Source organism: Haliotis rubra, unplaced genomic scaffold (assembly GCF_003918875.1).
Source record: "Haliotis rubra isolate DU_JTF1 unplaced genomic scaffold, ASM391887v1 Scf4, whole genome shotgun sequence".
NCBI classification, from domain to species: domain Eukaryota; kingdom Metazoa; phylum Mollusca; class Gastropoda; order Lepetellida; family Haliotidae; genus Haliotis; species Haliotis rubra.
In genome coordinates this window covers 1071272-1189634 of record NW_025767079.1, presented here as the reverse complement: position 1 = coordinate 1189634, position 118363 = coordinate 1071272, and the positions used below count along the sequence as shown (strand labels likewise).

The window sequence follows — 118363 nt, the reverse complement described above, 5'->3', positions numbered from 1 at the left end:
GCTGGTCGCTAGTGACATTTCAATGACTTAAAAAGTATTTTGTGAAAAGTCATTGTAGACGTTAATCCAGGAATGGCACTGCAGCACATCATCTTTCTCTCCGGGGCTGGGGGCTTAAAGTCAGCTTCTCCGGTGGCAGATGGATTTGTCAGCCGCGGCGTGAGATTTCAGAGAGAAGAAGCAGCAAAAGTCATGACCTTGAAGAGTTGTGACCTCTGTTGCGCAGGCTGTCGTAGCATTAGCCGTTCATGAAAAGGAGTATACGGTAAAAATGGACTTTGTATCCTATCGGAACCCATTCAATTAATTTAACTTCTAAGACAATATAAAACACGGATCAATCCCGTCCTAACCATGATTCAAGTCCAAAGCACCATTTGTACATTACAGGAACCGTTCAACTACTAACCAAACGAACATATGCTGTTCAAAGAACTCACTGAACTTTAGTTGTAGTCATTTAATGTCGAAATTGTCAAATATGGCTGCTTAACATAACACATTTGATTTCGTTGAACTTCATACCAATTCTCCTGGAATCCATTCAACTGTTTGCAACGCTCTTGCTCTGTCATATCGTTAGATCTACAGCCACCATGGTCGTTACTGAATATGATTAAAGTACAAATTCCACTCATGCAAGTTATCCCAGTATTTTAGCCATCATCCCCGTCGTCTCGTTATGGTAAAGATGTCCTTCCACAGGAGATGTAACTCGTCATGTTCATCCCTACTTTGGGCCAGTGTCCAGTTCGTTTTGTAAACAGCCAACACACTAAAGCTTTGGAATTCTCTTTAACCTTTACCTGCTGACTAAGTAGAAACTGCTGACGTTTGTAAAGCTCACTTTTACTCTGTTAGAGCGCTGGCAATGAGAAGATGCTTACAGATGGCCGAGGTATCCAGTAATTAACCCGTCTTAAGTGATTTTGAAACCATATGCCATATGTCACAATCCCTCAACTATATTATCTTCCCTTCGCTCAGCAGTTGCTGTAACGTCATATCATAGGTAGTCTAGATTATGGATCAGGTTCTATGGATCAGATCATAATCTCTCATCTCACGTGGGCTCGTTTTCAATGTATATGTTTGTTGTTTATCTCTGCACTGAGTATTCTAGCTATATGGAGGCAATGCATATGTAGTTTCTTGTTTTTTCTTTGACTGGAATACATTCCGACGAGGGCCTGGATTCGATTCCCAACATAGGTGCAATGTATGAAGCCCTTTTCTGGTGTCACCCCGTCGTGATATTCCTTGAATATTGCTTAAAACGGCGTTAGACTAAACTCACTAACTCATTCACACACACTCTATGTTGTCGAAAAATGTACTTGTGTGGATGACTCCAATTTCTTTACAAATAGTAACCTTTGTGTTGCAGGTGAATAACATGCCGTGTTCATTTTCAAATTCTGTGTTTATATACAAATCTTGGAATCATTACGTGACATGTGTGAATATGCATGTAAATATAAAGTGCATATGGTTGACAGGTTTAGTCAAGAAACAAAGACTGATTCAGGTGATTATCGGTGGTTCCAAACCAACATCCCACTTAACACAAATGTCCAGAGAATTACACGATGAATTACATTGTATTGAACTGAACTATTGAACTAAAAAACAAGCGAATAGGGTAATATCCTTTTGTATACTTCCCGTCAAAAGTTTAGACTCACTAGTGTAAATGCAGCCACTTACATCAAGCAACTGTTCTGAACTAAATTTGGCAAAATATTCCATACTGTTTATAGGTACTGTTTACACATGAACTGATGTACTGTAAAACAAATTCGAAACGTTGAAAAGATTATTGTCATGAGTTCAAGAAATGATAAAACCCAGTGAAAATTGGCAAATCCTCAACAAAATTTTACACCAAAACGCAGCTGTTCACATGCATGATACATGCACATGCTTTTCAGCCATTTGATGCATGATCCTCGTGCAATTCATCTGCATAAGGGTTGCAGTTGGTTCCCCAAAGTTAGTGGAGAAATCAATCTTCGATGTAACCATATATATACATAACATATAGTGGGTGTTTTAAGTGAGTTTAAACTTTTGATGGGAAGTATATGTATGCCATGCTTATCCTTTTCCCAAACACCCGTTGTCACTATTCAGGAATCCGTTGATATAATTTTCATCGCTATTTTGCCTTATAGCCTAGTGATCTGTTTTGTGATAACCTAGACTGGCCTTTCTAGGACGTTGCAGTATTATTATATTATCGTCCATGAGTATTCATATCGTGTTTTGCTGAGGCAGTCATTCCCGGGAACACCATCTGGATGGACATTAACCTCCAGAAAACCAATCTCGAGAAGAGATTAATCATACTAAATCTGTATTCATCTTTGTGGGCCAGGATCTTCTGTGGACAACGTCACCATAACATCTACACCAACTACTACTATTACAACTTATGTCTAATCTTCGCAGTTAGTGTGATTGGTTTGTGTGATTTCTTTGGAAGTCTTTATGTCTATAAAGCTTCCCCATTCAGAAAGAAACATCTTCAACCGATGTCTGTTACCACTAAACAGGGCATCTAGCTATAGTTTCATATAGTACGTTCTCAACGTTGTATTGGACGGCCAATAATTCACAGATTTTATACATTTATGATAGACTGACCTTTCGAAAAAGCTTTAAAACAGAATATGTCTTCCTGTTGACTTGCTCTTGCGTTTGTCAACAACACTGATGTTCTTAGCATTACTATTTTCATCCATCCATCCATCCATCCATCCATCCATGGTCATCATGGGGAAAGAACAGACGGGTATTCTGTTGGATTTTTATCGGAAACCAGACTTTCCTTTCTCACTGATGTGTGATTGATGCGATAGGCGCTTTGTCCTTTGTCGCATTTGGAAAAGAGTTCGATTCCCAGAATAGTTCAACGATTCAAAATGTCTATATCAATATCATGATAAAATCAGGTTCGAATTTCACATTCGAATCGAAGATGAGCCCTAGCTGCTCAGCACCAATAAGTGATAATAATTTCGACTGTGTGGATCTGGGATGCAGAGTTTCCACTGTAAGCTGACACACTGTAATAATTACAATACTGTGTTCTCACCCACAAATCATAAACTGGAATGTATTACGCCTGTGTTACAGCCATAGCGACCATATGTATTACAACGCTACAATCGATTCTTACGTGAAGATCCGGGTTAGAATTGGTCTTCAATAACCCAAGCTTGTCATAAGAGGCGACTAACGGGATAGGGTGGTCAAGCTCGCTGATTTGGTTGACACATGCCATCGTATCCCAATTGCGTAGATCGATGCTCATGCTGTTGATCACTGGATGGCCTGGCCCAGACTCGATTATTTACAGACCGCCTCCATTTTGCTGGAATATTGCTGAAGGGCGACGTTAAACAACAAACAAACCAAAATCAAGAATTGTCTTTAAAAGTCCATTGGGCGATTTCAACTATAACCCATATAGTACAGTGAAGTATAGCATAACACAGTAACAATACGCGATAGCCTAAGGAACAGGTTTGTGCTGACTGACAAAAAAGTATATTACACCATGATACATTTGTTTATTACACAGAGGTGTCATCATACACCATTCCAACATAAGGGCCATGCAATATTGCTTACCTGCCCCAAACATGAATTATGTACAACTATTTACAACATCAATACTGATTGCCCGCACAGAATGCACAGCCACGAAAGTCCAGTCATGTACTTCAAGTAGGGGTCAGTCTGAATACATGACTGTCATTTCGCGAAACATCAGGCGAATTGGTTATCAATTTAAAAAAACAAGATATACGTAACAAATCAACAACACGGATATTATACAAATTTGCATTTCGAATGTTTCGTATGTCGAGATATAACACAAACTGCAATACTATGGAAATATACGATATATCGCATTATGTGGCATAAACCAAATATTCTTTACAACGTGTCAATACTTTTACAAACAAATAACCGAATACCACAAATGTTCAACGAGAAATATACTAGTATTTACATTTTTCATAATTGAAAACTAAGCATATAATGTATCTTTTACATCGTATAAAACACATGTCAGTTAACAAAACAATTCTAAGAACGAGAAGACCCGGGTTAGAATTGATCTTCAGTAACCCATGCTTGTCGTAAGAGGCGACTAACGGGATCGGGTGGTCAGGCTCGCGGACTGGGTTGACACATGTCATCGTATCCCAATCGCGTAGATCGATGTTCATGCTGTTGATCACTGGATTGTCTGGTCCAGACTCGATTATTTACGGACCGCCGCCATATAGCTGGAATATTGCTGAGCGCGGCGTAAAACTAAACTCACTCACTCACTCTTTGATTGGCTGTGTGCATGTAGATTGTGGTTGAATTTGGATAAAAATAAAGTTGTTTCTCACATTAAATCCTGTGTTCAAGCAAACTGAAAATGATAAAAGAATGTGATCTCACTGACAGTTGAAAGATCTTTGTATAATACGACACACATTTATCATTACTTATACATATAAATGATTATTTTGACAAGTTTCTGTATCCCTGTCAACTGTACATAACATACATGCTGCATGCTAGCATCATCAAAAGTATTCAAAATGGCACATTAAGTTAAACTTGTGATATAACATTCTATTCAACATGAACAACGGTTTTGACAATGTACACTTTCATTTGTCAGTAATTCAAAGGCAATAGTTCAATGGTAATAAATTGACAGGAATACCTGATTATACATACAACAATACTATCACGGTACAGAACTGACACATTCCTATTCCACCCATTCCAAGCCCTTGACTATACATTTTAGATCAGTACAGCATAACATTCATTTGTAAAAACAAAGTGCACCAAAAATGTTCAGCTCGTAGATCAATAGACTGATGACACAGGAAAGGGGAAAGAAAATGTATGACGTGTATAACCTGACACTTTACTTTAACAGTTAAGTCAATATGTGACCAGATACAATATTCACTGAAAGTTAGCCACATAGCACAAACCATTGTCCAAATAACCAGCCATAGTATATAATTCAGGTGGTAACGTCTTATGTACAAATTATGCCTGTGTGTTGTTAGACTATGGTTAAAGGTTTATTTAGTTTGAAGCTGTATATGAAAACATTAGCTTTTGTTTAGGAACTGGGTACAGATAAATCTGGTGGGGATAGTGGGATATTGCATCGGTAAGGCGCTACCAGGCTTTTAGAAGACTGAGTCATTCCTGTGGGTCGTCATTCAACTCTCTGCAGTGTAATATTCACCAAACATGCATTGTCACATTTCACCAAGAACTTCAGAGTCAGTGCATGCATTGACACAGATTAGCAAATCATATTTGCCATTTTTGTCAACACTTGAGCAGCATCACATTAACCAGCGAAAACCGTCGCATCCGTCGTCCTTGAAAGAAAACGTCATCATATACCACAGCCCCTCTGGGGGGACGTCACAGCTGCCGTACAGCGAAGGGAATGAGTTGTATAGGTTAAAACAACAACGTTGATTGAGTTTGTTTGATAGGTGCCCAGCCATGGTCATCAACACGATACGGATTGTGGTTGATTACACGTGTACAGAAATGATAGACCAAGGTGGCGTGCTCAGATACCGTTTCATATTTTATTCCTCAGCAGTATGGAAGATCATCTTGTGAAGATAAGCCAGCGTCAAAGCGCAGTTTGACAAAACAGAATCAGCTCTTGGCTATCATCCGGGTGATGATGTCTTCTGTGAAATAGGTCCGGCGGATGAATGCCCAGATTGAAATTAAGAGTATACAATTCTCATTGCCCACCTGCTTTTGATCTGTTTGTTGAGATGTTGCGTTCGTTTGTCCACCAGTATGAACACTCCTGATGACAAAACAGGCACAGCTGTATGATGCAAATCAAAACAACGTTTTTCAACCTGGGTAACTGTACCAGTCAAGAGACATACACCCACATGCGCCATCATAAAGCAGTGTCACATTTGCCTTAGCAATATTCCAAGGTGACGTCTTTCCAATGAAGCAACCGCTGGACTGGTTGGGGGGAAGCTGTTTATTAAATACTCTCTCTCCCACATTCTGGGAAGATCTTCGTACATTCATTCAGTGTTTTCTTCTCATCGTAATGACCCTATTCCATTTTCCTTATTTATTTCAACATTCAAATGCCAATCGTCTATTCGCCAGGACATGAGTTCCTTGGTTTCAATCCGTGTCTTTCAACAGGCCATAACATATATTTATTTCACAGCACCACTGCGTGATAGGGATTTTATACAATCCATTTTGTATAAAAGGTGTTTGGGACCTGTAGCATCACAGCAGTGAAATACATTAAACTGACACGACCTTCCCCACTGTGAAGAATCCTTTTTCACGTATTCATCCAAGCTTCATTCGAAGCTTTTCCGGCCATAAATCCGATTAAAGTTTCGGTTACGACTGACATATCACATCAAGCCTATCTTTCACTTCTTTGTGGACATAATTAACGAGATCCAAGGTCACACAATGACATGGATTTATCAGTTTCCTACATTTCTCGCCAGCGATGCGCTTCCAGTAAACACGACCCGCAACATTGCGGACAGGATGAAGTCTCAGTCACACACACGGGTTGGAATCGCAGGATGTGAAATTTGTTTTCTTTGTCCCCAAAACACTCTACGTGCCTCACGGAGATTCTGCTATATCGTTCAAACATTTCTGACACACACAGAAACACTCTTGGTGTTTTCCATCTGTGTTGTCTGACGTGCACTACAGAAGACAGTTGTACGCTTGTGTCCTTGACTTGCGAATGCAGCACTTCGTTAGCCATATTTTACAAATAAGCTTTGTTTCCTGGAGCCGAGTCATGACCGTGCATGACAGTGAATGAAGTTTTTCTTAATTAACACAGATGGCACATTTCGAGTTTGTCTTCTTGATGTATAGGTCAAACATATGTCATTGTAGTGTATCGGTATCGTGAAGACATATCTCATTTTATGGATTATAAACTCTAAACTGACTCTATTTCTAATCATTATAAAAACACCTGTACTCATGCACTATTGTTATAACAAGCACGCAATTTGATTGGTGTAGGTCAAGGTCACCACGCACATATATAGTTCAAGGTTACTGCGCACATGTAGGCCAAGATCACTACGCACAGCTAGTTCAAGGACACCACCAACTTCGTTGCCGGTTTATTGCTTGGAGATGAATGTCAACAACTAAATATTTTATGAATGTTGTCTTTGAAAATGTGATTCATGAAGGCATAAATGAAAGGATTGGCAACATTGTACACAAAATAGGAATAGAAAACAACGATGACGGTTGGAACAATACGGTACGTCATCAACCAGGCTGGTAGGAAAGCGACGATGAACACGACAGTTACTGCAAACAACATTAAAGCTGTTTTGATATTCGCCGCTCTCGTTTCCTCGCGTAACTTCTCCGCTTCATAATGCCTCCCAGAATTCCTGTTACCGGAAGCGTTTCGACAACGATCCTTTGACATCTGCTCGCTGTCGCCATTTTGTTTTTCCTCATCGTGCCCATTAAGAAGAGTCAGGCGCGTAGCTTCGTATCCATTCTCGCCGTTGATGTACGTACACATTGTCAACTTCTGCTGCAGCTTCCTCGACCTCCGCGACGTAATGAACTTGTAGATCATGCCGTACAGGACGCCGACGATAACCAAGCAGATAAGATACAGAGAGGAATACACCTTCTGATAGATGTCTACAAAAGCAAAACTGAGGATTTCCTCCGTTGGCTGACAAACACCTATGTACATATTCATAGTTGTATAGGGTCCTTTGAAGCCACTTTCCCTTATTACAGCTCTTCGGGTAATATTGTGCACAGACATGTAGTGAATGACTCGACTCACCAGGAGTTTGTTTATGTCATTTTCCTTCGGGGACTCGTCAGCCATTGGTCGCATGCTGAATATTCTGGGTTCAGTTATGGATGGTATGGTTGAGTTCTCATCCAAATCTGGGGAACTGTAGTCCGGTAGCACGATGGGTTGATACACGCCGAACGCTAAAGCTGTAACGATCCCAAGCGTGCAGGCAAACATTGCCAAACAGCCGATAACAATTTTGGTTCTCTTTGGAGTGAGTATAGTCTTCAGTGGGTGACAGATGCAGAAGTAACGATCGAACGCTATTGCCACCATTATGAATGCCGAAAGTGGGATCTCCGAAGTGATCAGGAACTGGTACAGTTTGCACAGGAAGTCGTACCGGATGTCGTAACGAAGGTATTCCACGACAATCGTAAATGGGATTATCACCATGCATGCGAACAAGTCAATAACAGCAAGCGTGATAATGAACACGTGTGCCGTGGTCTTGTCACGGATTTTCTGAAACACGAAGATTACGAGGCCGTTGCCAACGGAGCCAACAATGGTGAAGACGGCGAGGATGACAATGAGGGTGACCATTTCCCCCGTGAGGGGCCTATACAGCGTGTCCATGTTCCACCTTCGGCTCAGGTCGGAGAGGGTCTCATTCGGCTTCAGTCGGAAATACATCATGCAGCCTGAAACGACAAAACAAGATGTTAGTTGCACTCTCCTGATCGTTTTTGCGTCCTTTGTTTAGCACGAAAATAGTTACATTCAGATGGGCCTACGCCGTACATTGGCTGGGTTTGTCTTTTATTTAAGTACATTGATTATTGGCCATAGCGGAAGGTAATTTCAGATGAAGGGATTAGTTTGCTTTTAATCAGTATTTCGGACAATATAAGACTGTAGTGTAAAATCAATGCAGATTGCAAAGCATTCACAGGTTCCAAAGACATCACATTAATTTCCCAACGAATGCATTCACAACACAAGGGCTGCTTTTTAGGAGAACGACACTGAAGTAGATGACATGGTTGAGTGCTCATCAAGTGCTGTCACTCGGTTATGAGAAGGTGCACTCGGTGCCTTGTGTGGACTGGTAAACAACAACATGTTAATGACAATGCTCCTAAATCCGTTTACAACCCTACAAGTTAAGAATAATTGCGGTATTTAATCACTGAAATGGACAAAGCCCCAATAACCAAATTAAAGAGGTTTTGGCCGTGAAACAAACAAACAAACCAAAGCCTGCTGAATTTGGAGCTTGGGTCTGTGTCCCTTTTTTGACTTGCGGCAGCTAAAGTGAGAGGCAAAATATTGTGTTTTATTTGTCCAAGTCATTATATGCACAGGGGCGGTTGGGTATTCTAGCAGTTACAGCATTCGCTCGTCGCGCTGAAGATCCGGGTTCGATTCCCCACTTTGGTACAATGTGTGAAGCCCATTTCTGGTGTCCCCCGTCGTGATATTGCTGGAATATTGCTACAAGTGTCGTAAAACTGAACTCACTTACTCACTCATAAAATATGCACAGGGCACTACACACAGGAGCGTACTATGATCTAACCCCAGTGACTAGTGATGTTTCTGCCGGATCGCCGTTGACTGTGGTTACAGCGACATCTGGACAGTGGTTCCAGGGTCATCGCATCATCTGGACTGTGGTTCCAGGGTCGTATTCAGCGGCTGACGTGATATATGCCAGGTTTGTCAGCACACACCAAAACATCTTACAACCGATATTTGTTATTCCGGATTGTAATACCGCACCTGCCTGAGCTGTCATGAATCAACGTGTTCCACTATTAGGAGTGTAACGCTATCGCTATGGTACAAGGCCGTCCGCTGCAATTAGCTCCATTAGTGATATTCTGTAGATCTGTACAATGCAGGTTCTCAAAGCAGATACGCACAATGATCTTTGGTCATGAAAGGCTTAATCAAATGTGCTAAGTCTGCCAAAAAGCTTTAGACTTTAAACATGAACTGATTTGCCTTTCGCTCAACAATAGATGAATATTGGTTTTGCCAACATTATTGTCAAACTGTTTCAGGAGTGGTATATGCGCTATAACAATCACCATCGTAAGTCTTCTTTGAAACAATATTTCAGGTCAGTACGATCCTTTTCTCTCACACAAACACGTTATCGTTCACATCATCCAAGATGTGTAGGGGACAATGTTTCTTACACAGTGGGGGCGGTGGGATAGCCTAATGGCTAAAGCGTTGGCTCGTCATGCCGAAGACCCATGTTGATTCCCCACATGGGTACAATATGTGAGGCCCATTTCTGGTGTTCCCCGCAGTGATATTGCTGGAATATTGCTAAATGCAGCGTAAAACCATACTTACTCACTCTCACATAGTGTTCGAAGTAATATCAAGACTTCCATTGCTTGGTGAATACTATATACATGTATCCTTTAGGTGTATATTAATGTAAAAATGAAATATTGACTTACAAGCCTATCGATACTATTGACTTTGCAGCAAAGCATGAATGTTATTTCTTCATCATATTTTAATGCATGTTATGATGTATTGGCAATATGCCCAGTATATTATGCATGATGTACTATGCACTATGCGATTCATCTGCAGTTCGGTCAATCAAATTACACTTTAGCCCTAACAGGTGGGCACCAGTGTCAGAAACTTCATCCAGACTCTTTGATGTTCAGGTACATAACGGTCATCAGAAACATTCCCAAGCAAAAACAGAAGCGAGTGAATTCTAGTAGAAGACTGTCTGCACCATCAAAAGCATATAATAAGCTTCCTAAAGATTCGTATTTGATACTAACTTTCTGTAACTTGGGGCGGGCAGTTACAACACTAAATGTTTGACATATTACCCCAACCCGAAAATTATTTAATTAGAAATGCAAACAGACTCAATGACATTGACACATTCACTGCCGCACTTTAACATCAGCGAAGAAATTACATATGCCATCAAAACGTTACAATGGTTAAAACAGTTGCCGAAACGCTTCAAACTAAGGTACATAATTATGGCATCAAGTGCAAGACCGACGAAGACCGTTAAATATTAGCTACCATCCAATATGGATGAATACTTTTACATGTGATGCACGTCGCATACAGATCGTATTGAGGAAGGGTTTTGAATAAGCAATATCGTTGAGCGAAATGACCATGACAGCAACGCGGATGAAAGTGTTCATTTCATATAATATTGTCTATTAAAGACGTTTTCGTTGCCTGGAAACATAATTTTTAAAAAACATGCAAAGTTGATATTGACGGAAGCACCAAAGATTACAACCCAATCACACATCTGTAGCAATTCTGCGTCCAACATTCCACTCCGCCAAGCCTACCTGTCTCCACTACGATTCCTCCGGGAAATGTTAAGTCCCCACAGTTTGTATCACCTATTTCAGCACCTGGCGAGGTTACAGTCAAGGTACTATCTCAAACACACGTACACAACGAATGCAACACTAGTCATTATGGAGGCTGTGCAAACTTGCGTGAAACTTATCTCATTTACCGACTGGAATTGCCTGCATTATGCCGTGTGGTATCAAAAGCCCATGTTTATGTTCTGACAGTACAAAGGTAGAAGATATTTCATTACTTATTTATATACAATGTACGAGCTTTACAGTTAAAGCTGCCTTGACAACTGTGCACTTTACATTCATAATTGACCCGATAGAAGCTTAACCGACCCACGCCTGCAAGAGGCGACTAACGGGATCGGGTAGGCAGGCTGTCTTGGTTTCCACATACCATCTTTCCCAGTTGCGTAGATCGGTGCTCATGATGTCAGTCACTGGACTTTCTGGTCCAATCTCTGTTACTTACAAGCCGTCATCATGTAACTGGAATAATGTGTGTTGCGTGTAAACACAATTGAGTGAGTGAGTGAGTATGGTTTTCTGCCGCTTTTAGCAATATTCCAGCAATATCAAGGCGGGGGACACCAGGAATGGGCTTCACACATCTTACCCGTGTGGGGAATCGAACTCGGGTCTTGGGCGTGACGAGCCAACGCTTTAACCACTAGTCTACCCCAACGCCTCATACACAACGGAAGGATATACTCGCTTCATTACTGTTTGTTTTTAAGGATGTATATTAATCCTAGTTTACATTTGTACTTTCAGTGAAACTCAGATTAATCTGAACATATTTGGTAACCAGTGTTACCATGGACATATATGTGGAGCACATTTTCAGATAGAATGACGCCATGTTGTGTTGAATAATGAACAAGTTTATCATATCACCTCACTTGCCAGTTATTGCTATTGTTGTTTGTATGTCATAGAAGCAAAATTAATGCAGTTAACACGTCACAATTCAATTCTGGACACCCAAAAGTCCAGAAACTCTCCGCACTGTGCCCACTTTCTGACAAGGGTTTTGACAAAATTAAACATGCAGTTGTTTTGAATATATGCTAAGGATGAAATAATGACCAAAGATATTTTTCGAAAACTTTACATGAGCTGTAACGTAAATGTGAGGTGTGGCGGTTGAATCGATGTTGTGGTTGCTTAGCAACTTAAACTGATACAGATGCAATGTCGAATCAATATTTAATACTGTGGCAGTTAATGCAAACTAGTCAAAGGTCTATGCCTTTATACTCCATAATTACCCAGGAATTAAAATACACGTCTCAAATTACGAAGAGTCGTCGCACGGCCGTCGCAAAGCAGTTGACAGATGACCAGAAACTAATCTCCATGGAAACAGATTTAATGGGTGCATACCCAAAAGGATGCACAAACTGTTTTAATTATGTCTCGTAGGACAATTTTGTAAAAGGCTTAATGTGTCGTAAAGTGTATTTCCAAATCGTTTCTACTTCTAGATATTGTGGCGTGTTTATTCCCATGTTGAAACTAAATATTTTGGAAAGAATCAGGCCGTAAAAGAACAACTACGTGTGAAACCATAAAACATCAAATCTATGTGATGGAATTAATATTATACATAATTTAAACTTAATTATGGATCCGTTCACAATTTATGATGATGGTTTTAAGGATTTTAAGGGGCATCCATTTTGATCTGGAGAGGTAGGTGGGTTAAAGGTCACATGCAACCAAAAAATCAAACATAATTAAAACACAATTATCACTTCTTCATGACATATAATATGCATTGCTGATTATGAAAAAACAAAGAAACAAAATTATAAGCGTATAATCGCCAATCAAAAGTGCAATATTTTGTACTTGGGTTTACCTCCCTCGAAACGAAGCAGCCGGGATACCGAACCCAGTCAGAGCGGGTGGGTGTGCACTAAAGTGTAACGGCTGGTTCATTTGTGTATAACATTTTGCAATCAACAGACATCATAACATGTCATGTGTTCAAGTATCACACCTGCCTGTCTGTGTAATAACATAATGTGACAGAGACCGAACTCGGGCCATAAAACCAATGCGTTTTGTTTATGGTGTATAGCCTGATTGGTGTTAAGTTCAAATTGCATGTGGTCAGTGATCGCAGTTGTGTATTGAATATTGTCATTAGCAGACAGGCAGGCAGACACACTGGTGTCAATAAAACAAGACATTGAGTTTTGTCTGTGACAGCGACATATCTATATCACAGTTAGAAATCGTGTCAACTCTAAATAATGACATTGCTTTTAAGTATCGAACTGAGAAAGAGACTCGGTAAGAAGAACGTGTGGTGAAATAGACAAATGAAATTATATAAACAGTTTATTTACTGTCATAACATACAAAAAGCTCGCGCCTGTGAGATATCAACAAAACATTATGAAACTAGCTCACACCAAAGCCTTCACCGAGTATTCACCAGACAGCCCGCTTCCAAGTTGCGCGAACCTATTTCACTGCGCACGTGCTATGAGCGCAGCCAGCTGTGGAAACCCGTATTCCCCAGAAAAGTCTGGGGAAAATTAGTGAAACGTTTGAACTCCGATTTCGCGCGGTTTTTTTCATCGCGTTATTTTTCAACTTTATAAGTTGAATTTGCATTTTTGACGCTTTTTTTCGGTAAGTCCATACCGAAAGGTATCAGAATCTGCAAAGTTGTGTTTTACGTTGCATGTGACCTTTAACAATTTTGTACATAAGATATTTTTGATATACGCTTAAACATTATGGGAAGTGGGGTGGGTCTTGTACATGATTGATGCCATTGATTTTGTACATGGCATGCAAGGGGTCACTCACTTTTTTTTTGGGAGGTCACATTGTGCACATGCTTCGCCATAAAAATCATCATTGTCACCCCCAAGCCATAAATTATGAACGGTCCTTAAGTTTACAAATCAATAGAAAGGTATCACTGTGGCAGTTCAAATTTGTGTTGCAGTACAAATTCAGAGGTGATATAATACGACAGCAGTAACTATAGCAACAAAGACAATGATGGTTATAATCACCTCTGTGAATATTTTACAAATGCAATCTTCGTCTTTTGCAATATTCAATGGAATATGTTGAATTCAGTTACGGTGGCTACAAGACCGTGCTGTATCCGTCTTTGACGTTCGTTTTCACATTCGATGATCAATTGCAAGAGAAGAAGTGTTGTCCAGAACTCTGTGACTTACTTCCCTTAGTTACAGCTGAATCCACTGAATTCTTGCTCGAATTCGTGTTTATTAAACAGCGTGTTGAAGTTCCTGACTGACTGTTTATTTCAATGACAACATTTCATTATCCGCAAGAAAATTCCTTTTAACAAATCAATGACATATTACACGTTTGACATTTAACAGACATTTCAAAGCCGAATGAACCTGGGTGTATAAGATCTTTTCGGATCTGTTTGTTATCAGATGTGGCATTAACATCACGATTGATAAGAAAATACTGCGATTTCAGATAATATTCATTAAAACTTAAAAAGATTAAGAACGCGAGTGTCAAAAAGGAATGTTAAATGATCAAAGAGAACCCCTGACATCTTTCTCGCCATTACAACAATTATTGAAGTAAGATTTGTTTGACATTATACGAGCTATATACCCATTAAACTGAAATGTAATACTTCCAACAAAACAATTATTGTATAATAAACACATTACATCTCGAGGAGAGTTCTATGGATATACAACTTCTTTAATATAATATGAGCGACGTTTCGGTGTAGCTACTAACACCGTCATCAAGCAAATGATATAAACTCTACACCGAAACGTTGCTCATATTATATTAAAGAAGTTGTATATCCATAGAACTCTCCTCGTTGTTCATCTCACCAACTTCTAAATGCCACTCAAACAAGACATTACATCTCACTGACATTAAAATATTTTAATTTTCTTAAAAATTACAATCTAATTAGCAGCCAACGTCAGCGTATTGCCCATGATTGTGTCAAAATACCTTTTGCTTTGTATCACTAATGGTTGGATATCATTTTCTTCTGAAACGAACAGTACGTTGTTTAAAGTCTTTGTTGGGCATTTAGAAGTTGGAAGAACATGAATACATGACATTTTTTAATGGATAAAAACTTCTATTAGTCTTTATCAAGAGTATTCAAGACGTGTAAGATACTTCTTGTTCCTTCATCAGATGAAGGCTGTACGTTCGTTGGGTTTATTGACAGACACGGAGGCGATTGTTTTGACACCGAATAACAGAACTGATACATTAAACAGCATTTTCGTTGTGTCACCTCACTTCAGCGTGTAAAGAAGGCCAAAGTAAAACAGATCTTACACTTTGGACATAGAAAATCACGATGACCCTGAGATCTGAACCCACGACCAGTGGATTGTGACACGAAAAAAGAAACATTGCTTTTTAAAACAGAGATATACTTAGTAAGCAGTTTATCAGATACGAGAATCTCACCAACCATGGAAAAATTTGAATGTTGTTGTTAACGACTCTTTAATTGAAAAGTGGTAATAAAGCACACCCGGCAACCAATATATACTGACATGTGAAAGCAAACTTAATTTTGTGCGAAATAAATACATTAAAAAATCTATTTTAAAAAAACCCACATTATTGGGGACAAAGTTTAGTCCGGTTAAGATAGTAGTCCGGATTAGTGGCTTAAATATAATAAACTTGAAGGACATGTTATATTTCATAGCAAATATGTTACCGTAAATTAGATGTTTAGAGACATATGGATTAGTAAGAGTTCGTTTGTGACAGTTATGTACAATGTGATATGTACCAACTTACGATGGACCAGTAGTCTCAGATTTAGGGACATAACATCCATTAGCATGACGTTGTCTAACATAAAACATATTATAGCTGTGTTGAGCTGAATGAAAGTCATAGGCGGATCCCAAGAGGGCGGGGATGGGTGAGGTGTTGATTTGGGTGAAAATGAAGTGTGCACCCCCACTTTTCTCAATAGTGTGCACCCCCCTCCCCCCTTTCTCAAAAAAGCTGCATCCGCCCCTGAAAATCTATGGAAGATCCCGTAACCAAGGAAGCATATTGTCATAATATTGATACCCATTGATACGAAATTTTAAGACACGTATGTTGAATGGAAATTTCAAGAAGGTTGTGTGGAAATTTCAACATCCCCAAATGAAATTTGAAAATATAAATCTGGAATATTTCAATCTTTGAAATATTATCTTGACATTTCAAGTTCGTAAGTTTTTAAAACGCGTTGATGCAGTTCGAAGATACCAAATTAAAATTTCAGGATAATAAGCTACCTCGGAATAAATTTATACATGCTTAGTATCTTGAAATTGAAACCTAAAAAGATGAATGGCCTTAAAGTCTTCCGTGAGATTCAACATCCTATAATCAAATATTTGGAAACCGTTCACCTTTCCTTGTCAAGTGTCAAACTTTGCCCGAAAAAATGACCTAAGTCAGACAGAAGACATTACCTTAAGCTGTTTCCAGAGAGACGAAATACAGCAACTTCGTCGCTTGCCTCTTCTGGATCCTAGGAGTACCTCATCCAGCAAGAGGCGATCTTTAACTCACTAAATATCAGCCGCTTTCTAACGTATATCCCGGACTATGAAGTTTGTAGCTAATTATTAGGTTTCATCTCAACCCAGACAGACACACGATTGAACCTGATAACGAACCCATCTACATTATCATTTCTGGACAACTGGTCATCTACGGTTTCTTCTGGGATTGACGGATCACCAGAATGACGTCTTCTGTGTCCATTTCGTGTTGGTTCAGATGTATCCGATTTGATTAATTATTTTGTAGGTTTCCAAAGAGCACAATTTTGCATTTGTCAATGTTTGTGACGGGAAGTCATATCGTATGGATTCCCAGTTGATTAACTTCAAACGTTGATGTCCGACATATAATTGTGCGGTCTAGCAGTCAGTTAGTGAATAACTGTTATCGTTTCTTGTGCTCAAGTAAACACGTAGTTCTCATCACAACAAAAGAACACACGAACTGCGATTGGAATTTCGACATGATTTCCTCAGCTTCGTAACATGTGCGTTAGATAAGACCCAGTTCTGATCAAAACGGATTTACGATGATTAATTTTGTTTTCCACATTCCTAACCGCTTAGTGCTGACTTCATTTGACAAGTTCACATTTTTGTGTCAACCTTTGATGTTCTTCAATACTGTTCCTTTGAGTGTTATATTCTCATGGATATCGGTTACGAATCTGACAGAGAACAGTTTGTATGGCAGGCTCTTTAGTAATGATTTATGTTTTCAAACTCAGCATCGGAATTGCATAAACTTGATGGCATGATGATATATGAACTTTTTAATAAGCATAAAAAGCAGTGCTTGTTTCTCTTTCGAGTATCTATTAGATCGTTCTATGTCTCACTCCACCATCTTGCGGTGTGCACTGACCTCCACATGTATGTATATTACACATTCTTTAAGATGCGACAGGTGGGGAACTGAAGACTATCGGGTTCTCCTGTTTAGATGAGACAGGTGGGGATATCGTTGGTATCCATGTCTCCTGTTTAGATGAGACAGGTGGGGATATCGTTGGTATCCATGTCTCCTGTTTAGATGAGACAGGTGGGGATATCGTTGGTATCCATGTCTCCTGTTTGGATGAGACAGGTGGGGATATCGTTGGTATCCATGTCTCCTGTTTGGATGAGACAGGTGGGGATATTGTTGGTATCCATGTCTCCTCTTTAGGTGAGACAGGTGGGAGATATATTGATGAGATAAATGGACGAGGTATTAAGTATGGTATCCGTGTCTCCTGTAGGGATCGGACATGAGGAAGACACTTGAGTATCAGTATCTCCTGCATAGATGAGAGACATGGCAGACACTTGAGTATCAGTGTCTCCCGTATAGTTGAGACACATGGCACACTTGAGTATCAGTGTCTCCCGTATAGTTGAGACACATGGCAGACACTTGAGAATCAGTGTCTCCCGTATAATTGAGACACATGGCAGACACTTGAGTATCAGTGTCTCCTGTATAGTTGAGACACATGGCAGACACTTGAGTATCAGTGTCTCCCGTATAGTTGAGACACATGGTAGACACTTGAGCATCAGTGTCTCCCGTATAATTGAGACACATAGCAGACACTTGAGTATCAGTGTCTCCTGTATAGTTGAGACACATGGCAGACACTTGAGCATCAGTGTCTCCTGTATAGTTGAGACACATGGCAGACACTTGAGTATCAGTGTCTCCTGTATAGTTGAGACACATGGCAGACACTTGAGTAGCATTGTCTCATGTATAGTTGAGACAAATGGCAGACACTTGAGTATCAGTGTCTCCTGTATAGTTGAGACACATGGCAGACACTTGAGTAGCATTGTCTCATGTATAGTTGTATAGACACTTGGTATAGTTGAGACACATGGCAGACACTTGAGTATCATTGTGTCTCATGTATAGTTGAGACACATGGCAGACACTTGAGCATCAGTGTCTCCTGTATAGTTGAGACACATGGCAGACACTTGAGTATCAGTGTCTCCTGTATAGTTGAGACACATGGCAGACACTTGAGTATCAGTGTCTCCTGTATAGTTGAGACACATGGCAGACACTTGAGTATCATTGTCTCATGTATAGTTGAGACACATGGCAGACACTTGAGCATCAGTGTCTCCTGTATAGTTGAGACACATGGCAGACACTGTATCAGTGTCTCCCTGTATAGTTGAGACACATGGCAGACACTTTGAGCATCTTGAGCATCAGTGTCTCCCGTATAGTTGAGACACATGGCAGACACTTGAGCATCAGTGTCTCCTGTATAGTTGAGACACATGGCAGACACTTGAGTATCAGTGTCTCCTGTATAGTTGAGACACATGGCAGACACTTGAGCATCAGTGTCTCCTGTATAGTTGAGACACATGGCAGACACTTGAGCATCAGTGTCTCCTGTATAGTTGAGACACATGGCAGACACTTGAGTATCAGTGTCTCCTGTATAGTTGAGACACATGGCAGACACTTGAGCATCAGTGTCTCCTGTATAGTTGAGACACATGGCAGACACTTGAGCATCAGTGTCTCCTGTATAGTTGAGACACATGGCAGACACTTGAGCATCAGTGTCTCCTGTATAGTTGAGACACATGGCAGACACTTGAGCATCAGTGTGTCCTGTATAGTTGAGACACATGGCAGACACTTGAGTATCAGTGTCTCCTGTATAGTTGAGACACATGGCAGACACTTGAGTATCAGTGTCTCCTGTATAGTTGAGACACATGGCAGTATCAGTTGAGACACATGGCAGACACTTGAGTATCAGTGTTCCCGTACAGTTGAGACACCTGTATAGTTGAGACACATGGCAGACACTTGAGTATCAGTGTCTCCTGTATAGTTGAGACACATGGCAGACACTTGAGCATCAGTGTCTCCCTGTATAGTTGAGACACATGGCAGACACTTGAGCATCAGTGTCTCCCTGTATAGTTGAGACACATGGCAGACACTTGAGCATCAGTGTCTCCTGTATAGTTGAGACACATGGCAGACACTTGAGTATCAGTGTCTCCTGTATAGTTGAGACACATGGCAGACACTTGAGCATCAGTGTCTCCCTGTATAGTTGAGACACATGGCAGACACTTGAGCATCAGTGTCTCCTGTATAGTTGAGACACATGCAGCAGACACTTGAGTATCCTGTATAGTTGTCTTGAGCCAGTGTGCCCTGTATAGTTGAGACACATGGCAGACACTTGAGCATCAGTGTCTCCCTGTATAGTTGAGACACATGGCAGACACTTGAGCATCAGTGTCTCCCAGTGTATAGTTGAGACACATGGCAGACACTTGAGCATCAGTGTCTCCCTGTATAGTTGAGACACATGGCAGACACTTGAGCATCAGTGTCTCCTGTATAGTTGAGACACATGGCAGACACTTGAGTATCAGTGTCTCCTGTATAGACACTTTGAGACACATGGCAGACACTTGAGTATCAGTGTCTCCCTGTATAGTTGAGACACATGGCAGACAGTGTCTCCTTGAGCATCAGTGTCTCCTGTATAGACACATGGACACATGGCAGACACTTGTATAGTTGAGACACATCAGTGTCAGTGTCTCCTGTATAGTTGAGACACATGGCAGACACTTGAGTATCAGTGTCTCCTGTATAGTTGAGACACATGGCAGACACTTGAGCATCAGTGTCTCCTGTATAGTTGAGACACATGGGCAGACACTTGAGTATCAGTGTCTCTATCGTATAGTTGAGACACATGGCAGACACTTGAGTATCAGTGTCTCCTGTATAGTTGAGACACATGGCAGACACTTGAGTATCAGTGTCTCCTGTATAGTTGAGACACATGGCAGACACTTGAGTATCAGTGTCTCCTGTATAGTTGAGACACATGGCAGACACTTGAGTATCAGTGTCTCCCGTATAGTTGAGACACATGGCAGACACTTGAGTATCAGTGTCTCCTGTATAGTTGAGACACATGGCAGACACTTGAGTATCAGTGTCTCCCTGTATAGTTGAGACACATGGCAGACACTTGAGTATCAGTGTCTCCCGTATAGTTGAGACACATGGCAGACACTTGAGTATCAGTGTTCCCTGTATAGTTGAGACACATGGCAGACACTTGAGTATCAGTGTCTCCTGTATAGTTGAGACACATGGCAGACACTTGAGTATCAGTGTCTCCTTGAGTATAGTTGAGACACATGGCAGACACTTGAGTATCATTGTCTCCCGTATAGTTGAGACACATGGCAGACACTTGAGTATCAGTGTCTCCCGTATAGTTGAGACACATGGCAGACACTTGAGTATCAGTGTGCCCTGTATAGTTGAGACACATGGCAGACACTTGAGTATCAGTGTCTCCTGTATAGATGAAACACATGGCAGACACTTGAGCATCAGTGTCTCCCCTATAGATGAGACACATGGCAGACACTTGAGTATCAGTGTCTCCCGTATAGTTGAGACACATGGCAGACACTTGAGTATCAGTGTCTTCTGTATAATTGAGATACATGGCACCTGAGCATCAGTGTCTCCTGGAAAGATGAGACAGATGGGAGACACTTGAGAATCTGTGTCTCCTGGAAAGATGAGACGACTGGCAAACAGAAGACATCACATAATCCATTTGACCACTTTCTAAATAGCATTGTGTTTTCATTATTGTCAGCAGCAGGAGCCGCGCCAATTTACGCTGATCAGATGGGTACACAAGGTCCATGGTCTCGACTACCAGTTGTCCCACTTCCTTTATGTGAAAGTGGCGATGGCTGAGTGGGTTAGACGGCTGACTGTGTGTTCTGGCGATTAGGTGCCTGATTCAACCCAACAAAAAGTTCTGGAATCTGTACTTTGCTGGGAAAGTGTAGCCCCAAATATGACACGTTACCATTGATGCCTTTTGAAGAATTTGCAACATAAGAGTGAGTCAGTATAGTTTTACGCCGCTTTTACCAATAATCCAGCATATCACGGCGGGGAACACACGAAACGGACATCACACATTGTACCCATCCGGGGAATCGAACCCGGGTCTTCGGCGTGACGAGTGAACGCTTTAACCACTAGGCTACCCCACCGCCCGTATAAAGTGTGAAGCGACGGCTTTCCAGTAATATAACTTGGCAAACCCTTCTACAGAGATAATACATACCATTGTCGAAAGTCTGTTCTTCCATGCCGTTCTTTGACTGTGAGTGTGAGTGAGTGAGTGAGTGATCCGCTTTTAAGCAATATTCCAGCAATATCACGGCGGGGGACACCAGAAATGGGCTTCACTCATTGTACCCACATGGATACTCGAACCCGGGTCGTCGGCGTGACGAGCAAACGCTAGGCTACCCCACCGCCCTTAAAAAGTGTGACGGCTGCTTTTCAAATATCTAGGTTTATAACAGCAACGTTCAGCAATGTCTCGCTTGGACATTTAGGAATTTATTCTTCGTATTATTATTTCTATTGCGCCCTATTTGAACTGCTTCTAGATCACTCACAAGTTGTTGTTTTTTCTCTCGATCATTGGAGGTCAATCTCAAACGGCACATTGTGTTATCAATCTCAACACCCTGGGGGAGTATACAACTCGTACAGCCACTAGGCGCACCGAGTTAATGTAGCTGGGTGGACTGGGACATGTAGGGACATTGTCCAAGTTTACTGCACGTTGCTGTACCTATACTAGGTGTGTGTATGTATTGATGTGGCCACCAGCTGGTCATATACCAACGGATTCGTTGATTCTTTTCAGTGCACAGGGTTGTGTACTGCACACTAAAGGTTGTGACAACACTGAAAGATTCTGCACACAAAGTTGACTCCAAGGTTTTTACACCCGGTCATAGGCTTGGCGTCGTAGACAGCTCGCCCACCACGCCCCAATTTACTCAACTTGGGTACCCTTATGGGGAATCCACCCGACTCTGTTGCTCACGGGACAAACGCTGGTACCACTAGGCTAACCTGCATGCCCTCCTAGGGTAAACAAGCGTGTCATTTCACCAGGCAAGCAAGTCCAACACAGCATGAAACTGTTCGCCGAAGAGAACCTCAGTCGATATTTGGAACACCTGTCATTACTCCAAAGACCCAGATTGTTTTGTTTTGGAAAACACTCTGAATTCCCGTAATTTTAACTGTAATTATCTTCGAGATCTTTCGACAAAAACGTAAGAAACATATCTTGGAAGGCCCGACCTGACATGTTTGGTTGAAAAAATATATAACAGTTTAAGCTTTCAAGATATACATATTTTTTTCTCTGAAAGTAGAAAGAAATTTATGAACATGTCCGGGAATGGTTTACTTTTAAAAATCTGATTACAAATTATGTTTTCCTCCATTTTCTGGAAAAGATGATTTAATAACAGGACTGTCAATATATATATATATATCTGATTTGTCTAGAGACCCTAAGCAGCGAACAATTGCTCCAAGATTCGTGTATCGAAAGTCTTACCTGGTGGTCAGAGCAACCTGTATTGGAACAACGACTCCCGAACTTCAATATTCCTTCTTGCACAGGTCTACATAGTCATTGATGCAGCCATACCTCGGAACAACCAGCCAAGACGGTTTGTGTCGACATTTTCACCAACCGAGTATCACGAATTCAACCACTGATTCAATAAGCAAGTCTAGTTTTAGACGTATCACGGCATTTACTTCAGTAACAGTCAACACACCACAAACGCACTGCAATTCACGCCCAGTTCTACTTGATAGGGCTTCCGCTTTGCCTGCCGTCAAACATCAGTTCTCCGTCCAAGCCGCAGCAACGATTCATCAACACAAGTATCTCTTCTATCAAAGTGTTCGATACGTTGACACAAACACCAATCTTCAGAAGAAAGCAACTCACGTGACTCAAGTTGTGAATTTTCGAGAGGGAGAAAACGCTCCAGTGTAACTTCACGGATAACTAGGGGCAAGCTCCGTTGGTCCAGATATAGTGTTTGTTAACAGTTCTTCCTGAAGCTGACTTTACACTTCAATGCAAAGCGAAGGAAATCCAGGGCGTCATTATAAAGAACATAATATGCACATTGACTGTTCGTTTGGCGAACATTGTTTTATACATGGCACTGTGGGTGTGACGATGTTTAAATGGTAAAGTAGGTTAAATGTCACTTTAGCAGTCCTGAAAGTTATTTTGAATACGACACCCCAAATATTTTGTCACTTCGAACATCATCTCCAACACGGAGAACTGAAGGTACTTCTCCACATGCCTAGCCATGAATGCCCTTGTAGATCACAACCCGCAAAGTTGGTCTTATGAGTGGCGCCTTACAAGGTTGCCCTCGACAAGCTTCCGATGGTACAACATGTCTCACACCCACTCAATGCCCAGATTCCAGAACACACCCGCCAGACCCTTCCTCTGGCACTGAAGACACTCTGAACACACCATTGACAACAACCAATGTCCAAAACTCGTTGAAGGCTAACAATTACAAAGATTCACTTCGTGACAAGTAACCGTTTGGCATTGAAAAGATGGCCGATGACAAAAATTAGAGGCTTACAAGCGATCCCACACTCAGTTAACCTGCGAGCCACAAGAAGTCAAAGAATACACGAGAAAATTGATCTATTCGTTGCAGCACTGCATTTAGTCAAACATGCATTCGTTCAATTAATATTTGCCTCGAGGTTTTGCACTGTTTTAGTGTGATAGCTGTAATCCACTTATGCATGTTGGGATTTTGTTGACAGCTAATGCTGACAGGTTCCGCGCCTGCATGCAACATTGCCGTCATACATCATGACTTAAACATTAGATCACGCGAATTTCTTAACTTTCTGTTTAAAGATGTGGAGCAAAAACTACCTGTAAGGATTATATTGTAAAATGAAGCATGTTATTAGCGTTGTTTATTGCTGTTATTGAATTTCAAATGTCTTCACGGGATTGGGAAACATGATCCATTTGCTCGAATTGTAGAAGCTGAGACTCTGAGATTTTGAATCAGCACAAAAAGGCAGGTTTTGGCGGCTGACAAAGTAATACCGACGAAAAGAATTTCCTTAATCGCGAGAAATCTCTGTTAAAAGCATTGACATTGGATGATTCCGACTGCTTTAATGAATAACTATCTAATTGTGATAATGCAGTGGCACCATCCTAAACACATGCAAGGGCAAGCCAATCGTTCACCTGAAGAAGGACCACAAAGATGAGGAACAATGGGCATATTCATATCTTAGGAGATGCACCATGCATACATGTATTACGACCGTCCGTCGAATTAACCAGTTTATGGGGAATCAGATTTATTCCTGCATGTAGGGGTGGGGTTGCCTAATCAGTGTTTGAACTTTTGTCACCGTTGAATATTGCCAAAGTCAGCGGTAATCGTATTGTAATGTGTTGTTTGGTTGGTTGGTTTGTTGTTTAACGCCGCACTCAGCAATATCCCGGCTATATGGCGGCGGTTTGTAAATAACCGAGTCTGGACCAGGATCCAGTGATCAAATGCATGAGCATCGATCTACGCAATTGGGATACGATGACATGTGTCAACCAAGTCAACGAGCCTGACCACCCAATCCCGTTAGTCGCCTCTTATGGGTTGCTGCAGACCAATTCTAACCCGGATCTTCACGGATGGCAATTTGTAATGCAAACCAGTGCTACCCCTTCCCAGGCGCAAAGCAGAGTCATATATAATTCCTTACTAAATGCCAATAGGTGACAATGATACCGTTCAGCATAAATGTCTGCATAAACAACTCTAACTTGTTCTGTTGACTCCCCCCGCGTCTTTAACATAACAATCACTTGAACAGTAATCTCAGTTCTATGAATAAAACAACACAGAGTTAACATAAATAAGTATAGACAACGTCTGTGTACTCGCTGCATTTACAAGAAAGCCAACCGGCTATTCAGTCTCAAGTGCTGACCCGAGTTGACATTATTCAGATGGTATTTGTCAGCTTGAGCTGTAATGACTGACCGCGTTTCAAGACAGACAAATACCAGGTGAGACTCATGTTTATTAAGATGATCAGGAGGAAAGTGTATTTGATGTGAGAGATGATGCAAATGGGATCACACACTTGATACAGACAACAGATGATGTGGTCAGCTGCTTTTGTTTCCCATCAAATCGATCCTGAATTACCTTCCGGTTCAAACATATAAAATACCTTTGTTTTATACGCACACGCACGCACGCACGCACGCACACATACACACATATATACAGAGAGAGAGAGAAAGAACCATACACACATGGATAGATAGTTTAGGATTTTCAGCAACTTTGACCTTGACAGGAGGTTGCAGTACTTTCTTGAGCAGACATTGAAAAAGGTGCACTATTTCTTCATCAAAGGTGGCTCATAGACAGATCTTGCGGTGAACTGGTGAATTACGAAGGAAAACTTCATTTGTGAAGTGATTGTGATTCGTAAGGGGCGACTAACGGAATCGGGTGGTCAGACTCGCTGACTGGGTTGACACAATCATGTCATCGCATCCCAGTTTGGTAGATCGATGCTTATGCTGTTGATCACTGGATTGCCTGGTCCAGAGTCGATTATTTACAGACCGCCGTCATATTGCTTGAATATTGCTGAGTGCGGCTTTAACCAACAAACCAACCAACGACACACTTTGATAAAAGTGCAATACAGTTCAAAGCAACGGGGGCGGTGGGGTAGCCTAGTGGTTAAAGCGTTGGCTCATCACGCCGAAGACCCGGGTTCGAATCCCCACATGGGTACAATGAGTGAAGCCCATTTCTGGTGTCCCCCGCCGTGATATTGCTGGAATATTGCTAAAAGCGGCGTAAAACAAAACTCAGTCAGTCAGTCAAAGCAACGTCCACGTAAACACTTCCGCAACGGACCGCCTCTGTGGTGTTGTGGTTAGAGCGTCCGCGCGGAGAGCGGAAGGTCGCGGGTTCGATCCCCGACCGCGTCATACCAAGAGACGTTACAATATGGTACGGCATTAATGGGTACAACAAGGACTGGTCGGCTCGGAGTCAGTATAATGTGTCTGAGTGGGGTATTCATGCTTCACTGCGGCATGGTATCTCAGTGGGCTAGCACTATAAAACCAGCTTCAGTCTGGGCTAGTACAAGCAGCCGCACATACACATACACACGCATGCACGTCGTCATATGAGCGAAATATTCTCAAGCACGACGTTAAACCAAATTTCACCTCATTTCCGCAACGTGCCACAGCTGCTGGTAGGTCTCAGCTAATGAGCGCGTTACTTCTAACATATGGCTTTTCAATACAACACCGCCTGCCTCTCTGTCGACCCCTTGGTATCAGTCAAAATGCATTCAACTACTACAACATCAAAACACTCGGGTGCAAGGGTCCTCGTACTCTAGGGGCGGTGGGGTAGGCTTGTAGTTGGTTATCCAAGCTAAACTGGGACCTGGTATTTCAGCAAGCCAGCACCAGTGTATCTTTTACTAGTACAAGCAAACACACAAGCACATGCATGCACGTTGTTGTGTAATTGTAACAACCTTGATTGGCGATGGGGTAGTCTAGTGGTAAAAGCGTTTGCTCGTCAAACCGAAGTCCCGGGTTCTATTCCCAGCATGGGTACAATGTGTGAAGCCCATTTCTTGTGCCTCCCGACTCCCGCGTGATATTGCTGAAATATTGCTAAAGGCGGCGTAAAACAAAACTCAATCACTCACTCACTCACTCCTCGTACTTAAATATAGCTCAGGGCAGCATTCTAATATATTACACAACAAATGGGGATGGAGCAAACCTTTTGGAAAAATACAAGACGGCGAGTGACTAAACAGACAGGGCAATTTTTAAAACAAATTTCGAATTTGGAAATAACTCTGTTCTGATTGGTCAGTCAGAGGTCAGTCTAATCATGGTGTAGCCCCTCTGTCTAAACTAACCGTCCAAATCACCACGTATGTTTGTACCCGTAGAATAGTACTTCATTTTACGTCATTGCCAGTGTCATTTACATTTCAATGTACAAAATACGAACGTGCTGTCAATGGAATATCCAAAGGATGCATGACAATACGTTTTGTAGAAGACAAGATAGAAATCTACGAAGATAATTTATTTAAAGTTATTTAAAGTTCTTACGTTTCAGAAGTGAAATAGTAATTACTTGTGGTTTTAAAATTTTACACTATATCATGAAGCAGATTGCTATTGGTTAATCATCTCATTTGCATCAATCCCTTTGTTCTTGTTCAAAGTCATTTGATGTGTTGGGCGCAGATAGACCTTTAAAGGTCCAAGTCGCCCTGAAACCCAAACTCCACACCATACCATACTCTCAACTATGCCCTGGCTTGCAGCAGTAATGTAATCAGTTCATTTTTTCAACTTCATCGTGTGTCGGTCTCTTGACGCACAGATAAACATGACCCTTGAAAAAGTCACAAATTCGAGAAACAAAATGGCAAGTTGAGAGAGATTGACCTTTCGCATACAAGAAACACGACTTAATGACATAGCCTGCTTTTTGGAGACATTTTATCACGATTTAGTTATCCTCGACCTTTGAAATACTGGGTACGTTTAACCCACCCCTCTTCAACATTCCCCTCCATTTCAAACGCAGGGTCCTAATTAGATGACGATGTCAGTCTGTCTCTTGACAGTTAACGCATCTCGAGGAGCGTGCATAACACGGAAATACGTGCGCAAGAGTTGACGTCGCTTTGAATGGTTATTCCGGCTCCATCTGTTATGTCCGCTTAATTTGGGACAAATGTCCAAGGTGGCAGAGGCCATAGTTATTTGACCTTTTTGGTAAAACTTTGAGCACGAATGTAACCAGACAACTGTTGCTTGACAACTGTATAAAGATCTATACCGTAACGTCACATCATCAGACAATAAAAACGCTGTCACTAATAAGCTATCTCACCTTTCTTGCAGATAATTCTGACATTCGAAACAGCAATTAGTTTATTTCTTTGTCCGTTGTTTAAGGAATCACTTATTAAAGATTTTTTATTAAATTCATGTTTGGGACAGAAAATCTAGTGAGTGATGTCATGAGTATCGATCTAGTCATTTTGGACACGATGACATGCATAAAACACGTCGCCATGCCTGATCACACGATCTCGTCAGTCGCCTCTCACGACAAGCACGGGTTGCTGAAGACCAGGATAATTGCATGGTGCTGCAATTAGTAAATCCTCCTGACCGGTCAAGCGGATAAAGTGACCGGTCAAGCGCCACGGACGGAAACTTGCACTAAATGTTGGAGGTACGTGTACCGCATTTTGGTACAGAAGGTGTTGGAAGGGTAGGAAACATTGTTATGAGACAAGTTATATGTGGTTGTTCATGTTGTGAATATACTGTACCATCTTCGATTATCCAGGGTGATATACACATGTATCGCCATTTCGTTATGATGAATACCCTGGGACCATTCGCCACCAATGCTGGGTTTGAGTCCAGGTATATCTAACCAATACTAAAATTGCCAATTACAATTATTCCGATTACATTTATTTACTATTCAATTTATGATAATGGTACACGGATGATTATCGTGGCGACGAGGGAAAATAATAATTAGTCCATATATATTGTGCTAAATCCATACCGACAGCATGCTCATAGCGCAGACACATTATTACCCCGGATAACCCAATCTGCCTGTGAGACGCTAGAATTTATTCCGATTACAGTTGTTTACTATTCAAACTACGATACTGGTACACGGATGACTATTCTGTACGTGCAACGAGGAAAAATAATAATTAGTCCATATATATTGTGCTAAATCCATACCGACAGCATGCTCATAGCGCAGACACATTATTACCCCGGATAACCCAATCTGCCTGTGAGACGCTAGAATTTATTCCGATTACAGTTATTTACTATTCAAACTACGATACTGGTACACGGATGACTATTCTGTACGTGCAACGAGGAAAAATAATAATTAGTCCATATATATTGTGCTAAATCCATACCGACAGCATGCTCATAGCGCAGACACATTATTACCCCAGATAACCCAATCTGTCTGTGAGACGCTAGAAGTTTAATAGTCACATGACTTATTCTACCGGGTACCCTTTCTCTGCTGGATGAACAGAGGCAATTTTGAACAAACTCACTTGCCTATGGTGAGACCACATGTATCACATGTGCTTCGTTGTTGGGCAGGACTGAAGTCCTGGAACTCTCTGGAGTCAAGCTGCCAAACACGGTCACCCATTCAATGTTTCTCCGCGCACAACGGTGCTTAACTTTACCTGATTTGAGACCTGAACTCTATGCACAGGACCACACACCACCACTCAGGAACAACAAGATGACCATCTTCGACTTTCTTACATGTGTCTAGTCATACACATGAAACAATATTTCTTTCAATCAGTTTCTTGTGCAGTGATTAGAATCGATGTTCATGCTGTTGATCACTGGATTGTCTGGTCTAGACTCTGTTATTGACATACCGCCGACATATTGCTGGAATATTACTGGGTGTGGCGTTACACAGCAAACAAAAAAAAATTGGCGCAGTCATATCTTTTAAGGGGAGTCATATGTTCTCCATAAATGCAGGTTTATAGAAATCAGAAATTTCTTAATCCTTTTGTCCGATTGTCAATATTATTGTTCGGTTGATTTTGCAATATTTTCGTCTAACATTTTCATTAAATAATCGTTAAGCAAGACGCCACAGTCAACCTTCAATGACATTTGTCAAATCCTCGGAAACGGTATCAAAAGCGAGTAAACTTGGCAAACTCATCATGAGTATTTCATCTGCCAAACATTTCATTTTTCACTCTGACTTCGACTTGAAAACCACAAATCCACACGTACGATCTGGAAGCGATTACATCAGTAAGTGAGGGCTTCACAGCGACATCTCGGGCTTCGTCCGTCATTTTAATTTACACCACAGAACATTCCAACGACCTTACGTCGTGTTATGTGTCAACGTTAAAGCCTTACTTCTTTAATCCTTCTCTGAAATGAGTACATACGGTTGCAAGTGGATGGGCCTCGCGCTCACGAAGTACACTTCCATCACTTTCAATTTAACGGCGATGATTACAGCGTCCATGGGCAGTATTGGCGGTCGGAGGGTGAGTATTTATTCGCGTTGGAAAGCATGAGGGGAATAAATATCTCCACTTACGTCAACAAGCACCACTTCTTCGCTCTGAGGAATCTGAGGACGTCGTATGGATAAATGAATAATGATCTTTTCATTTTCTTTCAACGGTGTCCGCTGTTGAGATCAGACATCGTTGGACATTCAATCGAATTATTTACTTGAAATTGTAAATATTTCTTTTACATTAATATTTACGATGAATCTGCTTTGTGAAGTAGTGTCGGAAGGCGGTCAGACGTTAGACTGAACCACGTCTATTCCAGACAACTCGTTTAAGTATATGTACACAAGACCCTTGTATAACGGAACGCCTTTAATATGGACAGCTCATTTGAAGTATGAAAGACGAGACTTTCGTCCTTTCATAAATTTAACAACTATTTTAAGGTGCAGTACAAAGGTATAGCTTGTACAGTTAGCCGTTTTGTCAATGCATCACGAAGCTTATCATCATTTGTGAATGTAAATCTGTGTTGATTTCAACTGAAGCTATTGATATAATTTAACTAAACTTCATGTTATTTTTAGCCAGTTTTCCGGTTCACAGAACAAATATATTTCGTTTGAAAAGCGTATTGCGGTATGACCTTGATCTTAAAGGGACACTGGTCAAGAGCAATTCCCCTGGACTGGTTGTTGCTTTTGTTATTGTTTACCCATCCCGCGACTACCCGGATGACATCCCAGAATTCTTGACTGGGTTGCGATCTCTGCTGCGCCACCGGCAAGTGCAATTGGTAGTATGAGGGCGTATCCTTACATTGATCAAAATGGGTGAAATAGTTTCGTCTTGGAATTAATTGGAAAGTGTAGTCATCTTTTTCATTCATAATATTTCCATCTTTCTTATCATGATAACAAATTTTGAAGCTTACTTTAATCTGCCAGTGGTACAAAATGTTAGGATTGACAGAAAAAGAAGTCATTATACATCTATATATTTTTGCTTTCTAATCGTAGCAAAACAAATTCATTGTCATAGTTTATTCGCTTTGGAACTTTGTGAAAAATTACAAGATCTGTTTTAGTGAATTTATAAAATAACTGTAGTATCTGGACAACACGAATAGCTCTGGATCAGTGCCCCTTTAACCAAACCGGCAAGCTTTGGATAAGACAGCCCGTTGCATGGTGCCGTTATGCCTTAACAAACTAAACTTCATGAAATGGCCGAGGTACTTGTAACCGTTTCACACTTCTTCGTCTCCAGCTGAGGCTACTCAGAATAAAGCCCATGTTTCTCAAAGTTGCTGGTTGAGCACGTCGCGTGTGTAATTCCTGTCAGACGCGATACTAATAGCTCTCTTCTCTGCTCTTAGCACTGATACTAATATGATTTAGCGAGCTGATTACTTCCCATTTAGGACATCGAGCGTCTGAAGCAAAAGGGTCAGTACTATTCTCGAATTTGCTTCCAAATAACAAAGACCGAATTTACTCTTATCCCATTTTTCATCATGTTTGGAACAAATAGCTTAGTATGGACAGCTTTTAGAGGCAATGCAATTTACGTCAATAACTGTGCTGAAATTTCGGAAGTTGGGGTGTTTAGAATAGTTTAGCTTGTATCAGGAGAGAGTGTTGGCCATGACACACGTCGCGTTTATATTTGCAGTGAATGACTGAGTGTAGTTTTACGTCGCTTTTAGCAATCTTCCAGCAATATCACGGCGGGGGACACCAGAAATGGGCTTCACACATTGTGCCCATGTGGGGAATCTAACCTGGGACTTTGATATTTGGTGATAATAGGTATGACTGCCAGTTATGGACAGGACAAATATGGTTAAACATGACACATGGTTGGAGAGAAAATTACATATGACATGATTGTAGTACTGGTCAGGATATACAAGTTATTGTTTGTAACTGTAGCAAGAAGTGGGTCTTCTCTTCACCCAGCAAGCTCGTATTAAAACCCTACATCTCATCACAAACCTGCAAACCTACAAGAAAACAGTCACCTCGCAACCTCACACGACAAACCTTAGATTCTGCGCAACAACCCAACAACCCCGTACTGAATTCCATCTCATACTACAACTCAAACATTTCGCGTCAGCAACCCGTAATCTCGTTCTATTACCCAATCCTTACAATCCTGGAACCTCGCAATACAACCTTACGGGTTCGCATTACAACCCTACAACCGCCCATGACAACGCAAGAGTTTCACACAGCAATCCTGAAGCCTCGCACTGTAATCGTGTAGCCTCGCACTGTAATCGTGTAGCCTCGCACTGTAATCGTGTAGCCTCGCACTGTACTTGTAGCCTTGCACTGTAATCGTGTAGCCTCGCACTGTAATCGTGTAGCCTCGCACTGTACTTGTAGCCTTGCACTGTAATCGTGTAGCCTTGACTGCTACCATATTACCTCGCACAACGTCTCCTACAGCCCCATACTACAACCCTACACCCTTGCACTTTAACCGTAAAACCTCGAACTACGGAACAAACTATATTTTCCGACAGTTTAAGAACAGTTCACGAAAAAGTATTTAAAAAATCGTCAAATTGTAAAAAGTCAGTTGGCTGGTAAGAATTGATGGCTGCAGACTGAAGTAGCAAAACTGCAGCATGGTTGCAGCACGTGCTCAAAGGAGTCTAAATGGAAGCTGCGTTGAGATTTGCTTTTCACGGGATTCACAAAACATGATTTGCATCCCCGTGACATTCAACAGCTATATCTGACTTTCACTTTCAAGATAATTTCCCTTGGCTGTCGTCGCAACTAACATGAAGGAAAGAAATCTCCGAAATGACCGCGGTCCCGCTGATGCGTTTGGTTAGTGTTATAAGGGCTTTATATGCAGGATGGTGCTTTTCCTAGATTCAGCGTACTTGAATGTGACAGTGGAATACGTTAATATCTTTAAACATCCATGGCAACAAACTGATCATTGGAGTTCAATTCCATATCAGGCCAACAAGGGATGGCTATGTCCCTGGCGACCCAGAACCAGCAACCAACCTTGTAGATTGATGCTCATGCTGTTGATCACTGGATTGTCTGATCCAGACTCGATTATTTACAGACAGCTGGAATATAACTGAGTCCGGCGTAAAACAACAAACCAACAACAACCAAAAGAAACCAACCTAGCAACCTAGAAACAAATCCATAACCCTGATTCTCTCGTCTACCCATGTTCGTTCGTTTGTCTGTTGTCTGATGCCACGGTCGGGATTATTCACACTCATAATTGAAACACTCCAGAAGCTCCAGTGCCCTGAAAATGACAGGGCACGTCGCGATACGTCATCGACCACGTCTCCGGACTTGACCACCTGATCCCAAATTTGCCTCCTTAGACAGCCCGTGATTGCAGGAGTCCACTTCCTACTCAGACTCATTTCAGGCTTCGTTTACCAAAATCAAATCATCAATTATCATGTACAAATACTAAACGCATCAACGAAACTTACTTGTCTTGAAGGTCTTCAGCAAATCTTCATGTACAACAACAGTCAACAAAAATCACATCTCGCTGCCGTATTGTGACCCCTGTCTCTCTACCGAGTTGTTGGGATTAAATTCCTTCCCGTGGCTCATGTGCCCTATTTATCTGTTCTGAATATTGCGAAATGATATATTTTTAGACCTATATGCAACCTAGTGAGCAGCTGTAAGGTGATCCAAGCCTTCATAACATCTTCATAATAGCAGATCAGTTGTTGTAGAAAAGCATACTTTTATGTCAGGCTCGGGGATTAGTTCCGATATTCTATTACCATGTCCAGGAAGTTATCAAATAACGTATTTGTTTCAAACAGACTCTGTTTTATTGACGATGAACAGAAAGAAGTATGTAACTCGATGGCATTTATGAATCCGTTTTCTCTCACCAAGTGATTTAAATTTTAGAATGGCACGATCTGTCCATCAAAGGAAAAACATGAGTTGAGGACAACGAGAAAGTGAGTTTGGTTCAAATCGGTTTCAAAAGTATTTGCGTTACGGCGTGACTGTATAGTGTGGGAAAAAAAACCTGGAGTGACAAGATTACAGAGACGTTTTTCACTTTGATGAAACCCAAGAGTACGACGTGGTGATAATACTCACAACAACATGATCCTGAAAATACCTGGGATACGTCATTCGATCGCAGGTTTCTGGCATGCGTACCGAACCGAACCGACGCAGTGGATTCGAGAGAAAAACACCTCACTCACCAATGCCTCCCTTTTAGTGAGTGAGTTTAGTTTTACGCCGCTTTTAGCAACATTCCCGCAATATCATGGCGGGGGACACCAGAAATTGGCTTCACACATTGTACACACCCCCTTGACATAAAGGTTGAACTTCTTGTTGTGGGGGTAGCCGAATGGTTAAAGCCTCCGCTCTTCACGCTGAATACCCGAGTTCCATTCTCCACATAGGTACAATTTGTAAAGCCCATTTCTGGTGTACCAAACCGTGATATTGCTGCAATGTTGCTAAAAGCGGCGTAAAACCAAACTCACTCACTATTGTTATGAGAGATACTGCAACTGCAACTCCGTGCATCAACAACACCATCGGTAACCTGACACCCTCCATCGATTTTTTTCTCTGGCGCATGATGCACCTGGTATATTTAAGCCCCTACACAGACGCTTCATCTCGTCCCCCAAGAACATGTTAGTGACATGTGCTCTAGCGTGAATGGATGATGCATGTTGAAGCAAGGAGCATGTGGTCTTGCTTTAACATTGCTGCTGAAGAGGGAACCTGTGATTACAGCTACCGTCACAACGGAAACAGTCGCATCAAAGCTGGGGGAGAAAAAACTCGAGTGTCAAAAGGTGATAATCCAGTATCCATTAGGTGACGTACCCTTATGTCGATTCCCGACACAAATTCCTGTTTACTGAAACAGCTGTTGCACGTGTTTGTGGCGGCTGGCACCGTTGTGGCAGGGTACGCTCACCTTTTCGCGAACATGTGTTATCAACACCATTTTGTCAGTCATTCCTAAGACCAATTGGTCACGAACCTTTATTTCGATTTCCGAAATAAATTCATGCTGCTTGTTTACTGTAACAGCTTGTGCACGAGCTTGTGTTGAATGACACCGTTGTGGCAGGATACGCTCACCTTTCCGCTAACATGTGCCAAATTTATAGTAGACCTAAGGTCGATCCACTTTGTCCGTTTTAGTAACGATATTTTACTAGTTGATATTTAAATCAGTGAGCAGTAGAACACGGAAGTGTTCCTTTGAATGACAGAGAGAGAGAGAAGAAAAAAACCTCATAATCATTCCTGGATTCAAAGAAATTGCAAATGGAACAGGAAAGGTCTAATTTCAAAGAATGCCTTTCTGAAACATTTTACTCCTTTAACAGGTCCTCGAGAAGCTGTATTGCTAACAATTGTATGACGTCATAATATGACGCATGCAGTGCACGGAGTTCGAAAACCGTTCGATTCGCTGTGTTTGAGTTCACTATGTACACATTTATTTTACCGACTTTCACTGCTTTATTTAAACTATTTTATACATTGCATCGTTTGTACACTCAACTTAAACATAATTAACCATTTTTATAGCAGTTTTAAGCTTGTCAGAATATGTTTCACTGATTTTTGAAATCCAGTCGCAAGGCAGACGCCATTTTGTTTACATGTCATATAGTCGGTAGCGAGCTTATCAATCTTCGAAATAAAATACAATGATATTTTGTACATTTAACATGGCAAACGTACATTTAACATTGTAAACGGCTCCCTCGGGTAATACGGTCTGATGTACGCCTTTTTGTAGCAGTGTCATCCACCAAGAGAAGCATACAACTAGTATCACACTCTTCTTCTCAATTCTTCAACTGTATATTTGCAATCTAGTATCAAACAATGTGCTTGTAGTGAACTTGTCCTGTTTTACAACAAATCATGATGTGCAAGTTCTGGCCATAACTTGTTATGGATATAAGTCTTCATGTCAAAATAATTTCTTAACGTTCAAGGTTTCTTGTGTTATTCTACGAAAAGGGCATGCACATCTTACACGTGCTTCATATCCACAGGACTGATAACATTACATTAAATGAAGTACCAGATTCCCAGTGGATTATTGTAATTAGTTCCCCTTTCGATTGCCTGGTACTCGCTGCACCGACCAGTAAATCACTGACATTACAACCTCCGTGTGGAGATCAGTGGTTGATCATGTTATCGTTGTCAGAAGATATGATGGAAACAAGATGTGTAGACATTCTTGACCACAAACAGATGCTATCGGAGGATAATGCTGGAACAATATGCCTCTATAATCCGCAGATATCTATAGTTCAAGGACAGGAACTTAGACAACGACATTATTTGTGGAGTCAATGTAAAGGTGAAGGTAGTTATAGATAGTTTTTCGAGGTAAATAGCTCTGTGTGTATAGTCCGTTTGGCTGAAAAGCGGACCGATGAATTGCAATCCAACTTGAAAGCTAATAAACATATACTACTCAATGAAATACTGATCATAATCAAAACATCAGATCAGCTCTGTGATTTCTTTTCAGAATTTTTGTCCTAAAAATAAAAAGTTGTTTAACAAACTGTCATTTAAATTTTGACACAGTTCACTATTTGTTACGAGGGAGGAGTGCAATGAGAGGAACAGCCAGGTGTACGTGTAGCACGTGCACAAGTGCCAGCAAAGATGTTGATTCATTAACCTGTGTTGTGCCGTCCTCATCCTTTCTGGCACACCTGGCTGTTCCTCTCATTGCACAAATAGTGAACTGTCATATTTGATGGTATTTTGTTTAACAACTTTTTTGGTTTTAGGACATAAATTCTGCAAAAACCTCACAGAGTTGGTCGGGGTAGCTTATGTGTTTGTCACTTATTCTCACGAAATGTGTACCATTTTTAATTTTACGTGTCTCTGCATTAAAAACATTTTTGGGGGGACTGATTTCATGTTTATATTTAGCGACAGGCTTAGTACGTACCCGAGACATAGAAATTGTTAATGATCTGTTATCCATGTGTGTGACTCAGGGTAAAATCACCAAAATGTGCATGCCTCTAATGATAGTATAACATTTTGAGTGAATATATCAAAGTAAATAGTCACCTGGTGTGAACAAAACAGATTACATTTTCGACATAAGGTATTGACCCTTTCGTCCGTACCCAGAACATGTCTTCATCTTGTTTAATTTTTTTAGAATTTATGTTTCATGTGATGTCTCCAAAAAAGAGTAATATACGTTACCCCATGAAAATGGCTATATAATTTTTGTAGAAATTATATCTATTTATTAGATATTATTCCTTATTTACAGTTTTATTTTGGGACAATACAATATCAATCTCATAACCACTAATTTCAGCCGATTTCCCACCATGATGCTTCACAGGTATAAAGTTGTAGAGATTTTTTAAGGATGTAATCTACGTGACCACAATATGATAAAAACTGTACACCCAGTGTCACCCAAATAGTTTTAAAATGAACGGACCTATTCAGTAGTAATAACTAATTGAAGGAGATGCTCTTCCTGTACCCTTTAAACGTTTGGTGGGCCTAAAGGACGTCTGTGTACTTAATCTACGTTATGTAATCTACGTGACCTCATTTCCAAAGGAGCATCATCTTTTTGTCGGATTGCACACAATAGTTACGTACCTTTGGCACTGACCGTCCACTGGTTCCAGAAGTAGTATTGGCGCGGTCATCCAAGCACCAAAAGCACATGGCGTGATTGAAATGTGCACGATTGTCCAGTGACTGTCTCACCTGAGTACAACTGATCACACACTATCAGGGCTGCCCATACTAAAGTTGTGGCATAAACTCTACTAAACATTAAATGGTTATTTACTTTCAATTGGCTTATCATTGTTGATATTCTACATCAAACTAAACAGGTAACGTGATTACAGTTTGGATGTATTTTTACTGTGCTTATGTGCTGCCTGTACTTTAAATAATGAATGAAACGAAGAAACAGTTCATCTCTTTTGTATCTTTTAACGTAACTTTGTGTAATAGAACAGTAACATTTCACCAGTAATATTCCTAAATTTCTATATAGATATGCTAGAATAACGGTACCGTAGATTACAAGATTTGTATTCAAGTTGTAGAATGGCCAGGCTTTGTTGTTTATCACAATATAATACAGATAAAACTTATATGAAGTATATTTCCAGAAGCACGTATAGTAAGTTTGATGATCAATTTAAGCAAATTAGTTTAACCAATCATGATTGGCAATGTTCGTGTTCTCCTTGACACCCGAATTTTTTATAGTTTGAATTTTGTGAACTATAAATGATGTTCTAACAGTAAAATGACATATCAGTTAAAAAGAAGAACTTTAATTGTTTATCATTTCCAGTTATCAGTTGGTGCACATTTCGTGAGAATAGGTGTTGTGTATATGTGTATGTGTGTAGGTGTATGGGGTAGGGGTTATGGGGGTCGGAGCCGGCAGCGGGTGAGGTCGAGGTTTAGCCATGCTAGTCAGATCCTCGACCCTACAGGGTTCCAGATGCCAGTGAAAACAAGGAATAGGTAACACCCCACCGCTTCATGTGCAAAAGGTTGTTTCTAAGTAAACGCCATGACTTCTCAGTGTATCTGCATGTATCTTAATATAAAGAAACGTGGACATACTCTCCTTTGAGAAAGTTAAGAACAGCCCCCGATACGGTGCTGACATACCAAGGGTCATATTCGAACCGAAAACAGGATTCGAAACAAAAAAATCATTACACGGCCAGAGTGTACGGAATTTGACAGCTATTGATGCCACATACAGTTGAATGACCCTTGAGTGAGTGAGTTTAGTTTTACGCCGCGTTTAACAATATTCTAACACTATCACGGCTTGGGACACCAGAAATGGGCCTCACATATTGTGCCCACGTGGGGAATCGAACACGGGTCCTCGGCCTGACGAGCGAACTTTTTAACAACTAGGTTTTGATTGAAGGACATCATCCACAAGAGGTCAGAACAGCCCCTTCAGACATGGAGGTTCCGGCTGTTCACCGGGGTCAGTGCCTGCTTGATTTACAAGCATCATTTATATATGTCCGGTGCACTACAGTCAAGAACAACTAATTGTAATACATATACCGAGCATTTGGCATTCCACTACATTTGATGAGGAACCGCAAGGTCGAGGGTCTATTAGTAATTCCGCTCTTGACTCAAAGGCATCATTCATTAATGGCGGGCATGTACAATTCCAGAGTTTCTGGAATTTATCAGGTGAATAGGAACTCGATCTCTAATGTATCGAGAGTGGTTCGATTTTATATTCCTCACGCGGGGTATTCGCATACCTCTAATTTCACTTTGAGTTTGAGGGCATGATTCGTTAACAGTCGGAATGGCAATTTCGTTTGACAAATTTTCAGGAGGAATCACTTGGAGACATGTGTCCCCTAATTCGTGCAATTTATCAGATCCAGTCTTGGCGTGTAATGGGTGTAATTCTGTGGCTCTTTGAACTCGATCTAGTGTATTTGATGTTCGAAAACATCTCACTTCTGGTCAAGGCCAGGTCCTGGTTCAGCAGCCGTTCTTGTCAATTTTTCGGTTTTGATTGGTTACTTTTGAAATTCAAGAATGTAACATTTAATGGTTCTGAAAGTTTGTTTGAGTAACAATAGGTTGGTTGGCTGGTTGGTTTGTTGTTTAACGCCGCACTCAATAAATCTTATAGCTATATGGCGGCGGTCTGTAAATAATCGAGTCTCGAACAGAGTCTGACAATCCAGTGATCAACAGCATGATCATTTTATCTGAGATGAGTATCAATTTCCCACGGCAACACTGGAAAGTAACAAAAGACACACGCGCGCGCCCCCGCAAGAATTAAATTAGAAAGAGATATAATTAAAAGCCGTTTCACCTCAATTATTGATGTGATTTCATAAACTTATAATTATTATTAATCTATGAAGTGACATCACGTCACCTGGTATATATTCTAACGATTTAAGCACAGTCATAAACCCGTATAGAGTTAAAATTTGGGAAGGTCGGGTAACCTAGTGGTTAAAGCGTTCGCTCGTTACGCCGAAGACTTAGGTTCGATTCCCCACATGGATACAATGTGTGAAGCCAAATTTCTGGTGTCCCCCGCCGTGATATTGCTGGAATATTGCTAAAAGCGGCGTACAACCCAAACTTACACTCACTCAGAGTTATCATTTCTACAATATATTCAACAGGAAACATAAGTTTCACTGCGTGTGCATATTGCCGTAATCGTGCCTACAGAGCACCATCGCAGATAAGAGCCAAGCATACACAATGGCACAATACGTATTCATCAACGTCAGCCGCAAATACCAATGAAAGATTCATGGCCCCAGTCGCTATCCAAATTAGGACACCTTTCTTAGTGTAAATGCAATGTACATGTTTTGAGATGCTATAAACAATGATTATTTAACTAAGTTCACAATCGTCTTCACCCGAACAACGCCTGGTCGTTTGATGATGGCCCCTGGGAACGTGAGTGACAAGCCCTGCACGTTCAGAACCGTGTACAGACTGGTTTTGAATGACACGTTGTAGCTTATGTATGTCTCCAGATTGTCGAAGTGAATAATTTATTGTAAGAAAGACCTTGCAGCGACCGATGTTTCCCAAAGAGTGGAGTGTGGAAGCATTGGTTTGGTTTGGTTTGTTGTTTAAAGCCGCAATCAGCAATATTCCAGCTATATGGCGGCGGTCTGTAAATAATCGAGTCTGGACCAGACAATCCAGTGATCAACATCATGAGCATCGTTCTACGCAATTGGGATTCGATGACATGTGTCAACCAGGTCAGCGAGCCTGACCACCCGTTAGTCGCCTCTTACGACAGGCATGGGTTGCCGAAGACCAATTCAAACCCGGATCTTCACCGGTCATGGAACGATTGACAAAATGTGATTCACCACGAAGTCGGTTCCATCGTGTTTGAATAGCGACGAGTTTAGTATTCATGTACAAAGACTTACATAATGTCAACCGCTTGACTTGTACTTGTGTAACCGGTGGATGTATTCCCCCCACTTCTGATAGGTATAAAATGAGTATTGTTTTACGCCGCAGTCGGGTATGTACAAGCTACACTACGACCTGTAAAACAGCGATTCTTAGTCAACAAGTGACTGAAATCATGAGCGCGGTCCAGCGGAGTACACAGTACATAATCAACAAAATGATAGTGCTTGACCAACCAATCCCCTTCACCCGAAATAACAACAACGCTGTCCCTGTACTTTACATTGTTCCTTCGCCTTATTCAGTTGTACACGACCGACGGCAGTGCTGTTTGTGCCCTTAACGTTCCGGTTTGGAATTGGTTTTCCGCAAATCATGCGGAATAGAGCGGCCCCCCTCGGTGCCTTGTTTGATGCAATTAAGCCAATGACAATAGTACATGCTCATGGCTATCACTCACTGAATTGTCTGGTTCAGACTTGATTTTTGGACAGACAATCTAATTGGTTTTCAGCAAATCATGCGTAATGGTGCCTTGTTTGATGCAATTAAGCCTGTAGCAATAGTATATGCTCATGATGTCACTCACTGGATTGTCTGGTCCAGATTGGATGGTCTGGACAGACCGATGCCATCTAGTTGCAGTATTGTTGAGCACGGCGTTAGAAAAGCAAACATTGTTGTTGTTGATTCATTATCCCAAGCATATTTCCCCGAATTTGCAAAAAGATCAGGTGCCAACCAACAATATAATGAACAGACTCTCCTAACAAGGAAGACAGAGCCTTTTTTCAGGACTGAAGTATTGACATAGTGATCAAAGAAATACGTCCGTGAAACGAAATTTTTCGTCCAATTATTATTTCCAACTGGAAACAAGGTGTGTTTTGTTTCGTCCCGCCATACAACACTGCAATATAGGATAGTATGACTGATCTTGATATTCCCCTTTACATCAAGCGGAATTTGTTTTTCAGAGGATAGTCAAGTCTGGGTATCCCTTTGCACTTACGTTCTATGGGTCGGTGGGGTAGCCCAGTGGTTAAGGCGTTCGCTCGTCACGCCGAAGACCGGGGTTCGATTCTCCACATGGGCACAATGTGTGAAGCATTTTTCCGGTTTCCCCTCCGTGATATTGCTGGAATATTGCTAAAAGCGGCGTAAAACTTTACTCACTCACTCACTCACTTACGTTCTATATTGCATCGCATTCGCTTACTGTTTTCAAAACCTCTGTCATTTCATCTACTGACTGCAAAGAGTACTTTCACTTACATCTTCAAAGGGTTCGGGATTTTTATCTTTGAACAGATGTTTGTGATTTGGAAGGCAATGGATTTTCAGTGCAGGACACAATATCAATTTCAACAATATCCACGATGAGCTAATCATTACAACTACTATATCTACACATATACAACTGGTTATTGCTGTCACGACTCAAGAAGTATCATATTCCACTGGCAATGCCGCTAGCAGTTTGGCTCTTTAACTGATTGCATGTGTATCTGCTTAATGTGTTTTGGCCATTTTGACAGTAATGTTGTGTCGCGTCACACCAAAATATCCACGTTTTAAGCAACTTGAGGGAGGGTTGTGTAACACCGGTTGAGCAGGACGTGTGTGAACCTTGTGTCAACCCTGTTTTTAAGTAAAGATCTTTTCAATTTTCAGATGATTTGGCTTTCCACGCCCAATTGAATCTGAGTGGTCTCTGGCGTTATTCAGTTATGTCATGACATGACATTATAGGAATTTAACAGATCAAGTGAGTGAGTGAGCTGGGTTTTACGCCGCTTTTAGCAATATTCCATCAATATCACGGCGGGGGACGCCAGAAATGTTCTTCACACATTGTACCTATGTGGGGAATCGAACCCGGGCCTTCGGCGTGACGAGCGAACCCTTTAATCACTAGACTGCTGCTAAACTGGTTAAGGGATTCGAACCAGCGGTCAAAGGATCCTGGCATGTCTGACAAACTGCGACGTGTTCCAATGATGATCAACGTTCATAGAGTAAATGAGAACTGTTTTGTGCCGCTTTTATTATTATTATTTCAACAATAACACCAGGAGAGCTACACTCTAAGCATAACACAATGTGAAAGGAATCGAACCTAGGATCTTCGGCGTCACGATTATCACCTATGTTTTTAATATATAATGATCATTTTGATACGCGAGAAAAAAAAATGAAAGCTTAAATTTTCTGTGGAAAACATTGCTTGCATTTCTTAAATAGCATCGTTTCAGCAAAAGGTTGTTTCTCAAGCTAAATCACAAGGCGCATGAACGTTGACAGAAATGTGCAGAGATGAAAACATTAATAGAATATATTTGATCGGCAGAATCACGGTATCCTGAATCATTGAAAACGAAATTAACATGATGAGACCAATTTTTAAAAGACATTTTTCAGCTCTTCAGTGTCGTACAAAACATTGGTAAAAATGTGATTAATATTATCATGAAATCTAACATCGCATGAGTAAAAAATAATCATCTCTTACCTTGAATATAGTTACACAATCTCAGAGATAACCATTCCAGAAACACGGAGATTTCCAAATCAAAGAAATACAGGGGCACATCGATTTCTCAAAACACAGCTTTATATATTCCCGCTATAGCCTATTTCAGGTTTGATCGGCCTTGGAGAAATTGAGAGTATGTCCATTGTCATAGCGTACTCCAAGATCATTCGGTTCCACCTGTACTATTCCGCTGTAGCTAAGCTAATTAAATGTTTCCGTTGATTGGTCGATATTCAAAGACAGTGATGACCGATGGCCTTCAAGGGTTATATGCATAAAATTACCACAAATACTGCATTCAGTGTGTTTGGGAAACACATTTAGCAATTTATCCAAACAATGAAAGTTTCACACATATGAATCACGTTAAGGGTCTTTTCGTTGGTTCTTAATGTCTCCGATTTTGTGCCACAGTTCATTGTTATCTGGAACAGCCAATAACGCGACAATATTGCCTCCGTATCATTACAAAGGGGCCACTTGTATCATGCCCCTTGAGCCCTTTCCCAGAAATGACGATCAAAATGAGCCCCTTGGGATCCCGGACGATTGGAACAAGGTTGCCACCTACTTTTAAGCATACTGTAGTGTTTACCAGTTGTTTTGAGGCGAGCTATTCCATGAGGTATTGGCGCTAGGCCTATGCCGGTGTTGACAATCTGCTGGCAGCCACAATAATACCACGGAAAAGGAGTTAATTGACCCAACACCGCCTCTTTTCATCAACAGGACAGCTGTTTCGCGATTCACACTTGTGTGCCATGTTGATAGTTCGGGGGATACAAAAAGAAGTCTTTTCAATCATTTTGGTTAGTTAGGTCGGTCGTTAGTATATCACATTGTGTCTATCTAGGACTAATGATAACGACACGAAAACATGTGCCTCACAATGTAGATATGAAAAATATTTCAGGGCGAACAGGGCTGACGTATTAACAAGTACTGCCACAATAACTCATTTATTCTACCTCCTCAAAAATATAAAGGCAACAAAGAGAGCAACTTAAATAATTTGGCAAGACAACAACAAAAATAACACAAGGCAACGAACACAACTACAATCCAAAATATATGAATACGAAAAGCAACGATAACTCAAATCGTTTGTTATTTCCACCACGACAATCCCCATACCAGGCAACAAATACCAGAACAATCCAAAATGTAAGTACAAGAAGCAACGATAACTCAAATCATGTGTTATTTCCACCACGACAATCCCCATACCAGGCAACAAATACCAGAACAATCCAAAATGTAAGTACAAGAAGCAACGATAACTCAAATCATTTGTTATTTCCACCACGACAATCCCCATACCAGGCAACAAATACCAGAACAATCCATAATGTAAGTACAAAAAGCAACGATAAATCAAATCATTTGTTATTTCCACCACGACAATCCCCATACCAGGCAACAAATACCAGAACAATCCAAAATGTAAGTACAAGAAGCAACGATAACTCAAATCATGTGTTATTTCCACCACGACAATCCCCATACCAGGCAGAACAATCCAAATACCAGAACAATCCATAACATTTGTTATTTAATCCCCATACCAGGCAACAAAACCAGAACAATCCAAAATGTAAGTACAAGAAGCAACGATAACTCAAATCATTTGTTATTTCCACCACGACAATCCCCATACCAGGCAACAAATACCAGAACAATCCAAAATGTAAGTACAAAAAGCAACGATAACTCAAATCATTTGCTATTTCCACCACGACAATCTCCATACGAGGCAACAAATACCAGAACAATCCAAAATGTAATAACAAAAAGCAAGGAGAACTCAGATCATTTGCTTTTTCCATTACAACAATTCCCATACAAGGCAACAAACGAAACAACAATCCAAAACACAGGTACAAAGAGCATCGATAACTCAAATCATTGTCTTCCTACACCACAACAATCCGCAAACACATGTTACAAACAGCACAAGCGACTCCATCACACAAGTTCTTCCCAATGAAATGCGATTCATTGCTTAATTCTTGCCCGCAACTATCCGAAACCGAGCAGCCTGTGTTTGATCGCTCTTCTGTATGTATGCACGTGTGAAGCATTAACTGGACAGGTTTTGTCTTCGGTAGACGACACTTTTAATAATGTGTTTAAATCCTGAACATAAACCTCAAAACGTGTACTGTCGACTTTAGTTCTAAACATAATGAGTATTTAGCAATGCTTTTAACAGCTAAAAAACTCAAAATTTTGGGAAATACCTTTGAAATTTAGTGTATGGACGCATTCTATATTATTAGTTTATTTAGCGTTTAATGTAGATGTAGGTGTATGGGTGTAATCTAATAAGGTTCATTATTTAACGTAGTACTCGGACAAACTTCCATTGAGAGTTTCCGTTTTCTGTATGATAGAAATTCTCCTTTGAGTTAACATTTGAGAAGTTGGGAAGTACAATGTAGACAAACTTTATGGATAACAACTTCTTTATTTCATTTGAACATCTGTGGCTTCTCCGCCTTTTCCTTTGTCAACTCACTGGTTGTATCAGCTTACTGCCCAGCCAATTAGCCTGGTTAATTATGTTGCTTTCTTTGTTACACTCAGTATACTTCGCCCCCATTTCCTGTTACATTGTTGCTTGACAACGGTACAAGAACCATGCCCTCGTTATGATCCATATTGTTTGAAATATACTACTCACACTTTGATAAGGATCGCTTTACCTCAACGTAGATGTATAAGTTGAAATTGTATCCATTTAAAACTGGATAATAAATGATATGGTAACCCCTCTTTAGGCAAACAGTCACTTTAATCTAACCTTATGGACTTGATACATGAGTAACCGTAAAAATGGTTTTCAGGGTACCAATCTACCATTTTGAAAATCTTGAAACGGGTCATTGACAAATAAACAACATCTGTCAATAGCAGGTATGGGATCCACAAGATGAAATGACATACTGAAACCTAGGATCCATGCTTAGATATTTAAACTAAATTTGACATCATAGTTTTCTCTTCATCAATGATTTGATCCTTAGCAAAGTGTGAATAGTATATTTATAGAAATACTGTTATGCAGCAACGCTCTGCATGCTCGACACAAAGACTTGCAAGCTCTTAATTTGTTGTTCTTCATGTTTAACCTGCGATACGGAGACCACCAAATTATTTTTTCATAACTAAATTCGATTCGTTTTTTACCGTTATCTGTACAGATAATTGGTACAATGACATCGGTATTGGTATTGGTACAGGTTTGCAGACATGGTGGCAGTGGAATAGAGGTAAAGGTAAAGGAAGATGTACAATTACTGTTACTAATTAATTCCTTTGTTAATAAACAAACTTTATATAGATATTTCCCTAAGTTACACAACAATTTAACATTATTAATGCTAAGTAGTTGAATAAGTTTAAATACTGATGGACATTTATAATAATATGGCTTAATATACATTATTCTATAGTTATGATATGATGGACATTTTAATATAAAGTGTAGTTCATCTTCAATATCATCTTTACACATTTGACATTTTCGATTTACAAGATTTATGTTTTCATACCTACCAGTTTCTATTGCTGAATCTAGTCTGAATTTAGATAAGTACTTCCTGTAAAGATATGGAATAGATTTACATAAATAATACTGAAGCGTACACTGGTTAATAATATTTTTATAAATTGCACATTTCGAGTTGGACAGGTGACTAAAGATTAACTGAATGTGCTGATCATTTATTCTTTGTTTTATAGCTATAAGATAATCTAGGGGTAATTCCTGCCTTAACCATATTTCACTTAATCCAATATTTGACCAATTACATTTCACGCCCAATTTTTTCGGTGATGAGTGTGATGCATTTGGATATTCTAATGTCAATATGGATGTGTCGTTAATGCGCTAGCCTACATATCTAAATGGCACATCAAACGTCAATACCGATAATTCTATATGTCGTAGCCATATTTGACTTTATGGACGATGAAAAGATCTTTATTATAATGATTATTAGGATAATAAACGTTTGGTCGTAAACATGTTTAACTTCTAAGCGTGTTTAAATTCTAAACGTGTTGATATTCCAAACTCTGGTGTCCCCCGCCGTGATATTGCTGGAATATTTCTAAAAGCGGCGTAAAACTAAACTCACTCACTGATTTTCTAAACATGTTTAGATAATGGAAATGTTGGTTTTCGGTGGTATTAAGACTGTAAGACGGAAGCTCAGTTTCTGTGTTAAGAACCTAAGCATGCTAAGAACACACAATATGTGAATTCAGATTTTGACAAAATCCCATTCCTAAACATGTTCAGATCTCAAAATGTCTTGTGTTTACATTCTTGACATATTTTAAAGGTTACTTGCAAACACGGGCATTAACTCATAAAAATATCAATTTGGGGTTTGCTGGAACCTTTTTAGCCGTCTTTTATGTGCACTTATACCTCTGATGAAGGACTGCAGGACTTTATGTGCGCCTAATGTGCTGTCCACATTTCCTCTGGCACTCAACGTTCCTGAATTGCGCTGTATCAATATAACACCACTAACGGCTGTATCCTCGTCTCATCCTGTCTGCCCAACTGATGACTGTTTCATCTGTTTGTGTACTGATGTACAAGGACCGATGAGCAAATTTCCACATGGTTAAAGTTTTCATGGGAAATCAGATAATGTTTCCAGCTGATTTAAACACGAGTGGATAACTCATCGGCCGTAACATTCAATTACTAACACGATGTAGGTCGCGACACTGCTGCAGGCGTCTTTAGTCGACTGAATGAGGGAGAGTGTTGGCTGACTTTCGCATATGGCATCTGTTGATTGTGGAAATGAAATGTAAGCGACCAAATCATTTCAATAATCATAACAAACCGCTGTTTAAAGAGCTCATTGTTCCGTTCCGTCTACGTGTACGTTATGGGCATTTGGTTTTGAATCACTGTTAACAGTGATCATACCACGTAACAAACACATGCAAAGGCTTGTGAATTATTTAAACTGGGACCCGGTTTCGGATAACACAAATGAATACATTCTGCGTTCATATGATAATCGGGCGGTGTGGTAGCCTAGTGGTTAAAGCGTTCGCTCGTCACGCCGACGACCCTGGTTCGATTCCCCACATGGGTGCAATGTGTGAAGTCCATTTTTGATGTCCCCCGCCGTGATGTTGCTGGAATATTGCTAAAAGCGGCGTAAAACCAAACTCACTGATATGATAATCAAAGTGACAATAATAATCATAATCATTCATGACAATGCTAAATAAATAGTACCCCTTATTTCACCAGATGAAAATTAGGTGCTAGACTGGCTGGGTATCATTTTAATGTTGCGCGACGCCCAAAACAAATTTCCCCATGACCATATGCATATTGCAGAAACGCTATTATGATATGATTATGAAAATAACACGAATGATTGCTAACCGATTTTAATTCTGTGTTAGTTTATCACATTGAAAACAGTGTTCATGCCCACACTTGACACAATTCCAAGCTCCTTTTTGGAAATATCCAAAAAGATGCATACAACCACGTTTTTCAATAATAACATCACTTTTGTTGACATTTATAACAATTACATAAAGCCCTGGACTGACACCGTCACAGCAGGTACAGGCTCGTTAATAATTATGTTTCTTGCACAGCTTAAGCCTCAATATCACACTATGTGATAAAGCCACTGTATACAATGGTTACCGTTACGTGCATCAACGTGACGTTAGCTAGTGGCAGAAGGGCCTACATACGTTTTCGAGAACACCTGGTGTCACTGCTGGTTCTATGGTGTTCATAACGTTTGGAATATTTTAGATTATTAAGGCCTAGTAGTCAAAGCGTTCACTCGTGACGATGAAAACCCGGGTTCAATGCCCAACATGGGTACAATGTGTGAAGCCCATTTCTGGTGTTCGACGCCGTGATATTGCTGGAATATTGCTGAAAGTGGGTGTAAAACTATGCTCACACACTATTAGATTATTGCACAGATACTACATTTTGTATTCACCATTTAAGTGATAACATCATTTGTACAGAAGTGTCTATATCGGACGTGTAATGTATGCATGTCCAGGTTTCCAGTTCACGTTAAAAATATTGCAGCCTTGGTGACGGACTCTCTGATCTTGTGGACAGAGCGTATGTTTTGAAGGCCGTGTCATACCAAAATGTGGTACTTGTTGTTACTCTGCCTTTCGCTCGGCGCGAAGGGATTTAAACAAAGCTCGGAGCCACTAATTTGTCTGAGTTGGGCATCCATGTTAAACTGCTACATGATATTTCATTCAGTGAGTGAGGTTTTACGCCACTTTTAGCAATATTCCAGCAATATCACTGCGGGGGACACCAGAAATGGACTCCACACATTTTAAGTATGTGGGGAATTGAACCTGGGTTTTCGGCGTGACGACCGAACGCTGTAACCACTAGGCTACCCCACCGCCCCGATATTTCTGTAGGTCAGAAAATTAAAACCGACATAAATCCGGACGTGATAACAGCCACATAAACACGAGCATGCTCGTTGTAATATGAGTGGAATTATCTTCAACACGACGTAAAATCCTATTTAATTCCACCAGGCGTGTTGTGTCTCCGCTTCAAAACTGATAATGGATTGAAACGGCGTCATTTTAGTCATTACTAGAATTGTGTCTGATGTTTGTTTAAGGGGAATAACAGTAAGTGTTTAATCAACAGACATCTGACACCAAGCACCGATCACAATCATATCGTGTATTTCCGTGGGTTACGGAATCGGGCGACCGGTGCCGAATGTACAAATTAATAACGGATCATTCTGATACTGCTTGAATCTCGAATGGACCGATCAAGAAAAAACGAGAAACTTTTGAACAAGTTCATTACCGGGTAAAATTCAGTACTTTTACCTGCAAATACAAAATACCTTGCGGTATACCACCACATGCAAGGATAAGTTTTGTTTTGAAAAAAACCCACAGGGTTGAGTGAAATTATGAAATTGTTACCATGTAGTACTCGAAATAAAGTGACAAAATCCTTAAGATTTCACATCCAAATAAATATCTGCTAAAAGCAGAGTCGATTGTGCAATTTTAACATTATCCATATCATGTGTTTGTGATTCACTGTTAAAACAGTGATGACACCATGTACAAGAGGGGGGTATTTTTATGGATACACAAATTCATTATTACAAAAAATGCGATGTTCGGTGTAGATGCTAACACCGTTATAAAGAACTTGCATGTCAATAGAACTGCCCTATATTGTTCACTTCGACATGACACTCAAAGGATTAATGACACTATGTGTGTGAGTGAGTTTGGGTTTCGCCGCTTTTAGCAATATTCCAGCAATATCATTGCCGGGGACACCAGACATGGGCTTCACACATTGTACCAATGTAGGGAATCGAACCCTGATCATCAGCGTGACGAGTGAACGCTTTAACCACTAGGCTACCCGCCGTCCCGGATTGCGAAATGTTGATTGCAAGCTACTAAATCTCGGTAGCCAACTACCACAAAATGAATTCTATTTTTCTAAAAGAAATTTAATTTAAATTTTGTATGTTTATAGTCAGCTGATTAGTATGCTTCGAAAGATAAGGATGCAAACTCATTCATGTATTATCCGAAGATGCAGCCAGTATGACAAAGGAGCATTTACTTTTTATGAAAAAAAACCCCAATCACTGGAGATCTCAGCGATCTCTTTCCAAACCGACAACAGCAGGAAGTGTATTGATGCGGTCTTTGAAGATTAACCTTATCCCCCAACGTTAACAAGCAACGTCCGCGGAAGCAATTAATGTCTTGAAACGTATCTACATTGAGCACCATACTCTCGGCTGATAACGTCGACTTCAGCAAGCAACGCATCGATTTGGCATTTGTGGTGTGACTTTTAACGCAACCACGTGAGGAAAGACTGAACTAGATAAAACGATCAACAATTAACTTGGTTTAAAATCGACACGGAAAAAAAAAGAAAGATCTTTTTAAATGGGAAGCCAGGATGGAGTCTCGCGCAGATGCTGCTCTTGAGGTGCGTGGAAAGCTGTAATTGCTAAGTCGCTGGTAGTTTGGATGATTAAGACAAAGTTTGATTGATGACATCGACCAAATGCAAACGCCACGTAAAGATGGCCACATTTCCATTACCGAGGACAATGAGGGTTAGATTAGGCTACCATGATAATGGGCACGTGTACAAATGACCATTACAAACCGTGCTGGACGCAGGTGCGTCGATTTGGGATAGTCTAAATTGAAAGTCGTAGGACATCTCATTGGTGCTGGAAATTCATAGATTCTTGTGGGGCAGTAGTTTATAAATGACACTATGTTGGAGTGCAATGGTGCAATAGTTTAAGACGTTAGAGGACATTGTTCAGAGTTCAACCTTTAGCCCAATCAAATTGATGTTGGTTGGTTTGTTGTTTACCACAGTATCCATCAATGTTTTAGCTGCGTGGTGGCGGTCTGTAAATAATTGAGTCTGGACCCGATAAGCCAGTGATCGACATCTTGAGTGTCTACCTACGCAGTTGGGATACGGTGACATGTGTCAGCCAGGTCAGCGAGCGTGACCACCCTATCCCGTTATACGCCTCTTACGACTGACTGACTGACTGAGATTGGTTTTACGCTGCTTTTAGCAATATTCCAGCAACATCACGGCGGGGGACACCAGAAATGGGCTTCACACATTGTGCCCATGTGGGGATTCGAACCCGGGTCTTCGGCGTGACGAGCCAACGCTTTAACCATTAGGCTACCCCACCGCCCCCGCCTCTTACAACAAGCATGGGTTACTGAGTTCTAACCCGGATCGTCATGAGTCTGTTAAATGTGTCTTCATACTTATCTTTCATACTTCATACGAGCTGTCCATATTAAAGACGTTCTTGCCAACAAGCATGGGTTGCTGAAAACCAATTCTAACCCGGATCTTCACGCGTTTCAATCAAATGTTTCGTGTGTTCGAATGCAGGTTGACCAAGGTTAACCTTGGTTTGTTATCACCCGAAGCGTGTTTCATCAGAATAGAACACGTATTTTATCTGCGTCCTGCTTCTGCTAATATCTAACTGACACGCTAGAAAGTATCTAGCGAAAGTACCATTCAAAGCGGTGTAACACCAAAATCAGTCACTCACTCACTCACTCACGGTCCGTCAGCTGAATTTTTCATTACACATCAACACCCCAGATTAGTCAGTTTTGAATTTTTTGTCAAAACAAAACCCCACTGGATGTAAAAGGCCAATTTGTTTCCAATAGATAACCGACAGTCAGTTATGACACCAGGTGTTGTGCTTCAGCACACTCGGCAGACAATACATTGTATAATAAGACATATAGTTCTTTGTATTTCGACACAATCATATCGATGTGAAATTTTAGCTTTTTCACATACGACGTCTCTGTTGACAACCTGTACCCAATGTCTCCTAACTCATTAATCAGAAGTTGTTTCTCGTGTCCCTGGATAAGCTTGTTAGCGCTACATTTCCTCTATCTATATAACATCGGATATATAAGCTGATGTGCATACTTCTATTAGTGTTATCTGCTCTGTTTGCTTCCGATATCACATCCATCTGAATCAGCCTATCAATAATTGTCGAGGTCGTCCGGCTTCGTCCTGCTGCAGGCGCTTTTAGTCGCCGTACGTTACTATCGTAAACATGATCATTTTGGCTACTGGAAAAGAAGACAATCGATAGCGATGCTCATACGTTTAATGCATATGAGATATGACTGGCTACTTAATGTCGTTTAATAATCAATACAGCTGATTAAACATGATAAACTTGGATTATATGATTATATGGAGGTAATTTAATTCATCTCCGCGCCGAGTCAATACCAAATGTCTGGATCACCGGACAACACAGTAGCCACGCCTCGTGACGTCTTATAAAGATTATGTTGAGAGGTGTCTAACGAACAGACCCCAAACTGCCTCATAATGACTACATTCTTCGTTCTAAGTCGAACCAAACTTTAGCATACTCCGATAGCTCTAAGTCTGAGCGCTCGCTACAGCGAGACAATGATCTGAGAACATCCCATTATAGTTTACTTCAGAACGACCGTTCGCGAACATTGCCCGACGAATAAAAAGATGCGCAGAATATCGACATCAGCCAATCAGAACCCAGCTATCTTGAGCGTGACATCACTAGTTTACGTGACGTTTATACCGTTTAGAAATATATTTTCACAAGGTTCTCGGTTTTAAATTTAAAAACTGAACTAAAGAAAATTGTTGAATGTTCAATAGGATGCCGAGGTTCTATCATCGCAATTCCCGCGGGCAATGGGACATCTCTTCGGTTTCAAATCTTTATCCCCCTGAAAACAGACTGACGATGTCAAGCATTCGGAATCAGTCGTACGGCCCGTAACTGTCGTTCGGAATGCTCCGTATTAACCTTTTCGATTCTTCATGACTCGAAAACAGATTCGGACTTTTTTCCTTCAGCATCGTGTAAGCAACACACTGATTGGCCTGATGACAGGTCGTCCTCACGTGACCTGTAATAGGATGTCCCCGTATCTTTGTGTAGCAGCAGCGAACACTAAGATCTAATTTAAACGAGTATGCTGACACTCTTTTCTGATCCCAAGAGTCGGATTTTCTTGATAGAATGTTTTAAACTTGCACACAACTGTACAACTGCATGCATAACACGCTAGGAGACGTCATCTGCGTGAAAAGTGATTGACGAGGTATTTGTATCCCAAGTCCTTCAAGCGATAAAATTCAATCATCATTTGAGCGCTACGTTATAGTGACTTCTGAAAAATACACAGAGATTCCAGGAATGAGTTTCTTCACCCTCTTCCAACAGTGATTAGCGCAAAGCACGCTCTTCTGGATTACAAATGATGAACGATGAATACTTTCTTATCGTTCTGTTGCAAAACTGAGGTAATTCAGTCTCAAATTGATTAACGAAAATCTAGTCGGACTTGGCAGCATTCTCAACTCGGTGATAATTACAATATTAATCTTCATTTTCGTTTTTTAAGGCAATAAACCATGAGTGAAAATTAATTACTTTTCCTCTAAGCCAAATCTGCCGATGGTAGAATTAGTAGGTAGGAAAGTCAAGTCCGTGGAAATCCTCATGGTGGAGCTGTCTAAGGCGCCAGGCTAGTGGTCCAGCGAGCTTGAGGTGTCGGGATCGAGCCCACCTGTGACCGGGTGTAAAAACCTTGGAGTCAACTTTGTGTGCGGACTCTGTCAGTGTTGTCACAACCCCTAGTGTACAGTACACAACCCTGTGCACTTTAAAGAACTCACGAATCCGTTGGTAAATGACTAGATGGTGACCACATGAATACGTGCAAACACCTAGTTGCGGGTACAGCAACGTGCAGTAAACTTGGACAAAGTACTGTGACTATGTGTCCCAGTCCACCCAGCTGTGAATAGGTACCTCGTTAGGATGAGAAAGCCACAATAACTCGGTGGGCCTAGTGGCTGCAAGAGTTGTATACACCCCAGGGAGTTGAGATTGATAATACGATGTGCCGTTGAGATTGACATCCAATGATCGAGGGAAAAAACAGCAACAAAGCCTTGAGCATGTACTAATTGCGTGGACATATGCGCTATATAAATATCCTATAAATATCCTATAAATATCCTATATATGTGCATGAAAGGTTGACAACATAGAGGCAGTTCCATCATTTCTTGGGGACAATTGTTTGGCAGTTGTAATTATGACTGACGGACTGGACTGCCCTTGTCGTGAACCCCTATCAGTGCACTTGGCTCCGTAGTTCACGGTCACCACGGGACAATTGTTAGTTAGGCATCGCCCTAGTTTTTGTGGGTATAGTTTTCATTGTCCAGATGGATTCTATCCCAGGAGTATATTGAGATTGTTCAGATGGATATACAAGTAGGTACTGTTGATTAGGTACATATGTAGGCTTTGCTCAGAAGGGGTGAAGGGCACTGACAAGACGGATACAAAGTAGGCACAGAGCACATTGATTCGTAGGCAATGATTAGATAGGTAGGCGCTATCCATGTAGGCATTGACCAGATGTTACGGGAGGCATAGACAAGACAGACCAAAAGTAGGCACTACGCACATTGATTCGTAGGTGCTGATCAGATGGGTACATAGGTGGGTATTGACCAGGTGTAACAGAGGGCATAGACAAGGCGGACCAAGCGTAGGCACAAAGCACATTGCTTCGTAGGCAATGATCAGATGGGTATATAGGTAGGCACCGATCAGATGGCTATCCATGTAGGCACTGATCAGATGTAACGGAAGGCATAGACAAGACGGACCAAAAGTAGGCATTGAGCACATTGATTCGTAGGTACTGATCAGATGGGTACATAGGTAGGCACTGATCAGATGGATATACATGTAGGTATTAACAAGACGTAAAGGAGGGCACTGACGAGACGGAAAAAAGTAGGCACTGGCACATTGGTTCGTAGACAATGCAAACATTGGTATATAGGTTAGCACTGATCAGATGGATATACATGTAGGCATTGACCAGGTGTAACAGAGGGCCCAGACAAGGCGGACCAAACGTAGGCACTAAGCACATTGATTCGTAGGCACTGATCAGATGTGTATATAGGTAAGCACTGATCAGATGGATATACATGTAGGCATTGACCAGATGGGTGTAACGGAAGGCACTGACAAGAATAATATACAGTAGGCACTGAGTACACTGGTTCGTGGGCAATGGCTAGATGGGTACATAGATGGTCATAAAACAAAATATCCACGTCGTCACATTATTTATCTTTGGTGTCACGTCAATCTCGCTGTTAGGTGTTGTGTTCATACAAGATGCTAAACGCTAAATACTAAATGTAGGCAACGGTTACCTTATGTGCGCTGTTCCTGATGAATGCTGCGGTTAAGAGCCTCCTCTCAATAAACGGTTCCGCTTCATCAACACATCACGCAAAACGTTCGGGAACAATACGATGGACCGCATACGTGTACAGGTTCGCGATGGTCATTATACATCATGCTGGGAAAATGTCAGATGCTGTCAAACTGATGAACGTCCTCGTGCTCTGCTGTTGATGATGGCTGTGTACTGGACAGAGTGACCACACGTTGTTGACCACACGCTGATTAATGTTGTTGGGAACCTGTTCACTTACTGCTAATGTATTAATGTACTTCTCTGATCGGGTCTCAAGGAACACGGCCGAAACATCACTTCACGTAGTTGTTGGTAATGGGTGGTGCTTGCTTCAGTTTGTGGCATATGCAGAAGCGAAAATCAATCTACCTTAAAAATATTCGAGATTTCTCACCCAGAAAGATCGACACATATTACACTCCATTTTAATTAATATGAGTGCCATTCTTCGCATAATGAAATAACAAAATTGGGAATCCCAGAATTACACTGTCACGTTGTCGCAATGTCGCCCTTATAGAACAAGGAAAACTTAGAAAATTCAACCAAGCCCGCGACAAGGCGATATATGAAACATATGTTATGGTTCCCAGTTACGATTATTTACAGACAGCCGCCATATAGCTGGAATATTGCTGAGTGCAGCGTTTCACAACAACCAAAGAATAAACATTGTTGGACATGATGCTTTAGTCAGCACCAAGAGTCTTTTACACAGCGTCCTGGTTCACTGAAACCAGCATCAATTCATATGAACGATTGATAGCTAGACACAATTACCAGTTGATTTCTCATTGAGGAAACCTATGAACGGATGTACGTGATACTGAGGGCAACACTGTCTTCATGTCGCCCTTTTCCGTCATGGTCATAGCATCGCTTTCGTAACCTGCATATCCATTCTGCTCACAGTCAATTGTCTGCTGCATCTGTATTCCCGTTAAAGCGCATTGTCAGCTGCACCTGTACACACGTTACAAAACCTTCTCTGCTGCATCTTTATTCATGTTACAGTGAATTGTTTCCTCCATCTGTATTCACGTTACAGAGCATTGTTTGATGCATCTTTATTCACGTTACAGAGCATTGTTTCCTGCATCTGTATTCACGTTACGCTGCTTTGTTTCCTGCATCTGTATTCACGTTACGCTGCTTTGTTTCCTGCATCTGTATTCACGTTACGCTGCTTTGTTAGCGGCATCTTTATTCACGTTACAGCGCATTGTTTTCTGCATCTGTATTCAAGTTACAGCGCATTGGTTTCTGCATCTGCATTCAAGTTACAGAGCATTGCTGCTGCATCTGTATTCAAGTTACAGCGCATTGGTTTCTGCATCTATATTCACGTTACAGCGCATTTTCTTCTGTATTCAAGTTAAAGCGCATTCTTTCCTGCATCTGTATTCACGTTACAGCGCATTGTTTTCTGCATCTGGATTCAAGTTACAGTGCATTGGTTTCTGCATCTGTATTCACGTTACAGCGCATTGTTTCCTGCATCTATATTCACGTAACAGCGCATTGTTTCCTGCATCTGTATTCAAGTTACAGCGCATTGGTTCCTGCATCTATATTCACGTTACAACGCATTGTTTTCTGCATCTGTATTCAAGTTACAGCGCATTGGTTTCTGCATCTGGATTCACGTTACAGCGCATTGGTTTCTGCATCAGGATTCAAGTTACAGCGCATTGGTTTCTGCATCTGGATTCAGGTTACAGCGCATTCTTTCCTGCATCTATATTCACGTGACAGCGCATTCTTTCCTGCATCTATATTCATGCTACAGCGCATTCTTTCCTGCATATGGATTCAAGTTACAGCGCATTGTTTCCTGCATCTGTATTCACGTGACAGTGCATTATTTTCTGCATCTATATTCACGTGACAGCGCACTCTTTCCTGCATCTGGATTCAAGTTACAGTGCATTGTTTCCTGCATCTTTATTCACGTTACAACGCATTGTTTTCTGCATCTGTATTCACGTTACAGCGCATTGGTTTCTGCATCTATATTCACGTTACAGCGCATTGTTTCCTGCATCTGTATTCAAGTTACAGCACATTGGTTTCTGCATCTATATTCACTTTACAACGCATTTTTTTCTGCATCTGTATTCACGTTACAGCGCATTGGTTTCTACATCTGTGATCCGCGTTATACGTATTGTATTTCCCGCATCTGTATTCGTTACAGCGCATTATTTATTCATTCAACGGACGCGACTCTTCCCCGACTGCCCAGCGCATTGTTTCCGCCGCGTTACAGCGCATTATTGTTTTCTGCATCTGGATCAAGCCACAGCGCGATTGGTTGCCGCATCTGGGTTTCAGTTAAGCGCATTGGTTTCTGCATCTGGATTCAAGTTACGAAGCGCATTCTTTCCTGCATCTATATTCACGTGACAAAGCGCATTCTTATTCACGTTACAACGCATTGTTTTCTGCATCTGTATTCACGTTACAGCGCATTGGTTTCTGCATCTATATTCACGTTACAGCGCATTTGTTCCTGCATCTGTATTCAAAGTTACAGCACATTGGTTTCTGCATCTATATTCACTTTACAACGCATTTTTTTCTGCATCTGTATTCACGTTACAGCGCATTGGTTTCTACATCTGTATTCACGTTACAGCACATTGGTTTCTGCATCTGGATTCAAGTTATAGCGCATTGGTTTCTGCATCTGGATTCAAGTTACAGCGCATTCTTTCCTGCATCTATATTCCGCATTGACAGCGCATTCTTTCCTGCATCTATATTCGCGCTACAGCGCATTCTTTCCTGCATCTGGATTCAAGTTACAGCGCATTGTTTCCTGCATCTGTATTCACGTTACAGCGCATTGTTTCCTGCATCTATATTCACGTGACAGCGCATTTTTTTCTGCATCTGGATTCACGTGACAGCGCATTCTTTCCTGCATCTGGATTCAAGTTACAGCGCATTGTTTCCTGCATCTTGATTCAAGTTATAGCGCATTGGTTTCTGCATCTGGATTCAAGTTACAGTGCATTGTTTCCTGCATCTTTATTCACGTTACAGCGCATTGTTTTCTGCACCTGGATTCACGTTACAGCGCATTGTTTCCTGCATCTTGATTCAAGTTACAGCGCATTGTTTCCTGCATCTGTATTCACGTTACAGTGCATTCTTTCCTGCATCTGGATTCAAGTTACAGCGCATTGTTTCCTGCATCTGTATTCACGTTACAGCGCATTGGTTTCTGCATCTATATTCAAGTTACAGCGCATTGTTTTCTGCATCTGTATTCACGTTACAGCGCATTGTTTCCTGCATCTGTATTCACGTTACAGCGCATTGGTTTCTGTTTCCTGCATCTTTATTCACGTTTTGCGCATTGGTTTCTGCATCTGTATTCACGTTACAGCGCATTGGTTTCTGCATCTATATTCACGTAACAGCGCATTGTTTCCTGCATCTGTATTCAAGTTACAGCGCATTGGTTTCTGCATCTATATTCACGTTACAACGCATTGTTTTTCTGCATTCAGTATTCAAGTTACAGCGCATTGGTTTCCCTTTACATCTGTATTCACGTTACAGCGTTGGTTTTCTGCATCAGGATTCAAGTTACAGCGCATTCTTTTCCTGCATCTGGTATTCAGCCGCGGACAGCGTTCTTTCCTCAGACATCTATATTCACGCCATAAAGCGCATTCTTTGTTTTCGTGCATCTGTATTCACGTTACAGCTGCATTGGTTTCTGGATTCAGTATTCACGCCAGAAAAGCGCATCTTTCCCTGCATATATCCAAGTTACAGCATTGTTTCCTGCAGTACCTGTATTCACGTTACAGTATCTTTCCTGCATCTGGATTCATTGCGTTACAGCGCATTGTTTCCTTGCATCTGTATTCAAGTTACAGCGCATTGGTTTCTGCATCTATATTCGGTGTTTCACAGCGCATTCTTCCGCATCTATATTCACGTGACAGCGTGATTTTTTCCTGCATCTATATTCATGCTACAGCGCATTCTTTTCTGGCATATGTGGATTCAAGTTATTAGCAAGCATTGTTTCCTCAAGCATTCCGTATTCACGTGACAGTGCATTATTTTCGCACTACATTTACGTGATATGTACCTTTCCAGTATCTGATTCGTTACAGTGTATTGTTTTCCGTATCTTATTCATGTTATAACGTATTGTTAGATCTGTATTCATTGTTATAGCAAGTATTGTTTTGTATCTATATTCACGTTACAGCGCATTGTTTCCTGCATCTGTATCTGCCATGCCAATACTGGTTTCCGCATTCATATCTCACTTTACAACGCATTTTTTCGCATCTGTATCGGCTGCCAGCGCATTGGTTTCTTACATCTGTATTCACGTTACAGCACCATTGGTTTCTGCATCTGATCTCGCTTACAGCGCATTGGTTTCTGCATCTGGATTCAAGTTACAGCTTATTCTTTCCTGCATTCGTATTCGCCACGCACAGCCGATTCTTTCCCGCATTCATATTATTCGCGCCGTCCAGCCGCCATTCTTTTCCTGCATCTGGATTCCGCTACAGCGCATTGTTTCCGCATCTGTATCTCACGTTACAGCGCATTGTTTCCGCATCTATATTCACGTGACAGCGCATTTTTCTCGCATCTGGATTCACGCGACAGCGCATTCTTCCTGCATCTGATTCAAGGCATCTGTATTCACGTTACAGTGCATTCTTTCCTGCATCTGGATTCAAGTTACAGCGCATTGTTTCCTGCATCTGTATTCACGTTACAGCGCATTGGTTTCTGCATCTATATTCAAGTTACAGCGCATTGTTTTCTGCATCTGTATTCACGTTACAGCGCATTGTTTCCTGCATCTGTATTCACGTTACAGCGCATTGGTTTCTGCATCAGGATTTAAGGTACAGCGCATTGGTTTCTGCATCTGGATTCAAGTTACAGCGCATTCTTTCCTGCATCTATATTCACGTGACAGCGCATTCTTTCCTGCATCTATATTCACGTGACAGCGCATTCTTTCCTGCATCTGGATTCAAGTTACAGCGCTTTGTTTCCTGCATCTATATTCACGTTACAGTGCATTGTTTCCTGCATCTGTATTCACGTGACAGCGCATTCTTTCCTGCATCTGGATTCAAGATACAGTGCATTGTTTCCTGCATCTTTATTCACGTTACAGCGCATTGGTTTCTGCATCTGTATTCACGTTACAGCGCATTGGTTTCTGCATCTATATTCACGTAACAGCGCATTGTTTCCTGCATCTGTATTCAAGTTACAGCGCATTGGTTTCTGCATCTATATTCACGTTACAACGCATTGTTTTCTGCATCTGTATTCAAGTTACAGCGCATTGGTTTCTACATCTGTATTCACGTTACAGCGCGTTGGTTTCTGCATCAGGATTCAAGTTACAGCGCATTCTTTCCTGCATCTATATTCACGTGACAGCGCGTTCTTTCCTGCATCTATATTCACGCTACAGCGCATTCTTTCCTGCATCTGGATTCAAGTTACAGCGCATTGTTTCCTGCATCTGTATTCACGTTACAGTGCATTGTTTCCTGCATCTATATTCACGTGACAGCGCATTCTTTCCTGCATCTGGATTCAAGTTACAGTGCATTGTTTCCTGCATCTGTATTCACGTTACAGTGCATTGGTTTCTGCATCTGTATTCACGTTGCAGCGCATTCTTTCCTGCATATGGATTCAAGTTACAGCGCATTGTTTCCTGCATCTGTATTCACGTTACAGTGCATTCTTTCCTGCATCTGGAAGCAAGTTACAGTGCATTGTTTCCTGCATCTGTATTCAAGTTACAGCGCATTGGTTTCTGCATCTATATTCAAGTTACAGCGCATTGTTTTCTGCATCTGTATTCAAGTTACAGCGCATTCTTTCCTGCATCTATATTCACGTGACAGCGCATTCTTTCCTGCATCTATATTCACGTGACAGCGCATTCTTTCCTGCATCTGGATTCAAGTTACAGCACATTGTTTCCTGCATCTGTATTCACTTTACAGTGCATTGTTTCCTGCATCTTTATTCACGTGACAGCGCATTCTTTCCTGCATCTGGATTCAAGTTACAGTGCATTGTTTCCTGCATCTTTATTCACGTTACAGCGCATTGTTTTCTGCATCTGTATTCACGTTACAGCGCATTGGTTTCTGCATCTATATTCACGTAACAGCGCATTGTTTCCTGCATCTGTATTCAAGTTACAGCACATTGGTTTCTGCATCTATATTCACGTTACAACGCATTATTTTCTGCATCTGTATTCAAGTTACAGCGCATTGGTTTCTACATCTGTATTCACGTTACAGCGCATTGGTTTCTGCATCTGGATTCACGTTACAGCGCATTGGTTTCTGCATCTGGATTCACGTTACAGCGCATTGGTTTCTGCATCAGGATTCAAGTTACAGCGCATTGGTTTCTGCATCTGTATTCAAGTTACAGCGCATTCTTTCCTGCATCTATATTCACGTGACAGCGCATTCTTTCCTGCATCTATATTCACGCTACAGCGCATTCTTTCCTGCATCTGGATTCAAGTTACAGCGCATTGTTTCCTGCATCTGTATTCACGTTACAGTGCATTGTTTCCTGCATCTATATTCACGTGACAGCGCATTCTTTCCTGCATCTGGATTCAAGTTACAGTGCATTGTTTCCTGCATCTGTATTCACGTTACAGTGCATTGTTTTCTGCATCTGTATTCACGTTGTAGCGCATTCTTTCCTGCATCTGGATTCAAGTTACAGCGCATTGTTTCCTGCATCTGTATTCACGTTGTAGCGCATTCTTTCCTGCATCTGGATTCAAGTTACAGTGCATTGTTTCTTGCATCTGTATTCAAGTTACAGCGCATTGGTTTCTACATCTGTATTCACGTTACAGCGCATTGTTTTCTGCATCTGTATTCACGTTACAGCGCATTGTTTCCTGCATCTGCATTCACGTTACAGAACATTGTCTGCTGCATATGTAGCAATGTTAGGTCATATTTGCCAGATGCATCATTCTGTAAAAATACATTTTAATATACAGCACATTCGTTAGCAGCATCTGATTTCACCCGAAGAAAGATATTCATGAGCTGCACCTGTATCAACTCTACAGTTGAACAATAGTAAGCTGAATCTTTATTCACGCAACATCAACACATCAGCATGCACTACTTGCAACATCCCTGTAGGGATTGCCGTGTTGCCACAATGTTTTTTTCATCGCAACTTAGAAAATGGTTTCATACCGACAATTGGTACCACATATAATACCACAATTTTGTCGAACACACACAATCACACAACAGTAACACAACACTCACTCAACGGTAAATATGCATGTATTTTCATGATCGGAGACAGACTCACAATGTTTTTGCGAATATGCAAGAATAATTCACTTTGTAATCTCACTGTCTATAATCCAATGCCTAAACATAGAACAACGTTAAGTGTTGGCCCGGGGCTCTGCCATGATAGGCAGGAGATTTCCTGTTAGCTGTTGCCATATCAACTAATTTCATTTAGAACTTTGTTACAGAAATTGAGTTACCTGTAGTTTAAAAACATAGTGGCATTATTAACAACAGGAAACTGATCATTATTAGATTATATCAGTCAGTGTACTTTCCTTCATGATTCCTGCGGATGTGCTCTGTCTGTGAATTGCAGAGAGTTGTGTCCCTTTTTCAAGCCAGGATCCAATGTTCGTAGGTCGGTTTTTCACTCTTCTTATACTAAGCCGAAATGACAAACACCTGAAAGTAGCGTTAGCACTCACTCGTCCACTCACTGATTAAAAAACTCACTCATTCAAAAACCCATTCATTCAACCACACTCTCATTCAACCACACACTCATCCAACCACACACTCATCCAACCAATCTCTCTACTACTCAACCAGTCACAGAGACTGAAGGGACACATTTATCAATGCTTCCAATAAATGAGTGAGTGAGTATGGTTTACGCCGCTCTTAGCAATATTCCAGCAATATCACGGCGGGGACACCAGAAGTGGGCTTCACACATTGTACCCATGTGAGGAATCGAACCCGGGACTTCGGCGTGACGAGCGAACGCTTTAACCACTAGGCCACCCCACCAATATAGGATGGTTGTAAACGTTGACGCGGTTGGGCAGGAGTATTACACGCAGGGAATCTAAGTAAAACACACAGCGTCTTCATTTCCTAAACTACTGATTGTGATTCCCTATCTGGAAGCCTCATACCCTGCTCCCGGGTTTTATAAAAATGGAAAACTTCTATCACCTGCGCTTCGTTTGACTTGAATATTTTTCTATAATTGAAAGCCCGATCTTAAGGTTTGTTTTGATTTTGGTGTTTAACGCCCGCTCATAAATTGGCGGCGGTCTGTAAATAATCGAGTCTGGACCAGGCAATCCAATGATGAATAGCATGAGCATCGATCAACTGATTTTAAGGCTAGTTGTACCAAAATCAGTACGACAACAGAGACTTATAACTCCTCTGTGTTTTAGTTAAATTTATTATTATAAGTTTAAACAACGATTCATCGAACACTTGCCCTCGTGTCTTTGCGAGGATTAAAGATTAAAAAAATATGTAAAAAATTTAGATGACCCCCGATTCGAAATGATTCCCAGTACAATAAATGATATATTGTACTGGGAAGCATTTCGAGTCTGGGGTGATCTCAATTTTTAAAAATAGTTTGAAAAATCTTTAAAACTGTTAACTAATTGTGAGGTTACAGGGATATGTGCTTCGTCTCCTAATATCTGATACAAAGTGATGAATCTTCCTTATGAAAGGACTTATGATCACAGAATTCCGGTACAGTTTCACATTAAAGTACTTTGACATGGCAATAGACCATATACAACTTTGTTGTGTGGGTGTTTGTGATCTGGTCTTGCGTTCTGAACTTTCTTTGTACATTATTGAGAAGTTCAGTCACAGAGCCTTTGTATCGACAAAATAAAAGCGATAAAAAGCCTTTGTGTAAATATAAGAGGCAATTCCAACTGTGTCAAAGAAGACGAAATTGCAAAATGCCTTCAATCACAGTGAGGTTCAGAATCAATAATCTGTAATCGACCGGCTATTTGACCAAACCCGGCAATGTCACACTGACATTGAATCTTCTGAAACCCTCAGTGTGTATGACTGTGTCGACATATCGGCGATTACTGTTATGGTCAGTCAAGGTTGATGCTTTAAGAACCCGTGACGATCCGGGTTAGAATTGGTCTTCAGTAACCCATGCTTGTCGTAAGGGCGACTAACGCGATGGGGTGGTTAGGCTCGCTGACTTGGTTGACACATGTCATTGTATCCCAGTTGCTAAGATCGATGCTCATGTTGATGAGCGCGGCGTAAAACTAAACTCATTCACTCACTTTGTTTTTCGGCTGATCAGTGTTCATCACTGGATTGTCTGGTCCAGACTCGATTATTTTCAGACCGCAGGCGTATAACTGGACAATTTATGAGAGCGGGGTTAACAACAAACCAACTAACCAAATGATGTTTTATATTGAACGACCAGTACTCTTAAAAAGTCCCACAGCGTTATTGCTCAATATTTGCTGTTTAGTGTTAATTAACACTCGGCCGGGATGATTATCTGCAAGATTCGACCTGATCATAAGTTTTTGATTCGTTTGTTTGTTGTTTAACGCTGAAAAAATATTCTGGTTATATTGCGCCGTTCTGCAAATAACCGTGTATTGATCAGACAATCCAGTGATCAACAGCATGAGCATCTTTCTACGCAATTACGGCTCGGAGTCAGTATAATGTGTCATGTAACGATTTTGTAATTTATGTATGAATGGATGTATAGAAGATGAATATCATTTTCTGTAAATATGTAAAGTTTATTCCCTTTTAAGACAAAGTATATTCCTGAAAATGTCTGGAAACATCCCTCAATTTATAAATTTAACATTAACATGTTATTAAGGTTGTGACAAAGTGAATATCCTAATTAATTTGTAAAAGAAACTTTAAGGTTCAGAAGTGCTTAAAAGGTGTATCTAACCATTTTGTCACTTGCATTATTATTTTGTGAGTTTTTGTACTTGGGCCTATGGCCTTTATACGGAATAAAAGTTTGAATGTGTCATGTAAGGTAGTAAGGTAGTCATGCTTAACTGCGGCATAGTATCTCAGTGAGCTAGCACTATAAAACAAGCCTTGGCTGGTACAAGCAGCCACACATACACACGCATGCACGTCGTCATATGAGCTAAAACTCAGTACTGTAACTTGCAACTTTACATTGTCCAAAACACATTTTGCGGGAAGACCCACTCTTTAAAAGTTAACAATGTTAATACTGTACACAGTTGACCAAGTTTTCGACTAGACATAGTAAATATCTTCACTGCTTTTAGGACGGCAACGCTGTAAGAAGATACACAACAGAACAGTTACTGCACCAGGCACAATTAACAATTTCACTGCTAATATTTCGATCACAGTGCGCTACAAACTTAAATGTCTCTTAACCCAGACAGACTGGTATGTGTTGACCTTCGTGCGTGTGTAAATGTCTGTGCACACAATTCAAATCACCCAGCAGATACAAACATCCACCAAAATGTCAGACAAGCTGCTAGGTAATACCTTCATTTCATTAATCCGGTTCCAAAATTAAGTTCCCAGACAAACCAACCTTCAGCCTGGAGTATTTGATTCCGTTGTTGAAATTTGATGCAGTTCGGTATGATTTAGTAGGAAGTCACCCCCGGGTAAGTGAAGGGTAACGCGATCAGGGGGAGCCTGCAAATTTGGCCGGGTTCTGTCAAAAGTGGTATCTGAGACGAGGCAATTCCATGTAATCAGGTTAATGTCTTTCCTGCTGAAGGCGACGTGTTCAGCCCTGGTTTCTCTAACTGTGCGTGTGACAAGGACTGGGTGAAATATTCCTTAGTATCTGGCATATATGCACTAGTAAAAATATGCACTAGTATTTATTGTGTTTAGGGGAATATGTTTTTAAGCACAAAATAAAATATTGCAACAAATACATTGAATGAACGTTGATGAAATGTATTTCAGAAAACAGTGACTAAATTCAAGTGAATTGTTTGGTTAGATTTGTTCATGTGGTTTGGTCTGGTTGTTGTTTAACGCCGCACTCAGCAATAGTCCAGCTATGTGGCGGGAGTGTGTAAAAAATCGAGTCTGGACCATATAATCCAGTGATAAACAGCATGAGCATCGATCTAAGCAATTGGGATACCATGACATGTGTCAACCAAGTCAGCGAGCCTGACCACCCGATCCCGTTAGTCGCCTCTTACGACAATCATGGGTTACTGAAGATCAGTTCTAACCCGGGGTTTCACGGGTGTACTTGTGGTAATAAGGAGAGTGTTGTGTTGAAAACGGTCATTTGTGTTCATGAATCCGTGTTTACCGTGGCACAGGGCGTCATGCGCATTCACTCCCAAAATAACCCGGATCTTCACCGGTTCTTCCGAAAGTACTCGAAACAATTATCTTCACGTAATAAATTATACAATGTAGATTTATTATTCAAAACTGCTAGTTCCCAGAAGAAACAGCAATGGTACTAACATTGTTTCGTTGTTTTATGTGTTTTTGTATATTTTTGGTTTCATTTAGAATGTGTTTCAGTCAACATCATGATGTTTACAATTACCTCCGACATTGGAAATAAACAAACGTTGACGTCAATGTCAATGGGCAGACTATGGTGAAGTTCATGCAGGACTCTGATAGTCAAAAAGTCCAAGGCAAAATAACTAATGCAAGGAGTCATGGTGACTCTTCGTTATCAGAGCCAAGGTGACAGTCCCATATGTGGACTCCCGACTATAACACTGGCAAGCGGCACCGTCTTAGCCTTTACTCGACTGGAGAGCGCTTGTGGCAAAATTTAATATCTTGGTGTTTCGAAAACGGCTGGATGGTGTTTGTATCTTGCACTTAGATTGAACTTGCTGCACCCATGGAATGCATGTGCAGTGCGTCTATTGGTCATAGTATTTCCATATGGCTGCTGTGAAAGAGTACTGTGCATATCGATTGTACTTTCCAAACGACTGTTGTTAATGTGTAGTGTGTAAATCAATTGTACTTTCCAGACAACTGTTGTTTATGAGTAGCGTGTATATCGGTTGTACCTTCCAAACAAGAGTGCATGTATAGCGTGTATATCGGTTGTACTTTCTAAACAAGTGTGCATCTATAGCGTGTATATCGGTTGTACTTTCCAAACAAGAGTGCATGTACAGCGTGTATATCGGTTGTAATTTCCAAACAAGTGTGCATGTATAGCATGTATATCGGTTGTACTTTCCAAACAAGAGTGCATGTTTATCGTATATATGGTTGTACTTTCCAAACAAGTGTGCATCTATAGCGTGTATATCGGTTGTACTTTCTAAACAAGTGTGTATCTATAGCGTGTATATCGGTTGTACTTTCCAAACAAGAGCGCATGTATAGCATGTATATCGGTTGTAATTTCCAAACAAGTGTGCATGTTTAGCATGTATATTGCTTGTACTTTCCAAACAGAAGTGCACGTGTTGCATGTGTATCGGTTGTACTTTCCAAACTAGAGTGCATGAGTAGCGTCTATTGAGAGTAAAACAAGAGTGCATGTGTATCGTGTATATCGGTTGCACTTTCCAAACAAGAGTGCATGTTTGTCGTATATATCGGTTGTACTTTCTAAACAAGTGTGCATCTATAGCGTGTATATCGGTTGTACTTTCCAAACAAGTGTGTATCTATAGCGTGTATATCGCTTGTACTTTCCAAACAAGTGTGGATGTTTAGCGTGTATATCGGTTGTACTTTGCAAACAAGAGTGCATGTTTAGCGTGTATATCGGTTGTACTTTGCAAACAAGAGTGCATGTTTAGCATGTATATTGCCTGTACTTTCCAAACAGAAGTGCACGTGTTGCATGTGTATCGGTTGCATTTTCCAAACAAGAGTGCATGTGTATCGGTTGTACTTTCCAAACTAGAGTGCATGAGTAGCGTTTATTGAGAGTAAAACAAGAGTGCATGTGTATCGTGTATATCGGTTGCACTTTCCAAGCAAAGAGTGCCTGTGTAGGGTGTTTATCGGTTGTACTTTCCATAGCACAGCAATACCGTGTTGTCTCTATATTCAGCATACTATCCAGGGCACCAATGAAGTAACTGTGCAGACTTTCTGACGACTCGACTACCTGGAAAGGTTCCCAACTGATTATTATCAATGTTTGCTGTGATCCAGAGATTGTAGTAGTAATAACTCTCTAAGGATCTGTAAATCTGGATAATGCACTCAAATGAACTATAGACACGTGTATTTAAGAAACTGGACACTGACAAAAATCGTCACGATTTTTCCAATTGGAATATTATTTCGCAAACATCCTCTGTCCATTCTCAGACAAAATATGTTCCCACTTTTCTTGTTTCTAATTCTTTAAATTCGTTCCATGTTTGTCTCCCAATACGGAGTCCAAACTGCTTGTCTTCAAATGGAGATTCACAATCTGAATATATATTTATATTCCCAATTTCAAATGCATGTGTCCCAGTAGGAATTTTCAGACATGTTATGTTCCTAATTTTAAATGCTTATCTCCCAGGGGACTTTCCATTAATAGAATGTATCAAGTTTCAAATGTCTGTTTTCCCAGTGGGAATCCCTGCGAGAATTATAGCATCCCGCAAACGTTGGCTAAATGTGTTGACCTTTTTGACGGTTGCCTGGTCAACATGTGAGACTTTGTTTATTGATCGGCATCACCTCGACGTCATGGATAGTTTCTCCTGCACTTAGGGGTGATTAGGTGGTCTAGTGATTCAAACGTTCGCTTCTCACGCCGAAAGCCCGGGTTCGATTCCCCATATTGTATGAAGCTCATTTCTGGTGTCCCCCGTCGTGATATTGCTGGAATATTGCTAAAAGCCGCGTAAAAATGGCATTTGTTGTCACCCTGCCTGGAGTTCAACACAAGAAAGGATAATTCAATAATGGGTTCGATGCCAATATACGTTTAACCATGACTAATCGACCGTAAAGATCCGGGTTAGAATTGGTCTTCAGTAACCCATGCTTGTCGTAAGAGGCGACTAACGGGATCGGTTGGTCAGGCTCGCTGACGTTTTTGACACATGGCATCTAATCCTAATTGTATAAATCGATGATCATGTAATTAATACACAATGTCATTTAGAAAGTGGTCCAATGTAACATTTGTCATATTTTTTTATTACACTTTCTCAGTGAAGTGCAGATTCTAGTACTTTTGTTGGGTTGAGTCCCATCCGGGATTTGAACCCACACTCTCAGAGTCAGGCACACAAAGTCAGCCACCTAACCCGCTCAGCCAGCGCATCATCATATTGTTGATCACTGGATTGTCTGGTCCAGACTCGATTATTTACAGACCGCCGCCATAAAGCCGGAATATTGCTGAGTGCGGCGTTAAACAACAAACCAACCAACCAACCGTGATTAACCCGTGTCATAGTATAAAACCGCGATAGCTACTGGTTTGTAGTATAAGGCACACATGTGCATGCCTGCACTCAACGAACGCACAAAATCACATACTAACGCAAAATCGTTTGCTTGCATCGCTAAATAAATCCAATAATATGTGAAGGGACGTTAAACTCCTTTCATTATAGGACATCTCCGGAGCTCCAAGTAACTTAAACATTTAACGACTCCTCGATCCTGCACAGAGTTAATAAGCAGTCATTATCTCCATCCCCGAATGAAAACAGCTTGTGAAAATTAACAAACGACGTATTTGGATTTCTACCATTCCCTCAACTCGACAACACTCGGGATCGCAAGGGACATTTTACGTCTGCTTCGCTCAACCAACGAGGAACGCTACATGAATGCAAGAGTGCTTATCTGCTTGTGCTGGTCAAACTTGTTTACCTGTTGCATGGATGACACCAGGATATCATCTGACTCCGAGCCGAAAGTCCTTTCTATATTTAAGCTGTACGCCGAGTTTATTATTAACCAGTACTGTCTTTTGATATGATAAAAGGGGCGGTGGGGTAGCCTTGTGGTTAAAGTGTTCGCTCGTCATGCCGAAGACCCGGGTTCGATTCCCCACATGGGTACAATGTGTGAAGCCCATTTATGGTGTCCCCCGCCGTGATATTGCTGGAATAATGCTAAAAGCGGCGTAAAACCATACGCACTCACAATGACAAGACCGAAGGCCGAATCACCTATAACAGCCATCTCTTTAAATAATCACGGGTGAATGGGTTTGCTTTGAAGTAAAGGTGCTTGTCTCGGAATGGAATTTAGGAATAAATGGTAAATCCAGACAGCTGAATGTTTCAGGGGAACGTGCATTCAACTGTACATCTGATCTTTGGGGTGGTGGGGTAGCCTTGTGGACAAAGCGTTCGCTTGTCACGCCGAAGACCCGGGTTCGATTCCCCACATGGGTAGAATGAGTGAAGCCCATTTCTAGTGTCTCCCGCCATGATATTGCTGGAATACTGCTGAAAGCGGCGTAAGCCCATACTCATACTCGCACACTCACGATACCAACATGTTCCTCCAGATGCATCACACCTACGGAGTGAAGCTAAAATGAATCCCAAGCATCCCATGGCTAGTCGCAAGAACTGACTTATTTGGTTACCATTAGGGATTCCAGGTTCGAATTGGTTCCATGAAACCCGTTTTGGTCGTAACACGCTGCACATTGTACACGGTGGTCAGGCTCGGTCATTTCGTTGGGGCAGTACGACTGCATGGCTCGTGGTCATTATGTCAGTCCAGACTCCAGTCTCCATTATACCGTCAGGCAGGGTAGCAAGTGCAATCATTTAACCACGCTCCGGCGCAGTGATGACTTAGCATAACGTCACTGCCACAGGCTAATTTGCATATCACGTGACCGGACTTTTCTCTTGTTTGTAAACAAACGCACATATTCATAATAAGAAGAGACTGGCCTTACGCAAGCTTTTCGGCGCGCTCTTCAAAATGTTTTACATTGTTACATACATATTCTTCCACAACTGCGACGGGCGGTGGGGTAGCCTAATGGTTAAAGCGTTGGCTCGTCACGCCGAAGACCTGGGTTCGAATCCCCACATGGGCACAATGTGTGAAGCCCATTTCTGGTGTCCCCCGCCGTGATGTTGCTGGAATATTGCTAAAAGCGGCGTAAAACCAAACTCAGTCAGTCAGTCAGTCCACAACTGCGACAGTAATGTTTATGACAGTACATATTTAGATATCAAACTGGATGCATCGTTTGCTCTCCGTCAGCTTCGATGACAGCACGTGGAGCCGTACAACCTATGTAAGTAAAGGATCGCTACGAAAATCGAAATAGTGTTACATGTTTTAGGATATTTTCTCAGTGAAACTAAACCATTCTATCAAAGATGTTTAGTTAGATGTGTAGACTCGTAAAAAATAAAGAAGAAATGTGTACATTATGATGTGACGATGGTAGAGGTACTGTGCTGGCTGGGCCCAAGGAACTCTGGATAGGAGAGTTTCATTTAACGTCTTTAATTACGACACGGTAAGGGGATCGAACCACGCGACCTTCCGACAAACGCTTCATCCACATCCTTTACTGAAACAAAGCTTCTGAAGCAGATAGATCTGGTTCAAAAGTTAATAATTAAACATGCCTCACTTAGATGTTTGTCCTCAGTACAATGGTGCTCATATAACAGACAAGTGCAAGGCATGCCATATTTCGTCATAGCCTAGCATATCCAAAATTACAGAGAGTTACAAACATGACAGATTTGTGTACAAGGCTTGCAAAAATAATCCAACAAGAATGTGAATAGCTGCGTGTCGGATCTCACTGGCTAACAGTGCTCATTACCTTAATGGGTTTGCAGATATTTTGTATTAAGAAGATAAGACAGGACATTTTTATTGCGCTTAGCTGTGTCACCACTTATATAAAAAACAGCCTATTACTCCCATGAATTTCCTCAGAGACTGCAACTCCTTTAGTAGACATTATACAAATACTAACTTCGGGTGTCACAATGCCATTCAAACTTGTTGTAAACTTTATTATTGAAGTTGACATCCTTATTTAATTGGATAATTGGACGCAAGAGACGCTGTTAAACTGAGGAATACGTAATATTGGCTTTATAAGCCTTGTCATTTAATCCCCACATGAATGGAACCATCTGCAAACACCTGTCGAGTTTTGGCAAGAGCGAAAGCGGAATTGGACAACGGTATACGCCCCATTAGCATTGGAACGTTTTCGTGTTTCAGAAGGGAGAACAACTAGCAAAATGGACAGATGAATGGAACCTCAAGAACATTGCCACATTAAGTAACATCAGCGCGTTCTTTGCAACCTCTGCAGCGCTGTTGAACACATTGCTTCTTCTCATGGTACCATTACACAGATATATGCGTCAATGGACAGAGATTTGTGACCTTATCTCATTTGAAAAAGAAGTCTCGACGATCCAACTCACAGGACAAACATTCAAGATGAAAACACAATGCTCCCCAACTCACCTCATGTCGACGCGTGTCCAAACGTCCTCACAACTGTCCACTCTCCGGACAGACAGTCATTACACTGGCATTCATATAACGAGTGCAAACAATGCCATGTCTTCTCATTACTCCTCATTAACTGTTCTTGTTTACTCAACCCAACGTTACGAAATGTAACACTCTCCACCGATTATCATGCAAAATAAAATAAAAAATAGAACGTAAAAAGCTGTGGATCGGATCTCACTGGTAAATAGTTCTCATTACCTTAATGGGTTGGAATTACTCGTTTCTTTCGTTGTACTTCCCGTTTTTAAAGGAACAAGAAGATAAAATGAAAAATTGACTTTTTCTATACGCTGAACTGTGTCAACAGTTTCATAAAAATATACGCTATTATTCCCCTGATTCTCCCCGGAGGCTGCAGCCCCTTTTTGTATAAAAGTACCAACTCCTGGTGCCACAATGCCATTTAAACTTGTTGGCAACTTTATAATTGAAGTTGACATCCTTACATAATTGGATAAATGGAAGTAAGAGCTGCAAATCCAGACGCTGTTAAACTGAAAACTATCAGATAATTATATTGGCTTATTTGCTGTGTCATTTAATAAGCGCTCTAAATGGTACCAACTGCAAACACCTGGCGAGTACTGACAACAGGGAAAGCGGTGTTACACAAAGGAAAACGTCCCATTAGCATCGACATTTTCTTTTTTCTGAAAGGAGGACCACCAGTAAAATGGACAGATAGATGCTTTTACGTTTTTTATGGATTTTTTACACGCGTTCTAGAACCTCGAGCTAATTAACTGGCAGGACCGTTGAACACATTGCCACTTCTCACAGCACCATTAAACATATGTATGCGTCGTCGGAACAGAAATATCTGATCTTTATCTCAGTTTAAAAATGTAGGGGAGAAGTTGATTATATAGTAAACTGTATTTTCAACAAATTCAGCGACACATAACAAGACTATATATATAGGGCACTAACATAATTGGCGAAAGTGATGTATAAAAAACCCACTCGACGGGTCATTATCAGGGGCCGACACTGCGGTCGGAACCCTATCATTTATGCACTTGTGGGCCACTGCAGGTTGAACATTTTTTACGGTGCTGCAGCAGCCGACGCTGCTTTCTAAACGTTATATGTTTTTTGGGGAGCCCAACTCTCTGAACCCCATTTCCGGTTCTCTGGAGCCAACACTGCAGACTGAACCTCATCCTTTTGGAATATGGTGAGTCAGTGAGTTTGGATTTACGCCGCTTTTAGCAATATTTCAGCAATATCACGGCGGGGGACACCAGAAATGGGATTCACACATTGTACCTATGTGGGGAATCGAACCCGGCGTGACGAGCGAACGCTTTAACCACTAGGCTACCCCACCACCCCTTTGGAATATGGGGGCCAGCATTGCAGTGTGAACCTTCTTTACTGTATTATGGAGTCCAACCCTGCCATCTGAACCTTATCAATTTGGAGGTACTCTCTTGACTAAATTTCAACATTTACCGTGCTGTTGTCGACAATACTGCAGCCTGAGCATCATTAACGGTACTCAGAAATGAAACTTACTAGCTTTATGAACAAGGGCCATTGATATACTAACGGTCTGAACCACCAGCGTACAGCAACACCATGAGCTGAAAGAAGAACGAATGAACAGGGCTTCCCAAAACACAGGACAAACCAACATTGCTCCAAAACTGACCAAAGGAAGACTCGGGTCCAAATGCCACAACTGAAAGAAACCAAATTGTTACTGCGGTTACAAAGTGGAAACATTCTTAAGATTTCTGACACCATCTTTGATTCAAAAGATTTGAAAGCATCCAAAGTTCCAGGCAATGAATGTTCGACCATGCCAAATGATGTCTCATTATCGGAACCATATGCCAGCAAGTAAGTAAATGCTCTCCTCACTAAAGATTTAACTTGGGTAATAATTACTACATCCATTATTCTCTGAGATGACAAGCAAAGACAATTACAGGGAAATGAGAAACAAGAAAAAAGAACACTTAAGTTTAGATCTTTGTGGATAGTCTTCTTAAGGGAAGAACGTTTCTTGTTGCAAATAGAACCATTGTTAAAAACACCAGTAGTCTTCAATTATTAGAACAAGATGGCTCACCGTATCTCATCTAATGTCTCTTTCCTCTGTCAAGAGGCTAAATGGACATTGTATTGACAGATCCTGATGGAGGAAGAAAGCTTCGAAGCCTTTGCTATGTAGAAAAATGCTTCAAATTTCAAAAAAGGATCGGATTCCCGAGGAAGTGTGTTTATTCACCATGTGAATCAGCTTGCAGCCACCTGGGAAGCCCAAAGACATGGATGTTGGTCAAGTGCCAATGTTGGGGTTTTACGATTCCGTTTCACAGAGGCGTGACAATGATTCAGATCTCGAGGATTTCTTATGGTCGCAGTAACTGTTCACGAGAAGGCCTCGACTTTAGCCCCGAAGCCATTCATTCCATTACGCTTGATGCCAATCACTTACACTAAACAATCTAATCGTCCCCGTACAAGGTCGAATCATGCATCCAGAAAATTTACACAGAGCTGATAGGGAAATGCGGCTGATACAAAACGATCTTTTATCACAAAACTGCCTCGTTGTAATGACTTTAAAACTGCCTCTATTTTGTGAGAGCTCAGTTGATGCATTTACATTGCATTTGCCATCTTTGTTTCGAACTGCCGAAGGTGTTTACTATAAGCAACAATTCAGTATTGAAATGCAGCTAGGGCTGAGGTTATAGGTATCATGTAACAACAGCTATAGTGACATACAAATATTTACTTCGATACACAAGGCAAACTAAACAAAATCCCAAAACACCCAATGACAATAAACTACACTAGGCTATCAGTCTTCCCTGTACAAATACTTCTTGTCAAGCGTTAAGTAGCATCCTTCATTGGAGACCCCCATTCCCTTTCCCGTTGTTGACCTAAAAGCGTTGGAATTATGGTTCGCGTTCAGAATGTCATTGTCAGAAGCTTAAATCAATGACGGCGTCGTAAATGGTCGTACTGGGAGAAGTAGGGGATGGGGCCACGGATGTTAGATGCCTTGCTACAGCTGCAAATCCAGATACATGCAGTTTATATTTAAAAGGATGACACAAAATGTAACCTTAATTTAGAAAGGCGTCTTGATTTATGTATATGTATGTCAATTTCTGCTGCTGTTTAATTACTTCTTTACTTAGAACAAGCATTGTCTGGGACAAAGTATGTTTTCAAAAAAATATAGGCTTACCATGAAGAGCAAATAATAGGTCACGACTGTGAAGTATGGCGAGGTTATTATGGAAGTTATCCAGATAACGCCTAGGAACCATTTTTGTCAACTTTTGATGCAGAAAGAAATGTAACTCTCCTTCAGTGAAACGAACTGGGTGCAGGATAGGATCCTATTTTTTGGTTTAAAAGAGCTGATTAGAACGGTGATTGGCTGGTCAATCTCCTAAACGTGGTTGCTTTTGTGTCATCACTATCCGATTGCGTGGGATGTATCCCATATTATCAACCACTCCTTTCAACCACCTGGTTCCCACGAGACAGCTGCAGGTTGCTGATGCCCTTTTACAGCTGAAATACCACAGACAGTGGCTAACAGACCATTTCAACCCTGGAGATTCCAGGTCAAAATGAATCTACAGCAACTAATATTGGTCGGAAGAAACCAACAAATGTCTGAATGAGTGGTGAATGAGGTTTTGTATGCCGCTTTTAGCAATATTCAGCAATATCACTGCGGAGAACACCAGGACAGCGTTTCACACATTGTACCTATATGAGGAATCAAACGTCCGGCGTCACGATCGAACACTTCAACCACTAGGCTACCCCACCTCCCCTCAGAATGAGTAACCTGGTTGTTTGCGTGTCTTCGTACACCGACGGTATGGATCACTGCTTACAATATCGATTACATGATTGTTTGATCCAGACTCGACTATTTACAGGACACCGTTATTAGTCACCTTCTGACAAGCATGGGTTGCTGAAGACGAGTTCTAACCCGGACCTACAATAATGTTGACAAACACCAGCTAGTCGATTAAAGTGTACCGGTAAGCCTGCCCTGACCAAATAGCAGCAACCGTCAATAAAACAATTTGCATTACAAACAATGTGATTGTTGATGGAAAAGAAATCCAATTAAAGGATAGCGCACTCACTAATTTTGTTGAAACTGAATACCTGTCGGTTTCGAATGACGTCAGTGTACAAGTGCAGAAATTCTGCATCTTGTAAAGTAAATGAAGTGTATATTATTTTTATACATGTTATTTTTAATCATGTAGAATATGACATTTACCTCGTAGTGTGCTCTTGGAAGGTCTTCTTACAAGAAGCCCTGACATTATCGTTATATCACTGTCTCGTCATCAGAGGTTTCTCGTGTCTGACTATTTCAACCAGCAATTACTGGATACCTAAGCTGATAAAGCCAGGAATCAGGGTAATTTGTACTCTCAGTAGCTGAGTTTTCAAATCCAGGTCGAGCTATCTTCCTATATTTATAAGCCTAAGGAACAAGAATTAATTTGTCAGGATCAGATGATGATGGAATATTAGCTCAGGTGATGGCAGTTTCAGAGGCAAAGAAGGCATTCTTCATAACACGCTGACACTGATTTGGGTTAACAGTAGAACATATTTATGTATTTGTTATTATTATTATTATTATTTTAGTAGTAGTATTATAGGATATTTATATATATAGCGCACATATCCACGCAACTGGTACATACTCAAGGCGCTGGTAATTTTTCTCCCGATCATTCGATGTCAATCTCAACGGCACATCGTGTTACCAATCTCAACTCCCTGGGGAGCATACAACTCTTGCAGCCACTAGGCCCACCGAGTTATTGCCGCTTTCTCATTGTTACGAGGTACCCATTCACAGCTGGGTGGACTGGGACACATAGTCACTGTACTTTGTCCAAGTTTACTGCACGTTGCTGTACCAGCAACTGGGTGTTTGCACGTATTATACCAACGGTCACGTATTATACCAACGGATTCGTGAGTTCTTTTAAGTGCACAGGGTTGTGTACTGTACAATAGGGGTTGTTGATTCATTCATTCACTCAATCGTTCGCTCATTCATCCATTCAATCCTTCAGTCGTTCGTTCATGCATTCATTCATACATACATTTGCTCTTTGTTTTATTTCAAGAATTGCACATCAGTCATAGAATGTTTGTCTCTTTTAGGAGGAGACGACTCATTTTATTCTTTATATAACCTGAAGCAACTTTTTTCTTTCCAAAACACCTTCATTCCAACCCCAACCTCAACAACGATCTCATCCCCGACATAAACTATCTGAATGAAAACGTAAATATAAAACAGAAAAGTGTTTTTAAAATAATAATGTGCCAGCTGCTTACACAATGCCTTTACATTTTCCTTATATCATATTGATTCATCCAACGCCTTTTTAATCGATAGGACAAGTAAACGTAAACACCTTAAAACACATCTTTCCTGCTAAAATATTATCGAGCGGAGATAACGACCTCGGAAAACTAATGTTGATTCCCATGGTTAATCTGGCCATGTCTGCACCAATACACGAGGAATGGTTATCGGCCTGTTGTCAGTGATTGCCATTCCCCGGGGGATAACGAGGGGATGAGTTGAACGGGATTAGGCAACGCACGTCGGTGATAACTTGCATTAGCCACCTGTTCCAAATACACGTCGCTCTTAGGCCATATATAAAATTATTATTGTTCACAAATTCACAAATTCGACCCGACCCTAAGGTTGTTTTTTTTTGTTACACAAAAGAAAATGGCAACATTGACGTGCATGAATTTTTCACACTTCTCATTTTATATTTTCTGTTGGAGAAAAGGTGTACATTTCCACAGAAATCAAGGGGTTTGGGACATAAAATAAAATGTAAAAAAAAAATCCGCCTGCCCGACCCATGTCTTTTTAAAAAGTGATGAGAAACAAGAATATCTTTATGTGGCCTTAGGGGGGGACTAGGGACATAGGGACACGATGCAAGGTTCACTCATCATCAATATAATATTTGTCGCCTTTCATGCAAACGATGACACCTGGCTTATTTTTTAGACGATGGTTGGTTTGTTGTTTAGCGCCGGACTCAGCAATATTCTAGCTATAGGGCGGCGGTCTGTAAATAATCCAGTCTGGACAAGACCATCCAGTGATCAACAATATGAGCATTGATCTACGCATTTGCGATACGATGGCATGTTTTGCATAAATAGTGATTTAATCAACTTACTGCAAACACATATATTCCCATGTATTTCACATGAGTCTGATCCAATATGTCGTTTGCGGTCTCAAAGTGACAAATATGTGTCTGAACTTGAATAGAATTTGGACACGTGAAAAGGATTTGACCTCTTTTCGGAAATGTCCTAAAAAGGATTGAATATGAATATTTATGAACCCTCGATTTTGTTTTTCCCCCTACATTTACACATTTGTGCATTCTGGTTCAATTATAATTTTAAAAAACCTCATAAAATGAACTGCATACTGACAAAAAGCAGATCAGTCTAACGTAAAAAAACACATTTCCTACAAAGCACATTATTAACATAGTTCCGAATGTGGGCCATCGTTGTAGTTACGATGAGCAGAGTAAGCTCCCTACTCTTGCTAGCAATGATTTCGTTTCACAACATCCCTGGGGATTCCTTTGTCTAGACGCAATTTCGTACAGATCGCCGTCATATGGGTGATTAATGCCGTGTTACACAACAAACACACACAGCATGTTAAGAGATTGGTTCAAATTTTCATCCTGGGAATTTTCAAATGCGAGCGACGTCTTGAAAGTGACTAGTAACTTTTCAATGAGATCTTCTGGAGCCTATGTACATGCAGTGGCCACCAATCAGCAATATGTTATCAAAGGTCGACCTTACCGTAAGACGGGCTGAAGCCGCCGCCGCTCAACAAATTGGCCAGAGGTTGTAGTGCCAACTCCGACGTCGAAACGCCCATAATGTAACCCAATTAGGATATGTTACTGTTCGGAAGTATTGATCATGCGAACCACACTCGTGATTGACGACATTTCTTAACATCGACACAACCAAATCGGAGGATGATTTCAGATATTCCTCATGAATGAATGAATGAATGAATGAATATTGTTTTACACCTAATCAGCAATTCGCGTCGAGAAACAGTTAATATGGATTTAATATGCGTACTTAAAGCAATCGTGAAGGTATGACATCAAAGGCCATATAAAATATCAGTCATATATCACAGGTAAAGTTAAAAACTGAAAAGTTTTGTTAAAACGTATATCTTGTCACAAAGATTAATGTATTTCAAAAATGATAAAATAGAAACATAAAAAAAATGCTTGACATATCAATGCAGTGTCCTATTTCTTATGAAATGGGGGCGGTGGGGTAGTCTAGTGGTTAAAGCGTTGGCTCGTCACGCCGAAGACCCGGGTTCAAATCCCCACATGGGTACAATGAGTGAAGCCCATTTCTGGTGTCCCCCCGCCGTGATATTGCTGGAATATTGCTAAAAGCGGCGTAAAACCAAACTCAGTCAGTCAGTCTTATGAAATGGTTACCCAAAGCGTCCCATAACATTAGACAACAGCAAGACCAACAAGTTTTTCACTGGAGGCATAACAGTATTATATGGTTCGGATTGGGTGTGGGGCGGTGGGGTAGTCGACTGGTTAACGCGTTCGCTCGTCACGCCGAATACCCGGTTTCGATTCCCCACATGGGTACAATGTGTGAAGCCCATTTCTGGTGTCCCTCGACGAGATATTGCTGAAATATTGCTAAAAGCGGCGTAAAACTAAACTCACTGAATGAAATACCACGTACACCTCGAAGACCTTAAATTCGTTAGCCAATGTAAAGATTTGTAACATACCAATATCGAGTTTATGTTGTAATCGATTCTTTGACAAATCCCATCACGTTATTAGCAACGTCATGAACAGTCTTGGGAATGGTCGAATGATTGGCATCATGAGCATCGATCTACGCAAGTTCGATACGATGACATGTGTCAACCCAAGTCAGCGAGCCAGACCACACGATCCTGTTAGTCGCCTCTTACGACAAGCATGGGTTGCTGAAAATCAGTTCCAACTCGGATCTCCACGGCTCTGTTGGATAAGCTCGTTGGACAAGCTGGATATAATGGAAGCTATTGTGTCTTTAGGAGACAGCCTTTATCGTGCAGCCCATGCTGAAAAGATTATTGTTTGGGGTTGGTTCATTGGTTTGCAGCAGTCACCAATATTCCAGCTATATGGCGCCGGTCTGTAAGTAATCGAATCTGAACTAGACAATCCAGTGATCAACATCATAAGCATCGTTCTACTCAATTAAGATACGATGACATGTGTCAACCAAGCCAGCGAGCCTGACCACCCGATCACCTTGGTCGCCTCTTACGCCAAGCATGGGTTACTGAAGACCAATTCTAACCCGGATCTTCACGGGTACTAATAAGATGAATATTTGCGGCACGGGTAGCACTTGGGCAACCCATGATTGTAGGTTTGCTTCCGGTTTCCCCAAGATTTTGCTCCATGGTTTCTTAGCACCATTTTTCCGCGTTCATGAATTTCATCGAAATGGTTTTCGTGCATTTACTGCGTCACGTTGGTTTCCCTCCTACATTAAGATGACACGACGCGATCTCACTGAAACTGACAGAAAATTGGGGGGCGTTGAAACCACCGTGAATGTTCTGAAACCCCACACCATAATATTAAAGGATTGAGCCGTTAACTCTGAAAAATAAATCAACACGACATCCGCTGCAAGAGGTGACAGCAACATGCTTTGAAGAAGCGCATCGCACATGCTTAACTAATATAAAGTTGAGCTCAGTATGGAATACCAGAGAAGACATCGTGGCAAGCATACGCTCTGAAACATTGTGTTATTCACAATAAAGAAGTTCACATCCATAAATCTTGCGTTTCTTATGCATTTCCACCTCTGAATGCCCTTCAAAGATTTAAGCACAAATTGTTATCTGATTGCGCTTCTTCTTTCGATATTTGACAACTGTAGAAATTTGTCTTTTTTGTTTGAAGATGGCATATTTGGAATTTCCTGCTTTTGTTTTCATGAAAGTATGCGTCGTTTAAATGGTTAAGAAGCTGATGCACCGTCTCAGGAGTCCCGTGAAGATCCAGGTTAGAATTGGTATCAGCAACCAATGCCTGTCATAAGAAGCGACTAACGGGTGGTCAGGCTCGTTGACTTGGTTGACACATGTCATCGTGTCCCAATTGCGTAGATCGATGCTCATGCTGTTGATCACTGGATTGTCTGGTCCAGACTCGATTATTTACAGACTGCCGCCGACAACCATAAGGCAATAGTCTGCTCGATTATTTACAGACCGCCGCAAACAGCTGGAATATTATTGAGTGCGGCGTTAAACAACAACCATCCAGCAGTTAAAGATAAGTTTGTGAGGCCAGCACATATGCTTTCAGCCCTGTTATCACCCCACAAAGTACTTAGAATTACAAGTCTAAAGTGGTACTGTTGTCATGTGTAGATTATCAACAACGTCCAAGAGGAGATCTACATTTATTTCTTGACTTATTTAAGCCTGGTGTCGACGCTTGTATTGATTTAATGAAGGAATAATTCATGATGATGTGTGTAATTACGTTTTGGCAACACCTTCCTCAGCTGGGGCGGTGGGGTAGCCTAGTGGTTAAAGCGTTCGCTCGTCACGCAAAAGACCCGGGTTCGATTCCCCACGTGGGTACAATGTGTGAAGCCCGTTTCTGGTGTCCCCCGCCGTGATATTGCTGGAAGATTGCTAAAAGCGGCGTAACAATAAACTTACTCACTCACTCTTCCTCAGCTGTCACGACAGATGGGTCAACCGAAACTAATTAGTCTCTTGCGGAGCTTCTGAATGAATCATTACGGTTGTTGTTCGTGGCATCCTCATCCGGTAGGACAATCATCGATATCAAGTGAGAACTTCACGTGGTATATGAGGAAAGGAATAGAGTTGCGTACCTGGTTAGTTGGTGCCACCTGGGTTACTCATGCCTCGCACAAAGACCAACAGTAGGGTACTGTAACCCCAGGTGTAAATGTTCGTTTATATTCAAGTTTATATTCATAATGATTAGGATCACGAAGCAATGCACACATGTGGTGATTTGGAAGCGGATGTAGTGGTGAAGTTAAGCAACGTTGAGCGCGGACAGTCCTTGGATAATAATTATAATAATAATAATAAATATGAACTTATAATGCGCCTTTTCCATGCACAAGGCCCATGCTCAAAGCGCTATGTAAGCGGATGGATAATATACATATATACAATGAGGGACTTGTAGCTAGTCATGATGCAATGGAAACAGATGAATCTTGATCAGGTGTTTGAAGGAATTAAAGTCAACTGCTGATATAATGGTGATGGGTGACCGTGTTTGGCACCTTGACTCCTGAGAGTTTCTAGGACTTCAGTCCTTTCCCCACAACAGAGCACATGTGACACACGTGGTCTGACCTCAGGCAAGTGAGTTTGTTAAAAATTGCCTCTGTTCAGCAGAAAATGGGTACCCGGTGAGATAAGTCATGTGACTATCAACCTTTTAGCCTCACAGGCAGCTTGGGCTATCCGGGGTAATGATATTCAGATTCTGATTACAGCGTCCAGTGAGCAACTAGTCAGATGGATACTGGGCGCTATTTGAATGAATTATTAATATCATTATCACTAAAATCAACAAACGCGTGAAGGAAGTATAACAGACAGTTGCTCGGAATACATTTGCCTTTAGTGCTGATGAAAAGAATTTAACACGCGATCGCTCGTGTGCTCGTGGATGCCACACTAACAGTTAACAGTTATATTTTGCTAATAGGCATATTTACTTGATTTCGCAATAGCGCAGAAATTGTAGGTGGACTATATTGATTCCATTGTCAGCTTTACATGTCATACCGGTATGCATGTGTTTTGTTGACCTGTTGTTTAGCACCGCACTGGATGATATATGACAGCAGTAGGTAAATAATCCTGGATCAGACTTGACTGATTTTATGAGCAAATGAGCAAAACTGGATATCGATGACATGCATCATCCACGTCAGCGAGCCCAATCACCCGCCGCAGACGCTGCTGCAGACGGATCATCTAGCCCGGAACCTACACGGGACGAAGATGTCCCCAAAACAAGGAAGTACATAACGTGACGGATGCTATAAAGGACAGACAATCGTATGTTCTGACGTACGGGGTTGGCATTTGTGATTGAGGCAGAATATTTTATCAGGCAGTGGAGATGAGGAGAGAGGAATTTTGGAATGAAGCATCAGTTCGGATAAACTTTTTTGTGAAATGTATGTTTTGAAACACTGGCCGAAAAAAACATATCAAAGAGAGAGATCTGTGGCAGCCGTTCTCGCCATCTTCCATTGCAGGACGCCTACCCTACTATTGGTGGTTGGTATTGAATGTAAACAGGTTGTGGACAACAAGTCTACATATCTACACTATCATGGAGGATACATACAAAAAAACATACAAACAGTGACAGTCAGTCCCCTCCGAAGTTTAGTGGACAGAGCTTCTCTGTAGGTCTGTAGTTCCATCCCAGAAGAGACTTGACAAATGACGGTAAAATGTGGGCACGTGTTACCCTGATGGAGTCCAGCATAACGGGCAAGCGAATATAGTTTTACGTCGGTTTTAGCAATATTCCACTAATATCACGGCGGGGGGAAACCAGAAATGGACCCCACCGTCCCGAGAGTCTAGCATAGAGGGGTTAACACAAAGTCTGGTCGGTTCGGAGCCAGCATAATGTGTCTGAGAGGGCCATCAACGTTAATCCTCCGTCATTGAAACCGTGGTTGCTTTAGTGTACTAGCGTTAGAAAAGGGTAATAAATCTGCAATATTACAGTGAGTGAGTATTTTGTTTTGCGACGATTTTAGCAATATTCCAGCAATTCACGGGGAGGAACAACAGAAATTGCACCCATGTGGGGAATCGGACCCGATTTGAGGCTTGACGAGCAAACGGTTTGACTGCTAGGTTACTCCACCACACGCACACACACACAGACACACACTATCACACGCACTCCACGACATGAGCAAAATAATCCTGAACCGACCTAAAGGCCCAAAATCACCTTATAAGCTGGTACCCATGAAGATCCAATTTCTTCAGTAATCCATGCTTGTCGTAAGAGGCCACTAACGGGATCGGATGGTAAGACTCGCCAACTTGGTCGACACATGTCGTCGTATCCCAATGGCGTAGATCGATGCTCATGTTGTTGATCACTGGATTGTCTGGTTCAGACTCGATTGTTTACAGACCGCCGCCATAAAGCTGAAATATTGTTGAGTGCGGCGTAAAACTAAACTCACTCATACTTATAAGCTGGTTCTTAACATCAACGGTATTCTGGGCGTAAGGAATTGTTGTCGCAATAGTCTATTTAAGATGTATTATACACTGGTTCAGCTTTCTAACGTTGCAATACACAGCATGGCAGCTTTAACCGTTGGTTCTTCGCTTATCCTAATTTGAATCGTTGCTTTGCCACACGCCAGCCAAACCAGTAATCGTACACCTGTGTCACTTTCGGCTTTCCTCTCACTTTTAGCTGACACGTCGAGTTATAGTGAACGATCTGGGTTCAACTCCGCTTTGAACAGTATTTCACAGCATGTCAGATTCATTTTGGAGAAAAGCCAGGAGCCACGCATGTTTTGTATTACAACAGGGTTAAACAACACATGGATAGTGCTGACAAACTAGGACTCATTAATAAATGTCTTTAAAGCAAAAATCAGGATTCTGGTACTCCCGAGTAACGTAATTCGTTCATCCAAGTTACAAATCCACATCGTTACACCTTATACATTTATGGGGAAATGGGGTATCCTTTTGGTTATAGCGTTCGCTCGTCACGCTGAAGACCCGGGTTCGATTTCCAACATAGGTACAATGTGTGAAGCCCATTTTGGTGTCGCCCGCCATGATATTACTGAAATAATGCTAAATGCGTCGTAGAACTGAACTCACTCACTTTCCACGTTGTATCGGCAACATCATTTATCAACGTTCTTCGTGAATCCACATTTAGCGTTCATTAACACTACACTTGAGAGGTACCACAATCATGCCATTAATTACAGTTAAGGTTTCAGACCTTTTCCTTCAAGAACACAGCTCTTTGACCATTGTTATCACCTGTTCTGGAACACATTGCTTCCGCCTAGTCGAGCATAATTAAAGCAATAAAAACGTACATCAAAATGCTCCAGATCTCATGAGTGAAATAGTCGTGCAACCCGTTATAATACAATTACCTTTAATCAGATGAGGAAGTCTTATACCAGCGTTGTTTGCTGAATATGTTTTCTTAAATCATATTTGAGAATGATTTACCAGCAACCGGGAATGTCAAGAAACACTTAATGTGCTTTGTGAAAATTATCTGAAGGAATATCAAATAGAGAGGTCACTTGCTACGGCTTCACAAAGAAGGAAATTGGAACAGGTCGCTTCGTGTCAGGCTGCTTTGACACAGAAATTGGCCCCTATTACTTCATCATATTGATTTGGATGTTGTCATCATTTATGACACACGGATCGTTAGAGTCTGTCACGTTGCAATGGGCTGTGTCCCACATTAAAAGCACGAACGTGACAGTTGACATAATGCGCCTCCAGCACATTCAGGCAAAATAGGAAAAGAAGATCACATTCTAATTCCCGTTTCTGCTGCACATATTTGGTGGATACTATAAATCGAGGCATCCACATTGTGCTTTAAGCCCCAAAATATCCTATGGGACTCATTTCATAGCGCGTGGGGTGACCTTTGCAATAGGTTTCCAACTCACATTTCTTGGAGGACATACTAGGACCACGTCCGCCCCAATATAGGCATGACAGTATGAACATTGAGACAGTTGCCATTACTAAGTTCTTCAACTTTGTGTCGCCATGTTTGAAGATATCCTGGGACAACGAAATCACTTTTGACAGTATGTGGTGTGTAATTGCAATGGTTAGACAACTCAGGTTTCTTAAAGGACATACTTGGACCACGACCACGCCGATATACCCATGTCAGTGTGAACTTTGAAACAATTGCCATCACCAATTGCTTCAATCTTCTGTATCGCCTTTTTAGGACATTCTGGGACAACAAAAATCCTTTTTAAAGTATGTTTGTGGCCCATGCAACAGGTACCCAACTCCCAATTTCTCCACCGTTCTTGGAGGACGTTCTTTGACCACGACCGCCCTCAAAAACGCATGTCTAAAAACACTTAAACAGTTACCACCACCAAGTCCTTCACATTTCTGTGTAGACTATTAAGGGCTGACATTCTGGGAAAACGAACAGTCACCATTTACAGGTGAATGTTGTGTGATCTTTGCAATAGGTCTCCCATTCAGTACGCTCAGATGCCTAAGGTGATGCAATTCCTTGTAAGGTTGTTAGCAAGTTCTTGTTCTGATCGTTCGTATGTTAGCACGTTGAACGCGTGCCAAAGTAGCCACCGTCAACCTGAGTCACTTTCGGCTTTCCGCCCACGTTTCGTTGAAACATCACTTTAGTAAGTGCCTTGGCTTAACGCCTCTTTGATCACAGTGTCAGATAAATTTCGGTGAAAAATGAACTTTACACTCTGTTACACGTCAACTACTTGCGTGTATCAGACTGACTAACCAACGATCCGAGTTCATTGGTCAGTATGATTTTAAAAACATACACTAAACATGTATTTTGCACTAACGTAAATATTCTCGCTCATGGGAAAATTTGTTCGCCCATGAGCGAGATTTTTAGGAACGCTTTAAACTATAGTCCGCTTGGCTCAAAAGCGGACAGATGAATTGCAATCTAACTCGAAAACTAATAAACATAAAATACTCAATGAAACACTGATCATAATCAAAACGTCAGACCAACTCTGTGAGTGTTTTGCAGAATTATGTCCTAAAAATAAAAAAGTTGTTTAACAAACTATCATTAAAATATTGACACTGTTCACTATTTGTTACGAGGGAGGAGTGCAGAGAAAGGGACAGCCAGGTGTGCGAGAAAGGACGGAGACGGCACAGCACAGGTTAATGAATCAATAACTTTATCGGCACTTGTGCACGTGCTTCTCTAACACCTGGCTTTAAATGTTGAGTCTTCGAAAAGAATATTTTTCATTTTTTCATCCTTAGCATATATTCATGATAACTGCATGTTGAATTTTGTCAAATCCTTTGTCAGAAACTGCCACTGCGATGCCCACCTCTTCATAACTCTGTGTAAGTGTTTAGTTTCCGACAGTGGTATGTCACTGTCACCTTTGTGCGCACGTCACTTCCCCAACCACCGTCCATTCAGGTCGCGGTGGTGTAGCCTAGCGGTTCAAGCGTTCGCTCCTAAGTATCTCCTAAGTGGGTATCTCCTAAGTAGGACTTAATATCTCCTACGTAGGACTTAGTATCTCCTACGGAGGACTTAGTATCTCCTACGCAGTACTTAATATCTCCTACGCAGGAGTTAGTATCTCCTAAGTGGGTATCTCCTACGTAGGACTTACGTAGTATGTAGGAGATAGTGACACAAAAACATTTTCACCGTGGCCCTACTACTCTTCCTTACTCGGGACCAAACAAAACCCGTGAGAGATGTTTCAACCGACACCTACTGTGAGTATCAGCAACGTGTATTACTCAGACTTTAACATGATACTCTACCATATAAGCTGAACAATATATCTTCTCCACATTGACGGCAAAACAGTTGCACACTTTGATGCTTGCGGAAAACAAGAAGACTCAAGGGTGACGGCGAACTAAGCCACTGGATTAAAGAATAAACTGACTGTTATTAATATCGCTGTCTGGCCAGTGTGGCGAAGATACAAGAGGAGGCTCCAAGGCAAGTCTCTCTGCATTTTTAAATATAAAACATAGACGGAATCAATCGTTCTGGGAGAATCTTCGTCTTTGATTATTGCCCTACAACTTACATTTTCTGTTCAACCTTCATGAAAAGAGATCACGTCTTACAAGGGGAACAGTCGTTAAAGCTGCCGCACTTCGCTATGTGGACCTGCTTCCCTATGTAGAGCTGCACGCAATAATCCCATTTCGACTTTTCTACTTATGTAGATAATGTAAGTAAAACTGTCATTAACATGGGCAATTAAATTTATCTATTCAATTACTTAATTATATTATTTTTATTATCATTCGATACACCTGTTAACTTGGGCAATTAAATTTACCTAATGTATTCAATTACCAACTTAATATCATTTTTATTATCATTCGATATACGTTATTTCGTAATTTTGTCAGTTTGCCATTAATATTGTTAAAGTAAAAAAACATGAACGATTTTTACGCGTAAAATACCAAACCACCCCAAAAGACACCCCTCCACAACCGCACACACTCCAAAACAAACACGCGTGCCGCTAAGTTGTTTACGAACTTTTAAACTGCACGCATTCATGTTCAAACGAGATTAGACTGCAGCCGGTAAATCCGTCTGTGACTGATATTGTTAGAAACAATCCACGCCATCAAAGATTTAGGGCGTGCTGTCAACTGAGTCACCAAGCTTGACAACCTCATCCATAAGGAGGGCGGTGGCGGTAGCCTAGTGGTTAAAGCGTTCGCTCGCCACGCCGAAGACCCGGGTTTGATTCCCAACATGGGTATAATGTGGGAAACTAATTTCTGATGTCCCTCGCCATGATATTACTGGAATATTGCTAAAAGCGGCGTAAAACTAAATTTACTCACTCACTCATCCATAATTCACCTATTCAGGGATCTCTTGGGACCAGATGTAACCCGAAATCCCCATGTGGGGTGCAGATGCTTATTTGGTTCTTTCCTCCAAACGATTACATGAAACCTGTATTAGCTGATTGACAAGATTCAAGAAAAACATGACAATTATTCAGACCTCGCTAACAAAATGGCACGTTTGCATTACAATACCAAGATGTCCGACCCCCGATGTTCTTTGGTGCTTTGTACCTCCAAATCCGTTGACTGAAATTGGGAGACGACCCGTTTTTTGCTGCCAGAAACACAGCTATGAATACACAATGCCATTTTGAAAGTGATCAAATATAATACGTCATATTTGGGACTACCCACTCAGCCTACGCGTTGTCGACATAGCTTTCTGACACTCAGTTAGGTTCGACTTGCAGCGCTTCGAAGGAAGTCCCGTTCGGTGTCTGGGCTGTGTGTTAAGTGTAAAGGAACCTCAGCTTATAATGAGCCTTAGGGGCGGTGGGGTAGCCTAGTGGTTAAAGCGTTGGCTCGTCACGCTGAAGACCCGGGTTCGAATCCCCACATGGGTACAATGTGTGAAGCTCATTTCTGGTGTCCCCCCGCCGTGATGTTGCTGGAATATTGCTAAAAGCGGCGTAAAACCAAACTCAGTCAGTCAGTATAATGAGCCTTAACAGCCTGACTGTCTTTTTCCTGCAATTCTATCTTAATCTGTACAACATTTTGGTAATATTTTACATTGAGCCTTTTCGATATACAAAGGCTTACCCATATAGCAAAGGCTTAGCATTTGCTTGTTTTTATTTGTAAAACAGAATGATAACATTCCATGTGTCACGATCTAATATCCTTCAACTCTGATACACGCAGAACACTTTTCAAGTTTGATAAGACGGCTTGAGGGGACAAAGAAATATATATTAATCTAAAGAGCTACACAACATCGGTACTGAACTTGAAAAGGGTCGTAAACCAAAAGACTTTAACTTGAAAGTGCTAGTACCTCTTGGTAGGGACCCGTGAAGGTCCGGGTTAGAGTTGGTCGTCAGCAACCCCTGCTTGTCCTAAGAGGCGACTTACGCTGACTTCGTTGACATATGTCATCGTATCCCAATTGCGTAGATCGATGCTTATGCTATTGATCACTGGATTGTCTGGTCCAGACTCGATTATTTACAGACCGCCGCCATATTACTGGAATATTGCTGAGTGCAACGTTAAATAACCAACCAACCAAACCAACTCACCACTGACAGTGTCACAGGCGTACACCACTGTATCGTCAGCTGCCTCTGGACGTAGGGTTTGGTACATTACACAGGTGGAGCATATGTCCGGGAAAGCGGACGACCGGCAGGACGAACTCCCGGATCTAATTATGCCTGCATTGTTTGATGATGACATCTCTGTAAGCAACAACGAGTGTCCTTCTGAACTGATGCTGGGCGTGTTCCCCTTGCTTACTCCCTGATTACAACCGATCTTAGTAGGTATGAGGCTCAGACAAGGTTGGTCCCTATGTACCTTGTACAGCAAATATGCAACTGCTACTGGCCACCCACAAGATGTTGAGGTCCATTCTAGCCTACGTTGGGCATCAGTGAAAATAGAAATGTGAGATCCATTTCCTCCTTGATCAATTATCCTATGTCGAAGAAGTTCACGATCAAATATTTTAAAACTTGGATCTGTAGTTTATCAATAACGTATCAAGACTGAGTCGTTATCACGGGGTATTCTGGATCAATACAAGACGCCGAGGCTTGTTAAATAAACGCCATTAAAACTGAAATTGCCGTTTGCGCCCACCGACTTGGCTAGCAGTTGGCATGAAATCGTTTTGTTCTAATGTCTATACAGATAGATGGACAGAGGTGGCATTTGCGGATAAATCTTTCATGCATATATAGCAGTAAACAGGTGTCATCTAAGCAGGCTCCTGTATATAATTAAATACTAAAACCCCCTGGCCCAAGTATCTGTAGTTCGAGAGAAAAATCGTCTCCCTTATATCACTAGCCCCAGTCAGACCCCGTGGCCCTTACATCTGCAGTCAACTCTCACCACCTTGCGGGCTGTGATGTGGCCTGTGGTTAAAGCGTTTGCTGGTCACGACTAGGATTCGGGTTCGATTCCCCACATGGGTACAGTGTGTGAAGTTGATTTCTAGTGTCCCTCGTCGTGATACTGCTCGAATATTGCTAAACCCTGCGTAAAACACTCACTCCCTTGCCGTTACATCAGCCGACTTGCTTCCACCCCATATCCCCATATCTGCAGCACAACTTAAACCCGCTGATCCCTACACCCATAGCCCAATTCGAACCCTGGTACCTCTATATCATTGGCCTTCACATCCATAGCTACTGTCAAAACCAGACATTACACCCGCAGGTCTGAAATAGAGACCGTAAGCCCCATCCAATCGCCTCCTTCCCGTCACCGCCATTCCGTAGACAGCTCACTCACTTATATTATGTATGGATAACAAAACGAAACCGAGTTTTATGACAACGATTGTATTTCAAAACGCATCTTACGAGATAAAGAGTTTTGCGGCTGACAACTTTATGTTTTTTCATAAAAGACACGAGTGATAAAAACAGTATCAAATGCTGAATGGTGTTGTGATTTATTGATCAATGACGTAACATTTGCTCATTTCAAACTTAACGTTGAAACAAATTGCCGCAGATATGGCGGCGGCGTATGAATAAAACATTCATAGCTGATGATTCGAAAATAGACCGTCCTGCTGCAGCCTGGCACTAGAGTTTACAGCTTTCCCCGACTTCGATTAAGAATGAATGAATATTGTTTTACGCCTCCTTTAGCAATATTCCGCAACACCACGTGGGGGACACCAGAAATGGGCTTCACACATTGTACCCAAGTAGGGAATCGAACCCGGGTCTTCGGCGTGACGAGCGAACGCTTTACCCACTAGGCTGACCTATCATCCCCCTCGAGAGAAAAGGCTAGGTGTAGATGTTGTAGATTCAAATTCAGAAAGACCAGTTTATAACAAGAAGTATTCGTACGTTTTCACAGTATGTAACATGGCTGTTTAATAAAATGTCTTCAATAGTCAACATCGTTTAGTTCTAATACTCAACACTTGAGGTGTATATATGTAACTGAAGGACGTTGAGATTGCCGCTACAGGTTGTTACGGTCAACAGATCCGGAGACGTCTAAACTGAATCTGGTTGTCTACGATTTGACCTAAGTACCCGGGAAGATCCGGGTTAGAATTGATCTTCAGTAACCCATGCTTGTCGTTAGAGGCGACTAACGGGATCGGGTGGTCAGGCTCGCTGACTTGGTTGACACATGTCATCGTCCCAATTGTGTAGATTAATGGTCACGATCTTTGATGATTGGATTGTCTGGTCAAGACTCGATTATTTACAGACCACCACCATATAGCTGGAATATTGAGTGTGGTATTAAACTACAAACAAACAAACTAAACCGTCTTAGGAGCTGTACACCGTAATGTAGCTGAAATATTGCTGAGTGCGGCGTTTAACAACAAAAACTAACCACTCCCCAAAAGCATAGCCTTTAGATGTGAAGAACTGTTCGTCGGATCCACTTCCTCAGCAACATAACTTCACTTCAGAATTTTTTCCATCATTAAACTAGCACTTTAAATGAAATAAGGTCCAAAACAACATTTTCATTCTAATTTAGTCTCCCCATTCGACAGTCTTTTTCTTCAACGACAAAAACTCTGACAGAGCAGCGTCTTCAAATACATGTTCTTCTCACGAAACACCTTTTGCGTTTGCAAACAAGGGCCATCCATGTTAACACTGCGACGGGGTGTCTTGCCATGTTCAGGCAAGTAGTCCTTTGCGATGCATGCGCTCAAATATACAATTACACGTGCAATAATTCCGAAAATGACTTTTAACACTATTCTTCCCACATGCTTCGGAGATGCCTCTTGGGTTCCTGTAATCATTCTTGCCTGCCATTCACATTTGCTAAATGCTTCATCAAACAGATAGTCGTCCTTTATAGCCACTGCCCAATGGCACAACCACCAAGATTGGAGCAAGCATCATTTACGTCGGCTCACGGTCTTGGCGAAATTATTAAGGAACTTATCCTGATCCTAAACCCATCCGCGTGGCGTACTGACCTCATCCCCCATCACAAATAGCCTCCAGCATGTCCAGAATGTTCGGTTCCATGATTGATCCCGGCTCCATGTACGACGCAGACACGTCCTCGTCGGTCCGTGTAATTGAAGTAAAGGTGTTCAATCATTAAGGTGCCGCACAGCCCTGGTCACTCTCTTCTGTCTGCCGTGTGTTGCTGAGGGTTGCTGTGCTGTCTTGATGCTTCTGGTTGAAGACAATTTCGAATTCCAGACGCATTCCATAAGGGAACCACTTGTATTTGTTTGGGTGACATCAGCCTGCTGCTGAGAGGCATCTGCTTCCAACCGCCACAAGCATTTCACGTCTATACATAATACATCCATCCATCCGTCCATCCACCCATCCAGAATTTAAAATAAAATCTTTCGTACGTGTAGTTCAATAAACTGATTCATCCACCCATCCATCCACCAGCAGGTGCATAAAGAATTCATGTTAAAATATTTCGTACGTGTACATTCATCCATCCATCCAAACACGCACATACATGCAGAACGTAGAATGAAATCTTTCGCACGTGTAGTTTAATAAACTGATGCATCCATCCATCCATTCTTCAAGCAATACATCCATCCATTTACCCAAACACATACATGCATAAAGAATTTATTATATTTAAATATTTCGTATATGTAGTTTAATAAACAGATGCATCCATCCATCCATCCATCCATCCACAAACACACACATAAAGAAATCTGAATAAAACTTTTCGACGCTCGCACACACACATGCAAGCACTCACACAAACACAAACACACATAAAACTTGAGATATCAACAGCTATTATTTTTCAAATATCACTACGCCGGTCCATAACCCTATAAACACCAGCATTTGGCCCGGACAAACAAACATTTCAAACACACAACTGAGCAACAAACAGATTCTATATTGACAGAATGATGTTCGTCCTCTCTCATAGCCGCAGCTTCTAGTATTCCGGATATCAGTGTGACGGGAATCCTCATAAAACCAGGATTAAGTCAGATAATCGCGGACAAGTCCTCATAGACTTGGATCCGTCTGAAGTATAGTTTTGTTGGGCTTTTTTAACAAACAACGGTCGGCGCCACTGTCTGTCTCGAGATGGAATGTCGTTTGCCTAAAGTAATTGAAGACCACGTAAATACGAATTTGCACTTAGGAACAATTTCTTTGAACAACCTTTGTGCATATTTAAGGGAAGACGAAGATGAGCTACTTTTTTGTTCTTCCTGGTTTTTTCCTGTTGGTTTAAACATGGTGCCAGTCAAGTTGTCGTGTAAACGCTATGATGCAATTTGTTTTTAATGAGACACACAGTGTATTTTAGAGTGAATCAGCGAGTTCCAATGCTTCATTGAAAACTATTTCAGTCATATTGTGCCATGTCAACTTCAGAAGAATATTCAATTTGACGTACGGTAGATTTTTAAAACTATGAGCACCGATAGGAGCAAGAAAGTTTTAGGACGATTCAAGGATTTGACTGTGACACTGAAAGCTATATTCATATATTACGGTGTACAACTCCTGAGACGGCTTTCTCTGTTGTTTAACACCACATTCGGTAATACTCCAACTATATGGTGGTCGTCTGTAAATGATCGAGTCTGGACCAGACAGAGCATCGATCTACGCTGTTGCGATACGAAGACACGTGTCAACCAAGTCAGCGAGCCTGACCACCCGATCCCGTTCGAAGCATCTTACGACAAGCATGGGTTGCTAAAGACCAATTCTAACCCTGATCTCCTAAGACGGTATATCAGCTTCTGAACCATTTAAACAACGCATACCTCAACCGATGGATGGAACTTTCCGCAATTTCCTTGAAACTGATGGAGGCGTGACAGAGACAGGAATGAACACAAATACAAGCAGCCAGACAAGTCCGTCAAAAGTCTCTGGTCAGACGCTCTAACCGCTGAATAGGTTCCTCGAAGAAAATTCGAGGACTTTTTTCGCTTTACGTAAACGTATTTCACAAGATATTATTACAATTCTAACATGACTTGAGCAACTTTTTGCCTGCTATTGGTTAATTACAGTCATTAAGAGGTATGTAATCACGTTATACATGTCTCTGAGTTTGTGTGCGCAAGTATACATGGTATACGGTTATGCACTATTTTCGTTTGCCCACCAAGATGGTGGGCACCGAACAACCTACCGATACATCGAAGGATTGCGGCGAAATTGATGTCGAAAATTATATTCAGATGGATTTAGCGATGATAGGCTTAAATCGTTAGTTGTGCAAATCACAGAAACAAGTGATTATGTAAACAAATTACTTCACAAGCATAGAAAATATTCAGTCGAAAAGATCGTCTGCTTTCCGTTGAAATGCGTTTGTGTAATTACCGTATTGTGCCAAAAGAGATTAAGCTATTGCCTGTTAGATAACTTCCATATTATTTTTAGTTTATTATCAGATTTCGTTGACGATATGGACACGGTGACCGAATTTTCATTAACATTGAATGCCGAAGGAAACCCCTCTGTCAACATGGATATAAAAAGTTCGGATAATATTTTAAACAAATTATTTTAATATGAAAAAAAGAACCTTAACCTTGACTGACAGCTTCAGTGTGACATCGATGCGCACAAGAAGGTTACAACCAGTTTATTACACGCTCCATGACACTCTGATCCTTCGTCATCCAATAATGAGACAGGACACTCGATCGTTTGTGTGTACATATATTCCTAAATTCTGCAGTAGAAAAGAAACACGCGTTCTAATAAATATGCAAAATGTTATTCAATACAACTGATTACAAAACCCGATATGAAGACATGTTACGCTATCAGCTCAACTGCATAGCTAATTACAACACGCCTTGGCCAATAGGTCAGCCTAAAATGTACTCAATGACCAAAAGAGGACTGTCAACGGGACAGTGCATTTTAATAAATCTCAGTCTTGTGCTTCAAAACGACAATCAACACTGTAATCATTTCAATCATCTGTGATCAAGAACAATACTCTTAGCAAATAGCACCACAGGTGGGTGAGTATGGTTTTGCGCTACCTTTAGCAATATTACAGCAACATAACATTGGGGACACCAGAAATGGGCTTCAAACATTGTACCCATGTGGGGAATCAAACCCGGGTATTCAGTATGATGAGCGGAAGCTTTAACCATCAGGCTACCCCACTGCCCCGCCACGAGTGGTCAAGCATATTTCTAGATATTTGAGCAGCCAACCTTCCTCTCCAAATGAAGGGCTACGAGTGCGTGAAGGCTAAATGTATTGATAAAATACTTCGATTCCAGAGACCAGTGCGTTGGAATGGACTTTAAGTAATCAATTTATTCCTTTCAAGGGACTATCTGCTCCGTATTGAAACCCTCCGAAAAGGTTAAATATCTGGCAACAAGACCATTACACGTGTGTCAATGAATACTTGCAACACAGAAAATCTAATGTTGCACATTTAGAATTTGCTAAACAGAAATAAATCACTTGCCAAATGAGTCGCCCAACATCTGGGATATGACTATCCTGCGAAGTGTAAGAGTGAGTGAGTTTAGTTTTACGCCACGTTTCGCAATATTCCTGCAATATCACGGAGTGGGACACCAGAAATGGGCTTCACACATTGTACCCATGTGTGAAATCGAACCCAGGCTTTCGGCGTGGCGAGCGAACGCTTTAACCACAAGGCTACCCCACTGCCCGCGATGTGTATGAAATTGGACGAGGAAACAAAATCACGATACGCAGATGTTGTAAAAGTCACGTGATATAGTGCATTAGCAGCTGACTCGCTCATATATTATTCATCAACATATTAGTGACAATATAAGCTTTTAGAAGCAATGTCAGTACAGGCACACGTCATTAGGGCTGTTTCTCGATTACACGACACCATGTCAGGCTCGCGGTCACACGCCACTCACTGTGGTCCTCTTGTGACCCCCATGGTGAAGTCTGAAGCTCTTCGTCTCGTTTAGACCGTTCCATGGAAATATCATTCATCTTCCAATACTGGTTTCGAGAGGAGATATCGCTTGTAAACGATCAAACGATATATATTCATGATTTGTTCTGACGACATTAAAGTTTACTTAAAATACCATCAAGAAATGGTGAAACTTATGCATTGCACATTTTAAAGCAATAAATGTTAGCACTACGTTTTTATGTGCCTGTTTGCTATGACGTTATGGTGTCACTCGTTCCCTCTTCCAACACTCCTGTTCATTTGGATGTATTCATACGCAAGTCTGCAGATGAACTTGTTACAGGTGACGTTTCGTTTTATATTTCTTTTAATTAAGTATGATATTGGATAATAAATAGAATCTCACGCGTCTGTCTTTTGATATCAAATATTTCAAATTATCGTTGATAAAAAGTGAGATAAATTCGTGGTGATATATTTGATCTCGAAAGACTCTCGGGTGAGATTCTCGATTTACCATTCCACTGAAATAGCATTTACCATTTGTTAACTATTTAGAAAGTAACACGAGGTAACAAGATTATGGCGTTTATGAAGCGACGTGCCCTCGAGAATGTGCCTGTGGGTATGCCGCCTTGTATTAGCCTTGCGCGTTTTAGTGCTAACCCTCTGCGAAAGTACCGCAGTTTAACGTGGACGCTGACCCCGGAGCTGAAGGTCAAACAGCCCTTTCTTCGGCTGATTATGTGTTGACGACAGCGTTATCAGTCTATCAGCCATTAATTTTCTCAAGTCATTTATGAAATCCCGATGTGTCAGCAAGAACTGAGCCGACGAAGACGTGTATTGGTTTCACGCTGTCGGACATATGCTGTTGTCATTATTGGTGGCCGTCGGGCTTTCATGACCTGCAATCAACTAAGCAGACCCCTTATTACCCTGATCCATACGGGCTATAGCTGTAACGTCTGATGGCATCGCCACTAATACAACTACTGCTGCTACTACTACTGCTACTACTGATGCTGCTGCTACTGCTGCTGCCACTACTACTACTACTACTACTACGACTGCCAGTACTACGACTACCAGTGCTACTGCTACTACTACTACTACTATTCCTGCCACCGTCAACCACTACAACTACTACAACTACTACTACTACTACTACTACTACTACTACCACTACTACTACCACCGCAAATTCTGCTTCTACACCTACCACTCGTCTGATTGCATCGCCACTAATACAACTACTGCTGCTGCTACTACTACTACTACTACTACCGCTACTAGTAGTAGTACTACTACTACCGCCAACCACTATTAGTACTGCTTCTACTACAACCACCGCAAATTCTGCTAGTACAGCTACCACACTTTCTGCTACTACTGCTGCTGCCGTTGCTGCTGCTACTGCCACTACTACTTTCACAGCTGCCGCTGCTACTGCAACTACTACTACAACTACCTGTACCACTATTTCTGCCGCTGACAGCACATCTACGACTCACTCATGGAGATTCCGCGTCTCAGTTGTTGTTCCTAGCAACCAATGAGTATCGTAAAAGGCACAGATCGCTGGAAATGGTACTTTGGATAATTGCATGTCAAGTGCTCATAATGTCAATCACTAGTTGGCATTTCCAGATTCGAGCATTCATAAACTCTCTCTGAAAGCTAGAGCATTGCTAAATGCTCTTTGAATTGCAAAGAAGACCTCTACTAGTTTTAAGCTGTATTCTCAGACCTCTGTTTGATTTGTCCTTGCTATATTATTTGAACGTAATTGGCTGCCAACATTTCAAACATAACACCATCAAACGCGTTCATTGAAGCTAGAGCACTATCACCCAAAATGATTGCATTACCCGCTGACTCGAGTAAACGAATATTACATTCCATTAATGGTATCAAATAACATATATACATGCAAGTTTAGTGTTACACCGACAAGAGGCGAGGTGAAATTGGCTTTAACGTCATGCTTGAGAATATTTCGCTCATATGACGACGTGCATGCGTGTGTATGTGTATGTGCGGCTGCTTGTACTAGCCCAGACTTAAGCTGGTTTTATAGGAATGAATGTTTGCGGGGATATAGAACTTCACTTTTAATACAGAAGATACCTGTTTCATAACTGATACCTACCTATATTTTAATTCCATAACTAGTTAAATAATAAACATTTCTGTATGTCCTTCTGTTACAGCTACACAGTATTCTTTAAACTAAATCCTAAACTCTTCAAACAGGATGCCAATATATCTGGCTACTCTTCTGCTCTTATCACGATCACTAACACTCTCCCAGTACAGCGATGGCCATCTTGGTGCAAGGAAAATGAGATTTGTATGCCCGACGTTTAATGATATCCACGTTCGTTGTGTCAACTTTAGAAGCTTATAGAATTACTCTCCCTTGGGACAATAAGCGCTGTAATTAACAGACCCTGTACCTTAACGGTAATCAACACGTCAAAGCCTAAAGGCTTATCGTACTTATATCTCTGTCGCATGATCAACATACAAAAAGGACGGAGAAGAGCCACACTGTTTTTACATCAACTGTCACAGTGACGCCATGCCTTCGCGAAACGGGTGAGTATAGCCTTCTTCATCATGAACACCCGCGCTGTTGAAGGTAGAAATCAATATTTCGTTGGCAAGAAACTATTTATACGTCGTTAAATGAAGCTGTATTATGTTGGAAAACGTAAAATGGTGACAAGATTGTGAAAACGATGTAGGTTTTGTGTAAAATGTATACGTGTCCTTGTCGACAGTGATTTATATAAATCTAATGTGTTACGTAATCCTAGAACACAATGCAAAATTTAACAGGGAACGTAAATATTTCAAGTTGATAGATTCCTCACATACTGACTTCTCTTATGAAATGGTTATCATAACAATCATATATCAATTAAAAGAATAATATGTACGTTGGGCTTGCAGCATACCTATAGTATCAAAATTCTGAACAGATGAATAAAATACCCAAAACAATGATACAGATCACGACAATTCACAAGGACTTAAAATATATTCTGTAGGACTTCATGAAATTTTCTTTCGTGAAACAGAGTTGGGGTTTAGGCTGCAAAAAATAAATTCACCATGAATCGAACTGGCGGCGCAACGCCACTTGTTGCAGCTCAAAACCATGTCAAATCTGTTCACTAACTCCGTTTTACACTCACCATACCAGAAGCATCTCCTGTGATCCATTCTCATCAGTCAACATATTTTTTCTTAATACAAAGCTAAAAACTCAAAAGTTTGTAAAGATATTAGAAATACATAAAACCTTATCGAGGGCTCTCAATCACTGCCGGATTAAAACGACAGTCAGCTGGAATATATATGATGAATATTAGACTTACCCATCAAGGGCCGCGGATGAGGCAACACTTCTGATATCCATAGTGCACGGTAAACTAGACGTAAGTCTCACAAGTATGACAAGTTAGAAGCTACGAATCTCACTTCTTGTCCTACCAGTACTAAATGTTCGCATCCGAGGCTTCAGGTAACGACGCCGCCACGTGACAGCTGCCATTCCTTATCGATTTTTCCCGAGCAACGTGAAGCGAGATCGTGTATCTTCGTATTTGGCATTCGGTGCTCTCCGGTCTTCGCCGATGCAGAAACTGCCTCGTAATAATACTTATCTTAGGTCTAGTGTCTGTGGTCCTATCAGCCGGGGATGTGATGACAGACTTTGGCGGCTCTGTTTAGTTAAACGTGAATTTACAGGATTATGGTGACTTATACTTACTGTCTGTTAAAGCTGGATGGTTGGCGGGTTTGTTGTTTAACGCCACACTCAGCAATATTCCAGCTATATGGCGGCGGTCGGTAAATAATCGAGTCTGGACAGTACAATCCAGTGATCAACAGCATGAGCATCGATCTACGCATTTGGGATACAATGACATGTGTCTAACAAGTCATCGAGTCTGACCACCCGATCCCGTTAGTCGCATCTTACGACCAGCATGGGTTACTGAAGATCAATTCTAACCCGGGTCTTCACGGGTCTTTTATCTTGATTTGGCTATGGAGTAACCACATGTGATTTCATGTGAGCAGGGGCGATGGGGTAGCCTAGTGATTAAAGCGTTCGCTCGTCACGCCGAAGATCCAAGTTTGATTCCACTCATGGGAACAATGTGTGAAGCCCATCTCTATTCCCCGTTATGATATTGCTGGAATATTGCCCACTCACTCTACGTTATACCTCAACTGGAGGATTTAAAAATATGTATCACAGGCAAGTGGCACTGATATGGGATTTGATTTGAATTTAATTTAGCAGTCATATATATAATAATGTCATCTCTGTGTCCGTTTCATAAAGCAGTCATTAAAATGTGTGTTATTTGCTGCAGTTCCATGTAAAGTGGGTTTTACGTAATTCACAAAGCAATCCACCTGTGGGTTTGTGTGGATGTTTGTGGGTGGGTGTTTGTGTAGATGTTTGTGGATGGGTGTTTGTGTGGGTGTTTGGGTGGGTGTTTGTGTAGATGTTTGTGTGGGGGTTTGTGTGGATGTTTGGGTGGGTGTTTGTGTGGATGTTTCTGCGTGGGTGTTTGTGTAGATGTTTGTGTGGGTGTTTGTGTGGGTGTTTGTGTGGATGTTTGTGTGGGTGTTTGATGGTGGGTGTTTGTGTGGATGCTTGTGGGTGGGTACTTGTGTGGATGCTTGTGGGTGGGTGTTTGTGTGGGTGTTTGTGTGGATGTTTGTGTTGGTGTTTGTGTGGATGTTTGTGGGTGGGTGTTTGTGTGGATGTTTGTGTCGGTGTTTGTGTTGATGTTTGTGTTCATGTGGGTGGGTGTCGGTATGGATGTTTTTGTGGGTGAGGGTGTGTGTATGAGTGTTTGTGTGAGTGTTTGTGTTTGTTTTGGTGTCGGTATGGTTGTTCGTGTGGATGTGGGTGTTTGTTAGGGTGAGGGTACGTATATCGGAGGACGGGTAGTAGGTTATTTCGTAATATATCGGCCCTTGCAGTATAACATATACATACCAGTTATGAGGAAAGCCAAAAACGTTTTTTCACAACACATTAAATTCAGTACAGCGACCAAAATGTTTGTGGTGCAAACAGAGGCCCAGTGAAGTTTTTTAAAACAAATTCCGAAACATTTTTTAATCCACAGTTCCGTCCCACCAGTTTTTTAATGGCTGATTCCTGATCTTGCAGCAATTGTTTTTTTCCTGAACAGACATCTACGTTAATTACACCCTCATTAAATGACACATCGTTGATTCAGTAAGACTCCGCTCCCAATGCAAACAATGCTAATGGAGACCCACAGGAACGAATGACAATAGTAAAGAAATTACACTTGCACCTTTAATTATTAATGGGTCGTTCAGCTAGGTAAATGCTAAGGTATGAATCAGAAGCGGGAAACAGAAATAATCAATCAATGTAAATATCGTTAGAAAATAAATCAACATTTCCTGTCCACGGATCATTGCTAGACAAGAACAGGTTCGACTTTATTACCACAAAACGTAATAAACGTCATGTTCTAACACAAATAGCCTTAAAAAATAACACATGGTCACAAAAACCAATGACAGTTGATATTGTTTGTTTTCAAACTGTTATAGGCATGGAATGAATTCTTCTACAGCTATTTAAGGATTTTAATGATGAAGGGAAATAAATAAACATAGTTCTTAAATTATTTAATTGGTGTAAATTTTCACCGACATCTGAATTATCCGACAATCTGTGAATTCCGACATATTTTTTTGGTCCCGACAATTACCACTGAATCAGTGGTGTCAACTTGAATTGTCACTGTCAGCAATAAATAGCTAGCCACACTGTAGACCATTACCGATGCAAAATGGAAAATCCACCACCAGAGAGACGAGAAATGATCTGACTATTGAAAAGAATATTCAAGTCATTGGAGATTCTAAAGCCCGTCCCCGACCTACCCAGAAGCAGCCTGCTATGATTGTGATAGTGGTACATGCGTGTATATTGTACTGAAGATAATAAATTTTATAATATACATGTACATGTAAATACAGATTTCTTTTCCATTTATTGACCAAGAAAATAGCTATTAAGCGTTCATTTCATTATATAACTGACTGAGTTTGGTTTTACGCCACTTTTAGCAATATTCCAGCAATATCACAGCGGGGGACACCAGAAATGGGCTTCACTCATTGTACCCATGTGGGGATTCGAACCCGGGTCTTCGGCGTGACGAGCCAACGCTTTAACCACTAAACTACCCCACCTCCCCTTCATTATATAAGCCAGTTACAATGTATGGTAGTGTTTGAAAAGTATTCAAGCAAGAAGACATTGAATTATCCGACACTCTGTATAGTACGACATTTTTCCCCGGTTCCAGTGAGTGGCGGATTACACAGAGTCCACTGTATAAAGCTTTGTAACCTATCGGGCTTAAACGAAAAAAATGGCTTGCTAGGCACCTGTAAACCGTATTGAGCGATTCACAAGAGAGACCAAATAAAGAGTGTGATAGAGCAAGGAATGGTTAGAAAGGTCCTGATAAAAAAAGACTCTCTGTAGTCGACCCATTTAGGAGATAAACATCATTTGTTGGCCAATTTCCAGGAGTTATTGAGTATTTGAAGCACAGGAATTTAGCCGGAGGTTTCAAATGAAATAATCCCGTGCTTCAAATACTCAGTAATACCCGGAAATTGGCCAACACATGACGTTTATCGACATTGCAAACACAAAAGTAAACCAAAAGGCCCAGTATTACTGTCTGCACTCATTGACATCGAGTAGGGGTACAGCAGTGAAGTGTCATCAGCTGACCGTTTCAGCTGTCTCCCATGGTAGCGCTAGCATCTGGAACTGCTCATGTGTGACGTCATTCCGACTTTACGTCACAATATGATTTGAATGACGTTACCACTGCTGACGACGTAACAATACAATGGTGTGTGCGATATTTGTACGTGTCAATACGCAGCGAATAGTCTTCCAATTTCCGGGAATCGAATGCCATTCGATCATGTTTTTCAACCAATCAGATTAAAGAACACGGTGACCTTGGGTTTACAATTAGTGACAAAACACTCTTGGCGTATGCTCTCGAGTCAAGAGGCAATATGAAAGTTTGACCACCAATTCGTTGGTTGGCTATTTTTGACCGTTGTATTTTGAGGTCATGCATCTGCTGCCAACAATAGCATCAGGAGTTTTATCCCCTGAATAACCAGGATGATGTGTTTATCCAAGCTGTAATGAAACTGGCCAGGTTGTCCAAACCAATTTGATTCGCCTCCTGTTCGTTTCCACATCATATTATCTATAATTCACAAACGGTTCAGATTTCATGATATCGCCAATGGACGCCGTTTAATTAAGTGCTCTGATGTACATTTGTCATGTCGAAGTTTCGAATGTCAATACTTCGGTGACCAGTTTCATAGGGAATGAAACCACCATGCCTCATTATTATTTTTTTATTATTATAGTATATTTATATAGCGCACATATCCACGCAACTAGTACATGCTCAAGGCGCTGGGTCCCGTTTCGGGAAGCAAGATGCAGCAGCTGGGTGATGTTTTAACCTTTCGGTATTTAACATTTGGATATATGATTAATTACCCTGGCAGAATAGCAAATAACCCAGACAAAGACACCATCGGTCGAAAACAAGCGAATCAGATAGCATTGAAGTCATTATCCCCAATACATAATTCATACCAAAATACATTAACGACCCATTTCATGCTGGCTTTGTGACGTGAACGTATAACATTAAAGGCAAGAATGTTCAGAATGTTAAGTACGCTGTAGAAATTCTACGAGAGGCTTTGGAGTCAGAAGATCGGTTCTCAGAACCTTCTGTTTGACTTTGGAGGCGGAGAACATGCCCAGATGGCGCGGTGGGAAGTAGGTCATGCTTTTAGTGCGCCTAGTCTTGATGGTTTACATGATTGAATAAATTCAACATTATTTTACTCATCCCACTCACTCGCACGCTCGCATACCTGCACATGCCTTCATACATGTCCCTCGTGGGACCTGTGAAGATCCGGTTTAAAACCTGTTTGTCGCAATAGGTGACTAACGGGATCGGTTTGGTCAGGCTCACTGACTTGGTTGGCACATGTCATTGTACCCCAACTGCGTAGATCGATGCTCATGATGTTGATCACATGATAGTCCAGACTTGATTATTTACAGACTGCCGCCATATAACTGCGTTAAATTATAAGCAATAATCAAACATGCCCCTCGTGGGATTCACCACTTAAAATCACACAAGCCGATAAAGAATAAATAATAATGTTGTACAATGACCGATTTATTATGAAATTATTGTCCAGGTTTTTACAAATCAATACACATTCCTGCAACGTTATTACAATGTTTTCGCGCACATTCCAGGGATAAAAAACACCGAAAGTTGTTTTGACTTTTTTGGAACCTCGGTTAGACGTTTTTTGACACGTCAGGAACAGCTAAATGCAGTTGCATGCTGGAAGTTGGAAGTTGGAAAAAGACCAAGGATTGTGGCGTGAGACCTTTAACGTTATTCACGGATGTGTCACTGGGCCACATCCGTGACCACATCCGGGCGCACACGTGGTGCCATTTGGTCGCTGACACGGACGTCGTTTTGTGTCTTAGGATGACCGGGCAGGATCACCCAGGCCTCGCATTGCTACTAATATAACTACCTCCAACAGGAGAACAGGAGCACCCTACCACGGCCAGCACTCATGCCATCCAACATGTCTGGGACATCTATGGGCGACGTACGTCGCCGTCAACAGAACGGACCATGGATAACGAACCTGTGCTGCACTGCATGAAGAATGGGATGGAATAAACCAAGTTGACATTGGACGTTTGACTCGGAGTGTGCGTGGTTGAATCCGGGATTGTCTTGAGAACAGAGGCAGATTTGATGAGTTTGTCCTGTGTTGAAGGGGCAGTAGGGCACTTTAGCCAATCATCTTAAGAAATATAGTCATCTGACGTTCAACTACTACTGCAAATTTCACTTGGATGTTACGATTGTCTTACGGTTTAGAATGACTGATATAAAAGACTTGTGAGGCCCCTTTAAACCAGCAAAATAAAACACACACAAGTCTGTAATGCTCAATTATTTATTGGTTAAAACATTAACAAGGTTACAATGAATGACAGTACAAATTCCTAATACAATACTATTGGGTCACAAATCGAAAATATTAACTAAATGTCTAAATGTCCAAAGTCTTGTTCCGTGTTGATATACTGATTAAAATTTGTTGACAGCTGTTGGAAGTTCATTGTAGACGAGGCCTCTAGAGCGGTAGAACTTGAAACGTCGATGTCAGCAGGCAGATGAGCTTAAATCCAAAGTAGTCCCCAAACATCTCAACAACCACCCCTTATATACCTATTATACAGCAATGCCACACCACAGTCACCTAGAAATTAATGGAATCCCACCGCCTTCCACTGGAATCAAAGCAAACAATGGGGAGGTATATCCTCTTAACAGATGAAATTACATAGCCTAAGTTAAAGATGCGAGCTCTAATCCACATTCAGCGATTTAAACTTTTGTGACCCACACATTCTCATAACAATAGTTCAACTATATATCTTATGAAAGATGAAAAATATCAATTGTTTGGCTGAATATCCACTAATAGTATATTATGCAGCACAATAGTCCAAAGTCTGTCCGGCGTGCAACAGGTTTGATCCCCGACTGCATCAGACCAATATGCGTAAGAGGACGTAGCCTAGTGGTTAAAGCGTTCGATCGTCACGCCGAAGACCCGAGTGCCCACATGGGTTCAATTTGTGAAGCCCATTCCTGGTGTCCCCTGCCCTGATATTGCTGGAATAGGCGGCGTATTACTCACTCACTCACTCAAAGGGTTTCATTAATTAAATTGGTGAGAAGGGGTGTTACAACACGAGGCTACAGGCTGTGGACAGGTGTCTCTATTTATATTATGGAGACCTGCACCGGATAATTGAGAATACAGGCTACGCGACCGTACAATGCCCACGAGCCCTTGTGTGTGGTGTGTCATAATACAGGCTCACGCTATTTCAAGCGATTGCTCGTTTCTAGTATTGGCAAATTAATTATGCACACGTCGATGGATATCAAAGAATCTGTTTGTTTGAGCTGCGTGTGTTTTAAACACGAACCAACTCGAGACGAACAATTCAAGGAACCAAAGTTTGAGAAGAAGGCTTCAAGGAGAACAACTGGAGAAGAGCAAGTCAAGGGGACAAACTCAAGTAGAGATGGGAAAAGTAACAACCAGAATACTGTTATACAAAACAACCTTAGCCATATAGATAAAGAGAAGACCCGAGTTCGATATCCCACATAGGTAAAATCTGTGAGCCCATTTCTGGTGCCCCTCGCCATGATATTGCTCTGATATTGCTAAAAGCGGCTGTAAAAAAACTCGCTCACTGTGACCGATCGCTTTGAAGGGAACCTTGGGAAAGATACTATTGGTCCCACCTGACTAGCTCGCGCCAAAACTCGTCAAGGATTAGGTAACAAGTTTAAATTTGGGAGGCGGTGGGGTAGCCTAGTGGTTAAAGCGTTCGCTCGTCACGCCGAAAACTCGGGTTCGATTCCCCACATGGGTACAATTTGTGAAGCCCATTTCTGGTGTCCCCCGCCGTGATATTACTGGAATATTGCTAAAAGCGGCTTAAAACCAAACTCAGTCAGTCAGTCAGTCAATCTAAATTTGGTATAAAAACAATTAACCCTTTCAAGCTTGAAATTCCAGGGAAAACTAATTGCAGAAGATTAGATCAGATCACCTGAACCAGATTATGTGCAGACCGCCGCCATATAGCTGGAATATTGCTGAGTGCGGCGTTAAACTAAACTCACTCTGAACCAGGAATTCTCTGGCCATTTTGAACGTGCGATTTAACAAGGAATACCGACGTAATATCCGGTCATTGTTTAATATGATACAGAAATGTTGTATCAACCATAACACCGTCGGAGAAATCTTTCAATCTGTCGACTCCTGGAGCGTCGAAATAAACAGAACCTCATGTTTTCTCCCTGCTCTGAAAACATATCAACGGGAACAAACGGAAAATTGCAAGTTAGAGACAACACCTCCTGGAAACTGAACAAAGAATGAGTGAGCTTGGTTTCACGCCTTTTTTAGCAATATTCCAGCAATATTCCAGCACCAGAAACTGGCTTCACATTGTACCCATGTGGAGAATCGAACCCGGGTCTTCGGCGTAACGAGCGAACGCTTTAACCACTAAGCTACCCCACCGCCCCCCTGAGCACGGAAAACATTTCTAGGAACCATATCTAGCAAAACTAACAGGAAGAATATGGAGAGGCTCGACAACTCAAGCAACTTGAGAAACAACATTAGGCGTAAATCCGAAGAGAAATTTACGGGGAAACACTGGGATATCATAGAAGAAACGCAATATCATGTTGTACAATTCGTATGTTCAGTGAAAGTGAACGTCATCGCTTCATGGTTAATTCAACATAATGTGATGAAAAAACAACACTTGTTGTGGATTCGCCGAAATATCAGAACCGTTCTTGGGTTGTCAAATGCATTCACTCTTCATCCTATACTTGGGGCGGTGGGGTAGCCTAGTGGTTAAGGCGTTCGCTCGTCACGCCGAAAACCCGGGTTCGATTCCCCACATGGGCACACTGTGTTAAGTCCATTTCTGGTGTCCCCCGCCGTGATATTGCTGGAATATTGCTAAAAGCGGCGTAAAACTAAACTCACTCACTCACTCATCCTATACTTAGTCCAGAGCCTTGCGGAAACGTTACTTTCCATTTCATGCATCAGCTATCATTATCAGAATGGAATACAAGGTTGACACTGTAAATATTTGGACAATTATCTGAAACATTTTTTAAACGTTGTTGCTGATAGGTGCCATCACAGGGGCGGATCCAGGATTTTGGAGAAGAGGGTAGGGTGCACATATATCATAAAGTCCAAAGATTAGGGGAAAATGCTGCCCAGGGACCCCCTCTCCCCTTTCTTGATCCGCCGCTGCATCATATGCATTATTCTTGTCAAAAGGATAACTTGCGTACAAAGACCATTTATTTGACACTAAAGTGTTATGTTGTCAAGGCGAGTGCTGCCTTCAGCGCAAGCCTCAGTCAGTGGCACTGTGTCCCCAACGCATCGTTTTACAGGGAGATGCATTTTTAGGGAACAATGAGACGACCTCCTCTCTCTTCACGTTACCACTGACCCGTGCATAAACGCGCCCTAGACAGACGGTTAAATATCTGGATCGTAGATATTTCGACATCTTGAACAGGTTCTAACACGGAAGAGAGTGGTCTTCACTGTCATTCTCAGCATGACTTCACTGCGGAATGACTTTTCCAACCTCATCATCAGACGAGATAATGCTCTCGGTTGCAGTCACGCGACGTGAGGGGAAAAGGCATTATATATTTTATTATCGAGACCTTGGAGGAATGTCTTAAAGGTACATGGCCGGGACAACACGAGGTGAGGTGAAATCGGGATGAGGTGAGGTGAGGTGAGGTGAAATGGGGGTGAGGTGAGGTGAAATGGGGTTTAACGTCGTACTCAAGAATATTTCGCTCATATATGACGATGTGCATGCGTGTGTATGTGTGGCTGCTTGTACTAGCCCAGACTGAAACTGGTTTTATAGTGCTAGCTCACTGAGATACCATACCGCAGTTAAGCATGAATGCCCCTCTTAGATACATTATACTGACTCCGAGCCGACCAGTCCTTGTTGTACCCATTAATGCTGAGCGCCAGGTAGGGATCAACAAGTACCATATTTTTACGTCTTTTGGTATGACCCGCGACTTTCCGTTCTCCGGGCGGACGCTCTGACCACTACACCACGGAGGCGGTCGGGACAACACGCCACTGGAATCTATACTGATTTCAGCTGTACAGAAGTTCAAATATTGAGAATAATTACATTTTTACACAACTATGCAATAACGAATCACTTTCATTCAAATCATATATTTTACCTCCTCCGCAAAGATATGCTCACGTCAAGAAGGGTCATTGGTAGAACAGTCGTCTGAGGCGCTGCAACTTTGCTTTGCACAGTTTTGCTTTGGTACTCTTGGCGCAGATCAGGAGAGTGCCTGGGTTCTCCACCGAGCGCACAGCCCTTCTGACACTCTGGGTAATGCAGAAGGCTGCAGTGTTGGGAAGCCTTGATATTCTCCGGAAAGTTCTTAGTGGGTTCGACTAGGCAGTGTTTCCTGGGAGAAGTCCCATTCGCTGTCTGGGCTGCGTGTAGAGGGGGCAAGGGCCCTGAGCTGATGATGAGCCTTACCAGCCTGACTGTGCCAGGATAACCCGAACCCTCTCTGCTGCAAATTGTCTTTAATCTGAAAAACATAATTCAGAATATTTATAACGCTCTAAATCCTGCTCAAAGCGAACAAGTTATAAGGATTCTCAAAGGGCAGAATCTGATTATTCTGATAACCGAAGCTGGATAAATCTGATAACCGAAGCTGGATAACCGTGGGGCGCTAGAAGGTTACGTGTCTTTTCCCACCGGGTACCCATTTTCTGCTGGGTGAACAGAGGCAATGTTGAACAAAAACACTTGCCTAATGTGAGACAACATGTATCACATGTGCTTCGTTGTGGGGCAGGACTTGAAGTCCTAAAAACTCACAAGCTGCCAAACACGGTTACCCATCCAAGTACTCTCCGCGCCCATCGTTGCTTAACTTCAACTGATGTGTGACTTGAGCTCTATGCACAGAACAACACACCACCACCAAATTCAACTCATTCACCTGCGTCAATTTATACATTACAGGAGGACGCGTCATTTAACCCGTGCCACTTTTGACCTTTTAACTAAAAGAAAGGATGGGTTGTTCTTGAGACAATGAGACGTGAAATTTCATAATCAGTGCGACTTTCTTGCCTTGTTTGGGGTAATTAGGTTATTGGTAAAGCAATGGATGAGTTGGGTTTATGCTGCTTTTAGCAGTATTCCAACAATATGACGGCGGGGGACACCACAAATTGACTTCACACAGTCTTCGGTGTGACTAGCGAACGTTTTAAACACGAGGCTACTCCACCGCCTTTTCGCCAAAAGCAAACCGCCACCTTTCCATAAATATACCCTCGAAAGTGGGTCCTAATAGATGATATGGCGCTCAGAAACGACATGACGTATTAATATCAACAACATATTTGTATTTGGTCTTTGTACCGCCTATGTGGTGTTTACAAAACGTGTCTGGATCGCTCTGGATCGATAGTTCGATCGCGAGCCAAGTCATAGAAAAAGGAAAAAACGGATCACTCCGGATGATATAGTATTTGTATGTATATATACTCAGAGAACTTAGTTAAGCACCAACTGAGATATCTCACGATTGAATGAGCCTCGATCATATCTGGAATATAATTGGCCGTCGTGTGCATCAAAGGGATCCTCCTGTAAAGAACCTGGCCCAATTGGAAGCTGCTTTACGTGAGGAATGGCGTAGACTGCCCCTTCAGAGGATCAGGAGGCTGAGAAGGGGTATGAGCAGGAGAGTGGTGGCTGCCATACAGTCACATGGAGGTTACACTCGGTATTGACATTGAATCGTGTAAGAGACGCAAAATGACATTTTGAATCTTTACATTCACCAATAAATTCAACATTAAACATCCCAGGGTCATACTTGTACAGACATGGTTTTGTATGAAAATCAGTGTGTGTGTTTTTAAATGAGCAATTATCATCACAAAATCAACATGGATTCCAATCATTGTGTCCTCTTTTAAGAGTCAAAGGATCATACGGGTCACCATTGTGGTCACCACGAGAAGCTTTATGTACGTGTTGAAAACCTATCAATGCAAAAGTACAGCAAACGCAGCAAATAATGTAGGCGTTGGATATTGAATTAAACGACCGGGTAAAAAATATGAAGACAACAGTGTGCAGAAGAAATATCAGGTTTTTTGTCCAGTATTCATTTCTATCGATTCTTTCTTCGAGAGGACAAAACATTGCCGTTCAGGGAACCATCAAACACATGGCATGTTATTTCTTTATGTGAAAAGTGGACGCAAGATTTACACGTTTACTCTATATTTGTTACTCTCAGTGTACATGGCGAGGGCGGATTTACCTTCACTATAATTGTTATTTATCATGTAAGGTGTTATCGGTGCAATAAAACAATGAGATAAACTTGGTATCCAAATCTGATAATGCAAATTACGTCAATCCACGAACTATTTTCACAAAACTCAATACACGCCATGCGAATCCTAAAACGTTTAACATGTCATTGATGACGTCGTCGCGAGTTAACGTTGCGTGGACGAGTTTGTAAACAAACATGGCTGCCCAAATTGTCGAAATTGGTGATTCTGAAAGAATTGATGACAGAGGTTCTGGAGTTGTTACTGCAGTAATTGACATGGAAAACATGAAACGGAGTACTTCGTTCAAATTGAAGGTACGGATGATGAGGCACGAGTGCAAGGCGATCGTCTAAGAAAGGTACCAACCAAGGATTTCGATCTATCGATTACAACAACGAGATCGATTCTGTCAGGTATCAGAAACTGATATTGATGAGGTGATTACCCGCAATTAAAATAGAAACACTGCCAAGAAAACCCTGACCAATATTGTTGTTCTTTTTAGACAGAAAGATCTTATTTGAAGCATGAGTTATGTTTGCGCTGTATTAGCGACTAGTCAAAACGATATGCCGCCGTCATGAGCGACCTTCATCTTGGTGTATCGTTAAGTATTCTTACGCGAATGCTCGATTCTCTTCATATAAATTCACGTTCGATTTGCTCCATTTTTAGAGTAATGTTAAGAATGACATTATATGATAAAGAGATTATTAACCTCGTGTGTTTCCGTATCATTAATATCATATATTAGGAATATTTATTGTGCGAGTCTTTGTATAATCTCTATGTAACACATGTTATATTTGGGATTACACTTTCTCAGTAAAGTACAGATTAGTATTTTACTTGGTCAAGACTACCAGTTGTCCGATTTCCATTCTTGTGGAAGCTGCCGTGGCTGAGTCGGTTAGGCGGCCGACATTGTGTGCTGGCGATTTGGTGCCTGACTCTGAAGGCCTGGGTTCGAATCTCGGATGGGACTCAACCCAACAACAGTACTAGAGCCTGTACTTTCCTGAGAAAGTGTAATCCCGAATATAACATGTGTTACAATGACCACTTTCCAAATGACATTGTGTATTCATATAATTGTTCTATTTACTTGAAATGGTAATTACTAACCTCAAAGACGCCGAAATTCATTATATCTCGGGGTTTCAAACCATAACAGATAACACGTCGTGAAATATTAATTCCTGTCCAAAGCACTGGATATAAAGCCGCTTTTAAATGATTCAGTAATTCAGTCAGATGATTGTGACGTCGATGCAGATCTATGACGTTTGCCACTAAAATACGGCTACGGTTGACATTGCATTCGGATCAAGGTGAATCTGGAATGATTGATAAAGAATTAGAAATAATCCCATTGTTCCTCCCACAGTTGATCTGTCACTCAAGATTACGTGAACAACCTTGATCATTCGATACAAATGTATTTCACAGAGGGACTTCAGGAGCAATTCAAACAGTTTTATACGTCTTCATGATCAGTGTTACATGACTTTTCATGAAGTTGACAGAGCTGATTTCTCCACGTTTGTCAATGAAAGCTACGGATACGGACCTGACGTAATCTTGTCTACGTCATAAATTTTGAAATACCTTGATGGGGTTATTGTACTGATGTAACTGATACTATGGGGAGCAAATCCCCTTCCCCCAAACTATTCCCCCTACCGATTTCCCACAAGGTCAAACCCCATAACCAACCCTGAGCATCCCGACCTCAAGTTCAAATTTTTGGGCGTTGGAGTAGTCTTGTGATTAAAGCTTTAACTCGTCCCGCCGAAGACCCGGGTTCGATTCTATACATGAGTACAATGTACGAAGCCCATTTGTAATGTCCCCGCCGTGATATCGCTGGAATATTGCTAAAAGCGGCGTAAAACCAAACTCACTCACTCACTCAATTTCCTCCTCCAGCAAAGTATGGAAGTAGAGAAAGAGCTATAAAGAAGGGGATGGATAGTTTCACATTTTAATACTTTACTCGTTAATATGAAATAAGTGATACGTTATCAATGATACGTGATTTTAGTATCTTTTAGTAATACGTGTTGAATATGCTACATTTTGATTTTATATTCTGCATCGATTGGTAAAGCAATCGCACAGAAGAAATTCAATTGCCAGGGGGAACGTATCGTGGGAGGGGGGCGGCGGCTGGGTAATTAGCCAGGGAAGAAACAGGCCTGATATCGTCGTATCGACCAGTTACCATGACCGACAATTCATAATTCTTAATTCAATTTTTCAGTCAATTTGATTTCGAATATGCAAATCAATATGCGCCCAAACATCTTTACAGTTGTATGCATAGGTCCACAAAGGGATAAAACTCGTTAAGAATGGGTTTAAGAAGTTCGTATGGCTACGAACGTTTCGAGAATAGCTAGCCAGGAGTTTACCTGTGCAATTGCCGTGTTATTAAAGATGACCTGTTAATCTCCACTGAAAACATTCTTTAAATGTCCACGATGACCAGAAATATATGAGGCAGCGCAACGACGGAACAGTCTTTAGATGTTTGCACCTAAGGTCAATGGCAATGCAACAACATCATGCTTTGTTTTATGCCTACAGCAGATCAGGTGTCGGGTTCTCTGAATGAATGAACTGGGTTTAACGCTGCATTTAACAGACTTTCACTCACACCAGGGCATGTCCACTTCATGTAAGAGAAAAGCCTGAAGAGATGCAGTTTTTAGCCCTTGACAAATCCCTCGTTGGTGACACTTTGGAGCACGAGTTGATGACAAGACCTCGAAACATACTCACGGCCAGTCGGGATTGTAACTGAGCGATTATCGGATTGTGGCACGACAAAGGGACGTAATCCAGGTAATCCCGGCGACATCGACTCCGCCATGTGACACAAATTTAAGTCAGTTTCGTATCACGGGCACATGCAGTGTAAAGGGCAACATGTTTCATGCGTGTTTGTTTGTTGTTTACCGCCGCAATATTCCAGCTATATTCCGCAACGCCGCAATATTCCAATCTGTAAATAATCGAGTCCTGACCAGACAATCCAGTGATCAACAACATGAGCATCGATCTATGCAATTGGAATACGATGACATGTGTCAGCCAAGTCAGCGCGCCTGACCACCCGATCCCGTTAGTCGCCTCTAACCCGGATCTTCGTGGGTATTGTATGATGAGGTGAGGTGAGGTGAAATTGGATGAAATTTGAGAATATTTCGCTCATATGACGACGTGCATGCGTGTGTATGTGTATGTGCGGCTGCTTGTACTAGCCCAGACTTAAACTGGTTTCATAGTGCTAGCCCACTGAGATACCATGCCGCAGTGAAGCATGAATACCCCACTCAGACACATTATACTGACTCCGAGCCGACCAGTCCTTGTTGTACCCATTAATGCCGAGCGCCAGGCAGGGACCAACAAGTACCGCATTTTAACGTCTTTTTGGTATGACGCGGTCGGG

General features: G+C 41.3%; 1 protein-coding gene across 1 annotated transcript; it reads right to left on the bottom strand.

The window, feature by feature from the left end:
- Positions 1 to 6005: 6005 nt before the first annotated feature.
- On the bottom strand, positions 6006 to 103210 carry LOC124287287 (C3a anaphylatoxin chemotactic receptor-like). Its single transcript, XM_046723786.1, has 2 exons — positions 103110 to 103210; positions 6006 to 8553 (listed from the first exon to the last, which is right to left on the bottom strand). Exons 1-2 carry the CDS (start codon positions 103111 to 103113, stop codon positions 7220 to 7222), a joined length of 1338 nt encoding a protein of 445 aa, XP_046579742.1. The 5' UTR covers positions 103114 to 103210; the 3' UTR covers positions 6006 to 7219.
- Between the last annotated feature and the right edge of the window lie 15153 nt (positions 103211 to 118363).